This window comes from Argiope bruennichi, chromosome 1, assembly GCF_947563725.1.
Source record: "Argiope bruennichi chromosome 1, qqArgBrue1.1, whole genome shotgun sequence".
Classification (NCBI taxonomy): Eukaryota; Metazoa; Arthropoda; class Arachnida; order Araneae; family Araneidae; genus Argiope; species Argiope bruennichi.
The window spans coordinates 130841697-130985875 of NC_079151.1; the positions used below are offsets into that span (position 1 = coordinate 130841697).

Consider the following 144179-nt stretch of genomic DNA (forward strand, 5'->3'; position numbering starts at 1 on the left):
GTATCTTTTGTACGTGAGTGTTGGCGTTTTACTGGATAGACCGCTGGATCTCGAACCGAAATTTGGCATAATTATATTTTAAAAGCCCAGTACAGCCCACTTAAAATTAAAAAAAAAAAAAAAAAAAAACCTTCATAACTATGCGGTATTTCGACGATTTTCTTCAATAACTTCCGAAAGTATTATAACTTTAATATGATTTTATATCACCCAAAGGGAATTACTTTTCCTATAATTTGGTTACCGCAATTTTTTTTTCTTTAATTGTAATAAATTTTTAAAAATGTTTTAAGTAATTTTTACAAGACTACTTTAATTGCATGATTAATTCAAATTGATTAAATTTCTTTTTTAATCGGGATTTAAATAAAATAAAAAATGTTTAAATAATTTTTTGAAAAGAAAATTTGTGTTATTATCTACGGATAATAGCGATGAAAACGCGTGTGTTGGTATTTTACAAACCGTTTGCTTTAGAGCTATTAACTTGGGATATGTATGCATTTTGGTAAGTTGAAATGTGCACCTCGGAGAGATTTTTTTTTATTTTGAAATTTTAATTAATTAAAAATTAAGCTGAATGGTAGTGTTTTTCCTCGATTATTTCCGCAAAGATTATTGCACTAAAATAAACTTTATGCCATTTCAAATGTTCAAAATAACAAATTTAAAAAATTGTCTTTTTGGTGATACCAGTTTAAGGGTCGTGCCAATTTTTCTTCTGAATTTTGAAAGTTTTCTTAATGATATTCTTTTACTTAATTTTCAACAATAGTTAACATTGTTGCCTTGAAATAGTTTCAACAAATATTTAATCGCCTGTTTTTCATCCGTTGTTGAAAGTTAAAGAAGAAGAATTCTGTTTAACATCTGTGTAGTTTACAAGACATTTTTAATTTAGCGTACAAATCTAGCGTAAAGTTTCGGGTCTCCCCAAAATTTTCTCGCATATTTTCTAATAAATTTGTCGTGCCAAAGAACGCCTTGCATGGCTCTGACGTACAATTGTTGCAAAATATTTACTTTTGGCATGAGTTGAGCATTTTTATTGAATCTATCGTGCCATCCGTTGTGATAAATCCCAAGTATGCGATGAATAGTATCTGAAAATCGAACTTTTGTTTTAGACGTGTTGTTCCCAGCCGATTGAAGCAAAAATTCCACACAGAACTACACTTGTAGTCACAAAACCCCATACCAAATTTGATGTGTTTGTCATTGTGTTTTTGAGTCATCATCGCGCTTACATGTTTCTGAAAGTACAGCCTGATAGATAATCAATCCTTTGCTGGATTTGGCTCAAAAGTTAACAGCTGTTTAGACTATAGATGTTAAATTTGTCTACCGAATTTCATTCATCTAGTGCTCTATGTTTTTGTAGTTATCGTGGTAACTTATATTCGGATAGCCGGACAAACAAACTTCCTCTGAACGGATGATTTTGCTGAAAATTTAATAGAAATCTACAAATTTGATACAAAGATCGTATACCAAATTTCATCCATCTTACGTATTTGAGTTCCAGACATTCCAGAAAAATGTGTTTTTCGAACTTAGGGAGGTCTAAAACGTGGAGATTCGTCAAAAGCTTGAGTTCGAAATTTTTGTCGATTGCAATAATTTCTCTATACTACGTATACGAGAAAGTAATAAAAAATGAAGTTACAATAACACAAAATTTAATCCACGAAGTTAATTTGTCTTCTAATTGATATTTATGTTTTTAATAACCCTATGATGTTATGGATTTGTCTCCCTTAGTAATATTAGTATACACAATAATTAAAATTTATGTTGCACAATTAAAATAACATGGCATTCATTTCAAACAATCCGGCAAAATGTATTGAAGTTATATTTAAACAATTTATCCGAAATCAAATATAAAAAATATTCTGGGCTATCTAGCTAGTCGCTTGAGGCGATTAGTGATTAATACGATTTAACTATAAAAGTATGATTTTTTTTTAAATACGTAAGTTTCTTGACACTTTTGCACTTTTTTGTCATAAAATTGTATATAAAGAACATATTTCCTGTCTTTAGGCCTAAAATTTGAATCTATTGTAGAGCCCTAAATTTTGTATTGACAAGATAAAAAGAGAAGCTTTAAGATGACATAAAATATATATATAGCGTTTTCGATATTGCATAAGACCAGTGGGATGGGCCTCTCTTGAAATTTTCTCGTATGCTTTTTAATAAAAGTGTTTAATTTTTCTCCTCGCATTAAATTCTGAATTTTAAATCGGAATGTGAAAACGTTGCTTGGCACTGACAAACTACAATTACGAAATATAGACATTTGTCATGAATTTGGCATTTTTAACTAATCTGTTTTGCGATTTTGGGGGATAAATCCCTGGCATGCGGTTAATACACAAGTACCAGAAAATAGAGAATGTAATGTGAATATATTTTTTTTAATTGGTTGAAACCATAATTTAATGCAGATCTAGAATTGTAGCCACAAGATCACACACCAAATTTAAATTATTTAAGAATTGGCTTTTTTAGTTATTGCGTTTACATCCATGTGAAAATACAGACCGACAGACATTCAATCCTTTGACAGATTCTGTTTAAAATTTAATAAGCATTTAAAATTTTGATTCTAAATCTTTGAACCACATTACAGTTACCTAAGTTCTTACGTTTTAGAAACATTGCGTTCACATATATTCAAAAGTGCAGGTTGCAGATAGTTAATATCTTGTTGGATTTTGTTCAAAATTTAATCTGTATTTTAGAGGCCAAATATGTGTATCAAGTTTTATCTGTCTAGATTTTTCGGTTTTGTAGTTTTTTGAGTTCCCTTGTATGCGGACAGCGGGACAGACAAAAGTCTTCTGAACAATTTCGTCAAAATTTCATAGAAATCTATTTACCAGTTCTGTTTTTCTGTGATCTTGTTTTGATGAGACAGAAAAAGTGAAACAGGTGCAGGCACGATGATCAGAACTTGTGCAAGACTTCTGAAATAATACGAGGTTTTTTAATCCAAATTTGAAATTTAAAAACACTTAATAATATTAAAATAATAATAAAAAATTTGGCATGCAATAATCCTGTCGAACATATAAATAAAATTAAAAATTAAGATATTTTCAATTTCTCGAAATTATCTTACTAAGGTTTTAATATTATCTTTTAATGCGATTTTTTTTTGTTACTAAATTTTCGACGAAATGTGATACAAATATATTAATAATACTTAAGGTTAAAGTGACACTTTCAGTTTCTTGAAATTTTGTTGCTTAGAGTTTAATCAGATCTCTTAAAGCTGATTTTTTAAACTAAATTTTACTACGAAAGGGTAACCACACAGGCAATACATAATCATTACAGGTAGACTATTGGCAAGTACAGTCATGATTCAGACTGTTTTTGTGGTTTCAAACTCAAGGTCAAGGGACGTAGAGGACCGGAACGCTCTTTAATTGCCCACTTTTTAGAAAGATGGCAGCACTGTCACTCGTCGTGACCGGAAGTGTTTCCCCCTTTTTCCACCGAATCGCAGCAGCTGTTCCGCGGGGTACTTTTGTCTACTCTCTTTCTCTCGCTTCCCCGATCCGTTATTTTTATTGTAGTTTTCTTTCTCCCTCCCTTCACTTTTTTATCAGTGTTCGAATCGCGCGTGCGAGTTCACTTCTCTCTCTCTACCCCCGGAGTCCGTTATCTGAAAAGACTGACACCAATGCGCTGTCGCAATTTCTCGTCCAAAGTCCGCTCCTTGATGTAAATAATTATCTCTCCTGAAGAAGATGATCCCAAGTATCGCTCACAAGTACAGGGTACCAGCGGAGATGAAAATCTTTGAGTCGGATTCACCATGTTCCAAGAGATTCTGCTAGTTGCGTTCTGTTTCGGTGCCACCGGTGAGTCATGTTTTATGGATTATTGAACCACTGGGGGGAAGGTGTCTCATTTGCCGGTAATGGACATGCTTTAGAGGTTCTCTCGTTGTTTTAAAATGCTTCGTGTATGCGAAATTGTGACGACTTACAAAGAATTCTCGGTTTTTTTCGGACAGCCTCTTTAAAGATTCTGTATTTTTTTCGCCTATTTTCACTATAGAAGAGGCAATTAATATTTTAAACTTTAATTTTGGGAGTTTTATTAGATTTTTTATATTTGTGAGCATAATATCACATTTCTCTGGCCGTCTCTTCATTCTATAAAAAAAGACGAAAAAGAAAGAAAAAAAAAAACCTTCAGTTATTATATAGAAAATGATTCAGATATATTGATTTATGTTTTATCCTTGAAGGATTTTCCGTTAAAAAATATTTAATAATCTGTAATATTTTTTTACTGATTTGATAAATAGTTACCAAATTTTAAGCGTCATTCGAGCATAAATAGAACTTGAAACATCCCTCCCCCCAATTTATTGATTGGAATGTTTTAAAATGTTCTTTTTTACAAAAAAAATTAATTAATTAATTAATTAAAATTCAAAAAAAAAAAAGAAAGGGAAAAAAGTTGAGTTTTAATTCTCAACTAACTTTAAAAGATTTCTGTAAAAGAGTTTAAAAAGAACTTCGACAATTTCTCCCTTTTCTTTTCTTATCTCATATTTTTTTAATTCAATAATTCAATCGTTGTTTTTCCGTGAAAATATATTTATATCTTTTGGTGAGATGCTTTTGGAAAAATTATATTTCTTCTGCAACATCCCAGGTTTAAAATCCATATTCGTTTAAAAGAATTTTTGAAATTGTTCCTCAATCCACGTTTTAATGGATGAATTATTTAATATTTTTTAAAACATACATTCTAGAGTACAATTCTATAAAACTCTTAAAAACACCTTATTGGTAGGGAATAGAAGAAATTGATAAATTTATTATTTTTTCATTTGCGGTATAGACTTGCAGACTTGTAGCTACTTTTAACATTTGAAAGTGCAGTCAGTATTTTCATATTTACTTAATTGACATTTAATTCTTATAATTTAATTATTTTTTGTTAATTAGGTACTTTAATTTCCGAAACTGACTGTCTATGAAGTAGGTGGACTTATAAAAACCAGCTTGGGAGATATTCAATTTAATTCTGAATTCTATATGAATTTCTTGAATGGAAGGATAATTAGATAAGTTTAGTTCAACTTAACAAATTCAGTTTCCACATGTTTTTTCTATTGATTAATTTAAATTTCAAGACAAATATAAAGAAACTTTTGTACAGATTTATAATTTTTATTCATTCTTTAAACAAAATTTCAAAGTTGAAACTTTAATCTCTCTTCAAAAGTATGTCAGTCTTCTGATTTTGATTTTTTTTTAAAAAATTGGTTGGTTGTGAATAGATTTCAACTTATAACAACTAGTTTTAACGATATTCCCATTAATTCAAAAATTTGAATTTCTTGAGTGGAATGCTATTGCGTAAGTTCAGTTCAAGTAGCAAAATCAATTTCACTACGTTGTCTGCCGATTTATTAGTTTAAATTTCAAGAGAAAAAGTAGACTCTTCTGTTCTTAAAAGCAAATATAGAAGCTGTAATTTTAACCTATCTCAAAAGGTATTGAATCTTTATTAAGAGATTTTGTTTTATTCCTTTACTAGTAAAGTTGAAAAAGAAAAAAATAAAAGCCCTTTTTTTAAACGTCTAAGATATTTATTCTCAGAATAGCCATTTTTCTATTCATTTAGAATGTATTAAAATGTTCTTTAATTTCACTTTGTCAGCAGACTGATTGCGTAGAAGCAAAACAGCTGATTATCAACTGGTCTAGTGTTAGATTATCAGTATGAATGGCATAGAGAAATTTCTGAATTGAAGTGCATGCAGCGTAAGATAACAACTATCAATTTAATTTCATTGTATTTCACATTCGTCTTGATAGGGAATTAAACAATAATAATATACATTCTGCTTCAAGCATATTTAACATGAAGTATTGTAGTAAAGAGTTTACACTTCATAAAATAATAGGATTTATAACATCGTTTATACTATTAATAATTTTGCTGCATACATCCATAAAGATATTTATAAAACCTGAAAATTCAGTTTAAAATTTATGTAATCTTGCCATTTTTTTCCAGTTTACATTTTTATTTATTTATACATTATTTCTAAAAGAGCTTGTGGAAATTATAAGGAACTTCGAAGGCATTTATTATATCGCATAATCATATGTTTTGGATGAATTTTTACTCGCTAAACATATCAGTTTTAAATTAAATTTCTTTTAATTGTTTTTAGTAATTAATGTTGATTCCATTCTGGTAAAACTTTATTTTTATATAATGAAAAATAATCATAAATATTCAAAAATATTCAATTTTTTAAATAAACTTGTCTTATCATAAATTCAATTCTAAGAAACATTTTATTCAATTAGAACACATTTTTAAATACTGCATTAGTTATTCGTATAAATTTTGAAGAATTATTATAAACTATTTTTACATGGTTAATATTTTTCGTGATATCACTGTGTTGGAAACCGTTATCTAATTTTTTTAAAATCTAAAATCTTTTAAGAATAGTATTGGCAGAGTGTGAATTACTTTCAGAATGTTCAGCTTATCAAAATTAAAAGAAAATCCAGTCTTCAAATTAAATGCTTATCTGGCAATGCAGAATACTAATAGACAATATTTATGAGCTAGTATAAACAAATACATTTATAAAATATATGCATATATCATTTCGTTCATCATTTTGATCATTCAGAACACTGAATCCTTCAATAACAAGTTTAGTTTTTAAAACATTTTATTATAAGAAATATTTGTGTCTTCCATCTGAATTTAACAGATATTTATTTCTCCTAATGTGTTTTCGATCTTTAAAAAAATACAGTTGGTTTCTAGCTTCGACAAGAATACTTTTGAAATAATATACAAATATGAAAAAATAGAATTTGCAAGACTAAGAATTGTATGAAATAGAATTAGTTTTAAAGACTTCTAAGTTTTAGATTTATGAGTTTGGACATGCTCAGATTTCAAAGGAATCAATTCATGCAATGAAAGAGACGCTAGATAAACGTAGCTACGTATGTCATCTTAACATGTCTGTTTTATATAGTGCGCATGCGTCGATCATCAAATCTTTCACTTAGCTTATTTTGCTTATAGTTTTCGTAAATTTATAAACAGAAAAAAATGCGTTGTTTCTTAGCTTTTGATTAGCTTATTTATAACATAAAAAAGAAAGATGATTTCGAGAAAATTAAGTTTTTCAAGTTCCTGTTTAATGATCCTGAGTTATTAAAAGTGTGGATTGTGAAATACAGAGTGGTTGGGGTTTACATCATAGACATAAAATAAACATAGAGTTTTAGATATAAAAGCCTTTGCAACGCAATGATGTATACGTCTATTAGCTAACAGATAAAAAAATTCATCTAATAAATAATTTAAACAAAACTAAGTATATATATTATAAATTTAAAAATCATTAGTATAATATAAATTGGATTAATAATATTAGCAAACACGATTGCTCCTGATGAAGACAGAAAACGAAAGTTAACAAAAGTATAAAAACTTACTTAAAAAAATACAGATACTAAATTAAAATTCTAATTCAAAAATTGGAATCATAGTATTAAAAATATAAAGCAAAAATAAAATAAAAATTATTTTAGTAAGTGAAAGAATATTTTTTAAAGTTAAAATTGGCAACTGTACAATACTTTTTGCGTACAGCATTTAAATCTATATTATCACTTTGCGTTTATTATATAAATGTGTAAATATTTATTTTGGTTTTCAACTGTTTTTTTTGTTTTTTTTAAACATTTCTATAATTTTAATTAATATTAAAGATCTAAGAAGCTAAGGTACCGAAAAACCGCAATTACATAATAATGCACTATAAACTCCTGTTTCAGAATCTAGGTCAACGCACTACTTTAAAAAGGTGATTTTTTTCTTCTCTTTTTCCCCTTTGCTAAGATATAAAAGGCCTTTATATACTAGCATCTGTATAAGGAGGGAAGAAAAAAAAATCAAATAAATAAAATATGAAGGGGAAGTGAAAACTACCTTCTCGCACGCTTCGAGTGAGCAGGTGGTGGGATTTGAAGGGTTGTGCAAGAATACGGGATATAAAGTTTCACGACTGCAATCAGCTGTAATAAAAGATTCAAAAAGTTACGTGAAGTTTTGTTTGCTTCTTTTAAAACTTTTAAAGATTTATGAGAAGCAGAATATTAGAATGTTTAACTTTTACCAATGCCAGATTTCCAGCAAGACAGAAATAAGCAGCTGCCTAGGGGGTGATAGGCTGAACAAGTCTATTAAAAAACTTTAACTTTGTATTTGCCGAATAAATATTTGTAAAATATACAAATGCTGCAGATTATAAAATATTAGGATAGTATCAACATTTTATCAAGTATATTTCATTAGGTTCTTATATTCTTCATTACATTCATTTAGTTATTAGAATATGTATAAACACTGTATGTCTGCTCAATATCATGGTGTGTACAAAACTGGATATTGGATAATCTAGAATTATAATAGATAAGTAAAAACAAATTATTTTTGTTGAAGTTAATAAAATAAAAAAATTTCAATTTGTAATGAATCATTAATATGTTAGAAATGTATTGAAAATCATAAAACGGAATTGAATGGACCAAATATTAAAAGTGGAATTACGTAATAGATGGAATGTCATAAAATCACCAAGGACAAGAACATTTTGTATCAGTTCCTGTGGTAAAACAGTGAGAAACAAAGGAGTTACATACACCCTGCTTAGAAACAAACAAACAAAAGAAAATCAGACTTTGACTGTTACCATTTTGATCTGAGAATGATTATAGTTTCATATTCCACTAAATCTTAAAGAATTCTTTTTTAATAAATCGTTTGCTCTATATCTTTATGCGTTAAATTTGAAATCTATATTAAAATGTTCCACAGACCAAAGGAATTAGAATATGAAAAATAACTGTAATATCTTTATAAAAGTTTTGTATTATAATATATTATATATACATATGTATATATTTTGTATTATAATATATTATATATATTATAATTTGAATGTCTTCACAATTTCCATCTCAAATTGGAACTAATAAATAATTTATTTATTATTTACAGTACCTTGGAAAATATGTTTTTAAGTAGCAAAATCGACAGAATAAATATTTTTATAGAAAATGAAAATTGTTGTTTCTACTTTTTAAAAACATTTTGATACAATTATATATCTTAAACCACTACAAGTGGATTTGGATCCATTTTTCCAATTTGTATAAAAGAAAGAGTAGTTTGCTTCGGGAAAAAAAATCTACTGTAATAATGAATCAAAATTTCCATTAATATATAATGTATGATTATTTTTTGGAAGGATGGAGTGTTAGAATATTTTCTGTGATTCTTTGATGAAAGCATTTATATTTAGAAATGTATATTTTGAAGATGATTCCTTATTCGTTACAATAGATTCTTTATAGAATAAATTCTGTTTTCTAAAGATTTATTGGTATGCAATCAGTATCAATGTTGTATAAGACTATTAGAAGTTTTATGATGAAATTTATTTCGTTTCATATCATAATTTTAGAATTATTTTATATATGATGATAATTTTGGAAAAAAGTTTTTGAGTTGTAACTGTATTCATTTTACCAAAAGTTTATAAATTTATTTTTAATTATGTATATATTTTTTATTTAGATTTAGAATGAAATTTTTGTTATTATTTCTTTAATAAGAACTAATGTATTATTAAAAGTTAATACGACTTTTACTCGAATTACAATTTTGCGTGTAATATTTCTTTGACACTTAAAACAAATGAACTCGATTTGTGCTTAAATTTTTTATAAAATAGTTTTAATATTGCGTCTATTATTTAAATTTTGCTTCCGATGATTCTTAAATACCAAAAATCTTTCTGAAGTATTCTGGTAACTAAGACAATTTAAAGTTTTATTTTTATTGCCACAAAGATATTAAAAAGATATTCTCTTTGTCAAACTTTAAATAGTGAATCGTATTACTCCAAACTAATCATAAATAACTGAAGTGATTTTGTTTTCAAAGATTTGTTTTATTCTGAATGTCGCTCTATCAATAATTATTTTTCTGAGACTTTTAAAACATTTTTGTAATGTTTTACTTTGCTCTGAATGTAGTTTTATCACGATTCATTTTTCTAAGCGCTAGATATGATTTCACCATAACAATGACTAAAGTTCAGAGTAAAAAAAATTATCACGAACTGATAGTGAGATCATGTCTTTGATTCTTACTATAGATAATAAAAGTGAAACGGGTTAACTGTTGGAAGACTTCTTAAAAAAAAAGCAATTTTTTCTCAAACGTGTTAATTTGGAATTTAATAACATTTAATTTTAAATTAAGAATTACTGCTTATTAACTCTTAGTTTAAAATAAAATGAAGCTAAATTAGCTAAGAATATAAAACGAATATAGTTTTAAAACAAAGATGAAATACAGTTTTAAAAACTTATTTTTCAAATGTAAAAATGTATGAAAATTAGTTAGATGATTTGCGATTTTAGTATAATTGAATCCGCTGTTTACAATGAACGAAATACTACCTCATTATTTATACTTAATTTAAATTATAGTTTTATACTTTCAATGACATTATAAAGGCTTCTCTGAAGGGCATATGCAAGCAAAAGTCATTTAAATATTAGAAAAAATTTCAAATGAATTGTCTAAAACTTGTTTCAAACTTTCATTTATCGAATTAAAAATAAAACTCTTTGCTTGTAAAATTGAAATGTTAGTATATTTAAGTGAATTGAAAGTTTGGATCAAGAATTTCAAAATAAAAACCATCCATAAAATTGTTGTTGAAAGAATTTAAAAATATTCTCTTAAAATCGATATAATACAAGGAAATTAAACTAAATCTTTATGAAAAGATAAATAAAAAAATTGAACACTAATGATTCATTTGAATATTAGAAAAAAAAATTCCAAATAAACTGCCTAAAATTGGTTTCAGATTTTCATGTATCGAATTAAAAATAAAACTCTTTGTTTGTAAAATTGAAATGTTAGTATATTTAAGTGAATTAAAAGTTTGAATCTAGAATTTCGAAATAAAATCGATACATAAATTGCTGTTCAAAGAATTTAAAACATTCTCTTAAAATTGATATAACACTAGGTAAAATAAACTAAATATTAATGAAAAAATAAATAAAACAAATCGAGCAATAATGACTCGTTTGAATATTAGAAAAAAATTCTAAATAAACTGCCTACAATTGGTTTCAGACATTCATGTATCGAATTAAAAATAAAACAATTTGCTTGTAAAATTGAAATGTTAGTATATTTAAGTGAATTGAAAGTTTGGATCAAGAATTTCAAAATAAAAACCATCCATAAAATTGTTGTTGAAAGAATTTAAAAATATTCTCTTAAAATCGATATAATACAAGGAAAATAAACTAAATCTTTATGAAAAGATAAATAAAAAAATTGAACACTAATGATTCATTTGAATATTAGAAAAAAAAATTTCCAAATAAACTGCCTAAAATTGGTTTCAGATTTTCATGTATCGAATTAAAAATAAAACCCTTTGTTTGTAAAATTGAAATGTTAGTATATTTAAGTGAATTAAAAGTCTGAATCTAGAATTTCGAAATAAAATCGATACATAAATTGCTGTTCAAAGAATTTAAAACATTCTCTTAAAATTGATATAACACTAGGTAAAATAAACTAAATATTAATGAAAAAATAACTAAAACAAATCGAGCAATAATGACTCGTTTGAATATTAGAAAAAAATTCTAAATAAACTGCCTACAATTGGTTTCAGACATTCATGTATCGAATTAAAAATAAAACAATTTGCTTGTAAAATTGAAATGTTAGTATATTTAAGTGAATTGAAAGTTTGAATCAAGAATTTCGAAATAAAAACCATCCATAAATTATTGTTCAAAGAATTTAAAACATTCTCTTACAATTGATATAACACTAGGGAAAATAAACTAAGTATTAATGAAAAGATAAATAAAACCAATCGTACAATAATGATCTCGTTTGAATATTAGAAAAAAATTCTAAATAAACTGCCTACAATTGGTTTCAGACATTCATGTATCGAATTAAAAATAAAACAATTTGCTTGTAAAATTGAAATGTTAGTATATTTAAGTGAATTGAAAGTTTGAATCAAGAATTTCGAAATAAAAACCATCCATAAATTATTGTTCAAAGAATTTAAAACATTCTCTTACAATTTATATAACACTAGGGAAAATAAACTAAGTATTAATGAAAAGATAAATAAAACCAATCGTACAATAATGATCTCGTTTGAATATTAGAAAAAAATTCTAAATAAACTGCCTACAATTGGTTTCAGACATTCATGTATCGAATTAAAAATAAAACAATTTGCTTGTAAAATTGAAATGTTAGTATATTTAAGTGAATTGAAAGTTTGAATCAAGAATTTCGAAATAAAAACCATCCATAAATTATTGTTCAAAGAATTTAAAACATTCTCTTACAATTGATATAACACTAGGGAAAATAAACTAAGTATTAATGAAAAGATAAATAAAACCAATCGTACAATAATGATCTCGTTTGAATATTAGAAAAAAATTCTAAATAAACTGCCTTAAATTGGTTTCAGACTTTCATGTATCGAATTAAAAATAAAACAATTTGCTTGTAAAATTGAAATGTTAGTATATTTACGTGAATTGAAAGTTTGAATCAAGAATTTCGAAATAAAAACCATCCATAAATTATTGTTCAAAGAACTTAAAAATATTCTCTTAAAATCAATATAATACAAGGAAAATAAACTAAATCTTATGAAAAGATAAATAAAAAAAATCGAACAATAGTGACTCGTTTGAATATTAGAAAAAAAAAATTCAAAATAAACTGCCAAAAACTGGTTTCAGGATTTCATGTATCGAATTAAAAATAAAACTCTTTGCTTGTAAAATTGAAATGTTAGTATATTTAAGTGAATTAAAAGTTTGAATCAAGAATTTCGAAATGAAATCGATACATAAATTGTTGTTCAAAGAATTTAAAACATTCTCTTACAATTGATATAACACTAGGGAAAATAAACTAAGTATTAATGAAAAGATAAATAAAACCAATCGAACAATAATAAAAGGATAATATTTGACTTTTAAAGATGTAAAAATTTATGCAATAAATTTGTACTAGTCAGGTTTAATATTTGTATATTTAAAAATAAACTCTTCAAAATTCCATTTAACATTAAAAAAGTGTTATTTCTACAGTATTTCTGTAAATATGATAAATTTAAACCTAGTAATATCTGCGTATCTGTAATGTAATTACAACATGAAGATTTTCATGTGAATGCCTCTTTTTATGAGTAGAAGATTTTATGGAACAGGTTTCTTAAAAACGATGTTCCATTTTAAGATGCAAAGAATTTAAATGATTTACCAACAAACGATTCACATTAAATAAGTGTGTTAGTATGGCTGAAATGTTTTATTCAGTGTCTGTGGTTGTGGTTTGAAATAATTGTATTTATTCAATTTAAACTGTTTTATCTTTTTTATCTTGACAGATATGCATCGTGCTTTTTCTTAGTGCTGATACCCAAACCGGTGATATTTTTCTGTTTATGCTGCAGAAAATAAGTAAATAAAGCTGAATTTCCTAAAACTCTACTATTTTTTTTCTCCGCTTTTCTAGAAGAAAAATGCCTGAAGAATTTTTATGATAAACAAAATATAAGCTGAATTTTTCATTTTTTTTTCTTTCTTAATATTAACTAAACATTTTATTAAAAAGTGCTTCTTTTATATATTTTATAGAGACCTTTTTATATATTTCTTAATAAAATCAAAGCCATTCTGGCATTAGACAACTGTTTAGGCAATTAAGCGAATGTCCAGGCCTTTGTTAAAGCAAGACTCAATTTTTCATAATTTATTTTAATCTGAAATATATAATTAATTTTAATTATAAATGTATTAATGACTAAATTAATGAAAAATTAGTATTTAAAATAAGATTTAATATAAATAATTTAAAAAGATTATTAAAAATTGATATCTACTATCACAAATTTCAAGTTATGATTTGAGAACAATTTTATTTCACAATATAAATTTTGATAGCCAAAAGTTAGATTTTCAAACCTTAGTTGGTCACACAAAATACATTAATGAATCAGAGCGTCCGAAATATTTTGAAAATAGTAGATTGATCTTTTTACCATAATCCTTATTCTGGATTACTTTTAATTATGCATTAGAGTACAAAGTCGATGGTTTTAATTCAAACTTGTTGATTTTGGAGGGATTTTTTTTTAATAAATACATTTTCTACAAATCCAATTCCTATAGTCGATAATATTGAACAACTCATGGATTTTATATCTATATCTATTCAACCTTTTTTTATATCAAAAAAAAAATCCAAAGTAATATTATGTTCTCAATAATAAACTTTTTTGGGTGCATTTTAAGTGTTGCTAATTTATGGTTTTTGCTTTCGGGATATAAAAGAGTAACAAGTTGTTTCTAAATTTAAAAATATTAATTGCATAGTAAAAATAAGTATTTTCAATGATTCCATAAATATTCCTTTTAGGAGTACAGTTTCTTTTACCAACATAAATAATGCTTTTAACTCTAATAAAATTTTAAAATAGTAAAAATAATGAGATCTACCTCAATATTATCATATGATTGCATTAACAACACAAAAATTAAAATGAAGCCTGTTACCAATCCCACATTGCGCAATGATTCAGTTTCGCTTCGCCTATATTTTTAATTAATTAAATTGAAGTATTTTATTTAATTTTGAATAATTTAATTACATTAAAAATCTAATGCGATTCTTGAGTTAATGCTGATAAATTTAGAAAAGGTTACTACTTTTTAATAGATTTTAATTAAAAATGGAACTAAATAATTTTTTTTTTCGAATTTTCCTACTCTGGTTTATAAAGATATGCTCAACTGCGGCTGAATTACAGCAAAAAAAAAAAAGTCATGACATTTTTTGTCTAAAATAAATGTGCATGTAGTGTTGTTACATTTTTATATGTTTAAGAAAAATTAGAAATTATCTACCGTAGGTTTGGCTCTATATATGTCGCTCCAGTTTTTCAAAGGGTTGACCGTCTATCAGTCTATGTATATGCATGTACTTGAATGAAAAACGCAACAACTTAGTCAAATTAAATTTGATTTATTATCTTATCAGCAAATTTATTGATATCAAGTTTCTAACCTAAAGAGTGAAAAAAAGACACCCATAAACCATAATAGGTTTTTCTTCATTACATTATAACCAGAGGAAGTTGTCTCCTCCAAACTTTCTCGTATACACTGTAATAAACTTGTCATGCCAGAGAATGCTTTAGTGGCGTACAATAGCTAAGAAATATTAACTTTTGGCATGGATTTAGCATTTTTACCGAATCCATAATATCGTTGGTGATTAATCCCTGGCATGCGTTAATAGTATACAAAAATCGAATTCTTGTTTTAAACATGTTTTTCTCAACCTATTGAAAGAAAATTTTTACATAGAACAGCAGTTGTAGCCTCAAAATATCCCATATCAAATTTAATATATTGAAGTCATTGCATTTTTGAGTTATCTTGTTTATATATTTCTGAAAATGTAGACTGACTGACAGTCAACCCTTGTCTAAAACTCTGACAGGTATCTACACTATCGATATTAAAATTGTATACCAAATTTTATTTGTCTAGTTCTCTCCGTTTTGTAATTGTCGTATTAACTTATATTCAAATAACCGGACAGACGGACTTCTTCTGAATAGATTTTACTCAAGATTTGAAATTTGCAAATGTCGTGTAAAATCCGTACACCAAATTTCAACCGTCTAGCTGAAAGCGTTTTTGAGTTATCTTTGTCACAGATAGGCAGACAGACGGACGGACATTTTTCGAAAAGGTGTTTCTTGAACTCAGAAAGGTCTAATGATTGTAGATTCATCAAAATATCGAGTTCAAAATTTTTGATGATTACTATATTTATTCTGTACTAGGTATACTAGAAAGTAAAAAGCAAAACGCAGTTATTTTGTTAGTGTGCAAGAACTGGGGTAATGGTCTCCCAGAAACTGTCTAGCGTGCTCACCAATCAAAGACTTCCGACTTTCTCTTCATAAAATTGGGAATCTTTGGTACCGCCTCGAATACCTTATGTCGCATTAGTAAACGATAGCTACGGAATATAGATATTTTTGCACGAATCTAGCATTTTTACTGAATCTGTTGCGAGAACATGTATTTTGGGCGCATTTTTGGCGACTGAATGAAACCGAAATTTGACACGGAACAATTGTAGTCGCAAAATTACATACCGAATTTCATTTTTTGAAATGAATTATTGCATTTATATGCATACGAAAACACAAGCCAACAGATGGTGAACAATTTGACAAATATAGTTCAAAATTTAATATCTTTCTTTTAGATGGCAGATTTACTCTGATTGGCCCTTTGCGTTTCGTGGCGATCGAGTTTACTCATACATTCAAATAGCAGCCAGACAAATTTCATGTGAATGAATTTCACTCAAACTTTGATAGAAGTCTAGAAATTTGGTTGCCATTCCATATAGCAAATTTCAGTTGTCTAGCTCAAAATGTTTTTCAGTTATACTGTATTCACAAGCAGATGGATTTTAATGCCGAAAATGTGTTTTTAGGGCTTACAACGGTCTGAAATATAGATATTTTTCAGAATCTCCTGTTTGATTTTTTTTGACAATTGCAATACTTTCTTTATTCTTCGTACACAAGAAAATAAAATTCAAAGGAAGAATTCATCAGCTTCTTTTGTTTTCGTTACAACTAATATTCCATAGAAATATTTCTGCAGGTGGGTGAGGCACTTTCCTTCTCAACATAGCAAATTTTTCTGCTAAATATGGGAAAAAGGTCAAAATACGATAAAATTGAAGTGTTTGTGCAGGGAATGTAAAACGGGAACTAAATATATACCTTATCAAAACCATATCTGGTGCAGAGATAATAATCTTTCGGAAAAGTGAGCCGTTTCCATTTCGATTCGGCACTCACAAAGTGCAGGATGCCGTCGCACGAGAAGTATAACATTGCTTTGTGAATCACACCTGAGCGGAATCTTAATTCTTGAGATAATCGCTTTCCGTTGCCAGGTTTGATTATCTTGAGATGATAATATGCCGTAATTCAGTTGCTGCAAAGAATTGCCAAACTGTTTTCGAGACCTAAGTGTCTGCATACAGAGTAGACTATGAATATGGAATTGGAGACAGGGGGTTTCTCGTCAATAATTTTTTTTTTAAATACAATATTTTTTCTTTTGTATTTCAATTATATATTTTTTTATTATTCCTTAATTAAAAATGTATATGGATTATATTGTTATACATCAGAAACTAAAAAATACATGTTGAACGAAAATGACATAAAAAATGAAAACGGAAATGTTTTTGAACTTAGTTTTTGCTAAATTGGGTTTAAGGGAAATGTTGAGAATTGTACCCTGAATTCAACGAAACTAGTCTCCACAAAACTTTCTCGCATTCCCTCTAATAAATATGTTGTCATTTTTCTCCCATATAAAATTGTGCATTTTGGAAAAGGTTGAGAATGTCTTGCATGATACTGGCAAAAAAATAAAAAAGTTACAAATATAGATTTTGATGTGAATCTAGCATTTTTATTGAATCCTGCGTGCCATCTTTGGCGATTTATCTCTGGCATGAGGTTAATATGCAGATGCTCGAAAATCGAATACACATTTTGGACACTCTATTTCTTCATCGATTGAAATCAAAATTAGTCGTAGAACTAAATTGTATTCACAATATCACATACCAAATTTCAGTGATTTAAATCGGTATTACAAGTTTACATACCAAATTTCGGTTATTTAAATCGGTATTACAAGATCACATACCAAATTTCAGTTATTTAAGTGAGTGTTATAAGATCACATATCAAATTGCAATTATTTAAGTGAGTGTTACAAGATCGCATACCAAATTCCATTTATTTAAGTGAGTGTTACAAGATCGCATACCAAATTCCATTTATTTAAGTGAGTGTTACAAGATCGCATACCAAATTCCATTTATTTAAGTGAGTGTTACAAGATCACATACCAAATTCCATTTATTTAAGTGAGTGTTACAAGATCGCATACCAAATTCCATTTATTTAAGTGAGTGTTACAAGATCACATATCAAATTGCAGTTATTTAAATCGGTATTACAAGATCGCATACCAAATTCCATTTCTTTAAGTGAGTGTTATAAGATCGCATATCAAATTGCAGTTATTTAAGTGAGTGTTACAAGATAACATATCAAATTGCAGTTATTTAAATCGGTATTACAAGATCGCCTACCAAATTCCATTTATTTAAGTGAGTGTTACAAGATCGCATATCAAATTCCATTTATTTAAGTGAGTGTTACAAGATCGCATACCAAATTCCATTTATTTAAGTGAGTGTTACAAGATCACATATCAAATTGCAGTTATTTAAATCGGTATTACAAGATCGCATACCAAATTCCATTTATTTAAGTGAGTGTTACAAGATCGCATATCAAATTCCATTTATTTAAGTGAGTGTTACAAGATCACATATCAAATTTCCTTTATTTTAGTCAGTATTACAGTGCCACATACCAAATTTCATTTATTTAAATCTGCGTGCTTACATGCATGAGAAAATACAGAATTGACAGAGGGTCAACCTGTTGTGAGATTTGGTTCAAACTTTTATAAGTATCTTCATTTTAAATGCTAAACCTGTTTGCCGAATTTTTTCTGTCTAACTGTTTACGTTTTGTAAGCACCAAATTAAATTGTACTCGAACAGTCAGATGGACAGACTTCCACTGAATGCATTTCATTCAAAATTTGACAGAAATCTATAAACGTTGTATAAAGTCAATATACCAAATTTCATTTCTCTCTTAACTTAAAGTGTTTTTGAGTTTTTGTGTTCATAGACAAAACAGACATATTTCCAGAAGTTACTATGTTCATGTAAACAGAAGCAAACAGAGAAAAAAACATCCTTATGACCGTTTTAGTTAAAAATTAAATACATATTTACTCTGTTGTAAATATTATATGCTAAATTGGCGGTTTTAGTTCACAATTAAATACAATATGCTTTTGTTATAAAAATTATATTCTAAACGTGACGGGTTTAGTTAAAAATTATATACGAATCTATATTTTTGTTGTAAAAATTATATGCTAAATTTGACCTTTTTAGTCCAAAATTAAATTCAAATCTATACTTTTGTCGTAAATATTATATGCTAAATGTAGTGGTTTTTATTCAAAATTAGATGCAAATTTATACTTTTGCTGCAAATATTATGTGTTAAATTTGATGGTTTTAGTCCAAAATTAAATACAAACCTATACTTTTGATGTAAAAATTATATACTAAATTTGACGGCTTTAGTGCAAAATTAAATACAAATCTATAATTTTGCTGTAAATATTATATGCTGAATTTGACGGTTTTAATACAAAATTAAATACATATCTATAATTTTGCTGTAAATATTATATGCTAAATTTGACGGTTTTAATACAAAATTAAATACAAATCTATACTTTTTTAGTAACTATTATATGCTAAACTTTATCTATTTATTTTGTTATGTTTTCCAGTTACAGCGCTCCCGTATACATGAATATTTCCTATTTCAAAAATATATAATCGCTTTTATCGATATCACTTTGCTTATCAATTTGGCCGCTTTTATTCCGCAGAGGGATGATGCGCACTGAATAATAAGATGTGTTCTAAAATTCTTTGCTTTTGCCATATTCTTTTTTCTTCTTCATTTCTTTACGATATCGATATTCATTTTTTCGAAGCAAATCGATAAATAAAAAAAAAAAATTCCATAGTTTCTTTTAAAAAATTTAAACTGCTTAATCTTTCCATCTTAACCCTATTATGTTGAAATAAAATTCCGCTGGCTTATGAGGAAAAAACGAGAAAAATTCCCGTATTTGAAAATGTTATAGACGCTGTAGAAGAATGGTAATCCACTTTTTGATAAATTCGACAAAGCATCTGATTTACAATTCTAGTGATAAAACAAATGCCGAATCGTTATGTTTTTGAGTTATCATGTTCATATACTGATATTATTCTAAAATGGTGCTTTTAGGACTCAGATAAGTCTGAAAAGTTGATATTCTTCATTAGAATATATAGGCCGAATTTTTTGATGCTAATAGTAATATTTTCTTCAATATAATAGTAATATTTTCTAATAGTAATATTTGCTAATAGTAATATTTTCTTAATTATATTGAAATTAAAATACATAAAAAAAATTGTTATATTTTGAAGGGGGAGGGAATACTCCACTCACTTGAGCATGCTACTAAACAATTCAACTACAGATATTGAATTATCATTTCAAAAGTTGTAGAATTGTTATCTTAGATTCAATCAAGCTTTTGTATTCTTCAATTGTTTCAAAAGTTCTTAAATATTGTTATACTACCCGTCTTTTTGTAACCAGCTGGTTTGCCGGCATTAATAGATGCTAAAAATTAAATATTTTGGGATATTAATTATATACAAAAAATAATTATATGTCTTAATAATTTCCTTAACAAAGTACTTTTATATTACTAAGCATTTACAACTTGAAATTTGCACATACCATTCTGGGGTCCATTTCTAGGTAGCTGTGTTATTTCTTCTATTTATTATTTTTAATTAATTATTTCTTGAAGCATTTAATAAAATAATCAAAATATACAGGGTTAGCAAGAAATAAATTACCCACTTCAGAGGGGTCCAAGATGTGTTCTATTGGTCCAAATAAGATAAAATTTGAACTACAGATTATTCAGATGACATGCTTTACATTTATAAATTTTTAAAATTTAGTACAAACATTCAATAATAGATGGCGTTATAACACATATGGCATTTATTTGCATTTATTGAAAATATGAAACATAATTTGCGTTACAGCGCATGTCTATTACCATTTTTCTTTGGATAAAAAGAAGGCAGATTCTACACGAACATTAGTTTCTTCTCTGTTCGTCATACCTACATTGCAAAAAAAAAGCGCTAGTGGTGAAATTGCTCTACCAGAACCAACAAAACTCCGTTGCAGCTCTAAAGGAATTTCATCGTATGAAGAAGATACGAAGAGGTCCAATATCTCCAGATGCCCTATGCAAGATGATGCAGAAATTTGAAAAAACTGGGCATCTTGACATTCTTCCAGATAGAGGGCGAAAAAAAATTCCGCCTTCCAGCTTCGAAAATGTTGCGACCGTACTCTTTGAAGCCAGCAGTCAGTCGCCGCATAATAGTGTGAGTTTGCCAGTTGTTTCCCGTGTTCTGGACATGCGTTTTCAACTGTAAGAAAAATCGTACGGCAGATTTTGCATTTTTATCCATACAAAATCAAGTCTTTGCACTTGTTGCAGGACGGAGACTTAGAGGTCCGTAAAACTTTTGCACTTCAGTTCCTTGCTCGAATGGTGGTTGACACAACTTAGCCATAGAACATTCTGTGGGGTGATGAGGCCCACTTTTCCCTCAATGGGCAAGTTAACAGCCGCAACTGTCGAATTTGGGCAGAGGAAAGCCCTCACGTTATCCAGGCACAACCCTTGCATCCTGAAAAAGTGACAGTATGGTGTGGTTTTACAGCTACCTTTATCATTGGACCGTATTTCTTTGAAGAGATCACTTCAAATGGAATCCAGACCTGTTGCGTCACAGGACAACGGTACCATGATGTGCTGAGGGATTTTGTAATCCCAACTCTTCTATAGCGTGGATGTCTTCAAGACATCATTTTCATGCAGGATGGTGCACCACCTCAAATTGATCGTCGTGTAAAGATTGTTAATTCAGCATTTCACAGAAGCACGAGTTATCAACCGTCATTTCCCAATAACATTGTCTCCGGATATCACCCCTTGAGACTTTTGGTTGTGGGGTTATTTGAGGGACAATATCTACAGTTAAAGGCCATTATCTCTACCAGATCTGAAGGACAACATTCGGCGCCATAATCTTAATATTCCAGCAGACTCACTCCGGTCATCTGTAGAAAATATGGTTCTCCGATTTGAGCATATTGTTGAAAATGAAGGAGGATATATTGTGCAATTTTAATTTTACTTTATTCAACAATTATAAACCATATTAAATGGTTTTATGTGCATTACAACGCCACCTAACGGTGAATTTTTGCACTAATTTTTTTTATTTAATAAATGTAAAGCGCGTCATCTCAATAATCCGTAGTTCAAATTTTATCTCATTTGGATCAATGGAACGCATTTTAGAGCCCTCTGAAGTAGATAACTTATTTCTTGCTAACCATGTATATTGAGATACCTATTTGATTTTTCTCAATATATATGAAGTTCAGCGCAAAATGCGTCATATTGCGAAATTATATAAGAAAATTACTAGCATATTCCCGCTATTGGTTAAATTCGTAATCATCATAATCTTCACTGTTATGATTCGTTTTCGATTAATCGATTATTTTGCGATTTGACAAAACAATAACTTCCTTTCTTCATCTATAACTAAAATAACAGAGATAGTCAATGGATGATATACAACCGCCCCCCCCCCTTTACTTCAATCAATTGACTATTATTGAGAAAACAAAGATATAATTCATTGCAAACTGTTTGGGAAAAACCGGTTTTATCTAAAACAGCCTGTACTTGTTAAGTATAGCGTTGATAAACAAATAGATTTAATAATTAAAAGAACTGCGGTTCCTTTACAAATAAAAAGTAGTTATCAACTGGCATTTAAATAATCTTCTTGTAGGTTACAGACAGATAGTTTTTTGTTTATACGATTTAAGTGTAGGTTTTTGTTTATGTAGGTTTATGTAGTTTTTTTTTTTTTTTTTTTTTTTTTTTTTTAATGTTTTCCTTTCTTTAATAATAATTTTTAAGGAGCATACCCACAGCTTTATCAAGATGAAAATACCAGTTGTCTGGATTTCTTTTAACAAAACTTTTGTGCAGTGACGGTCGCCTAGTGTTAAAGTCTCAGCCTTGAGACTGGAGGGCCTAAGGTTTGACACCCGATTCCATTTAAGATCTGACGTGTATGTGAAATTGGTGCATTTTAAATCTGACGCCAGGGGCTAAACATCCTCCCTCTAGCTTAACGCGGAAATTTGAAAAGGAGGTACCAGCTCAGGTATTGTCCTCGTCGTCTGACTAAATTTCAAATTACGAGATCCGTCCTAAAATTGTCTTAATGTTGATTTTAAATTGGGTATTAACATAAAACTAAACTCAAGACAAAAGTATTTTGAGATGACCAACAAACATATAGATAAGAAGTGTTTTTGATCTCACAAACCTTCTAACTTTTACCACGATTAAGTTAAGTATTAAATAATTTCAAAAAACTACATTGAGTGGTATTAGAACCGATCATTTAAAAAGGGTCAAGTAAAATTGCGCAGTATACGGTTTTGGTAACCTTCTGCTGATAATTATATAGGTTCTGGCGTCATCCTCATCATTTGGCTATCTCTCGGAATTATGAGTTCTGTCCAAAAAATAATCCGTCTGCTGCCCTACTTATAAATGGGAGAGTCAATTTTTTGTTCATCTAATTTCACAATGAAGATCTATATATTAAGTTAAAAGATTAAAAACTGGATATTATTAATTTTATGAATGAAATATTTAATTATATTAAATCTAAACCAATAGAAATGGTCTCCCCTAAATTTTCTCGCACACTCTCTAATAAAGGTTATCCCAGACAATGCCTTGAATGGCACTGGAATATAATAATTATGAGATATTAGCATTTGGCGCGAATTTAGCATTTTCGCTGAATTTATTGAGCGATTCTTGGCGAATTTTTGGCGATTAATTCCTGGCATGGAGTTTAAAGTACCCAAAAAAACGAATTTGGGTTTCAGACTCTCTCTTCTCTACCGATTAAAGCAAACATTTTATACAAGTCTACAATTATAGCCACAAAATCATATGCCAAATTTCATATATTTAAGACATTGCGTTTTTGAGTTAGTGCTTTTACATGTTTCTGAAAGTACAGATCGACGGATGTTCAATACGTTATTGTATTGCGTTCAAAATTTGATAAATGTCTACACTATAGATGTTAAATTCTATGCACCAAATTTTAGCTATCTAGTTCTCTTCGTATTGAACTTATCTTGTTAACATATATTCGGACAGCCAGACAGGCAGACTTTCTCTGATTTTGCTCACAATTTGCAAATTTGTTGTTAAGGCTATATATCTTTCTAGCTCCCTCTGTCTGAAAAAAATGTTGAAATGTCTGTCTGAAAATGTCTTTTTTTAACTCAGGGACATCTAAAACATGTAGATTTGTCAACATCTCGTTCGAATTTTTTGACGATTACAACATTTCTCTACACTGCATATACGAGAAAGTAAAAAATGAATTAAAATGAAGATGTAATGAAATTGAGACTGCCTTGAATGGACGATGTTTTGAACATATTACAATTCAAGACAACTTTACCATATCTTTCAAGATGCATGCCCCCCCCCCAAAAAAAAACGGATTTTCGGGCTAGCAAAAAAAAATTATACGTCATTTAGTCCCCACCCCCACCCCCGATTGATAAATCAGTTCTGTGAATTCCTTTGTCTGACTGATCAACGCATTCTATAAATAAAGTGTAAATATCCAGATTTAAATGATATTTATAGTTCGAAATACTATTTGCTTTGGTCTGATACCACAAAACATTACAACAATTTTAATTAAGCATATTTAACGAAATTGAGACTAACTGGATGGACCATATTTTGGACAAACTAGAACGCAGGCAGGGTTTACCATTTATTTCAAGATAATTTGATACAAAAACAGATTTTTGTAAAAGAGGGAAAAAAGTTTTAGACTTGATCTAATTTTTTTCGCTTGATAAATAAGTTCTGTGTATTTCTTTATCTTGCTGTTTAACGTATGCTGTAAATAATTCAGATTCAGTATAAATATTCAGATTTAAATAATCTCTATAATTCCAAAGACTATTTTCCTTGATCTGGTGCCACAAAACCGTACATCAATTATAAATATGCATCTGTAATGAAACTGAGACAACCCTGTATGGATGATATATTTTAGACATAAAAGAGCTCAAGATGGTTTTACCATTTATTTCAGGATGTTTTGACAAGAAAACGAATTTTTGCACAAAGAAAAAAAACTCCTTTTTTTTAGTTTTTTTACTCTTGATAAATCAAATCTATGAACTCCTTTGTATGGCAAATCAACGTATGCTGTCAATAAAGTGTAAATATCCAGATTTAAATAATCTTAATAATTCGAACGACTATTTTCTTTGTCCTGATGCCACAAAGCAATATATTAATTCTAAATAAGCATAACGAAAATGAGATTTCCTTGGATGGACGATATTTTTAACATACTGGAGCTCAAGACGGTTTTACCAATTATGTCAAAATATTTTGATCCGGATTTTCACACCAGAAAAAAACCCTTGAGTTTCAGACGTTATCTAGTTTTTTTCGCTAGATCAGCGCATTTTGTAAATAAAATGCAAATATCCAGATTTGAATAATTTTTTATGATCCGAAATACTGCGATTCTTTGGTTTCATCCCACAAAGCAATGCGTCACTTCTAATTTGCGCATCTTGAGTTGGCGTGTCTGTTCCACATATTAGACACTAATCTTTATCAATGTGAAACAAAACTCTTCTCCAAACAGACATCGAGGATAAGCCGAACCCGAGGAGTGATTATCAGAAAAGCACCCTTCCATGATAGGAACAAGGAAGGGAGTTCGTTCATTGTCGATGGTTTCACTTCCAAGTTTAACCTCGTTTCCAAGGATAAAGATAATCGTATAATTATTGTGGTCCCGCTTCCGATACGCTCCGAGTCCAGAAGGGAATTGCGTCTGGGCTTCACGCTCGAGTGCGTCTTCTTGGTGATAAATTGTCGCAAGCTTTCCTTGCCCAACGTGTTTACTTCCAATAATAGAGTTGTTATTTTATGAGCTTTCTGTGAATATCGGATATAAAAATTCGTGTGGTGAAAAATTCGGTGAAAATAATGTTTTGTTAAGCTTCTGGTAGCTTAAACACATCCATAATGTATGAAAAATAAAGTAGAAAAAAAAATGATCTGACAAAAGACATGAAGGAATGCTGTAAAGGAGCATTTAAAAATTGCGCCATTTTTCTTGCCTATCTTATTACTTAACTGTATTATATTACAAAATATTATGTCACAGTATTAGCAGCAGTTAGGTCAAATTATATTACGGTCTTAGCAATCTGTCATAAAAATATCATGTTCTTAGCAGTAATAATCATTACATATGCCAGCGACGAAGCTTGTTTTTTATTGGCATCGGACTACCTTTTATTTTTAAGCCTTTATTTTCCAATTTTTACATCCATTTAAGGTCTCTTAAGCTTTATCTTTCTTTTCTGAAAAAGAGTTTCTTTAGTTTACGTGCAAAATTGCTTTTAATTCCGTGAATGCCCAAAAATGTACAAAATAAGAATTGCAAGGAAATATCTTATTCAAATATTATTTGTTTGATTGATTTAGAAGTGTATCCCTAAATATTAATTGGAAAATTAAAATTAAAATCTCCGTTTAATTGTTTTACACTTTTAGCCTGTATATATCCAGGCAATACGTGATGTATTTCCCCAATATTAAGAATTCTTAACGTATGCCTAGGTACAAGATAAACTTAATGGTGTTAGAAACAGGGACGGATACAGACTAGCATTTTTAAGGGAGCGAGAACCATGCTCAAGAATATATTCTTATGTAAATTTTCTGGTGGGTTTTGGGTCAATAAAAGGCACTAAATCAGCGGGAACAACGCGTTTGTTACTAAACTGTGCCGTTATACGCCGCATAACTTCATTTTAAATGTAAAATTAGAGCAGACATTTTCAAACTGTAGTTAATTAATTTCATATGAAACAAAAAACAGTATTAATGCAAGGAAGTATTTGTAAATTGAGGGTTATATATATATATATATATATATATATATATATATATATATATATAGAGAGAGAGAGAGAGAGAGAGAGAGAGAGAGAGAGAGTATATTACAATTTCTTTGAAAATATATAGCATATAATACTATTTTATAGACATGCCATTTTGATTCGATTGTATAGAATTTATTTTATCATGACTTTATACGAGAGCCCCCGACGGTGATTTGACTGTTCATCAATAAAGTTCTTCCATTTTTTTCATTTTTTTTTTTTTTTTTTTTTTTTTGAAAAACAGATTGGATATGTAAAGCCAAAAGCAGATAGATTACAAAATCGAATCAATTTATTTCATTCTTTTACCTTACCGTTTTCAATCAAAGTGTTCATTTTTTTTATCAAAAATTCATGTATTTATATCAAATATTTTATCAAAGGATCTTTCGGGGGGGAGGTCATATGACCTCTTTGCACTTTCTTGTATTCGCCTCTGTTTAGAACTAACTCTTGAGCTAAAAACTGAAAACGACTTATTTGCATTATTAAGTATTCCGTTGCCATTTGTTTTAAATGAATGTAATAAATCAAAGTCAGTTTGAAAATTATCTGTCCTGTTATTTTCTGTTAGTCGCTTTTAGCACCAGCCAGTTTAGCAGGATAATTGATTGTGAAAAATGTCAAGTCAATCTTTTATACGTAGCTTAGTCTTATTGGCTTCCTTAACAAAGTATTTGCAAATTTTAAATTTTGATAAACATGTAAATCTATCTATTTTTCCAGCCTTATGTAGCTATGTTCATTGTGTTATGTACCTCTTTTATTTACTGTGATTTCATTCAAAATTTAAGTTATATAATTGATAGTAGTCTATATTGATATATAATTTTGATAATAGTCTCCATAATAAAACAATTAATTTAATAAAATTTTTGTTGAGTCAAAGCGTGTTCACAAAAAGCGTTAATATAAAGGATAGAATCATTTGGAATTGAAGCTTTATACATAGTAGATACCACGTACTTCATCATTTACATTATGTTTCAGAGGATTGTTCAATGAAAGTTTCTTTGATTTATTTCTTTGATTTATTAAAAAAAATCTATTACAATAAGAAAGAAAATTCTAAGCTAAATAATATATTTTTATACCTTCAATTTTATTAGAGGAAAAATCAAAAATATTTAAAAATGAACGAAATTTTAAATATATATATATATATATATATATATATATATATATATATATATATATATATATATATATATATATATATATATATATATATATATATTATTACTTGCTTTTGAAGATAAACCTTAATTGTAATGGGCATAGAATTTTTTTTAAAAGCAGAAATATTACTAAAAGCTTGGTTTAAATAGAAACTCTTCTTCAAATATGAAAAAGTAAGCCGAGTCTTCACATCTTAATCAGCAAGAATGAAAAAAATAAAATAAAATACTAGTAGCAACAATGAATGTCATTTGAGTTTCATTTCAAAATGTCGTAAGATAACCTTAAAAGCATCTTTAAAAATGAATTAGAAGTAGACAAAATATTTACGATAACTAAATTAGCATCGTCGAAAAGATAATATCTTTAATTACAAGAAAGTGTAAAAATTACTCTTACTCCTGTAATTTTTTTCAAAACTTATGGTAAAAAAAAATTATGCTTTATTTTCAAAAAATTAAAATCCTCATTAAAATTTTTAGAAAAATTGCTCTGAGATGCGCCTTCTTACCATCTAAAATTTATTTGTTGTTTAATATTTAACTTTCTCTATTGCTATATTGTGCCTACAAGAGACATAAATACAATTGCCAAAGAGAGTCTTTTTTTTTTTTTTTTTCGTTATCGTTTTTTGTTGAAGAAATTGTGCTTTATTCCGCCTGCTCATTCGCTTCCTGTCTCTTTGCAGCGGTGACAGCCCTAGAATGCGACCCCTCCAGGTACATTTGTTCCGGCAAGTGTCCACCCCTTCCAGAAGGGTTGGATCCCCCCACCTCGGAAGCCATCTGCTCCAAAGACCCTGACACGGACACCTGCATCTGCTGGATCAGCAACCCATCTAGTCAACTCAACTCGCTGTTCCAATGTGAAGCCAGAATCAACGGTGAGCAACTCACGAAATTGCGGAATACTAATTTGCTTCCTGCTTTTATTGACATCTTTCCGCTTCTTTTTTTTTTTTTTTTTCAAGCATTCATTTTAACCTTGATTTGACGGTTCCGGCGGTCAAGTACTTAACAAATAACAGAGATGGATTGTCATTTCGTTGCTGAAGAGTTAGAATAATTGGTTGTAATCTATGTTGTGGCCAAGAACTCTTTGAGATGACTACGATGCCACAAAGAGAAGTTAAATAGTATCAATGTAAAAAGAAATTAAACCAATGGTGGAACAACAGATATATAAAAAAAAGTGAAATAAAACTATAATCTAATTCTGTTTCAATGAAACTTTAAAAACACAAAAAATTAAGTATAGGGTGTTTTCATTGATTATTTTAAAACGATGTTTGATAATTGATTGTTTAGGGTATTGTACAAAAGAACTGAAAGTTGATTATATCGCACCAAATGGATATGAAAGAAATATCAGTGAAAATGGAAAGAAAAACAATGGTAGAAAAACAAATCTAAAAAATTATTCAACAAAATAAACTTTTAATCCAAATCTATGAATATAAATTTTAACAAACAAGAAGGTGAACTTGAGGAGGAAATTGAAAGCGCTGTGAAAAATTGCAAAAGCTTGATCTTAAAATGTTAGCATTCTAGCAGCATATGGTGAACTAGTTGAGGATTTCCAACTAGATTCTCGCTTAGGGCTCCTAAGTTGCGAAGTTAGAGGGCACGAGCAGGTCGATTAATAATCATTATTAAACTACTTTTCAAATCAGTGAATTTGTGAAAAATTCCATGTATTTTAAAATATTGGTAGAACAATGTTTGTTTACCTCAAATTATCAAAATTTTTAATTAAATAAAGTATAATTAATTATTTTTGTAATATATTAGAACTTTAAATATTCTTTAATTATAACATTATATTGATATTAATATTATATCTCACTGTATAAATCCTGAAAAATTATAAATTTCAATATTATATTTATTTGAATTTTATTTTTTTATTATCTATTATAATAATAAAATATTTTATTTTAAGTAAAGAAAGAATTACGTCATAGTCAGGTTGTCTTCAAGATATTGTTTACCTTTCTCACTGTCCATGATATATCCATATTAAAAAATAAATTTAAAAAAACATAGAAATTTTCTCCAAGTTTTTCAAATAAAAACAATGAAATAAGATAAATCATTGATATAATTAAAGTTAAAAATATGATAAAGTTTGAAACTAAATTGATCAATTATTAAAACAGAAACTTCATAGTATTCACTGACCCCAAAATCTCGAAATCCCTCACAGGGGAAAGACGTGTATGACAGATACATTAAAGTTGGTTCTATGAAGTACTCGTTGAAATTTAGTAAATCTAGACTAAATAATCAATTAGACAGAAACAATTCGTTATTGAACTAAAATTTTTAAATGGCCTTTTCTTACATTTTGAAATTACAAGCGTGACCTGTGAGATTTTAAATGTATTCAAATTCGATATACAATTTAGAAACTAGTGACCTATAATAACTTTCTCGCCCTGAAACGTTACCAATGGTTTAAAAAGTACAAACAGCATCTGGAACGTGATTTTGTTATTTTTTTTTCCTTTATCAGAATTGGTTTAACAAAATTTGATCGAATCGTGCTTAGGTTTTACTTCCTTGGTGCCATTTTGATTAACTTCAAATGTACAGGGGTTGTCCAAAATAATAGAAACCCATGCAAGAAGAAGTAATTTATACATGATGTGAGTGCACCTTTGTCTGTTAAAATCGCTTGAATCCTCCTTGAAATTGACATATATATTTCTGCATGATCGTAAGTGGGATGCTATACCATTCCTCATGCGATAACTGCTCTAATTCCCTGGGAGACGCAGGAAGACAGGCTCACTCTTTCTTCCAAAATAGACCTCAGGGGCTCTATGATGTTCAAGTCTGGTGATTATGCAGGCCATGGAAGGTGTGTAACTGAGTCCTCATGTTCCCGATACCATGATTGAACAGTTCCACTGTAGTGAAGCGGGAAATTATTATCTTGATAAATGCAGTTTCCAGATGGAAACAATTTCAGGAAACAACGTAGAATGCAGTTGGTATGACCAAAGAGTGACCTAAGTATTGCTAGTGATCTGTCCGTGTAAGGTGAAAAAGGAACCTACTCCAGGCTACGAGATGAGACTTCAAACCATTACGGAACCACCCCCATGCTTCAGTGTAGGAGAGAGGCAGTCTGGGTTGCAGGCTTAAGCAGGAGTTCGCCATACGTAAACCCGTCCCGCGGTGGGGAATAGAGAGAAACTGGATGCATCGGAAAACACATGTTTCCATTGATCTGCAGTCCAGGTTTTGTGGTCCTCGCACCACTGCTTCCAATTTATATCTGAGCACAAGCGGTTTTGAAATCGCGGCTCTGCCTCAAATAGTTTGTTCAGACAATTCTCTTCAAACTGCATGGGTCGACACTGGGTTTTTTAGATGTTCATTCAGCTTAGTAGTCACTTTTATTGCCGTGGTTTTCCTTCTGGTGGTCACAATCCTCCTTGATGTACGCCTATCTCTCGCTGTGAATTTAGATTTTCTTCCATAGTCCATTCCAGCAGATGTTGTTTTCACATGATCGTTGTACCCTATCATGACCTTCGACGTGGTGTCCATTGATACTCCCAACAGCTGTGCCACTGCGGTTGTCGACGCACCAACCATACAGGTTCCTACTTCTGCTCTCTTTGGAACTCTGACAAGTCTCTCATTTTAGCTTCATCCGAAAAGAAATTAAGCAGGCTATGATGTACAAAACACTCGCACACATTCTTGAGATTGTAAGCAACGATGTAGTACAAAAAAACTGGTAGTTAAGTATTTATTTTACTCCTATACTATCACATGCGAAAGTCATTGTATTCAGTGATGCTTTTTCATTATTTTGGACAAGTCCTATATATGTACTCTCCTTTTCCTTCTCCTCCCTCTTCCCCTCATTGAGGCGTTGTTTGAAACGACCATTATATGAAATTAATAAATGTAAATTACAAAACATATGTAAATAGTTGCATAGATATTCCATGAATTTCAGTGATATTCATACAATTATGAAATATAGCCCTTTGGATTCGACTGTTTATTGCTTCATAAGATTCTTGCAGATATATTTCAAATCATTCATTTCTTCATTTTTTTCTGCTTTAGAAAAATCTATTACTTAAAAAAACATTGATCGGGAGACCTCGACAAAAGATCATTTCTCTGAGATGATAACCGAGTTGTTTTCTTTGCTATAAAATCAGTCTATTCTCGCCTGCGATGAAAGATCATTTTGTTTTCACGATAGCTAAATTCCGATAAAAAAAATTAATTTGTTTGATAATTGGTTGAAATGTAGAAAACTGGAATGTTTTTTTATGCGTTACCGATGAAAGCATACTCTTTGATATCGGCTAGTCTCTCTTTTTTATATACATCTGAGACTTTTTTGAAAATTTTATTTCAGAATTTTCCTAGTAATCCATATCTGACTTCTTGATGACTGCCTCGTATGCCTTGGAGATTGTTTCAGACGCCCTTTTCTAAAGTGTGCAATAAGTTGTTTAAAAAAATCAGATTTTTGATGCACGTAAATTTTAGTGTAATAAATTTAATATACATTTAATCAAATGAATGGATGAATCGATAATAAAGTTTTTGAAATGAAAAATAGCTCATTATCAACGAAAATTCGAACGAATAAAATTTTTTAACTGCAATATCAGGAAAAAGAGTGAACATTCAACTGTAAAATTCCATCGTGACTAACATTAAAAAAGTGAAGTATTTGCCTTATTAATAACTTTATTAAATGTGTGTGCGCTCATGTATGTGTGAGTGTGCTCTTGCGTTTTTAATAATCTTTCTAAAGAGTGTCCCAAAATGAATGCAAGATTCGAATTTCCATTATTCGTGCAGTAAAGTGTTGGCAACCCTATTAAAAAAAACGTTTGACTCCTGATAATTTAGGGTTAGTAAAAATGGAGCGTTACACGATAGAACAAGTTGTTTTCCTTTTTGAACAATATTTCAAGAATAATGAAAGTTTGGTAGTCACAGATGGAAAATTTTGAGAATTGGCCCCCTATATCGCATTATTTAACACCATTGAATTTCTTTTTATGGAGTTATTTGAAGTCAAATGTCTATGCCAACAAGCCCACAAGCATGTGTACGTTGAAGGAGGAAATACAAAGCTATATCAACGAAATGCAGCCACGTTTATGCAAAATAGTCATGGAAAATTTCGGCAAAAAATTACGTGCGTGCCAGCAATACGTGGAAACAATTTGTCCTATGTGTTATTCTAAACATAAACCTATCCCGTGTACTTAACGATTCAATAAAAATATAAAGGAAAAAAAAAAGGCATGTTTATAATTTAATTCAAATCTTACGTTAACACGTTGCTCTATCGTGTAACGCTCTATTTTTACTAACCCTAAACTGTCAAATGGTTTTTTTAAAATAGGATTGGGAATATTTTACTGCACGAATGATGACAAATTCAAATCTTGCGTTAATTTTGGGACACTACTTAGAAGGATTAATATATATTTTTTTAAACTTCTTGTTAGCCATTCATAGTTTCCCATTAATATTTCATTAAGTATCATCAAGGCATATTCTTCTCTTTAGGCATTTAGCATAAAAATAATAATGGATCTTCTTCATAAACAATAATAATTAGGCAAATTCCTTCCAAGAATAATATTTATTGCTATGATTCTAATGTAATGAAGTCATTCCTCTTATCTCAAGATAAAATGAACTTATCTTGATTTTTCAACTGGTGGAAATTCTTTTAATTATTTTTGTAGATCAGGATGGCAACAAGCAAACAACCTTGTTTCACAACAATAAGATGAATTCTGAAATATTTGTTACAATGTTTGGTATTTTATAATGTTAGGAAAATTTTGTGGTTTCTCTTTTCTGTCTCCAGATAAATCCCAGGGACACCAATTTTTTGGAAGCGATAAATTAATTTAAAACTTATCATCGAAATTCAGCAGTAGTAAAAATTTACTGTAGAAGTCATTTATAAAAGAATGCAGGAATGAAATGTGAATAACGCGGGTGGGAGAAGCTTCTAATTTAGAATAGTTCATAAAACTGAATTACTTTATTAGAATAATTTCATGCTTCTTTTTTTAGCATCTTTACGATGTGCAGCATTTCTCCGTTGCCCTACTTTTGAGACGTCAGTTTTATTACTTTCTAGGGAACAATTGTATTCAAAGACACGTGTAAATAAAGGGACGTGGATTTTTCTTCACCTTTGTACAGTTTGGTTTTAATTTTTATTTTGGATGCTCACAGATTCAAATATTTTAAATACTATCAGTGTTATGTTCACTGACAGCATTTTGAATATTTGTTCAAAGTAATGAAAAAGAAGAAGGATAGTCTGATTTTCATATTTTCAGAATACTATCCGCCTTTGATTATCATATGATTAATTGTCATAGTGGTTACGGTTAATTAAATCTTTATATTATCTACTGACCCCTTTCATAAAACATTATAAACTTAAAATTGCGATAAAAATCCAAACCATGCTCCTATAATAGCCTTACACGAATTCTGTTTATTGTATAGTTGAATATTCTTAATGGAATTAAGTCCCATGAAATCATATTGCTGTGAAAAATGTAATGTCCAAATATTCTGTCTGCTAATTGCTCTTTGTTTAATGCGGTGCTGAAATTTATTTAGTTCTATGATTATCAAGTAAACAACATAGGTAATAGAAGTATAATATTTGATAGAAAAAAAATGAAAATGAAATTTTTTCCAATAATGTGTTGTGAAAAATTATACATATTTTTTCATTTTTAAAACACAGCAAAATATTCAATATAACCAATATAAAAATTCAATAACACAAATATAAAAACATTCAATTACACATATAGTATATTTCTATAAAAAATAATTATAGAAATTTATTGCATCGTAGATACCTGTCAAGTTTTGAGCTAAATCCAATGAGAGTAATTGACCGTCTGTCGGTCTGCATTTTCAGAAGCAAATATACGCGATAATCCAAAAATGCAATTCCAAATCTAAAACCAATTAATTCCAAAACCAATTAAAAATGGTTTAATTTTAAGTTTTTCACACTGCTTTTTTTACCGTTTACATAAAACATTAACAAGTCATGACAAATGATAAGGTTTTATATAACAGTTTATAAACAAGGTTTTAATTCATACCATACGTTTGGCGCAGCATAATCAAGAATGGTTTTTGCGCCACAAAACTCCACTAAATCTAAATCCAAAAACGCAATGACTTAAATATATCGAATTTAGTAGGTTATTTTATGAAAGTTTGGCGCCAATTATGTGTTTTAATCGATTGGGAAAAACTCATCTAAAATAGATTTTCAGATGTTGTTCACCGGAGTTTAAAGTGCCATTCAAATTGTCCTTTGGCTTGACAAGTTTATTAGAGAGTATGCGAGAAAGTTTTGGGGTGACTACTTTCGCTGATTTCAAATTTTAAAATATTCCCGAAAATTCCTAGGGGGGAAAAAAGGCCGAAAAATTATAAATCCTAATTTTAATTTCTTCCTGCATTAATTATTCATTAATTTCATTATTTTAATTTAATTCTTATTCTTAACAAGCACACGCCACCTTGCCTATTTCCTGATCCCATGGTATTAAATGAATAATAATAAATGAATAAAAAATAGAAAATAAAATAAATAAGGAATGCTACTTTTTAGCACACTAATAAAAGTGTATTTACGCAATAAGTTTTTTATCAAAATTTGGGTCTGTGATTTAAAAAAATCTTTCGAGAACAGATAGTGTTACGCGAATTTTCCCGCTGTGGTAAAGGGCTGACTTCTCTGAAAAACGTTAAACATTCGCAATTTCTAATTTCCTCAACATATTACACGGGGCAAAAAATGTGACGATTTTTCCTTCAAAAATCCCACGAATCCAAACCATGCCTTAAACTCCTGACCAGTCAAGTGAATGTTTAAATATCAATGACCAACTTATCATCACCTTATTTGGGTTCACGTCATTCTCTTTTATCGGTTTATCACATTACAGAGATACGAACAGAAGGACTTGGGTCACGTTTTTATCGAGTAACAGACCACGAGACCCATTCAACGATCTTAGCCAGTGGGTAAAGAAGAGGAGCGGATTTAAGATTGCGTGTTAAATGAATGGAAGAAACGAGTGTACCGTATCTGTTCAGTGGACCCCTGTAGGTAGGTATGATGAGGCGTTGATTATTTCCCCAAGAGTTTTTAGGCGTTGTCTGGTTATACAAGAGGAACTCAGCAATAAAATGATCGGATGTGGTTGATGATTCACAGTAGGGAGGATTGTAAGGAGATTATCTTCTAACCCTAATGGTGGCTGAATATCGACGTCTAAAGCGGTGTTCCTATGACCTGTCCAGACGGCAGACAAGGCACATGTTCCCCCCTCGACCCCTCTTGTGGTTTTCTGGGGTGCTTTGATGTTTGTCCAGTTTACCGACAATTTGTCGGTAAACTAGACAGGCATCAAAGCACCCCAGAAAACCGCAAAAGGGGTTGAAAGGGGAACGTGTGGTCCGTCTGAAGATTCTCCGGTCGTAGGAACACCGCTTAAAGCAGCGTCTCATCGGGACAACTATCTGCCATTTTTAGTTTTACTAGTTCTTATTACATCTATTTACAGAAATTTAACAGCCATTGTTAGTTCTACTAGTTGTATTTAAACAATTATTATTGATCTGCTTAAAATAAACAGTAATTGTTAGTTCTAATGTTATGCCTTTTCCCTTGATAGGCTCGGTGTCTAAAATCACCTGCATTCCTCCCAACCACTGCTTCAGGCCGGACCCTAATCCCGTATGCATGATCGTCCTGCACTGCCAGTGCCTCCTCCACGAGCCCAGGCACCAGAAGTCCCACGCCTGGTCGAGGGTCAAGGCCGTCGTCCACACCATGAGGAAGCATGACCCCAAGAGCAGGGATGGTCATTCAGTAGGTAAACGGAAAAAGCATACGAATCGGCTTTTATTCTTCAACCATTAAACACAGTTCCGTTTTTTTTTTTTTTTGTTTTTTTTTTTTTTCCAAATAAGTGCTTTTTGTTCTTGCGAAGTGTTTTTTTTAAATACTTCATAATTTAAAAAAAGGTACAGAGTTAATCGGCGTTCACGTGATATGCGTCAAATACGTCTCATCAAATCAGTTCTGGAATTCACACATATTATGTGCGAATATGTGATATGTTTTTACAACATAAACAAACATTAAACTGACATGCGCAGTTATGTTTGTTACATGTTTTTGATGTCGTCACACAATATCCATTTCAGATTCAATAATATCTGTTAGTATGGTTCAAAAATGTATCGTTTGCTAGAATAAAATTGATAGAATTCATGGAATTAAAAAATAGCGACATTTTTTCAGATTCAAAGAAGTCCCGAAATGTGAAAATGCATCAAAATCTTGAGATGCAGATTTTTAACGGTTGCAATAATTTATTTTTGCATGATGCGTACATAAGAAACGAAAAAAAAAAAAAAAAAGAAAAAAAAACGCAGTTCTGTGAATCAGACATTAAAAAAAAAATGAATTCAACCAGTATACCATAAAATAATTACTAAAAAAATTGTTTAGCCTTTTCCCTGTTTTGATTTTGAAATTCTTACCATTTATGAATTAAAATGAAATTTAAGGAATGGTAGAGATTATAATATACCTTCGTGTTAGTATAAAAACTTAAATCTTTATTAAGCTTATAAAGACAAAGTATCATATTCATTTTATTCAAATCCTAACAAAAGATTTGGCAAAAAAAAAAAAAAAAAAAAAAGACACAACTGGAATTGGTAAAGGCAATTATTTTCTGTAATCAACCCAGCATTTGAATATAATTTCAATAATGTTATTATTTTTAGTTAGCTTTAGCTCTTATTGTTTGTTAATATTTATTCTTTATTTTTCGGAATGAAACTGATATAAAATCAATAAAAATGAGATGTCGAAGACATATTTAGTGTGTCATATTATGGAACGCATCGTTGCAAAGTAAATGACATTCATTGTTACGTTGGCAAGCGACTATGATTTCATAACAACTGACTCCATATCTTCTTGTTGACTAAACTGCATACTGTTATTAAATGGTACAGTGCCTCATGCTCCTAAACTCAATCAGTTAATCCATTTGCTATGCGAACATGCCAACTGTTTTTGTTGTTGTTGTTTCGTTTTTCTAGAAGAGGAAAACCTCCTGACATGTGGCTGGACATGGATTTGCGAATTTCTTTTTGTTTTATATGTCTTCAAAAAAGACAGAAAACTGTACCTGATATAAAGAAAAGTGCCTATGGCATGCTGTTCCTCGTCCTAAAACAAAGAGTACCCAAAGAGAAGTGGATTTTCCTTTTAATTTATACGTCTTCAAGAAAGAAAGAAATTCACAATGAGACGCTCGTTGTACCTGGTTAGGAAAAATGGGCATGACATGACGTTTCTCAGTCCTCGAGAAAGATGCAACAGAGAGCAACCCGGCACGCATAATGCAACCAAAGGGGAGATGGATTGGTTGTTAATTTATTCGTTTTCATGAAAGACACAAAAATGTGATGGGACACTCACCCTTACCTATTATAAGGAAATATGGACATGCCGCGACGTTTTCCATCTCCCAAAAAGATACAGCGAAGAGCGTCCCGGCATGTTCGCCATTTCCAAGGGAAAGAAACAAGAACCTGACTGGACGCTCTTCGTGCCTAATATAAGGAAATATGGACATGCCGTAACATACTCTATTTTGAAGGACGTGTAAAGAGCGTCTCAGCTCGCTTGGAGCAATGAATGCGCTCCAAAATACTCATTAAACTCTGCGTGATATCTGCGTACAGCCGAGTTTTTAATCAATGACTCATATTCAGATTTCATTAAAGAAGATTTCTTAAGATACCGGAAGATATTACGTCATGGTGTAAAACTTGACTAACTATAAGAATGATGACTAAACATTTTTCTCACTGGCATGAAATATAAACGTTTCTTTTTTTTTCTTTAAATCTATTTACACTTTAAAAAACCGCCTTTTGAACAAATCTGCATCGGAATGCTTAGTAGTTCAATGACTCGTTCCATTAACAATTAACGAGTCATTCCGAGAACAGGAGGTTCTTAAATATGACACAGGAAACGTTCTGTTTAAACTGCTGCTATCTGTGAGAAAGGACGGATCTGCGAAATCATTCGAGGATACTTAAATTAGGTCTCTGCTGATCCGATGGTGATTATTTTTTTCCCCGATACATTTCCGTTGCGGTTTTTCAGCTTAAATCAAAACTTTATCCCCATTTGATTATGGACCCTTACGAATACGGTAAAAGGACAAACGTGTGATATAACATTTAAATTATGTATGCAAGTTGAATTGTGCATGTTCAAAATCATTCCCTCTTTAAAATAATGAATATTTATTTATAGAAGTTGATTTTAAATTGAAAAATATTTGTGGATTGTAATTAGAGAAAGACTTGATAGTTTAATGAATCTTTATGTTTTTTACTTCCCTGGCACAGAAACACACATTTTTCGAATTATGTCTGCCTCTGAATTCATTAACTCAAAAAAATCCAGCGATTTACAATTTCAGATTTGATCGCCAAATCGCCAAATTTACAGAATGAGATCGTGATCATCCATCGACTCATATACGTGCGCAATATTATGCGTATCGGGCTTAACTTCATCCAATAGTGAAACTGAAATGAATGCGTGCTTTGGAGATCTCTTTTGACGATGGAACTCAAAATTTGACATTGATCTTCAATTCTGGTATAAAGATCACCTTGTAAGATTCTGGTATTTAGAGTTTTGAATTCTTCAGTTCTCACATTATATACGCATGCATAAAAAAACCTTTTTTCAATTCCTACTATTAGTTCACACTCTCCCTGTATATATTTATATATCTTGTTCAAATTTTCAGTCGTTAATAAAATACTTTTTATTCATCCACTCAAGTTTAAATGCATTTTTTAAAACTTGTAGTGAAATGACACTTAATGTTTATACAGTTTTTCAAATATTAATTCATTAATTATTAAATTCAATTAATTTTTAATGCTTTAAATAGAGTTTTAGCAGCTTGTAAAGAAAATTGAAATCAACAGGCAGTAGCTCAATCGGTAAAGTACAAGGATTTCAGTATTTTTCACGTGAAGGTGAAGAATTCTTGCAAAAGTAGTAACTGACTTAAAATTTTTTTATATATATAAATTACTTATTTATAATTTAAATATTATAGGGCAAGAAAGCAATTTTTTTTTTCATTCAAGAAGTGAAATTTAGCAATGAATGCATAAATATAACACCTAATTTTCAGAATTTTAAATGTTATGAGGATTTTAAAAATAATAATTTATTTTATGTTTGTATCATTTGTCGGTTTAAATTCTAATCTTCTTATATCTTAAATAAGAGGAAGTGGTCACCCAGAAATTTTCTTGCATACATTCCAAGTAATTTTTTGTCCCTTTTCCTCGGCATAAAACTTGATTCTGCTTGATTCAAGGTTCATACCTTGAATCAAGCAGCGAATACCTTGCATGAAATTGACGAACGATAGTTGCGAAATATAGATTTTTGTGGCGAATCTATCATTTTTACTGAATCCATCGCGAGATTACGTATTTTGGACACCATTTTTCCAACTGATTGACACAAAACTTTGACACGAAACTGTAGCTTTTATCAGAAGATAACCTATCGAATTTCATTGACTTCGGTCAGTTTATGAGTTGCCGTTACTTGCACGCGGATGTACAGACGGACAGATGTTACCTTTGATGGATTTGGTTCAAAATTTGACATCTATATTTTAGATGCTAAACTAATTTATCAATTTCATTTGCCTAGTTCTTTGCCCTTATCGAATTCACTTGTAATTGAACAGATCTTTTCAGAATGGATTTATTTTAGAAGTTGATAGAAACCTACGATTTTGGTCATAATTCCATATATCGAATTTCAGCCATCCAGCTCAAAGCGTTTTTGAGTCACCGTGTTCGCAGGCAGATAGACAGACATAATGGCCAAAATGTGCGTTTCAAATTTGGGTGGTCTGAAACGTGGAGATTCGTCAAAACCTTGAGCTCGAATTTTTTGACGATTACTATATTTTCTCTACACTACGTACAAAAAAAGTAAGAAAAAGGAAAAAAAAAAAAAAAAAAAAAGACATCTGAACCATAGAGGGGATGTGTGCAAAATTTGATATACATCTACAGTTTTGGTGACAATATTGTATACCAAATTTAATACATTACGCATTGTTTAACTTTAAAATTTTGTAGTTCCAATGTTTTACTACTATATAGTAGAATACTGGTACTATCTTTAAAGCTGTTCTTTTAAATGAATTTACACTCATATTAAAGTATTATATTTATAATTAAAAAATTTCATTTATCAGAGGTTTTTTCTTTTTTTTAAATGCCATTTGACATCAATCTCTTGAAAGATATGTAAACAATGCTTTACTGTATATCTTTTTGGATTAAACAATATTGTTACAAGCCTGTAAAGTTGCTTCCCAGCACGTTAGCTCCATCACTGGAAAGACTGATTTACAATCATCTGTATTGGATGCTGCTCGGTTGCCGAGGCAATGATCCCAGAGCTTGGTGACAAACGTGGTGACCATATGGAGACTAAATAGATAATGCTGGAAACTTCGAGAATTTTAATGATCCGTCTATTAGGAACCGAGATACACCTGATTGGCCTAGAAGATTCTTGGTCCATCTACCGGGAACTATAAAAGGCCAGCAGTCTCAAGCTGCAAGGAGCCGTAGAGAAGCGTAGACGGAGTCGTAGATAAGTTACGAGACTTCGAGAAGATAGCGAAGCAACGGCGGAGTGCCAGCGTTTCTTGGAGCTATTGCTGAGCTGAACTCAGCTGTGTGCCGAGTCCTGTTGTCTGTTGTGGAAGCAGCATCGAGTCCTGTGAGCTGTAGTCAGTCGTGTAGTAGTGTGTCGGCAGTTGGATACAGCTAAAGCGAGAAGACAGTGGGGAATTTCAGCCGTCTAGAGAGACCGTAGAGCGAAGCTCCGAGGATCCCCTCACCTGCTGCATTCTGTCTGGCCGCTTTGTGTGCTGTGGTCTAATACTATTTGTGGGCTACTGTATGTTCGTGTCGACTGTGTATAGTTGTCGTCTTTGTATTTGTCCCGTCTGTGTACTCGTGTTCTTTGTGTAAATAAACGTCATCGTTGTTTTCTGCTGAGGTCTGCTGATTGTGTTTTCACACCATACACCCACTACAAGGCGAATCCGGTGATCCGTAACAATATAGAAGGAACCTTTTGAAAGTATTCCTATCAGCAGATACGTAGACTACGTAGAGTAGGCAGCTCCTAGGACCTTTAAGTTGAAGGAGGGAGGCTGCAGGTAAATCTATTCGAAAATGTTATAAACTTCTTATAAAGCAGGGAAACTTTCAAAAATCAAATTTGATATAAATTCAGTCAATTATAAAGTATTAAGAATATAATATTTATTTACATTAGATTATTACAATGATTATTAGATGAAGTATAGTTAATTATTTATCTGTAAATTCAGAAAATTAATTATTGACTTGACTGATTATGTTATATTCCATTTGACAGGTTCAGCAAAATGATAATTTTTAATCTTATGTTTGTTTAAAATTAATTATTTTCTAATAATCTGTCATAATAATCAAATTTTTAATTTGTAAATGAAGAAACTATAAATAATTTTTATGATTAATTTATCAAGATTTTATTGCTTCATGGATTTTTTTTACGATATATATAATAAAAAAATAAATGAATAAAATTTATCTTCACATAATCATTAAATTAAAAAAAATCATGTGGACCAAGTTACTAAAAGTGGGGTCTTGTAATATGCATTGCATGGGACCACAAATTGCTTAAATCAACCACTGATTATTCCCTTCTTTTTTTTTTTTTCTTCTTTTGGCTCCATTCTCAAATTAAAAGATTATTGCCCCCAGACCCTATTCTCAATAGGATCTCAACCCACCTCATCTGTTAGTCATAAATTATCAAGAGGAAATAAACGATTTTTTTTTTCTAGAAGAGAACATTGCGTCTTATCTATAGAGGTTAAATGAGGCGCTTTGTCAACTGAAAAAATATAACCGCCGTATATCTAATGGTGTTTTCCCGCGATAAGATTAAAAAAAATAATGATGGAAGCAACGCAGATATCCACGATGATAACGTTTAAAGTATATGTTTATGTCCTTACGGTCGATGGCAATTTTTAGATCACTTGTTTAAATGATTCAACGAAAGCGATTGTGCAAGGTTAAATTTTGAACTGAAATCGAAACCAGCTATGTCATTATGAATTTTATTTAATGTTCCAGTTATTTATTACTATATTAAATGCCATCATATAGTTTTCAAAACCATTTTCAGGTGTTTATAAAAGATTATTGGCATTCGTTGATCGAACTTCAGATAATGTTCGCCAAGTTCTGGCGACTGATTGCCAAATCTTAATAATATTGTGCTTTCTCGGACAGGAAATCTTCATCACGTTCGCGCATGTGCCAGGAGGCGTTGACTTTCACTTTTCATTCTCGGGTTCGGAAATCCTCCGTGCTTTTGCGCATGCGTAAGAGGGTGTCCATTTCGTCAAAAAAAGGATGAGAGAAGGAGATGTTTACATTTTGCAACAGGGTAAAGAGAGATTATTTATGAAATTAGGAGGCGTTACAAAAGCTTTTTATTTTGCGTATCACTCCTTAGTGAAGTGCTAGTTTCGAAATCCTGTGACAAACAAGACCAAAATAAGTGTGGGATGTTTACATTCATTTAGGCAGCTCAGAAAGTGCGAATCAGCAGAATTAACTGGCGTAGTAATAACGGATCATTTTCAAGAACTGAAATAACAAAATGAAGAATAAATATAAGACTTCCGAATGAAAATATTAAGATTCTAAATGATTAGAGAGGAAAAACACTAATAGAAGATGGATATAATTGGACAAGATTTGAAATCTAATAAATAACTCCAAAAATATACTCGTCTTGTTCAATGCACATCACTACTTTGCAGAATAAAATATGTTAGTTTTGTGCTTCTGAAATGAACAGTATCTTTGCAGAATAAAATATGTTAGTTTTGTGCTTCTGAAACGAACAGTATCTTTGCAGAATAAAATATGTTAGTTTTGTGCTTCTGAAACGAACAGTATCTTTGCAGAATAAAATATGTTAGTTTTGTGCTTCTGAAACGAACAGTATATTTCTTAGTTTGAATTTTGGCGTCAAAATGGAATAAGACAAATATTTCAGCTTGGCAATTATTATAAGAAAAATATAAGCTGTTATATAAAGTATTTTATTTCGGGGACCAGTATATTATACAGAATATGTAATTTATTAATACAGTGTGACATAAAAACCTAGCATAGAAATCGTTTTGAGGCAACACAAAAAGAAACCAAAATCACGTACGAATGTAAAGCTGGAAATTCTATGTATAGGATGCTGATATGACAAATCGATAATAAGTGAATAATTCTTTATATAGCGATATTGTGCATTTGAACATTGTGTCCAGTTCACATTCAGTTTTGCAGGAATCGCTGAAAGTATACATTTGCTTTTTATACTGTTACAAAGCTTATCGACGCACTGTCATTTATACCGGACCGCGTAGGTTTGCTGCGGGATCTGCATATCCGTCATTTCATAAGCCGCAAACTATTGGATGTTCTCAGTACATTTCCAAAAATTAGCAGAAAAATCTTTCAAATGAAGCGTTTGTGAACAGAGTTCTCTACACATTTGGTTGCAGTTTTCATTCTTTCTTGAATGAGTTTGGCATGTTTCAACATGATATTAATTATAAAATGGCATGTTATCTGTAAATTTCCTTATGTGACATACACGAAGGCAAAATTAGTCCTAAATGCTTTATAGAGTTACCAAGTTAGGCAAGTAGTTACTTCTTGGGTAGAAGTGCTCTCTAAGAAAGAAGTTTTTAAAAATTTTTAGTTAAAAATTAATCTGAATTTTTTTAGCACTCTCGTTAACCGAACCTTCCAGAAGGGTGTATGGTATTTGGACTTGCGATTTGATTGAAAAGATCATAAATTCGAAACCTGATTTCATTGAAAATCAGTGTGGTATGAATATATGAGCTTATTGTATCCTAGATCTACCGTTGTTTGTGTGATATAGGAGATTAAAGAGCGGGTTGGCAATCTAGGTATCAGATTTGATTTTTTTGCAAAACTGTTATATCTGTCCCAAGTTCGTTAATTACGTTCAGATCATTAATCTGGTAATCACAAATTGACTACTCCTACCTGTTATAAAGTTTGCGGAGAGATAAAAACTGAAAGACCGGACCGAAGCGACAGCAACACTGACAAGAACTGTGGTTGAGTCCTAAGGGCCATCGGCCACGGTACAATCCTTCGCGTGGGAAGTACGTCCCTTCATCGATGGGAGATAACCAACCCCCATCTTTTCGTATCCTCCAGGTTGGTGAGAACTAATCACCATACCGGAATTTTCTCGTCCTCATTTTTGAGGTGCCTCCAGTAGCAGTCTGTAATCTAGTAAAGTAAATCATAAGTTTTAAATTGTTTCAAAATATACATCTTTATCTATGAATAACTATATTTTGAAAAACAATCTTTTTTTAATTGCAAAAGTAAAGAAAAAGTTTTAAATGGATTATGGGTATTAGAGCCACATTTAGTCGTTTTTTGATTCTAGGCAATGCCTCTTATGAGGGCTTTTTTAATAATTTCAGTCAAAACTGGTGGTCAATTTATTTTCGCATCTCAAAGAATTTTAACTTAACAACATATTTATTTTAGGTTAATTTTTTTTATTTTATAACTTCATGAAAATATTTTGTGTATTTATTATTTATTATCATGTATGAGAATGCCCAATAATATTTAAACAAATACTCAGTGATTATAAATACTCTAATTATAAAGTAAACCAAAGGAAATTGTCTAGGAGTCAGATTAATTATACTTTTTAAAGCGCTAATGGTAAATAACATTTTTTTAATCAACCTATCTGTACTTCCTCAGTACAAGGGCTGAAAACAGCTGCCTAATCTGTCTAGTCGAAAATACACTACAGGAGCAATCGTTTGATATTTTTAAGTATGAGTCCAAATATAAGTACTCGTGTAGTATTACGACATTAACCGCGCAAAACAAATAAGGCTCTCTGAATTTTTACTAAATATATTAGCTTATGAATCAACAATTATCTATCGAAACGCTTGTTTAATAGAAACTATGAAAATTTTGTTTAAAATGTTACGATTTTTCAATTTATTTCTTAAATTTAAACCTGTTATGATGCTGTAGTGTTTTTCTTTTCTTTAATTTAGAAAAGATCCAGGGTGATGTTCGAGAGTTCAGCTTGAAGCACCTCATTTTTCTTCTGGGATTTGTCATTGCGCCTCTTCTCTGCTGGTGTTTGCTGTAAGCATCATTCTCTTTGTCTTCCTGTCATCATTTATATCAATGAGTTCAAAGCAAATCCTAAGAAAAATATTTATTAATAAACACTAGCGGGGTGGAATTCCCTAAACTTCCTTGCATGCATTTTGATAAAGGTATCCTCAAAAGGTATCCCTCCTCCTCATTTCTGAAAATAAAATCATGGACCTCAAGTGTTGCTGTGAACAGCCCAAGTACTCAGATTTTTATTTTCAGAGAGTTGTATGTTTCGTAATCTAGTATAGAAAAAGGATACTCGCGTATTAATTGTTTCGAGATATCGATCTTTGGCGTGAGTCTAGCGAGTGGCGATTTTTCTTTTTTTTTCCCACCCCACACATCCCCCCTTTTTGCATTTAATCACTGGCATATAATTCATACAGAGTGTCAGAAAATCGAATATGTATTTTGGACGCCCCTTTTGGTATTAATTGAACCCAAAATTTGATATAGAACAGCAACTGTAGCCATAAGATCATGAACCAAATTTCATTGATTTAAAACTCTGAGTTTTTGATTTAACACATTTACATTTATATGAAAATACTGATCGAAAAAAAAGATCAAAACCTCGACAGATTTAATTTAGAATTTGTTAAGACAGATCTATATTTTAGTAACTATGGTATAGGTTAACTATAGTAAACTCGTGTACCAAATTTTATCTATCTAGCTTTTTTGGTTTGGAAGTTCCCTTGTATCCTACAAACAGATTTTTCTCAGTGGATTTCATTCTAAGAATGATGCAAAACTCTTTAGATATCTATCTTTAGTAATAATAAAGAAAAATGTATGATTGCACATGTATACTTTGACGATGAACAACATGAGCCATTTGACCTTGAGGTATTAAATGTGGTACCAGTATATTTTGGGGACTAGAAAAGTGCATCTCGCAGTGGTGCTTTTTGTATTTTTTTCAGAATTTTAATTAATTAAAAATTAAATGAGATTTTGTATTTTCCGCATTGTAATTTTTAAAATTATTATAATAAAAATAATAAAATTTTATTTTTACACCTATAAAAGAATATTTTTTTAAAGCTACGATTTTAATTGAGCAGTTTGACATTTATCTAAAAAAATTTTTAGCAATAGATTTTGCTGTGACAATCAAACTCAAATCGTTTTTATTGTTACATCAAATATTTAATCATTTGTTATTCTTTAGTTGTTGAAAATTATAGAAGACAGATTCTGATTTGTATCTTCATTATTTAGATAAGGAATTAGAAACTGAAATTACATTACCGTAAAAAGAGAACGTGCAGTTTGAAACAAATTATCCAGATATATAAGTTTTAATGGTTCGACGATTTCATGACACTCGATTTCATAGGTTGGTTCATGCACACAATGAACAGAGCAGCTTTAAGATTGTTAAAATATGATGACTTTTTATTACTGTCGCAATTTTATGCTTGAAAATGCTTTGTTGATAGAATTAGGAATTTCAAATTATGCTTAAGATATCTAATTGAAATAAAACACAACTAGTACTGCTGGCGAACTGTATGTCATCAAAGTGGCTTGTAAAATTATAAAAAAATGTCGAATTCTCTGATATTTGTAAATTTTATTTAAGTAAGAGCTATACAGTGTTATTTAAACAGGTCCAGCTGCTAAGACTTGCTATAGCTTCCTTGTAAACAATACTAGAATGAAAAAATGAATGCTTTAATACAGAGAGAAATTTTTTAAAAAAAATTGTATACGCAGTAATTTTTGTGTGTGCCTACCCTTGGTCACATGGGCAGCATCCATACTCTAATCCATTTCACACCATGAATGTGAAGTCTGTTAGTAACCGCTGATTGATTTCGATAATCTGATTGTACATTGTTTTCCGACGTTCTGAAATTTCACTTTCTTATACCTCACGTCAATTATGAGAATACTACTGTGGGAAAAGGCAACGAGCAGCATTAATATGAGAAATATATTTATTAAGATTAAAGGGCAAAGGACAAAACATTACTAACAAAGAACACAAAAAGACACATGAGCGTGAGCTACAAGTCTTGCAGTCTCACTACCCAACTCCCGTCTGCCAATTATGGCGGGAAAGCATCACGTGATTAATGACGTGACGCAACATGGCCAACATGGCGCCATACAGGATACGGGATCTTTATCCCACACTACCCTGAGTATATCTGCTTTAGATAATAGACGAATTGTTTTAATTACTTGATGAAATAATGAAAAAGACTTGAATATCGTTTCAATATAGAAATTTATTTTTAAGCAATTTGACAAAATAAATATTTAAAGGGATTATTTAAATTTAGGAAACAATTACATGACAAATAAATCTGTGAAAAGATAATTTTTTTAAATTTTAAAAAGGTGTAAATTTTTATTTATTTATTTATTTGCATTAATATTGTGGAAGTTATCTCGGAAAAACGCCAAAATCTGGCTAAGTTTTTAATTAAGAAATTCCTAATCAAATTTGTTTTTAAAAAATCAATCCAAAATGCTCATTTTCACCTTCCAAAATATAGTTACACCTCATTTGGTAATGAATGCCAAACAATCTGGTTTATAAAGAACTACATATATATTCTTCTTTATTATTGATACTTTTTTAACTTTCTCGTATATGTAGAAGCATATAGACGTAGAAGTATAAACTATGGTTATTGTTAAAAAATTCTAACTCGAAATTTTGTGTAATCTGCACGTTTTAGACCCCCCTGAGTTTAAAAAACACTTTTTTGAAAATGTTGGTCTGACTGTCTGCAACAAAGGTAACTGAAAAACAGTTTAAATGGAAGAATAAAATGTGATATTCGGTCTTTACACCAAATGTGTAGATTTCTATTAGATTTTGAGTAATTTCGGTTAAAAGGAAATTTTTTGTCGGGCGATACGAACACGATAATACGAAACGAAGAGAGCTATATAGATAGAATTCGGTACAAAGAGTTAGCATCTTTAGTGCAGACGCCCGTAAAATTTTGAACCAAATCTTCCTAGGCGTTGACTGTCTGTCAGTCTATGCTTTTAGAAACAGGTACAGTTCTAGGGACGGGTACCATTTGGCAATTTTCCGCCAAAATTTTCTCGCCAAGCCCCGCATACGTTGTAATCTTCAGAATTTTATTTCTCAATATCATGACTATTTTCAAGAGACGCTGGCGACTTTATCTTTAAAGTTTGGCGTCAAATTTGGCGGTACCCGTCCCTAGGATTTAGCCCAGAAACATATAAACGCCGTTGTTCAAAAATGCAGTGACTTAAATATATCAAATAATCTACAAATGGGCATAAGTGAAGATTAGTGCGCACCAGCCGATTGTCGCCAATATTGCAACCCATCGGATCCCTCTTATAGCAACCGTACTGCTGTTTTGTTTACTACTTTTTGCAATGGTTGAGTTGTACTTAAACTACAATTAAATTATGAAAAATGTTAAATTAAAAATATTAAAAAAATATCGATTAAAGATTTTACTTTTGTTTTTTATTATAATTTAAATTTATTAAATAAAGAAATTTAAGCTTATAATTAAAAGTTATTTACTTCTTTCTTTTTTTAATGTGAATACGAACAGAAAATATTTATTCTTTTGCAATTTTTAATTGTCAGTATTCGATTCAAAAAAATCGTCTGCATTCTCACTTTCAAAGACAGCTGCAAATGGAATTCTTCGCAGTTCTCGTAATTCTTTTGGTGTTATAACGGTTGGTTCCCTTCATAATTTGTTATGCCGGGATTATTTCGAACCTGTAGAATGGATGAAGGGCGAGTTAAATATGCATACATATATATTTTACGAGTTAATGAAATTAGGAAAGGATGCTTGTTTGAAATTTTGTATTGAGAATGGTTTGATATCGAACCGGCAGAATGGATGGAGGGTGAGTGGAATATATTTTTTTACAAGTTGATGAAGGTGGGGAAAGTATGTTTGTTTGAAATTTTGTATGGAGAATGTTCCGATTGCTTATTTCTCCGTTTTTTCTTTTCTCTTGGTTATGTACTGTTTCTGTTTTCCACACAGTCTTTATGTTCAATGTGCTAGCGAAGCTACTAGGTTCCCGCTCCCGCTGCTAGCGAAGCCGTAGGATGTTTTTTTTAAGTTAAAAAATTCTGCCCGGTGCCTTCTACAGATGCCTTCGGCATCTGTAGAAGGCACCGGGCAGTATGAAAAAAATAAATGCTTATCAGTAAAAAGTTCTAATTAGATGGCGGGAAATAGTAACTGTAACTGTTCCGCGGAAGTATTTGTTTATTTTGTCCGCCATCTTTATTGGCGACTTGGCATTGTTGGCGCAGCTGGGTGCACACTAAAATTCACTTTTACCAATTTTTGTTTCAGTCGATTGAGAAAAACGTGTCTAAAACACAAATTCGCATTTTGGATATATATTATTAATGCGAGCTAGAGATTAATCGCCAAATATCTCTCCAAGGATGACACGATAGATTCAGCAAAAACCCTAAATTCGTGCCAAAAGTTAATATTTCTTAACTACGCCTGTGAGATATAAGATGCTCTATGGCATAACATCTTTATTAGAAAGTATACAAAGAAGCTTTGGAAAGACCACTCCAGTTGGTTTAAAATAAATCATATTTTCCATAAAATATTGCTTTATAAAAAAATTATATTAAGTACATATTCGTAGAAATTTTATTTAGAAGCTTTAATGTTTGTACTTAAAAAAATTATCGGTAATTTTCTTATCAGAATCTGATGAGTCGTTTGTTTTTTGTGAAAGAAAAAAAAATAAGAAAAGAAAACCATTGCCCCTATCTGTGAAATATTTTCCTCCATCTCTTTTCTTACAGTTTCTTCTCTTATCCAATTTTTGGAAATCATTTTCATCTTTTTTTGAAAACCAAAACCTTATAAGAATTATGAGAACTGTTACCAATGTTGGTTGCATCAAGGCTGTTTTTATCAGTTCTCACAAACCGGTTGTTTCAGTACGATGATTAATTTTACGACGCGATGTTGATAAGGCGGTTAAATCTCTTACTTCTTTATAAACTTGTGTAAACATTTCACTTACACGTGATCATTGGTTTCCAACTTTTTTTTTCTTTTCTTATACACGATATATACAAAATATTTTTATCTTCAAAACTTCAACTGAATATTTTGGTAAATATCCACGTTTTAGATTTCCCTAAATCCGAAAATTACCTTGTTGAGTTCGTGTGTTAACAAAAATAAAATGCAGACAAACTTACTATAAACTAAATCTTATTACATTATAGGTAATATTATCAAATTTACATCCACTTATTTTCATTCAAAATTCTAGCATCGTTTTTAAACAGCAAATTAAAAGTTCCAAAAATATCACTGTTGCCAATCTGAATTTTACAACTATTTACAAAATAAAATTTATAATTATTAAAATAATCGTTTGCTACTTAAAAAAATATTTACGATTTATGTTGCAACAACCTATTTTCTTATTTGTGTTCATGTGAACATGATTATTCAGAATGAGATAAACAAATGAAATTTTGAAAAAGGTCTTTACACTGAACCTTATTTTTTAGAACCAAATGAATGTAAGTCAGTCTAAGCCAATTTTTCAGATCAACATAAAAATTAACTAGTGGAAGAGTTCTACCCTGAACTTTCTAGCATACTCTGTAATAAAGATGTTATCCCCATTTCCCGCAAAAAAATTATGGATCTTGGCTAAGACAGAGAACACCGTTCATTGATTTACGATACTGACCGTTCACCAGGCCACGGCCACGGCTACATTTTGTATGTGATCGTAGCCGTGGCCCGGTGAATCATAGAATCAGTTGCCGGTAACGCTTCAAGTCAAAATAGAAGACTCTGTGCTGGTAGTTTGTATATTGTACAGCACGTTTCAATAATTTATTGGAAAAAAAGTAAGTTAAAGGATATAAACTGTTAACATTTTAATATAAATTCCGTAATGCCTAACTTAAATGCTGGAAACATAAACAAAACATTAACGTAAATCGTAGGCCTAATTCTTAAGAAAATTGACTCGAACTGATTTTATTTTTCACTCATAAATGAAACACAGATAAATAAAGGTAACTCTAAGATAAGAGTCAAAACTTATAGTTTTTAGTGTATAAAAAACAGGCCGGAGAGTTCGGAAGCCGGATAGTTTCGAATTGGATACTCGAGAGTGTATTCTACTTAGTAGCCATCAACTTAAAAGGAGTCTTTTTTTTTTTGTTTATATGGGCTGTCATTGCCTGGTTTTGAGGGTGGTAGAGAATTTTAGTTATCTTTGAAAAAGAAATTCGGGCGTTTCGGTATTCTGAGGCACCAAAACTCGAATCTCTGTGGAATGAGAGGATTAATCTATCTGTTAAATTTCATTCATCTGGCCGTTTGTGTTTTCGAGCTATCGAATTGAAATTGCCATGGATGGGTGATATAACTTCCCTACAGACGAATTTCCTTCAAAATTTGATAGAAATATTCAGTTTTATTGTAACGTTTCCATATATATCTCATGCTTGTTGATCATTTCGTTTTTGAGTTGCCGTGTTCACCGACTGACAGATAGACAGATGATCTAAAGATAAATATAATTCGAAAAATATGGTTTTCGGTTTTAGAGAGATCTGAAACGTATGGATTCATCAGAGTCATGAATGTTTTGTGATTACATACTTATTTTTTTTGTAGTTAGATAGATAATGGCTGTTATGTAATTTTGGCACTAAAATTATAGATTTATACAAATTTTTAGTTCAGATCAATCTATAAATCAGTCATTGGGAAACTCCATAAGCTACAAATTTTAGAGGGAACGCTCTTCTGGTTGGGCTATTTAGGTAATTTCAACTTAATATGAGGACTGGGAAACCAAATTTCACAATGAAATATATTCTTGTTCCTTCGTATATTCTTTTTTTTAATGTGATGTCTTTCTCAAGTTACAACGTAATTTTTCTCTGAATGGAAGGTCAAAAATCGGATTCTTATTTTTCAACACCATTTTCATTCAAGCAGGTGATAAAAAATAAAAATCCAATTTTAGTATGAAAGGTTATCTCTACTAATAATAAAGAAAAATGTATGTTTATGTACGTTGGCTCTCTGCAAGACAGACTGTTTGACCAACAGTTGCTATTGTTGACACATTTATACTTTGGATGGTGGGAATGTGCATTTCAAAACGATTTCTTTTGAAATTTTGATTATCATTTTAATTAATTAAAAATGAATCGAGATTTTGCATGTTTTTCAGCTACAATTTCTGAAAATATTACTGCACAAATTCTCTTTTTATACCATTTCAAAATTTTAAAGATTAATTTTTTAATAATTCTAGTTATGGTGCAAATATTGTTTCTGAATTTTAGCAATTTTTAGGAATATTTTTTTGCTTAATTTTTAACAAATTGCTTAATTTTCAACAATAGATTACATTGTTGCCCTCAAAATTCAAACCACTTTCATCGTTTGATCAAATATTTGATCATGTGATTTTCTTAAACTGTTGCAAACTAAGGAAGAAAGATTCTGTTTAATTTTCATTTGGTTTCCATGGCAAATAAAAAAAAGTAAAGAAACTTGAAATTTAGAAGAGGGATTAGTCGAAAAATAAAGCTTTTAATAGCTTCATGTTTTCATGAATAGGTTTCCATTAGAAAAGTTCATGTACACAGTAAACAACCCGCATGTAAGACGATTAAAATAGCTTGGTTTGTATGCCTGACATTTTGGAAGAATCATAAACATGAAATTAAATTTGAACGCTTTAATTTAAATTAAATATAACCAATATCTCCGGCGACCCAAAGGCTGCTACTTTAAAATTAAAATATCATTTCAGGATCCTCAGACTATTACTTTTCTCCGATTGTACTTCGCTAAGAGGTGATACGGAGAATGATGAGCAGTTATTCGGTCTCCTTCTTCTGCGAATAATCTAATTTTTCCCTTTTGTAAATGTAAATTTCTTTCATCTTCTCCCCTCACCCCTTTCTTGACGAAATAAATGCCTCCTAACGCTTGCACTAAAGCGCGGAAGTTTCCGAATACGAGAATGGAAAGAAGATTCGTATTCGGAACTCTTTCAATTGACAGAACAATTACTTATTTGGCATTATTAAATTTTAAGTGTTCCAGATTTAACTTAGTCACGAGATTGAAGCTGTGTTTTGAAATTATTTGCGTCATGGGTCTATCTTTAGCTCGAACTCGAGCTGAATAAAAATCTCATTATGAATGAAACCATACAAATGCATGGCGTGAAATAAGACACAAAAGGTTTACGAAGAACCCATAGATGATCGAATTCCTTGCGTTGATTCAGGAAATCGATTTTTTTTAAATTGAAAATGAATAGAAGTTTTCAGTATCTCGCGTCACACAAAACCTATTTCTAAAAAAACCCTATCTGAAACGTTTTATTTTATCTTGATTTCAATAGTCCAACGGCATCTAAGTTTATCTGAAAAGATGAAATAAAATTTCCACGAAAGTGGCTGATGAAAAGTGAAAGAGTGATGGTTAAAGATTTATCATGAAAGTTATTTTAACGTGTATTCCTTCGAGTTTTATTAAAAAGATAATCAATTTCACCGATTGCATTTTTTTATTCAATTTTCATATTTTTTTGTGACGAATTCTAATTTATCACTATAATTTTCACTGAAAAATAAGTGCGTTGTCTATGAACGTGTATTAGCATAAAAGGCCATATCATTTTACCAAGAGCTGTAAAATTTGACACCAATATACTTTGAAGGATCTGAATGTGCACTTCGGATAAATTTCTTTTGAATTTTTAATTAAATAAAAATGAAGCGAGATTTTGACATTTTTATACAAATTTTATTCAGAATTACAAATAAATTCCGAAAATTTATAACACAAAAATAATTTTTTTCGCAGTTTCAATATTTAAAATATTATCTTTTTAATAATATCGATAATATTGCAATTTTTTTGTACAAAAATAAATGATATTTTTATACAGTTTTAAGATTCAAAATATTAAGAATAACCTTACTTTTTTTGTCATGAAATTGTTTTCTGAATATTGAATATTAATAATCTTACAATTTTTTGTACAAAAATAAACAATATTTTTATACAGTTTTAAAATTCAAAATATTATTAATAACCTTACATTTTTTGTCATGAAATTGTTTTCTAAATATTGATTTTTTTTTTTTTTTTTGAAGAATACTTCTTTGCAAAATTTTCAATAATATTTTTCATTGAAGTTCATAACTTTTTATTGTTTCATCAAATAATCGCATAATTTTCTTCGGCTCTGGAAAGCTAAAGAAAAAGGAACTATGTTTATTATCTGCTTATTTTATTAAAGGAATAAAAAAGAGACGCACTGCAAAAGACAACAAACAGTTTGAAAGTTGCTTATCTAAACATTTAAGTATTTTATGACACAATGATATCATGGTACTTGACTCAGAAGACTTCATGTACAAAAAAAACAGAATAGGTGTAAGACTATTACAATAACACGTCTTCAATGTTTATCACAATTTGATGCTTAAATATTTCTTTTAGAAAAATCATGAACAAATTATGCAGAATAAATTTAATTGAAATCAAGCCTTTCCAGTATTTCCAGTTAATTTGTTAGTCACCAAAAGCGGCTGTTGTACAGAAATAAGAATGCTGGATCAGTAAGAAATAAAACTTTTGTTGTCACTAAAAATCGTTTAAAGTCGTACACAAATATTAGCACATCTTAATTAATTAAAAACCATAAGAAGTGAACATTTTAAAAATAATTTAACGATTATGAAATAGGCAATAGCTAAATTTTAGTCCGAAACAAATTTGATTTGGACCGCACATTACATGCAATTTCCTTGTACTTTATTCATATGTACAAAAGAATCCAAACAAAATTATTCATACAGAATAGAACGATTTCGTCATCCAGGCTTCATCCAGGCTTTTATAGAATCAATCATAAGATTGATTCTATAAAATGAACGATGAACGATTTCGTCAAAATCCAGGCTTTTATAGAATCAATCATATCATTCGTGGAAAATGTAAATTGAAACTTCTTTTAAAAATATTGTATATGATTTTTAGAACTTTTCGTGACTTGACACAAACTATTTTCTTTTTATCGGCATATATTTAAATCCTTTGCTTATCAGGATGTATTCTAGGATTCATTTAATAAGAACTACAATTGCAAATAAGTATGGTTTGTTTAAAATTCTACATACCATGTGACAATTAAGAAAATGAAAGCGTTTAAAATCAGTAGAACTTGTGACTTTTTGACAAATAGTATTTCGATTTGATGAGTCTTATTTAGATTGTTTATTAGTGGATATTAAACTTTATTAAGACGGGATTTATTTACATCAAAAATGTATTAGCCTAATGAATCTCTTTTTTAAAAAAAATTAATTACTCTATGAATTAGTATTTATTTTTATCTGTAATAAATTATTTTTTTATTATTATTACTGTTATTTTCAACAACAAAGGAGTATTCTTTGCGGATTTTTATAAGTTAAAAAAGTCAATAGATTTTGCTATATTTTTTTATTTTACTTTTTCATTTTTATGTATTGTATATTTGGCAGGATTCTATAAAGATTATTTAACATTTTCAGAAATAGAGATAAGATTTTTTATATCGCTCTGATTTAAAGGCATTTCAATGTCGGCAATTTTAAGACACAAATTATACTTTAATCAATTATATTAATTTTGTTTCTTAATAATTTAATGGATGTATGATCGTAAAAAGTTTTTTAAGGTTTTTAGAAGATATGAATTGAGATTTCGTGTATGTTTTTGATGATTTTCTTTTTCATTATTTTGTATTTTGGTACGCTTTGGATGGGCTGTGTGTGTGAATTGCTTTTTAACCCTTTAACCTACGAACTTTACTCCTTAATTAGATGACATATCCCATTTGAGAAATTTATTCTTACTGTAATTTCTATTGTAACGTAAGTGACATTTGAGATATTGAAGCGTTTTTGAATGAATTTTGTATTTTAAATTACTTAAGATTTACGATTAAAAACATTTAACTGAAGATTTACGATTAAAAATTCAGTAATTCGATACCCGTGTCCGAAACAGTATTGTAAGTGAAAGAGTTAAACTAATTATATTTGCTAGAATTTTATTGCGAATACATATTGCAATTGTATTGGAATGGTTGGTTCTGCATCTGTTAGTGAGTTTTTAAGTTTTATACATAAAATTTGAAATGTTCTTCAGAAAAAGTCTCAAGTTAGGATTGATTTAGGAATTTTTAACTTATTCTATTTTAATTTATTTAATAAATTATTTTTATTTTTACATATTTTGGGGATATTTATGTAAATTTTATTACGCGCTTGTGAAATTATTCTCTTCTTGTCGAATCTCCTCCAGCCTTCCTCCTTTCTACACGGCTGGGTTGGCGCGGGTTTGAAATATATTACAAATGTATACAATATACAGTGGCTCCCAAAAGTGTTCGTACACTAAAGAAATTTGCAGAAATTGTGTTCTATACTTCTTAATAAAGCATTTTATTAGTTGGTTTTTTTTAATTAGCATCTTTAAATAGTTCTTAATAAAACTGAACAAATATTTTTTATAAAAAATCAAGTAATATTGTTCTAAAAAATAAATAAATAAAAAATGTCACAAAATTAGAACACAAAAGTCTTCGTACATCCAAACATTATTTATTTAAATTCATCATAAAAATATATTTTGAGGCTTATTTTTCTTCTAATTGAAAAATACACTAAAATCATTTGATTTCAGTATTTAATATCACAATTATATATTCTATTTACTTTATTCCTAGATATGACGCGCATTCGTAAAGAAACGAGTTTAGACGTACGAAAATTAATTATATTTCATTTTAAAGTTGTAAAATCAATTAGAGGCATTGCAACTATAACTAATCTACCTCATTCCAAGGTGCAAAGCATAATAAAACGTTACAGAGAGGGGGAAAGGATTGCAAACAAGCCTCGTAATGGTCGCCCTCAAATTCTGTCTGCTAGAAGTCAAAGAAATATTGTGAGTAAATTTAAAAAACTCACGTCTGAGTGAAATAAAGTTTACTTCACAATATAATGAATCAAATGGAACTTCTATTTCCTGTGAAACTATTCGTAGAATTCTTCGGAATGCTGGTATACATGGCCGCTCTGCACGAAGAAAATTCTTTGTAAGTCAGAAGAACAGAATTCTAGGCTTAAATTTGCCAAATCTATGATAAACCAGCCAGAGAGCTATTGGAATCGTGTCTTATTTGCAGATGAAAGTAAGTTTAACATCTTTGGGTCGGATGGGAGAATCATTGTATGGAGAAAAAAAAATTAAGAACTTAATTCTAAGAATTTAGTTGGAACAGTAAAACATGATGGTGGAGGTGTCATGGTTTGGGGGTGTATGTCAGCGGCTGGAGTAGGCAATTTAGTATTCATTGATGATATAATGGATCATAGAGTTTATATAAATATTCTCAATAATAATTTAAAAGTGTCAGCACAAAAATTGGACATTTTAAACAACTTTGTGAATTACCAAGACAACGATCCTAAGCACACGACCATGAATGTTCGTCTTTTTTGCCTCTATCATTGCCCTCAAACCCTTAAAACACCAGCTCAATCACCGGATTTAAACCCTATAGAACATATTTGGAAAGAATTAGAGGTGCGAATAAGAAGTCATGACATAAAATCGAAAATTCAACTGAAAGCAGTAATGATCGAAGAATGGAACAAGATCGGTGCAGAAGTAACCGACCGTTTAGTTAAATCTATGCCCAAACGTTTAAAAGTTGTTATAAAGAATAAAGGATATCCTACTAAATACTAAACAATTATAAAAATTTAGAAAATTTCATATTTAGTGATGTTTTTTTAAAGTGTATGATCACTTTTGTGTTCTATTTTTGTGCAATTTTATTTATTGTCATTTTTTAAAAAATAATTTGCATCGTAATTAAAATTTATTCTTCACTGCTTTATTAAGAACTGTAAAAATATGCAATGAAAAATTTTCATGTAAAAATAAGAATATATAATGGTAAATAATGAGGTTTTTAATTGATTCTTGTTGGTGTACGAACACTTTTGGGAGCCACTGTATGTATAAATTAGAATCGTCATTTTTTTTATCCTTCATAAATTCATGAAACTGGTAAAATATACATAATTTATTTCTTTGTCTTAAAATGAATTTAAACATTAATAGAAATATTCGTTCGTTGACAGTTCGAATTTTGGCGAAAATATTGAATATTTTTATTCAAAAAATCTTTTGAACAATGAATGTTTGAGTGTAGATTCTACGTTCATTTTTTGGAAAGTTGCATTCATTTTTATATTTATGTAACTTACATTTTAAAACAATTTTCTTAAATTCTCTATTTTTAATAAAATTTTCCAACAAAAAAAACTTAATTAATATCCAATGCCTATTTTTTTGTTCAAATTTGAGATAATTATTTTTCAATAAGATCAGCAGCTACTTAACTACAATATAAACAATTCCTTGTTTTAGGAGATTTAAATATTGTTTTGGCGCTATATAATGAGAAAATAATTGAATATTTCATGTTATTTATCGTTCGGTACCAGTATTAAAATATTGGATAGTAATACAATTTATTTCTTAATTAAGAACTAAATAATGTATTTATTAAATTATCTCCAAAATTTTGAACAAATCGTTTGGTAAACTTCGTCTTCCAAATTTTCAAAAAAAAAAATCTTTTGCTTTATACTTTTTTTAGCCAATCAAATAAATAAATAACTGTATTTTTTCCAGTTTCTAAAACATTTGTGAATTTTTAACTGATATATTTTTATTTCATATACGCATTTTTTCTACAAAAAAAAAAAAAAAAAAAATTAAATTTAAACAAAAATTCAAAGACATAAGTAATTAATAACATATTTTTTCGAAATTCTCATTCTAATTGTTGTCACAAATTAAATGTTTTTAAACAATAAATATTGTAATTTTTTAGAATAGAAATAAGAAAATTATTTTTCTGGACAATGGTATTTAAGATTAGATGCATTTCGCAAGCAATTGATCTCCCATCTGTTTAATTTTTAAACATAATACATCCTCAAAAGAAAATCATAAGTAAATTATGTTTATCCTCTGATTAAATACATGTAATTTTAACACAATTAGGATTATAAAGCGGATATGCTTACATGATAACATTTTACATGCAATATATTTTTGTAATCCTTTACAACAATAAAAAATCTTCTGCTAATCTTCTTTGTCGTTTGTTTTGACTGTTGTGTTTATAGTAAGGCCAAGATGATTTTGAAAATTGCCAGCCATATAAGACTTGACAAAACACATTAAAAATTCCAATAAAATCCACTCCTCAAAGCTACTATTCGTAGCAAAACACGCTGTTAATTTTCCTAAATTTGCATAATACTCAGAATTAAAGAGAACTATTTGCGAACAGAGATGATTCCTATAACATAGAATAATGATGCTTTACGGTTGAGATTTACTTGAGTTGCGCACGACTGTATTTTACAAACATGAGTTCAGTCAATTAAGAGTTTTTTCAAGGTTTTGAGTCTATTTTTCTCATTTTGAAGAAGTTCGTTATGGTCCAGTGGCTTGGCTTTAAGCAAATCCTTTTTCATAGTTTTGGAAATTTAATATGCAAGAGACAAAAGACGTAACATAAATGACAAAAACGACTGAAAGAAGCTCGTTTCATTTATTTTTAATAATAGACTTAAAAGCTTTTCTGTTTCATATAGAAATGATCCAGGAATGGATAATATGAGACGTTCTTAACTCGTTTAAGCAATGATTTCTCATAATTTTGGGATAAATATTAGACAAGTAAACGTTATAACCTATGTAAAAGTCAAAAGAGTGCAAGCACTGATTTTTTTTTTTTTTTTACTTTCTCATATATGAAGTATACAATACACGTTTTTGGAGTCTTGTCTGTCTGTCTGTGACCACGATAAGTCAAAAGCGCTTTGAGCTAGTAGAATGAAATGTGGTATATGGGCATAACCCCAAATTATTAAATTTCCATTAAATTATAAGTAAAAGAAATTCTATTTAGAAAAAAACTGATTGTACGTCTATCTGAGTAGAAATGAACGCGATAGCTAAAAACCGAACAGAGCTAGATGAATAAAATTTGTTTAAGCATTTATTTTCACATTTAAAGTGAAAATCTCTTTCAAATTATGTATATATAGAAACCCATTTACAGATTGACCGTCTGTCAATATACTCCAGCATGCCCTCCAGTATATACTACAATAGGGAATGGTAGGCAGGTGGTAAGGTCTCGACTTTGGAACTGGAGGGATTCAGGTTCGAGACCCGATCCCACCGAAGAAACGTCGTCTAAGCATGTCTCGTACACGTTAAATTCTTCAGGGCCAAGTATCCTCTCGCAGGTGCGGTGTGGAAATATGGAGAGGGTGTGCCATTTCAGGGGTCCTCCTCGTCACCTGACCACGGTTCAAAATGACGAGGTCCGTCCGTAAAAATCCCTAGTTTCGCTTTAAAATGGGACATTAATATAACTAAATTATAAATAAAATAAAAAAAATGTAAAGATTTAAATAAATAAATTTTGATATATGATTTTTTGATTCTAATGCTAGTTCTACGCAAGTTTATGTTCCTATCGTTCGGGTTTAAAAATATATATTCGATTTCTGATATCTGTATATGAACTGAGTATCACGATTAATCGACTTCCCCCCCCCCTTCACCCAAATCGCTAAAGATCTATATTTCATTATTATTGCCCGCCAATGCTATGCAAAGCCTACTCGGTCTTACCCGAGGTACACATTATTTAGAAGGTCGTCTGTCTGGCTGTCCGAATAAAAATAAACATGAAAACCAGAAAACGGAAAGAGATGAATGAAATATTTATTTCCCAGTTTTAGCATCAGCATCTGATAGATATCTGAAGTATAGAAGTATAGGTATCTTTCAATTCCGAGAAATGACTGTATGTTTACTGCATGCATGTAAACGCAAGGACTCAAAAACTCAAAGATTTAAATATATGAAATTTGCTATCTTATCTTGTGACTACAGCTGTAGTTTTCTGTCAAATTTTTGCTTCAGTCAGTTGGAGAAAAGGCATCCAAAATACATATTCGATTTCTGGCACTTGTCTAGTAATCGCATGTCAGCGATTAATCTCCAAAAGAAAAAGAAAAAAAAAATCTCAGTAAATCGCACTCAAAATGTACGCCAAGATCGATATTTCGTAACTATTGTTCGCCAAAATCCTGTAATTGATTTAGAAATATCGATTTTCTTTACTATATTACCAAATACACAACATTCATGTGCGAGATTCTAAACAACAATCGGGATTTTCATAATTTTGCCGCTGCCGTGAATGCCACGAGTGCCAGAATTTTATGGGGTGAAGGAGGGTAATGCTTTGATTTTAAAATATGCGAGATTCTTTTGGGAAGACCACTGCCACTGAATACCTTGGAATATCAAATGCGTAATGCTTTCTAATGTAGTAAACGTAAAATGTTATTCACATTTACTACATTATTACTACATACATTATTTTATATTATTTTTAAACAATACTTTTTTTTTTGCTGAATTTATATTGATGTAGCCATGAATGATTTAAATAGTCTTTTTTTGTGTCTATTATGCCGGGTTTACACTCGGTCAGTTATAAGACGGTCAATAGGCAGAGCATGCGTAGAGAGGGACTGATTTATGTTTGCCACAATTTCATAAGATAGATGCATGCATTCCATGTTTGATTATAAATCGCCGTTTTGACACCCCTGAATTTCCTTTTTCGATGCGCATCGTATTAAAATAATGGATATTTATACAAAGAAACGTGGTAAAATAAAAAAAAGGTCAACATACCTAAATTAGGGAGCTATAGAAAAGAAATGGCAAATAAAATGAAAAAAAAATATTGCATAGAAAGAACAAACAGCAAAAAATGTCGGAATTAATCTATAATAAGTGATAAATTTTTTCACGCCAAAAAAAAAACAAAAAAACCCGCCAAATTCTTCAAACGCATACGCAGTAAGAAAAACATATAGTATCGCTTCATGTTGTTGTCCCGTCGGGATAAATACTTGCCATCGATCGAACAGCATTTTTCAGCCTTAGAACACATGCGCTGTCTCCTGGCCTTCTTATAACTGGCAGAGTGTAAACCCGGCATTATTTTAACTACACAATTAAGATTAAAATTTAAAATGAATTAAAAATGGACGTTAAGCCTAAAACATTATCAAGATACAATATTTCAAGCTAGAAATTCGAATTCCTTCTCATTAAAAATGTTTTCCGTCTTAGGAATTTTTTATATTCGAAGGAATTTCACAATTAGTATTTCATTTCTGATTGGAAAAGAGTTATTGTTTATTAAAATTATACTTAATAAAAAAAGCTAAATATTATGGAACAATCATTTCAGAAATTTGATAAATCGTCAGGGCCAAATATATACAGATCACTTAATAAGCAAATTAAAAAGTAAATAAAAAAGAAAAGATCCCTGTTTATGTCAAAGAAATTGATTAAGAGCTTGGAATTACTTGAAAATTCCCGACATGATTTTGTTATCAGGAAGAAAATAAACAAAGCTCGATTTGGAAAAGAATGAGCTTCTGTTTACTGATCAGTTCGCCCACAGAAAAGACGAAACGTCATCCTCTTAATAGTACGTAAATCAGTTTTTTTTTTATTATTTTATTTGGACAGCAAATAAATCTGTGTCCTTGTACATACGACCGTTGTATGCCATTTAAAAGTCCTCGAAGAAATGGGCTCCAGTGTACGCTATTTAATCGTAGAAATAACGATGTGTAACAAAAAATGATGAATGTTGAGGATCGAAAATGGATGCTACTGATATAAAAATTCTTAATTCTTAACGAATTCCATGTACTGAGCATCGAAAAAGTTGAATATCCAAAGACTTTGACCTTCTCGTGTACGAAGTATAGAGAAAAAAAAAATGGAATTCTAGTTTTTGACGAATCTCTACATTTCAGATCAAAGAACACATTTTAGGTAGATTCCTATAGGGAGACTACCTATTACAATGGTTCTCATCATAAGACTTCGGGAAAATTTCTTCAATTCTTCACTGATTATGGTCCCTAGAACACAAAACCACTGTTCTTTCAAAAGTTTATATATAGATATAGATAGATAAAGAACTAGAGGAATTTAGTTTGGATTTTTAAATGACTTGGAATGTGTTATCAGAAACGTAAAAATCTCGGATGAGCTCGTAAATGTCAAATCTAGATCAAAGGGGGTGCAAATGGTTTAGGGTTAAAATTTTCATTTCGCTGTAACTTTCCTAATATTGAGGATAGAAAAATAAAGCCAATTAGTCAAATGAGCGCTTCATTAAGACGAACAACTTTTGTGTTTAAAGTTTTGCAATAACTGCAATATCTTAGAAGTTAGGGGCTTAAAAGTGATTTTTCAAGCCTCATTTTGAATGCTTCTGATATCAACTGTTTATGTTGCCAGATTGTAACTCAAATGTAAAGGAATCTACCTTTGCCTTCCAGCTTGTCGAGAGGAGTTTTTTGGGACTACGTCTTCCCGTCTGCCTGTGAACAGAATAACACAAAAACGCTTTCAACTGGATGGATGAAATTTAGTACATAGAATAACAACGAAATTTGTAGACTACTGTCAAGTTTTGAACGAAATCCATTCACATTAAATCTGCCTTCTGACTGTAGGATTACAAATGAATTCTATAACTCTAAACGCAAAGGATTTGGTAAATAAAATTTAATACACAAGTTTGACATCTAAAATATAGATTCGTATCAAATTTTGAATAGGATTGACCTATCTGTACTTTCGTATAAATTTATACGAAAAATTCATAAACGCCGGTACTTAAGTCAACTCGGAGTACAGTACACTCTCTTAGTATCCGGCTTAATGTCGGATAACAAAAAAACCGAATAAACCGGAGTTCTATGAACTCATTTCTTTGCCCACCAATTACCAGAAGAAAAAATTTTTCTACCCAAACTCACTGCTATAATTTGTAATTTCTCGCTTCTTATTGAGTACTAAGCTCCTTCCATTCATCTGAAGCCAAGTTGTAACATTCCCCGTTTCACAGTACTGATTTACAGCCAACTGTGTCGTCGCTGTTAATTATTAAACTCCTCGAGATAGCCAGATGGTGGATCTTTTCACCTGGGTGGCTTCACATCTGTTCATTAGCGACTACAGTGAAAGACCACATGTGGGAACTCCTCGTCCAAGAGATATTGATAGTACCTTCAAAGAGAGAGGGGTGTCCAAACATCTAGATGGTATATGTTTCTCATTGTGAAAGGACTATGATAAATCCGTGTTCCAGAATAATCAGTTATGAAAGGTGCATCACTAAAAGGACCTTCCCACGACCTACTGGTGCCACTGAGGGAGCATATTGCAGAACCCCGATTGGCCGAAAGAGAGCTCAAATGACCAATGTAAATTAAGAGGCGGAGATTGTCGCCGAAATAAAGTGCGGAGATTTTTTTTAGGGAGAGGAGAAGAAACGAATTGGAGGCAGACTGTTGGACTACGCCAACGAGTTCGGAGTCCGAGAACTACCCCTGGAGTGGTCGTGTTGACTAACAGCCTATTAGTTCCCTGTGGTGTTTTTTCTCCGTATCAATGGAGAACTGAGTTTCAAGATAAACCTTCGACTTCGACTGTTGTGTCTTCTACTACAGGTGTAAATAACTATTTATTTAACCAAGATTAGAACAAGTTGTTCTTTTGTATATATAGGGCTGTAAAATAAAGAATTGTCTGGAAATTCTGCTTCGTTATTTGATCAGTCTAGATTAAGACATTACAAAGTAAAATGTGAACGCGACCGTGGCTCGGTGAATTATAGAAGCCGTTACGGGTAACGGTTCGAATTAAAATAGAAAGCTCTGCACTGGTAGTTTATACATGTTTATAATCTGCACTGCACGTTTCAAGAATTTATAATATAAAAAGTAAGTTAAAGTATATAAACTGTTCACATTTTAGCATAAATTCTGTACTGCTTTACTGAAATGCCAGAAACGTAAACAAAATATTGCCGCATTGAAGAAAGTCAGTCCATCCATGGCCGAATGGTCATGGCACTGGTCTCATGATCAAGAGACCTGGGTTCGAATCCCGCTATAGACAATGCGATTAATAGTATATGTAAATACTTAATTCCTCGATTTTATGTTTTCCTTTATTTCATGTTCCAGAAGATACTGGACATTTCTTTAATTTACCAGACAAGTGTTCTGGACTTTTCTTACTGTCTCCAGAAGAGTGTTCTGGAACTTTCTCTGCTTGTATAAAAGCAGATTTGCCAGTCACTGTGTTCTCAGTTCAGAGTTGAGTTAATAAATTGGTTTAGCTCTACCTCTTGTGTGCGTCATTGAGTTCCATACTATAGTTCTACGTGACAATATTAACGTAAATCGTAGACCTAATTCTTAAGATAATTGATGCAATCTGATTTTATTTTTCATTGATAAAAGATACATGATATGAAAAGGTAATCAAAACTTACAGTTTTTAGTTTTTGAAAAACCAGGCCGGGTAGTCACGAACCGGATACTCGAGAGTGTACTGTATCATCTTTTGACTACAACTATAGGAACTACAATTACAATAACTTGTCAAATTGTAATTTTATTCAGTTGACAAAAAACCGTACAAAATATATATTCCAGCCATAAATTCTGTAAAAGTGCTGGATTCACGCCAAAGATCTATATTTCGCAACTATTGTTAGATAACGCATGCAGAGCATTTGCGCACTTACTCGCAAAGTCCAGTATTGTGTACAGGGGAAAGAATATACGACCTTAAGTGAAGAATATGCGTGAAAGTTTAAAGGAGACCACTAACGCTTGCTAATTATATACAGTTGCATGCACGACTTAATATTTTTATCGAAAATTGTGTTAGATTCTTCGGAACTGAATACAATAAGAAACAATAAAAGGAAGTTATCAAAATCAATAGTAATAATAACAATGCAATTTAAATTAAAGTTATAATGCTTTATTTTATCTTTCTATTAATTTAGATGTGAGATATGTCAATGAATATTTCTATGCAAATTTATTTTTGTGTCTTTTAGCAATTTCTTCCACGAAGGGAAGTGCCGTAAAAAACCTCCTCAACCACCTGAAGCACAACCCATTCCCACGTCCCGAACTACCACAATCGACAACATGGACAACGACGAAAGGGAAAATCAAGGCGACGATGCTCCAGCAATCCCTGCTGTCATCTGTTCTTCTCCAACAGAGTCCGTCCAGCCTCAACCATTCATCAGGCCCCTTCCCTCAGCCCCGGAAGATCTAGCGGCAGTACTGCAGGCTGAGACACAGCAACCGATCCTCATGAAGTGCGAAAGTCCGCCGCCCTACTGTGAAGCACCAGACAGAAATGTAAGAATGCTGTTTCTGGCTACCATTTTGATAATCTGGAACTGGTAAATTAAAACTTGGTAAAAATGAAACATTTGATAAATCGAAACTTGGTGAAAATGATAAAATTGAATAAACTGATGCTTGGTAAAAATGGCAAAATTGGGAAATCGAAACTCGGTAAAAATGATAATATTGTTTAAATTGAAATTCATTCCCAAATATTATATATAATCAATGTTATCTTTCAGCATAGTTGCTTCGATGTGAAAATTCGGGCATTTATCTTATTGCTGGACCAGATTTTCAAAGAACACTTCTCTCTTTAAAGAATGATACCGCCAGTGATGTAAGATGAGCCTCAACGATTTCTTGAAGTGTCTTATTAGCCTAGAAGCTTTGACATCTTAGCCAGCTATTCATTTCAGTAATACCGAGTATTTACTTCATTTTGGTTAACGTCCCGCTTGAGAGCAACTCTAGAACTATTTTGGGACGGACCTCGTAGTTTTGAACCCCGGTAAGATGACGAGGACGACTCATGAACTGATGCCCCCCCCCCTCCCCTCTGAACTTCCAAAAACTACAAAAGGAGAGTGTTTGGCTCTAGATGTTATATTTAACGTGCACCAGACTCGTATGTACGACAGATCTTTAGTGGAATCGGGTTCTGAACCTGCAGCCCTCCAATGGCGGGACTAAGACCTTACTGCTAGGCCAAAAAGTGATTTTTTCAAGAGATGATCTGAGTGAAGGGAGATGAGGATGGAAGTTTGTCTCAACAAAGATCTTGTTCGAGTTGACTATATAGCTCGAAATAAAGGGAGTAAGGAATTGTTGGAAATCCAGACAACGAGTAGATCGACCAGCGGGCCAAGATAGCGACTTTGAAGGACTGATGTTTCTTAACCATATTCTTAACCTTAAAAGAAATTTGAAAGGGTTTCCAGACTAATGAAAAGCTTGAAAGAAACATTCAGACCCATCTTGCATTTCTAGCGATAACGTCCTTCGAAGAGGGTAAACGGAATCCTAGATCACCGATATGACAAATGCCTGAATCTTAATGTGGAGGCGATTAAATAACATTAATTTTATATAACTTCTGGTAAAACATGCTCTTTCTTTTTATTACTTATTCCTATTTTACCCTATGTTCTTGTCTTTTTAATTATTTATTCCTATTTGTCCCCATTCTTGTCTTGTTATTTATTTGCAATTTCGTATCTGGAATGAGCAGCCATGAAAGTGTAAATCCTTGTCTATTTTTGGACTCAGTCATATCCAAAATGCACGGGATTTTTTATTTCGAAACCAATATACAAGACGCGTTACATTCTGGAAATATATCAGGAAACACATAGCTGGAAAGACTTCCGCTGTTTCGAACAGAGCGTTTTGCAAGGAATTCTATAATTAGTCTAGAACGGCGTATTTCATTTGAATATTTTTTTTGTGAATCCACTTAATTGTGATTAATTTCTTTCTATATATAAAATTCATAATTAAGTTATTATCTGACAAACACTAAATAGAAAATACATTTTATACTAATTATATTAGGCGATCAGTTTGCTCACCAGAAATGGAAGAGTGGTTGAATTTAATTCCATTTATATTTCTTATGTAGAACTTGTTCATAATTCCCTCTGCATAGTATTTTTAAATATGGAATTATTACATAGAGTAAAGCCGTGTTATTTTAATAATATTGTGTTTTTTAACTTTCTCGGTAATACTAAAAAAAATTCGATTTTTGATGAATCTTCACGTTTTAGATCTCCCTGATTTCGAAATACACATTTTTGGAAAACGTTCGTCTGTCTGTGGTAAAAGGTAACTCAAAAAAGGATTTGATTCAGACGAATGAAATTTGGCATACGGTTCTTACACCAAATTTGTAGATTTTAATCCAGTTTTAAGCAAAATCCTTTTAGATTGAATCTTTCAGTCTGGTATTTTTATATATAGTCTGGTATATAAATTAATACGATAACTTAAAAGCGAAGAGAGCTAGAGATAAACACAGATTTAGCATCTATAATGTAGACATCTGTCACATTTTGGTCTCAATCCAATGAGGTGTTGATCGTCTGTCTGTGCTTTCAGAAATATGTCAACACCATAATTAAAAAAAAAAGGGATGATTTAAATCTATAGAATTTGGCATGAGATTTTGTGACAACAAGTGCAGTTTTGTGTCAAATTTTATGTTCAATCGTTTGGGAAAAATGTGTCCAAAACACAAATTCGATTTTCGAATACTACATATTAACCGCACGCCAAGAATTAAGAGCCAAAAAACTCGCCAATGATAACATGATAGATTCAATAAAAATGGTAAATTCATTCCAAAGGTTAATATCTCGAAACTATTGTACGATTCCGTGCAAAAATATGCGCGAAAGTTTTGGGAAGACCAATCTCGATTGTTTGTTTGTTATGCGCATAAATCTTCCAAATGATGTTTGGGTCCCATGCTATGGTAGTACCATTAAAATCTTAAGTGTTTGTGTAATTGACCTACAAATTACATTTTGTTTTTAGTTGTAATTTGATTTCACTTTCTAATACCTTGTGTACACTGTTCTAGATAATAATCAAAATATTTCTTGCTTGGCTTTCAACATGAGAGAAAATCATTCGATTCAATATTTCACGAAACAATCAAAACTATTTTCATTTCATTACCAACTACAAAATCTATTGTTGAAAATGATGCAATTAAAAAAAAATGCAAAATTCAGAAAAAATTGCCACAGCTATTAACTTGGTATCATTAATAAGGCAATTTTTTTTTAATTTTAATATTTCTTTAACAATATTTTCGGGCAATAATATTTTTATTAGTTACTGAAGGTAAATGCCGAAATCACAACTATTTCTTAATTATGCAAAATTCCAAATAAGATTTTCTAAAGAATCTCTCCAAGGTACATACATTCCTACCTTCCAGAACACATTTGCGCCAAATTTGGCTGTTCTAGGCCAAACGGTCCCATTTACAAAACTCAGCAAACACATACATACAAATTATTCTGTAAAAACAGAAAAAAAGTTAGTAAAAAGAATTATAAGAAGAAAGTAAAAAAACATACTTTTGGAATGTGTCCACACTATAATTATGTGCAAATACTATTAATTATCATGTTGCAATTAATTTTATCCACGCTTTCTCTTTCTCGAAAGATAACTGCAATTACTTTGTCCATTCACATAGCGCAACAGTCCAGAATGTCAATGACGATAAGTAATTCTAAAATATTGCTTAATAAAGTCTTTGTCTTGTCAAGTTTCTTTATCGCTGAAATAATTACATTTTTTACTACCTTCTCTCTGTCGTCTAACAGTCGGTGCATTCCAAGCGCCACGTAATAGGAAGATAATGACTTAGACGTTTGTCATGGTCTATTAAACCTAATGCTTTTTAACTACTTTAGATTTAGTATTTTCACGGTGATTTAAACAATTTGTTTATTAAAGCTTTGCTATTTAAATTCTTCTAAAATTAATGATAATGTATTGTGAAGCATTATTATAGTTATGCTACAGTACGAGGGAGAGTCAAAAAGTAAAGAGACATTTGTGAAAGGGTGCATTTATTCTATAGATAGAAAGCTGAAATATACATTATTTTCTACATAACTACCCTGGTCTACAACACACTTTTCGCAACGTTTCACAAGTTTTTTTCATTCCGTCGAAAAAAAAACAACACCTTTTCGGTTGTATTTGTAAATAATTTTGCACCACATCAATGACTTCTTCATCGGTTGCAAATCTTCTTCCCCTTAGAGCTTTCTTTAATGGTTTCAACATACGAAAATCAGTTGTTGCCAGGTCTGGACGACGATGGTGGGTGGTCCAGCACTATGACTTCAATCTCCTTAATTATTTCGCCCGGCCGTTGGGTCGAGCGTTATTTTGTTGCAGGATGACATCTTTTTGCAGTTTTGTTTGGATCTGATTGCTGTAGTATTCGACGAATAATTTCGCATATTTAACACCTTCCGCAAACATAAAGGGAATCGCTGTCCTTATTTCCTCCATGATGCAGATCGGTAATGGAGTTGCCATATTTAACGGTCTGAATTCCAACGACTTACGTGGGAATAACAGTGACAAGTGGCATAAAACAGTTGCCGACTCCACTGATTCGGCGCTGGATATTAGCAGTGTTACCAAACCTTGAAAAGAAAAATTTCAAAAGTCCCTTTCCTTTTTCACTTACCCTCGTATATTTTCATGCAATCATTTTAAATACGAATGCCTTGTATTTGCATTTGTATACGAATTCCTACGCCTCATTTTTAACCAAATGTGTTGCATTTGTATTTTTCTAGATGTACTCGGCTTCAATAACAACTTAGTAATTTCATTTCATCATAGAAATAAATACTGATATAAACATCTTGATAATATGAGAACAAAAACACCAAATTGATTCAAAGGCTCTCGTGCTGACTAATGACGTAAATTCTTTATCGCCTAAGCACAGCAATGTACTTCAAAGAGATTTTACGGTCCCATCAAGATCTGGAGAAACGAAGCAAGTACCTTGTAGCTCTTGTACGAAAAACCGTCATTGATTACATTAAGACTTCAAAACGTTATGTAACCCAACTCAATGCTTATTTAGAAAACTTTCACTTAATTATAAAGATAGTTTTTATCGCACCTTTGTATCAAACTCAAATTAGGGCATATCAGGTTTATATATGCAGCAAATACCATCGTCCTCCATAGAATTTCAATTGCAATTAATATCCGTCAAACTTTGTACAAGTTAAATTTCATTTTGCTAGAAAGTACCCATTCACATTAGGTATTAAATCAATCATCTTCCAGTGTAAGACCTAACGCATGGATACTTTTTTATATTCATCGGTCTTATAAGGTTTATATTGGTTTTGATATTAACACATTTCAAGGTTTTATTTACTTTTTATTTATTTTATTTAAATTAAATCCGTTTTTGAAGCAACACAAGGGATAGATATGAATGTATATTACCAGTGTGAACCGTGGTCAGATGACGCGGACGACACCTTATGCGGCCGGTCCTTTCTCAAATTTCTGTGCTATACCAGATAGGGAAGATTTGATCCAGGACATCATATTTAATGAGCGCCGAACTTGAACGTACAAAAGTCTTTGATTGAATGAGGTTCCAACGTGGAAGCCGATGCTCTCGAAGCCGAGATCTTACCACCAAGCCACCGAAACCTCCCTTTACTTTTGAAGCTTCTAAAAGTATATAAAGTATATTAAAATGTGTAATAAATCCAAATATATTAAAATGTGTAATAAATCCAAATATATTAAAATGTGTAATAAATCCAAATATATTAAAATGTGTAATAAATCCAAATATATTAAAATGTGTAATATACTTTTAAAATATTATGGTGCGCATATGCAAACGAATAGACAGGTAGATAGTCAACTCGGTGAAGGAAACAGACCAAAATTTGATACACAGTTACGATTGCGAAGATGAAGCCATATGACGAATTTCACCCCTCTAATTTGTAACATTTTTAAGTTATCATATCCGCTTGCACACTACAGACAAACAGGTGATAACCAAAATTTTACTGGAACCTACAATTTTTGTGCGATGACCATGTTCCAAATTTCATTCTTAAAGCTCACTGCGTTTTTTTTTAATTATTAATATTATTTATCATGTTCAAGCATAGGCAGATATAAATCCAGAAATATATTTTTCGAATTGTGAATGATTTAAAACAAAAAGATTTTTCAAAATCTCAAAACTTTTTGCCGATTTCGCTCCTTTTTTTTCCCCTCGTCGTACATCAGAAAATAAAAAAACAAAATGAAATTTTTGCTACATTTTATGTATTTTTACTAACAGTAGATGAATATTATTTTAATTGCCGTACGATTTTTTTAAATTTTGAATAAAGTTAATTAAAAACAGACATTTTAATCTTTTGATTTATTTTTTTATCAAGCTTACTACCAGATGGCGCCACTGCACTAAAACCGAAATTACATTAAGTAAATCATCAATGGATAACTACAATTTGAAAAAAATTATATAAAATACCTATTTTTATTAAGAATACATATATGTATAAAATTTCAAGCATTTCTAACATATCAGAAAAACAGTGAAAAATCGATTACAAAATTTTTTACAAACGTGAAATATATCAAGTTAAATAAAAGCGTATAACAATGTTGTTTCACTCTTTTCCAGTACCAAGTGGACTATGGACCTCCTCCTGCTTATGACGAAGCCGTAAGAGGATCAGATATTAACGTTCAGCAACTTTGGCAGTCTGTATTCATCGTGGACCCGAGGACGCGGGAAAATGCTTGAAATCCATTTTCCTCGCCAAAAAGGACCACTACAACATTTTTTGTGCATCGAACGGCGCCAAAGAGCGCCAATACTCATCATTTTCAAGCAAAACATCAGTTTAACTTGACTGGACCGGAGTCAAACATGAATTTTGAGTGATTTTCATCATCATATATGAGATTTTAGTCATTCATTTTGTATAGCTGTTAACTTTTTATTTTTTTGTGCATCTTCCAGTGCATCGTCGTAGTTCCATTTTTAACACTGTCTGGAACAGGAGTGGAACTCGTGAATTCACACAAACTGAAGATTAGTGAATCGGCTGTGAATGAAAAGATTCCAAACACTCAATTTGAGATAGCATATACTTCTGTAGATCAGTGGCGGATTTCTGACTAGGCGGACTAGGCAACTGCCTAGAGTCGCTGGGCTGAGAAGGGGGCTCAGGCACGTCGATTTAAAAAAATGTTAGTTGTCTAATTGCCAAATAAATAAATTTTAATAAATTAAAATGTATGAAACATAAAACAGTAGGACTACAATATATTAACACATTGAATAATTAAAATCATTATTAAATAGAATTAAATTATAATTAAATATTTACTTATAATACATTAGAATATTCATTCAATTGTTTAATAATTGAATATTTACATTATAATGTACTTAAATTAATATAAGAGTCAAATTAAACTATTAACTATTTAATTTTATGTGTCTTAAGACAAGCCACAAAAAAAAATTGACATTAGATTTGTTTGAAGTTTTTAAATCTCTTTATAATGTGCCATAATAATTAAATGCTTTTATCTGTAAATAACAAAATTATGAGCGAATGATTATAATAATGTTTCAAGATTTTATTATTTAAGTCATCTTTCGCTTGACATACAGATGGAAAAATAAATAAATTAAACCCTATATATTGACAAAAAATAAAAAATAATATTAATATAGACAATAATAAAATAAAATAAATAAATAAATTATAATATAAATAAAATAAATAAATAAATAATAATTAAATTAAATAAATAATCAACACATATTGACAGTTAAAAAGGCTTTGAAATATGAAACTCAGTTGAAAAATTAAAAGAGGTGTCTCGTAATAGGGACTGCTTGTAGACGCGAAATGTCTAAATCCGCCAATGATGTAGATATATGTGCCTATCTCACAACCACTGTGCGTTGCCATATGTGTTTTGTTAATTTTGTTTTTAATGCAGCTGATTTGTATTTTACTTGTATACAAATACCGTTTCTTATTTTAATAAAAGGCTTTTTTTTTTTCGATTTTTTTTCTGAAATTTCTTTGTTTCTTTAAATAGAAAATGAAAAAAGAATTATTTCTACTAAATTTTTTAAAAACAGATTTTAACTTTTAACAGCATGGCAACGTGATAATCATTCGTCTGCTTTTATATTATTTTTAAAATTATGTTCCTAATTATAAGAATTAATAACGTGAACATAAAAAGTTGAATTTAAAATCCACGCAAAGCACAAGAGTATAAATGTAGAAACAATCAATAAACTATATTAATATAAAATATACTTAAAAATAATTTTTTTTTTCTTTTACATCTTCTTTCTTTAGACTGTGTGAACACTGTCCAGAACATTTCTAATAATATTTTACAGTTTGAAATGTTCGTTTAGTAGTAAGTTTACATTTGATTGTTGCCATTCGATAATATGTCATAATATCGATTTTTGTGTCATGTACGTTAGTCATCGATTTCTGTGTCATGTACGTTATACATATATATATATATATATTGTTATGGAAAAATGAAAATCTGTTCATGAGTTGTACAGTGAAAAGTCCAACAGGCTTGGTAAAGGACAGCATCGCATTAATTCTCCACGAAAGCACAGTCACAAAATAAAGCCGAAGCATGTACATGAACAGCACTTGCAGTAAACAGCAACACAAAAGCAGCAAAAAGATAACAAACAATCGCAATTGCACAAATTCCTCAGAGAGAATTATCTTCTCGCTTTCGATTAAGCTATTAGTGCCGACTACTCGCTTAAGCTCATCTCAGCTGATTTCAGCTCTGTCTCGTGATTTTTATAGTTTCCTTGACAGTTCATTAAAGTTTCTAGAAGGATATCGTATCTTGTAGTTCCTGATACTTTTTCATCGTCAAAACGCCAAGTTCGTCACCAAGACTGAGGATCATTTACCCAGCATTCATTAGAGTTGTCTGTAAAATTGTCTTACTTACCGTGAAATTAACTGCTCAGGGAAGCAATATTCCAAATTCGCCAATGTTTGGGTGTGTCTATATGAATAATAAAAAAGGACTTTTTATGAAATTGGGAAGATACATTTATAAAAATTTATGCCATCAAAAAATAATTTTTCCTTAGCTATGCATCTATCATAATGTAAAAATCTCTAACACGGAATATAGTTAAGGCTATCTACTTTGCTTTTGCCTGAATCATTGTCTAATAACATTGCTTCTCGTTATTATTCATTGCTTCACAAGCATTAAGCAAATTTCTAAAAAATACTGAAATATCTTTTTTTTTTTTCATTCGGAGTTAATCAACCTGGGGTTTTGATATCCAAATTTACCATTCTTCTCTGCAGTTCCATTAAAATTGGAATTTTATTATTGTTTAAGTTCGAATGATAGTTTCCAAACAATGCGTCACTGGATTAAAATACGATAGATATTTTAAACATCGAAATCGCTATCTTTTCAACAACACCAAAAATACATTTGTTTAAAGTTTAGTATTTCTCTAAATCTCGATATCTGAACAGGCACAAAATCTGTCACACTAATTACTTCATACTGCGAGGGCGAAATAGTTTAACTTTTATCTCTTACATAACTTACATATTTGGCATTATAAACAAATCCTCGACCGTGTTGGTTTCGTCTTTCTGTGTGCAGATAAGGGCTTCGTGCCCGACCAACTGATAATCTCCATCAACATCTCGGTAAAGTGTTTATTTTAGAGCTATTGCGATGGTTGCTGGAATCGCCATCTATGGAGTGATTTGACGCAGAAGATACAAGCATTCGTCCGCAAACTTCTCAAACAGAAATGGCAATGAGAAAACGAATGGAATTATTTCTAAAGTTTGTACAAAAGTGAAGAAAAAAATAAAGTAAAGCATATTTGATATATCTTTCAAGGATGGCGTAACCTGACATATAAATTAAGAAATAAGTTGCTTAAGAAAAAAGCCTTAATAAAAAAATTGTTTTTTATAGCTTTAATGTTATTAATGGAAATATTTTTAAAAGTAAATAGTTTAGCTTTTCTATTGTTTTCGTATACGTTGTTTAGAGATAATATTGCAATCGTCAACAAATTCAAATTTGAGCTTTTGATGTATTTCTAAGCTTTAGATCTCCTTGAATTCGAAAAACACATTTTTGGAAAATATCCGTCTGTGACAAAGATAACTCAAAAATGCTTTGAGCTAGAAAGATGAAATTTGCTATAAGGTCTTTATACCAAATTTCTAAATTTCTATCAAATTTTGAACAAAATTCATATACTGTCCGGCCTTTCGTATATAAGTAAATACGATAGCTATGAAACGAAGATAGCTAATTAGATAAAATTTCATGAGCAGAATTAACATCTATAGTCTAGACATCGATCAAATAATAATAATTATTATTATTATTATTATATAACGAATTATAATAATGTTGAGATAAATCCGACAGCAATGAAATCCAATTGACCGTCTATCCGTCTGTACATTCAGAAAGATATAAATGCGGTAGCTCAAAAATGCAATGACAAAAATAAAAAAAAAATTGGTATATGATTTTGTGACTACAAATATAATCAGTCGGGAGAAACGCGTCTAAAACACAAATTTAATTTTCGGATAATATTAACTGCATGTCCGGAATTTATCGCCAAAAAAATCTGCCAAGGTTCGTAGGATAGATTCAGAAAAAATGCTAAATTCAAGCCTGAAGTTAATATATCAGAACTATTGTACGCCATTGCTGTGTAATGGATTCTCTGGGACATCAACTTTATTAGAGTGTATGCGAAAAAAGGATTTGGGTTGACCACTTCCGTAAATATTTTTAAAGATAGCATTATTCCTTTACTATATAGAACAGAAAATAATCAAATTTTTCAATTCAAAATTGATAATTAAATTTTAAAATTGTAGGTGAGAAAAATTGTGCCTTTCTTGCATATCTTATAAATGATAAATTTATAATTTCCGTATAAGAAATATAAAAAGAGAAAGTATTGTAAAGATTAAAATTTTAGTAATCGTTTAATTGATTCGTATTTAATAATTTAGATAAATTTAATTAAATTTGTTTGGTAACCATTTCTTATTTTTTTCAAAACTATATTAATTTGATAGATTTAAAATTCATTTTGAAGATGCAGGAAGACTATTCTAAGATTGTCTTAGTCACTTTAAATTATAATCACATGATGAAGGCGATTTCTGAGCCAACAAATCGTCTATCCATCTTTCACATTACATCAATCCAACGGAATTATAATAAAGGGAGATGATTTATGGGAATGGATTTCTCATTTGTGCTCTCAAGTGGAATCTAAAGTTTTTCATTCGTTATCACACACCCCATTTCACTTCTTAGCCTATCCTTTTAATAAAGATAGTGATGGCCACGATAAGTCTGCTTCACACTCCACCATTCGCTAAATATCTTGTTCGAGTATTCCTAAGCCTTTTCCTTCCCGATTTGCATTTATGAATAGGCCACCCAATATTCAAAATGTTGGATATTGAGCAGACTGGATTTGATAGATATTGAGAAAAGTTGAGCACCCAGCCTTCCACTCCACGCCACTCCAAAACTGAACGGTTTTCATTTTGATGACTGATTTTGGCATGGAGTGCTTGTGAATGCCCGGATTAAGATCCTCCAAGCTCCATAACTGAATATATACAGTTTTGGAGTGGCTCGCAGCGATATTATAAATCAAAGCATTATATCAGTGCTGGTACTTTTTTTAATATTACTTTTAGTCAGGCAAATTAAGAGATTTTTTTAAAGGCGCTCTCAACTTTGGACAACTTTTTCGAGGGAAAAAGGGCAACCCTCGAGATGTTTTTTTTTTTTTTTTTGCAACATTTTTAAAGTAAATCCAGTTTTGTGCTACCATTTCAATTACAAAGGTCGAGTTGGGGACTTCGTGGTAAGGTGTGGGAGCCGATTCCATCAAAAGATCCGGAATCTGATTCATGTTCAAATTAATCATGATTAAATGTTCTCCGTATTTCTGATACGGAAGTTTGAAGGGGAAGGGAGGTACCAGCTCAAGTATCGTTCCGAAATATAAAGTTTGTCCCAAAATGTTTTCATATTCCTTCTAAACTGGATGTAAATGTAGCTAAGTTAATCAGAAATCATGTATTCAAACTTAAAACTAATTGAAATCAGGTAAATTTTTTTTCAAAATTTTAGAACTTATTTTTAAAGACATTTTTCATGTTTTTCAATTTGTTTACTTTTTGGATCAGTATTGTCTCTTTTTTTTCCCTTTTTGCCAAATTTTTCATGCAATTCGAAATATAAAATAAAAATAATGCTGAAAGAAAAAAATTAGCAGACCTCAGCACATTAATATTTTCTATAAATCAGCATAAAATTTAGCTAAAATGTGAATAATGTCCAGGAACTCATTTGTAAGTAATTATTGTAATTGAATTGATATAAATGAGGATTTAATAACAGAAAAAATAATCAATCTCCAAATATGAAATTAAAAAAACATTTCTAAACAGAAGAAAAGAAGGAACTAAAGTCCTTTCAAAACACTTCCGGGTCAATATTCACAAAAAAAAAAGATGTCAAAATAGATGTTGGCTAGACATTAAAAGAACGTTACAGAAATCGGTAAGCGGCTCTAATACAAAGATATTTTAGCATTCACAGGATTTTTATTTTTTACATACTTATTTATTTGACAATACAAAATATCATATTATATAATATACATGTTGGAGGTCCTCTCTAAGCGAAACAGTCCCTAGTGAAAAATCCACCCCTGGATTTACTACCAGGCCAGCCAATTCTTCGGCAAACAAGTTGGTTGCCAAAGACGGCTAATAGTTTAGATTAATAATTTTAATTCGCATTATTATCAATAAATTATAGGAAAAATAATAGAATTATTTTTTATTGAATATAAATGATCATTCTAATATTTTGTTTGCAAAGGTTGTTTGATAGCATGATTTTTAATTATAAAAAAGAAAAAGAAAAAGGCATCATAACATTTTTTTTTGCTTGTTTTTATTCAGAAGCTTATATTTCACAATATTCCAAATTTGTTATGTACTTTATTAAGTACAATCTATTCCACTCATCCTGCTCTTTGTAGCATGGCGTGGTATATACATCTGGAAAGTCAATTACATTCTGTTTTTATATTTTACAGTATTTTTGTAAACAGTTGATGTCTATATAAAGAAAACAAAAATGAAATTAGCATCTGCCCGCCTGATTCACGAAGAAAGAAGAATACTGTTACGGATCACCAGGTTCGCCTTGTAGTGGGTGTATGGTGTGAAAACACAATCAGCAGGCCTCAGTAGAAAACAACGATGACATTTATTTACACGAAGAACACGAGTACACAGACGAGGAAAATACAAAGACGACAACTATATGCAGCCGAGACGAACATACAGCAGCAAACAGTAGCCCACAAGTAGTATTCGACCACAGCACACAAAGCGGCCAGACAGAATTCAGCAGGAGAGGGGATCCTCGGAGATTCGCTCTACGGTCTCTCCAAACGGCTGAAATTCCCCACTGTCTCCTCGCTTTCGCTGTGTCCAACTGCCGACTCACTACCACACAACTGGCTACTCCACACACAACTTGATGCTGCTTTCCACAATAGACAGCAGGACTCGGCACACAACCCAGTTCAGCAATAGCTTGGCTCCACGCAACGCTGGCACTCCGTTGTTTCTTCGCTATCCTCTCAAAGACTCGTTACTTGTCTACGACCCCGACTACGCTTCACTACGGCTCCTTGCAGCTTGAGATTGCCGGTATTTTATAGTTCCCAGGAGGTGGGCCGAGAATCTTCTAGGCCAATCAGGCGTATCTCGGTTCCTATTGGCTATAACTCGGTTATAACTCGTTACTTGTCTACGACTCCACCTACAATTCCGATCACGATTCCGCTTCATTGTAGCTAAGGCTTGTACTTCTTAAGAAGAGCCCGCTTCAGCCAGAAGCTATTTCCTGTAGTAGAGGTAGTTAAATGTAAAATGAATTTGGCATCGTTGGATGACCGAGACTTTTGTGGGTCTTGATAGTTGGCCCTGCTCTGCGTAGCAGGGCAGTCCTCTGACTTTAATGTAGCTTGAGACTGTCGGCCTTTTATAGTTCTCGGGAGGAGGGCCGAGGAGGTTCTAGGCGTATCTCAGTTCCTATTGGCTGGATCGTTAAAATTCTCAAAGTTTCCAGCATTGTTCATTTTGTCGCCACATTCGTCGCCAAGATCTGGGATTACTGGCTCGGCACCTGAGCAGCATCCAATACAGATGATTGTAAATCAGTCTCTCCGGGATAGAACTAACCGTGCTGGGAAGCAACATTACTAGTTTATAACAATATAGTTTGTTTAATGTATCAGACATTATCAATCTCAAAAATCGTCAAGCTCTGACTTTCATAAGGAAGCGTGTTACTAGTTAAAAATGAATGTAAACTTCGGAAGTATTTTTAAATAACAATCGAATGGTGACTAAAAGTACAAATATGGAATGTATGTGTTACTAGTTTTTGTTAAACTAATAAAATACCGCAAAATGTGTACTCAAATATGTTACCAGATTAGGGAAGAGAAGGGAAAATGAAAGTTGAATTACCTGTTTCTCATATTGTTACAGATTTTCCTCACCGCCGGGTTCTTTTGATAGTGGGTGTTTAGTGTGAGATCACAATCAGCAGATGGCAGCAGAAAACAACGACGACGTTTATTTGCATGAAGACACGAGTACACAAAGACGACGAATACACAGACGACAAATATTTTACAGTCGAGACGAACACAGGGCAGCACACAGCAGCAGATAGTAGCCCACAAGTAGTAATCGTCCATAGCACACAAAGTGACCAGACAGAATCTAGAAGGAGAGGAGTTCCTCGGAGTTTCGCTCTACGGTCTCTCCAACGGCTGAACTTCTCGCTGTCTTCTCTCACTTTAGCTGCCGACTCACTACTTCTCACAACTGACTACTACACAAAAGATATGATGCTGCTTCCACAGTAGATAACACAACGCTGACACTCCGCTGCTTCTTCGCTCTTCTCTCGAGGATTCGTTACTTGTCGGCGACTCCGACTGCAATTCACGACGACGACACTCACTTTGAGAGTGCCCGCCTTTTATAGTTCCTGGAAAGAGGGGCTAGAATCTTCTAGATCAATCAGACGTATCTGGGTTCCTAATGGACGGATCGATAAAATTCTCGAAGTTTCGAGCATTATCCAATTTGTCGCCAAAGACGCCAAATGGTCGCCAAGCTCTGGTATCACTGACTCAGCATCCCACAGCATCCAATATAGATGACTGTAAAACGGTCTTTCTTATGTCGGTTGTATTCACGCGGGTGTAACGGTCACTATTCGCACTGGGAAGCAAAATTGCCAGTTTGTAACAGTATTTAAATAAAAAGCAATTAATCTAACAGTAAAAGTTTGAATAAAGAGTTGTAGGTACTAAAAAGGCCTATAAAATAAACTATCGAATATTATGATTAATTTAATTTGGACAAGAGTAAATTTCAAAAAAAAAAATTAAAATTTAGAAATATATATTTTAGAATTCCTCTTAATTACGTTTTATATAAAAAAGAATACTTAAACAAAAATTTTAAAATAATAAGCAATATTTTTTAGAAAAAATTGACTTTATTAAAAAAATGGATTGTAAGTACTGTAAGTAAGTATTGTAAGGCCTGTAAATACTTTTCTATCAATCGGAATTTGCATATCGAAAATTCATTGTTTTGATCGAGTTCACTGGCATTTGAATAGTCAGAAAGACATACATCCTTTGAGTGATCAAAATTTGATAGAAATCTACAAATTTAGTGTAGTTAAAAATCCACGTTTCCGTCTATTTCAAAAAGTTTTAAATTGTCACTTTCACAGTGAGACGAATGTAATGCCAAAAATGTGTTTCTTCAGACGCAGTGAGGTCTGAAACTTAAAGATTCGTCAAAATTGCGCATACAAATTTTTTCAAGATTTCAATTCTTGCGTTTTCTCTTTTCAATCGACTTTGCGTGCGAAAAAGTAAAAAAATTTAAAGTATTTTTTTTCTTTGCCCTAATTAAGCTTTCATAACATTCGACAACTCACCTGCAAAATTTTAATTTCAACTTTTCCCTTGAGATTAACAGATATTTTATTTACTCACCCCCCCCCCCAATAAAAAAAGTGTGTCTCTACTTCTATCCTCCCTTTATCTGGGAACATATCCAGTTTCAAATTTAGAAGTCTGTTTCGAATATGCAACTGAGCAGTTTGAGCCGATAAAATTTCTATTATGCATCTTTTTCACGTCAAAGTACAAATCGATTAGACTATAGTGAAGAAACCGAAAATAATGCAAATGCATAAAAAAAAATCGATTCAGAAGTCCCTAGACATTAGTCAAATCAAACTTAGGAACCAGAAACTACCATAAATGGTGTTATTGCTTTCCATTCCAGTGTTTTATGAGACGCTGTGGCTGGATAACAGCAAACAAGCCAAAATATGCTGGAGCGTGAAATTTAAAATCGATGTATATGAACAATGAATATAAGAATACTGATAGCTCATCATTTTTAAAGAATAAAATTGAAGAAAAAGGGAATTGGTTCGTGTTTCTAGAAAACAAACAAAGTGCTTAGTGCCGTCCACGCAGTTGATATTATTGGTAGGAATATTTAATATTAAATTTCACATCTTTTATTCCTATTATTCGTAGTTTATCATTTTCAATATCTTTTGTAATATTAAGTCGCTTTTGGACCTTTATGACTGAAATACTGCTTGGAAAATAGTTATTCAATAATTAATTAAGTGAGTATCTGTGTGTGCCTGCCTGATCGAGTGTGTATTTGGCGCTCTACAAGCCTGGGAGTTGGCATATTTTTACTATGAAAAGGTGCAATGTGCTTTTATTTAATGTTTTAAAACTCTGATTAAAAGTTCGGTTAATTAAAAACTAAACGAAATTTCATATTTTTAGCTGTGCTTCCAAAAATACTACAGTATTAAATTATTTTTACATCGGCTTAAAATTCTGGTCTTCCTCAGTTTTTTGCCGTGAAATATTTTCTCAGTTTTTAAATCATTCCATTCCTACTATTAGCTCACACTCTCTTTATATATATCTTGTTAAAATTTTCAATCGTTAAAAAAATACTTTTTATTCATCCATTCAAGTTAAAATACATTTTTTTAAAACTTATAGAGGATGACACTTGATGTTAATACAGTTTTTTTTTCAAATATTAATTAATTAAATAAATTTGTCCAGTCATTTCTATTTGGTTGCCAAAGTCGCCAAAAAACGTCACCATGTCGTCAAATAATTGCCACGTTTGTCGCCAAGCTCTATTTTGCCACTTAATATTGCAATTCTGTCATATGTATATACTTATTTATATTAATTTTAATTATTTAATAAAAAGTAACTGAAATAAAAAAAATTGTTGACCTAATTAGGAATTGACTTAAAATATTTTTTTATATTATTTGTTTTTAAAAATTATTTTAAGCCTACTTTATAATAATCTATTTCATCATTAAAGTGTTGCTCAAATCATTTTCATTTTTGTTAAAATATTTCATCCGCGCTTCTTTTTTTTTATAGTTGATTATCTAATATATCCAAGACAGAGAAGCACGACCAATCCAAAAAGGATGATGCGAGTATTCGGGCATTTTCTCCAAGTTCAGTAAGTTTCAGTATAAAGTATTTTTTTAAAAAAATGTTATACTTATGATAAATGATGAAAAATTTTCAAAGTGTATAACTTTTTCAGCACAACTGCTCTTTCCTGTTATAGAAGTGAATGTATAAAGATACTTTTTTTAGAAAATTAGGGAAGTGCTTAGTACAATGAAAAGAAAGGCGGAAAGTTTCTAAAATAATATATGTTTATGAAAATTTTGAATTAAAAATACCTTTGTGCCTGAGCCATTTAGAGTAAATCAAAATTGCAGACATAAAATATTTAATTATAATTTTTAGCAATCATTAATTCCAACTGCTCGCGAAAGATAATAATAAGATAATAAAGTCAATAATAAGACTCAGAAGAATTTTGCTATGAATAAGACAAGTTGTATTTATGTTTGGGGTCAATTTTACTGAAAGAACAAGAATCAGGTGCGGCAATCACAAATTCCGTCTGCCACCTTCCCCCTCGGATTCGTTGCAAGTTTTACTTAAAAATCGCCCATCCCCTCCTTCAGTGTGTACGGAAAAGATATTCCCAAGACATCATTCTTATTGAAAATATCATAACTGCCAAGTATTTTAATCCATGGGAAATCATTAAAACATTAATTCCAGTTACATCTTGATTTCTAGTTAATTCTTGACAAGAGAATCAAAGTTAATCAGAATTAATACGTGTGTCCAACCTTTACCACCTTAGGATTGATCCTAATTTCATCCCTTAGGTTACTGACGGCAAGTGTCTAGGGTTGCTATATGATTTGAAATTATATATTTGAAGCCTACGTCAAAATAATAATCAACAAACCTCAAGTGCATTATGTTTATCTGAGTCAACTCATTGTTCGAGAGAAAAACTCAAGTGATCAAGCACAAGCAGTTGCTAAACAAATCCATCATAAGGTCAGCCTTATTCTAAATTTTTATTGTCTGAAGATCAATTGCTATTATTGCTACTAAGTTCCAAAATCAGTACTTGGTGCATTTGAAATGCTCCATGGTATTAGGGCGTGAAGCCTGACAAACGAACAAGTTAATTTTGGGTCTCATGAAAGATTTTCCAAGCACGTATTTCCAAATTTATTTCAAATTATAACCAATACCTCCAATACCTTCATGCAATTATTCATTAATATAATATTCCAAACAAAGACTTCATGTCTTTTTGAATATAACCTTTGAATATGGACCATAAATTAAAAAGAAAATATACGGACTTTCATCTATTCTGTTGCTAAAAACCTGAGCCTTAAATTTTTTTCCTTCTTCTTATTCAAACTGAGTTGACTTACGAGTATTGAAATCGTTCACATAAATTCTTAATTAGCACCTGCTTTTGTCCATTAAATTCCAAAGTCTTTCTTGCTATAGTGGCTTGTACTGTATAAGTCTTTATTTATTTCTCCTTTTTAATTCGATTTTATTTTTCGTTTTGTTTAATTTTTTTTTCAGCTATCATGTTTACACAGAAGAACGTTCCAATAATATTAAATATATTTTTTCTGTTTGTTTTCTGTATTTATTGTTGCCATTAATTAAGAACAAACTTTAAAAAATAATATAAAGATTTAGTATTCAAATTTAAAACAGTATCAGGCTATGTGATCTCGGATTAGTATCTCAAACATCTTTTATTTAATTGCTGTTGTTATTGTTTTTATTCAGTATAGAAATACGTTTCGACATTATTCGAGGAAACTTACATTCTTAAAATTAATTCTAAAAGTTTGAATTTTATTCATTAAAAAGAAATAAACGATTATTCTATTTACGAAATGTTTTGAAATTCGTTTAGAAAAGTAATATCTCAAAATTAAGAAACATTTTTTAAAATGATCGCACAAATGAACTGAAATTTCGCCTTCAAGATATGATTCCAACAATGTTAATAACATTCCTTTCAATAAAACATGAATGACATTATCAGACATTTTTACTTCCATAGCAGTGATCGCCATGCGAGTTCGCAGATTGTACAGACTAACTCTATGGCAAAGGATACCGACGTGCTCAGATTGGTCGATTTCTTTTGCACAGACTTTCGATGCTGTAGCTGCTGCAACCCTGTTGCATTGTTTATTTTCTACGTACTTTTTTGCCTGCTATTTTTCAAAATGGAGAAATTAAATCTTCCAGAGAAAGACAATTATAAAATAATTGAGATTGATGAGAATAGAGCTATTTGTCGTATTCCAGATCTTGTAAATAAAGAATTAGCACAGGTAGCAATTTTTCTGTGAAGTATTATTAAAATAAGACTTGGAAATTATTTTACGGGAAATGATCGGCCAATTTTTTAATTAAATTTTCACGTTAAAAGCATTACCATAAAATATTTGTATGTAAATATACTATATTTATTAAGATATTTAGTTGACATCAAACGGCATAGAAATCATTATAATTCTTATTGAATATTCATGCTAAATAAAATAACACAAGGAGATATTTATTTATTCATTTCGTATTCAAATTATTATCATAAGATGTCTATCAGCAAATGTGCTATATTTGTTAAGATATTTATATTCATATACTTATTAACAATCTAATTATTAATCTTGATATTTGTTATTATCTTAATATTAAGATTTATAAATATATAAATAGTTTATACATTTCTTTTGAATACTTATTTCTGGAATTTCTGTAACACATATTTTAGGAATGGATTCAAGATTATAAACAAAGATCGGAAACAGTTTGGCACAGTTTTGCAAGGTTTGAGCCAAATAAGCGAAAACTAGACTAGTATGAGTGCAAAACATTGCCAAAAAGATGCCAAGGCTTGAACCAATCAGAGCACGTCGGTATCCTTTGCCATAGAGTTAGTCTGTACAATTTGCGAACTCGCGATTGCCATAGTATGTAAAATCATTGTACGAAAATAACATTATATTTTTATAATTAAAAATCTGCTTTCATCAGTTCTTCACAATTTATTAACTTGTTATTTATTTATATTATTTAATCATATTGAATGAAAAATATTTATGAACGAAACTCTAAATAAGATCGTAGTTATTAAGATTTTTTTTTTTTTTTTTTTTACCTAAATTACGTATTATTGTATCATGAGACGAATTTAATGTGTTTGTTTATGCTGTTTATTCCTATAATTGATATTTAACCTTTCAAAGATTTTGTAAAATTCTGTTTCTTGTTTCTGCAGAAAACTAAAGGAAAGATATTTCCCCAGTTAATATTTATAACCACGGAAACATCCACTCTAATTCTGGAGAAAGAAGGAAAATATCTTTTCGGTTATTATTAGAATCAAAAACAAGTTCTTGAAAATATTGAATCAATATATTAACGCAGAGACTACGTTCTGCGATTTTTCATGCCTATATGAATATTCTACATTACAGCATTCTTATTTACTTTACCATTTAACATGATAATATTTTTGGGCTGGCTTATTACTTGTAAATTATGTGATGTGATATACAAGATAAAATCAGCGGAAGCGCCCCTTCCCCAAAAAAAACTTTCTCGCGTACTTTTTAATAAACTTGTCGTGCCAGTGAACGCCTTGAATGATATTGGCGTGCAGTCATTATAAATTATTAACTTTTGGCGAAAATTTTACAATTTTACTTAATCTAACATAACATAACTTTTAGAAATTTATCCCTGGCATTGTTAATAGTATCCAAAAATCGAATTTGTGTTTTAGACAAGTTTTTCTCATCCGATTGGAACAAAGATTTGATACAAACTGCTGTTGTAGTCACAAAATCCTGTGCTAAATTTGAAATATTTAATTCATTGTATTTTTGAGCTATCACGTTTACATGTTTCTGAAAGCACAGACAGACAGAAGGTCAATCCCTTGTGGTAGGTCAAATTTGACAGATTTCTATTCTATAAATTTTAATTGTTTTGAGCACAAAAAGAAATAAAAAAAATTGTATACCGAAACTTATCTATCTAGCTCTCTCCGTTTTGAAATTATCTTTTTAACTAATAATATATCAGCCTCTGAGCGGATTTTACTCAAAATTTGATAGAAATCTGCAAATTTGGTGTAAATATTGTAGACCAAATTTCAATTGTCTAACTCAAAGAGTTTTTGAGTTAACTTTATCATAAACAGACAGACTTTTTCCAAAAATGGGGTTTTCGGACTCCGGGAAAGTGGGGGGTGGGGGTGGGGGCGGGGGCTCTAAAACGTGGAGATGCGCCAAAAACTCGAGTTCGAATTTTTTGCCAATTACTATACTTTCTCTATACTATGTATACGAGAAAGGGAAAATCATTCAAAATGTTTTATAAAAACTGTTTAGATTAATAATATTAACATTTCATTTGAAAGCAACGTTAAATCTATTTTGTAATTTTGAACCTTTGCATTATCTCAAAACTCAAAAAATGACCCTTAAATCATATGAGTTTCAATAATTTTTTGGGCATTTTTTTTTTTCATTTTTAATAAGTTTCTAAAATTAAATTTGATGTGTTATGATGAAATGTAAACCACATCCATGAAAATATCATGTGACATTCTTTTGCCAGCATTAAAATTTAGATTTTTAAAAAAAGAATTGATTTCTCCTGGCGTTAATTCAATACAAATATGATTTTTATTTTCAAATTACTTTCTCGTATACGTAGTATAGCGAAAGTATTGTAATTGTAAAAAAAAAAGTTCGAGGTCAAGATTTTGATAAGTCTACGTTTTAGACCTTCTTGAGTTCGAAAAACACATTTTTGGAAAATGTCAGTCAGTCTGTCTGTGACAAAAAATAACTCAAAAACTTTTTGAGCTAGACGGTTGAAATTTGGTATACACTCTTTGCACCAATTTTGCATAGTTCTGTCAAATTTTGATCAAAGTCCGTTTAGAGGAAATCTGTAGCTTCGGATGTTCGAATATAAGTTAGCATAACAAATGAAAACGAAAAAAGCCAGATAGATAAAATTCAATAAATATATCTTACACCAAGGTGTATGTACACACTTGAAACTTCGAAAATCGTTCAAAATATCGATTTTTTTATTGGTTAATAATGTTCTCTGATCCTTTAGCTTTCAAACGATACTAAGATGTTGTCATTATTCGAAATATTTCTCGAGTTATAATTATTTTTCTTGAGGCGCTTTCATTAAAATCACTCGTTACGGTTTCTTTAAAACTCATTTTATGAAGAATAATATTTTTCCACTATGTTGCTTCATTCAAACAATCATAACTCAACCAGAAATTAACCAAATACAATTATTTATATATCAAAATAATCTGTATGAAATAGCTGATGTTTTGTGACTCAATCAAAGTTATATTTATAGAAGTACATTTTTAATAGCCATTTAAAAGTTAAAATGACAGAAAAAATCTCGCTTTTTCTATTCATCGTTGATGAAAAAATTGTTAAAAAAAACTATATATTTTTATAACTTGATTGAGGCATATAACATGAAGACTAATATTAGGTATAATTTCCAACTAGAATTCTGTGTCTGTACAAATTAGAATTTAAGATATCATGTTTCAAAAAAATAGGCTAATTATCTCATTAAACATTATTTAATTAATTAATAATTAGTGTAATATAATTTTTTTCTCACTGAAATGAATTTAAATATATATTAATAACCTACTGTGAAAAAACTGGATTTTTAAAGTTAACATTTAAAAAAAAAAAAAAATCTTCTAGTGTGTACGTACACCTTTTAACACCAATAGTGTAGGCACCTATCAAATTTTGAGCCAAATACAACAAGAGTTTGGCTGTATTTTGGTCTACGCTTTCAGAAACATGCAAACACCTTAGTTCAAAAAAGCAATGACTTTTAAATATATCAAATTTGATATGGGATTTTGTGCCTACAAGTCTGTCAAGTTTTTGTTTCAATCGGTTGGGATAAATGCGTCTAAAACACAAATTCCATTTTCGAATACCATCAACATCATACCATTATTAATCGCCAAAAAACTCGCCAAAGATGACACGATCGATTTAGTGAAAATGTTAAGTTCATGCGAGAGGTTAATGTTTTATAACTATTGCACACCAATGCTATGCAAAGCGTTTTCTGGGATATCAGAGAGTATTCGAGAAAGTTTTGAGAAGACCATTTCTGGTGGTTTTGGAATGCATACATATTTCAATTTGCACAAACGCACACACATAGTAATGTGCAGTAGACTGATTCGATCAAATTTCTGTTTTTAAGCCCTATCAAACAACAAAGATAATTTTTTTTTAATGTGCATTCATATTAATAATTTTACTGCCTAAAGGATAAAAAAATGAACAAACAATCTGGTCGCCAAAGACAGCTAGTTTATATTAAATTCTAGAAATAATGAAAAAAAAAAGATTAATTCATCATAAAACACACGAGACTCTGATGCTCAGGGCTAGACATTCGAATCATTTTTAACTTTTTCCTCCCTTTTTTAAGTGTTCTTTAAACAATTAAATTTTGTGTGTGTTATTTCGGTGTAGAAACAAAAATTGAATTTTTTAAAATTTTATCATTAAGAATTTTATCTATAATGTATGTAAGTTTAGACAAGAAATACAGCCTCTCTTTTTTTTCTAAAAACAAATTTAAAAAACACATATTCGAAACATTTAGCATGAATACAAATATAGAAATACAAAACCTTCTTAAGATATCAAAACATATCTTTCGAATTGCGTCTGTAAAAAGAACAAAAAACAGAAACTAACGACAAAACCAGTCGTTAAGAGTCACCAAGGATACTCCTAATCGAATACAAACTAGTACTTATGAACATCTGAGCATTAAGGAAGGTTAGTGAAGAAAAACTTGTTGGAAAGAACATTTTTTTATTTTTTTTATTCCACAAATAAGATGAGAAGAGGCCAATCGTCCTTGACGTTCAAGGTACATTACGCCTAGGGGTTTACCGTGGGAAAAGGGCTGAATCTGTTCCCCGATCGAATCGAATGGGGGGCTATCACAAACAATATTGAATGAGGTCACGCTGAAGGTCAGTGGGTTCTTGTAGGTAGAAGAGGCAAGGTAAAGCACGGCAGATGGTCGGGCCCAGACAAAGTTCCAACTGCTGTTGTACAAAAGGAAAGAAAACGGATACCCGGAACATGTGTGCAGACGATTTCCTGCAACGTGTTTTATTTTTCTCTTTCTGTTATCCAATAATATTACTTGGCGATTTTATTATATTCGTTTGGGTTCATTGCAAAACATTTCGTAGTATAGGAAATGAAAGATAATACGAATTGCTCAAATTCTCATTTGCATTAAAAATGAACAGCAGTTTTAATAAGTTTCAGATGTTTGATAAGATTGTAATGTTCTTTTAACTGGGTGTTTTCATATTGTTTTATGGAAATCAAGAATAGAAAATATAAGATTTTATATAGTTTTTAGAAAATTATTTGAAAATATCAAAATCTGAGACTAGTATATTTTTATTTTATCTGAGAATTAAAATATTATTGTTAAATGTTATATAAATAATAATAGCCATTATTTAATTTCAATACTGATGCATCAGTAAAACTTATGAATATTTAAAATATCAAATATAAAAAATTCCAATGGCATTTTCAATTTAATTAAAAAATATTTTAAGATTTTATAAACCGATAATTGCTTTCCGAAATAAATTTGTTTCTAATCTCTATTTTTCTGTATAAAATATGCTAAAAATTTAAACAACCATTGTTCTATCAGTTACAATTAAGAAAAGGATGAAATTTTTCGGTTGTTGTTAAAAATATTTGTGTCGAAATTATTTTTGAATATAATTAATAATAGGATTAAAAGATTGCTTAAAAATCAAATTTCTTATCTTTTACAGAGAACGTTATTTGATCCAAACAGAATGAAAAGAAAATTTTATTTTAGTGAAATATTTTTCCAATGAGAAGTATATATATATATACCTGTACCAGTGCAGGAATTTGCTATTGGCCAATGATTAGAATAGACTCCGGTACAAAGCGGAATGCATTCTTAATTTTTTTAAATTTTAAATTCAAATTTTCAAAATATTGAGAAAAAATTATTCAGTTACCATTGTCTAATTGCTCTTCAATACTAAAAGCATATCCTCTAACGCTTTTCTCGCTAAATATCAATCCCATTCAATTTTTAACCTTTAAGCAGTTTTAATTAAATATTATCGAAACCAAATTTGACCGAACAATTTTAGTTTGAAATCTAGCTTAGTATGTTTTTCATATCCCCAACAATGCCAAGTCGCCAAAGCGAAAACTTTGCTGATGTTGTTTCTAATCTCTTGTCTAGACAAGCCCACTAATTGTAAGAAGTCAATTGTGGTTTTAAGCCAAGTGTACGTCTCTTGTTTTTTCAGTAGCGCCATCTAGGGCCAAGAGAACAACTTAGCTACACACGCGTCACAGCCCTTTTTACGGGGCGGACTTCATTCATGCAATACATTCATTCAACCACAGATCGTAATTTAGATCTGAATCAGAGAACGATCAACTCTGATCCAGTACCCGCAGTGGTATTACTCTCGACATGGAGGACTTTGTGACCACGACAGATTTATACGCGCGTCAGCCACCACACAAGCGGAGAGTCTTCGCCCGGCGGGGTTCGAACTCCTAACCCAAGGGACGCAAATTCAACGCCCTACCAACAAGACCAACGATAATAAGTCTTTGAAGGATTGCTAACGCTACTACATTAGTTTGACAAATGGGTGGAAAATTCGAAGATTTTCTTAAAATCGATTTCAACACAGTTTTATTACCATTAGTTTAAGAATACATAATACTAGTGACAAAATAAGGAAATTAAATATGATAAAACTTCATTATGAGTTTTCAAGCAGAATAATAAATGATTTCATGCTTTATTTCCAAATTTCATTTTAATATCAAAACTGAACAAAATTATTTGTGAGAAGGGCTTATTCTTTTGAAGTTTAGGCCTAATATTCTCAGCAATCAACTTTCCACAATAATTAACCAAACGTCCTCCCGCTGGTGTGGTGTGGTGTGGAGAGGGGGGTGCCAGCTCAGGTGTCGTCCTCATCATCTGACCGTGGTTCAAAATGACGAGGTCCGTCCCAAAATAGCCCTAGTGTTGCTTCAAACGGGACGTTAATATAACTAAACTAAACTCCACAATAATTAACGTAAAAAAATTACAGAAATAAAATTTTAATTATCTAAGATTTAAAATTTAGCTTATCTAATATCAAAGTGAGTTTAAAGTAAGGAACAAAAATGGATTTAATATCATCTTAGATTTCTTTATAGCTTTCATTAGAAAGTTTCAGAGAAAATTCTCTTTAGGTTTTGTTGAAGTAATAAGTTATTGTCTTCACTAATATAAATTCCATTTGCAAAATAAAAATAAAACACGAAAAATTACATAAAAATGCCCGTAACTCATAAATTACTTTCATTTGCTGGTAATAAATGTCTCATTCTTCGAGAAAAGAATGTAATTCCCTTTATGAAGTTCTCCAAAGCTTGGTTAATTGTTCTAATATTAGAAATACTATCTCAATGAAAAATTTTATAGCGATCAGTTTGAAAGTGAATTTAATTGAAGCATTGATACTCTATTAACCCAATGAAAAGGTTTTATTACGCATAATAAAACGCTTTCAAGAATCCAAGGTCTTCTGATCTTTCTTGGAATATTTAAAATAAATTTTGAAGCTTCCAATTGATAAATTTAAAAGGAAATATGTGCTCAACAGAGTTTAATCTTTTTGACCAAAAACAAAATTTTGGACCAAATCGATAAATATGCTTGTACCATAATATTTTTAAGAAGGAATTGCTATCAAAGGTTGAAGCATATATAAGATGATTGATAAAGTTTTTTAAGCCTTTTAATTTAAAACGGCCTTTTCGTGTAGTCAAAGTAATATGTATCTGCAATAAAATGTCTATGCTGAATTTATTGACAGCGCTCCAAGAGGCGAAATAAGGAAGATGCAAAAAATAACTCAAAAAAAGCAAGGATAACGACGAAAATGTCCAATTAGAAAAATGTACGCTGTATAAAAGTACAAAAAAAGTTTCATAGAATAATCTGAGAAATGGGTGGAGATATTTGAAATTAAAATCATGCATTTTCCGTGACTTGAAAACTAGTTCGTCTTAAAATTTAAAAAATGTATTCTCCTATATCTCCCTCCCCTAACTGCGTTTTTCAGATTTTTTTAAAATTATTATTTTTGTTTATTCTCTTCGTCACTTAAATTTCATAACCCCTTTGCTTGATTCGAACAAACTGTTTTATGATAACCGAGAATACATTTTTCAATTTAAAACGAACTCCTTTTTTTTTAATAATTTATAATTCCATGAAACTTTTCCAATGTTTTTATTATGATATGGCGTACATTTTTCTAACTAGACTCTTTGATCGATCATCTTTATTTTTGGCATATTTTTATTTCTTTATTTCGCCGTTAGGGATGTTGTAACCTGTGTAATAAATTCAACATAATTACTTTATTATAGGTACTCGCTACTTCCGCTGTTATAAGACAAGCCATTTTGAATTTAAAGGGCTTGAAACGACTTTACCCATACTGTATAAAGATAATAAAAGAATCAATTATCACTTTGCGTTCAATATTTATATCCTTCATTTAAATATTTGTTTTGTGCAGCTTCCAAAAATCTCTTTATTTAGCCTTAGGAATTGATAACGTCTGCAACAACTGACGGATTACTTTATTTCATCTTTAAGCGTGAAAAAAACGCGTGATGGGATTTAGTTTTGCAATGAATTTCATTCTTGTTTTAATTCATTGAAAACATTATTTTCAATGAAATAAATATAAATCTCAGAAAGAGCTGTTAAATAGTAACGAAATGGTGGAAAAGAAGCAAATTCAACATGGGGTAAAAAATGGAAAATGTTTTGAAAGAGTTTTAGGAATATGAAGATAAAATTTATTTCAGTTCAGTATTGTTACGGATTTTCCTCACTGCCTGGTTCTTCTGATAGTAGGTGTATGGTGTGAGAACACAATCAGCAGGCCTCAGTAGAACACAAGACAGACGTTTATTTACACTAAGACACTAATACAAAGACGACAAATATTTACAGCCGAGACAAACACAGGATAGCACGCAACAGCAGATAGTAGCCCACAAGTAGTAATCGTCCACAGCAGACGAAGCGGCTAGACAGAATCCAGCAGGAGAGGGAATCCTCGGAGCTTCTCTCTACGGTCTCTCCAACAGCTGAACTTCTCACTGTCTCTTCTCACTTTAGCTACCGACTCACTACTTCTCACAACTGGCTACTACACAAAAGATATGATGCTGCTTCCACAGTAGACAACAGGATTCGGCACACAGCAGTTCAGCACCCGCTCCCGCAACGTTGGCACTCCGCTGTTTCTTCACTATCCTCTTGAAGACTTTTTACTTGTCGGCGACTCCGACTACAATTCACGACGACGACTCACTACTGCTTGAGAGTGCCGGCTTTTTATAGTTCCCAAGAGGCGGGCCTAGAATCTGATATGTCATCACACACATTGAATGACTGATTGCACACGTTGCAGTATATCACGGTGTTCACACAAGTACGCATAACAAAAAGACGAACAACTAAGTCACGTTCTGCAGTAATTAAGTCCCGATAGAGCAATTCCTTCAGATGACTCCATAGAAGAAATCCAAAGGTGCCAGAACTGGCTTAAAGGGATATAGAACTTTTAATTTTTCGAAATGTTTTTTTTTATTTCATTTGATAACCGGAATTCTTCAGAGCAATTTTTGATATTACACATGTGTGTGCGGCAATTAGTTTAAAAGATATAGTCAAAAACGTGAAAGTCATTGTTGACTTTTTACTCGGAACATTTTTCTCAGTACTATATTGTCAGAGCTTTCATGCAAGATTAAACTAAAATAGTTCATCGTATCAATATGAAATTTGGATCTTATACACACATAGTAAAGGAAATCATGCAAAACCAAAGCATTATTATATATATACATATATTTTCAGTGCTTGCTAATATGCCAAAAATGTTTTATTTTTAAGTGTTAACATGCTTTAACAGCATAGAAAGTAAATTAACTCCAATAAATCTATTAAAATATTTGATATATTAATCACTTTCAGAATTGTCAAGTTATGTTCTTTGAGAGTAAATTGGTGTAACATTTGTTGCTATAAGTTGCCTATTTTCTGCGCACAAGCAAATTCTGTCTTCGACAATTCATACGGATATGTGATCTTTTTACATATATTTTAATTAAGGAAAATTATTTCACATACTTAAAAATTAATATTTATAAATTTCATTTATATCTTATAAAAGTGTAATTTAAAAAACCCTATTTATTTGCAGAATTTTTTTTCTTACGTTAAGGAGAGTTGCATTTAACCAGTTTTTGAGGTCTCTTCTAACTGTTAAAGGTCCTATAGCCCCATTAAGCTAACTTAAAGAAGTTAAGTTAACACTTTTGGTAAATTAAACCTAGAAAGGTATAATTTTTAGCATGTGTCTGCATGAAATGAAATAAATATGAAATGTGATATTCTTTCAAAAAATAAGAGCAACAAAATTTTTCCGTGACCTTTTATAATATCTATATCATTAATCCAATGATTCAATTTTATTCAAGGCAAGCATCGTTTAATATATACAGGATATTCACTCTAATCGGGTCTTAACATATATTTCATCTAATTTCTGAACAGTTAGTATTTAGCATATACATCTAATGGGAAAAATGGTTTAAATGAAATAAAAATGTTATTTATTTTATGTTAAAAAGTTAGTTAAATTTTAGTTAGTTAAGTTAGTTAAATTTTATGTAAAAATGTTAGTTATTTTCAGTTTGAGCCAATAAATGTTCTGATGATTGATGGATTTTAAATTTTTATACAGATTATCTTTCCTGAAAGTACAGTTAATAAAATATTCTTGGAAAATTAATATTTTAAATAAAAAAAATCCTCTATTTTGAGACTGAAATCGATCTAGTTATGAAAATTTGAATATCTTTATTGTATTAAGGCACGCGATTTTAGACGTCTAAATTACATTTATTGATTGAAGTAAAATAAAATATTACTTTCTACATGTAAATCCTTTTGAAAATAAAACTGAAAATTGAATTTTATGATGAATCGGAGAAATTTTTTTATTAAATAATTATTTGAGATATAAAACTATTCTTTAGATTATGAAAGATTTTTATATTGAGGAATTTAATCTGATGTTATATTTTTAAAAAATATAATTGGTTTAAGCAAAAAAAGTTTTTGTAATAACTAAGGTTTAAAACTTTTACTTGAATTTAAAGTACTAAAGGAGCTGAAGGAAAATTAAAGAGATACATATTATAGAGACAAGTTGTGGATTTTTCTACAGTTAGCTAAGCAAGGTATCTCCTTCAAAAATATTTTGGGTAAAATGACTGCAAACAAGATCAATCTGCAATTTCTCTTCAAGCACTGAAGCACTTTACATCTATTAATTTTATTGACCTCATTCTGTTGTGGTCTCTTTTCTTTATTCACCATTCATTCCGTGTTGTGGGAACTGTCCGTCTTATTGTACCTCTTCTTTTCATTGGAACTTTAGAATCTCGAATATGAACAAAATCGCATCATCGCAACTGCTTTGTAACAGGTAACTCACTAAAACTTCATCTGGAAATCGGGGTATGGTATGGAATGGTTTAAGTTTTCCAACACAAGGTTCATTTAGGACAAGCTGCGCCATCCGCAAGGATATTTAAACAGTTCCAACATAAAAGTCTGGAAATAGGGGATAACAGTCATTGTTACTATAAATCCCAATATCCTACGTCTTTCAAGTTCAAGTTTTTAAGAATTATATAGTACAATGAATAGAACTGCGTAAGGTTTCTGTAATATCATGAGTTATATAACTACCAAATTGAATTGAAGCTCAAACTATTAAAAGAAAGTTGAAGAAACTATTAAAAGACCAAGTTACATAAAATATTAAATTGAAAATTTCAGGTAGCATTAATCCTAGCGAGCCAACTGGTTGCCAAATGCGGGTAGTAATAAATATATATAAATCAAATATATATTTTATTATTAAATAATATTATGATGTATAAAAATACCGATAATAGATAAATTCGTTAAAAATTTAATAGCTCTTCGCTGTGCCATTGTGTTAGAAACTTTGTGTTCATTTGCCGTTTTAAAGAATAAATAAATGAACTTAAAATGAATAAAACGTTGCCAAACGACTATTTAAACTCTTATTTATTAATGATGATCCTATAGCATCATCTATTTTAAAATCGTCTGCCATTTTTAAAAATCCTCGTTTTTTATTAATTCTACTTTCGTATATATATTTCTCTCCTAAATCAGATATTTATACAATATGATTGATTATTTTATTTATACCTTTCACTTGACAAAAATCTGATCATAAAAAATATAATGAATGTAACGTTCTTTATTAGCAATAAACAGCTGCTTCAGAAGTTCCATTAAATTAAGGTAAAATAAAAAAAAAGAAAGAAATATCGTTTATTTTTTCAGCATTACATCGGCCAAAACAAGCCATTTTCTGCATCGGCGTATAGTAATGAGGAAGTAGCTGTATCTGTCAAACAAAGTATTTACGAAATTCCAGGTGCACCGCGAATACTTTCGATCTCTGTTTCAAATTCAAACTACAAATCTCAAATAATCCTAGAACACTTTTATTCTACAGTGGATTGTCAGACAAAGATGATTTGGTGAGTGTCGGTGAAAATGTATTTTTAAGAAAAGTTCTTTTCAATGCATATAAAAATTTCAACAAGCATCCATCGGTAAGTTCTGTTTTATGATTTCGGTAGAAGTAAAGAAACTGCGAATATTTGTATTACTGTATTTTTAGTATAAATGGTTTATCCATAAATGTTACTCAAATGGCGGCAAAAAGAAGTAATAAAAATTTTGTGTATTGAAAACTGTTTAATTCGAAAAGAAATATTAATGCTTTTTCATATAATTTACAGGAATTTCTTCTCGGTAAATTTTGTTTATAAGCTTCATGTAACTAACTGTTCTCTTGAAACAAATTTTCACAGGTATAATAAATTAATTGAAAAAATTTCAATTGGTGATGATGCTGGTAAAATCAAGATTTTTACTTTTTAGTATAAAGAAAGTATAGTAATTGTCAAAAAATTCAAATTCGAAATTTTGAAGTATCTCCATGTTTTCGACTTCCTGATTTCGAAAAACATATTTTTAGAAAACGTCCGTCTATCTGTCTGTCTCTCTGTGACTAAAGTGACTCAAAAAACGCTTTGAGCCAGATGGTTTAAATTTGGTATACGGCCTTTACACCAAATTTGTAGATATCTATCAAATTTTGAGCGCAATCCATTCAGAGGAAGTCTGTCTGTCTGATTGTTCGAATATAAGTTAATACGATAACTACAAAATGAAGAGAACTAGATAAGATTCGGTGTGCATATTTAACATTTATAGTGTAGATATTTGTCAAATTTTGAGCCAAAACCAACTACGGGTTGACTGTCTGTCGGTCTGTATTTTCAGAGACATGCAAACGAGTTAATTCAAAAATGCAATGAGTTAGATCTATCGAATTTGGTACCTAATCTTCTGACTACAGTTGTAGCTTTGTGTCAAGTTTGAATTTCAATCGCTTGAGAAAAAACGCATCTTCGATTTTTGGATGTTATTAATGGCTTACTCGTAAATATGCAGAGTTTGGGGGACTTTATGAGACACCTTACATATTTATAACATGTCAATCCTTAATCGTAATATAACTCTCCAAGGATGGCACAATAGATATAGTAAAAAGGCTAAATTCATACCAAAAGTTAATATATTTCGTAACTATTGCATGCCAATGCTATGCAAGGCATTCTTTGGTATAACACCTTTATTAAAGCGCATGCGAGAAAGTTTTAAGAAGACCTATCCTGCTGGTTGATTCCTCAAGTAAAAGATACTGGCAATAAACAGGAATTTTCTTCTTTCATTTCAACAATGGAAGTAACTCACAAGATTGAAAATAATCTCAATTTTATTGCTATAATGAAATGAAATTCATATGAAAAAATACTTTTAAAAATGTCGAAATAAGAAAATAAAATTACTCGACAAATAAATTTCTTACATTAAGAACTATTTTTTTTTATTTTTTTAAAGGAAGCAAAAATTATTTTTGTGCAATAATATTTTTAGATGTTATCGAGAAAAAAAAAAACAGTTGAAATCTCGTTTAATTTCATTATTAAAAATTCTAAAAAAAAAATTTAAAAAGTCATTCCAAAGTGCACATTTTATTCTTCAAAGTACAACTGTGTACCAAATTTATTTAGTCTAGATAAAACAATTTGATTTATAGAATGCCACTATGTACACATGCACATTCTTTTTTATTATTTGTAGAGACAGAAATATATTTTAGGCAAGTTATCATACACATAAGTTTAGAATGTTTCATTTTCAATTATTTTTTACTTTTTATAATAATTCTTAACTGTCTTTAAAAGAAAATAAGATGAATAAAGGAGTGGAAAAATAAACTAATGAAGTGTTCTAAAGTTCATCCAGTTTCTAAAAATAAATTTTCTTTCCATCAAACAATTTCATTCGAAACGACGTCATTTCACAATCGCATGTATAATTCATTATACCTGTATATCCCAGTAAGAGTCTGCTTCATTCTGAATTACCAAACAACAGCCAATTCTACTCATAAATATGCAACGGAATTTGTTTTTTTTTTCTAAGAAATGTTAAATATCATAATGCTTTACAAATGAACCAGCTTTTTTTTCTTAGTTCTAATTGCACGTTTGGATGAGGAGTAACCTCGAAATTTCTACTGAACTCAAGAAGAAGCAATACGTCTATCGATTTAATTCTGACTAGAGACTCGTCTCTTATCATTACATCTCAGATTAAATGCTTCAGTGATAGTGAAGGCAGATAAGTAAGTAAGATCATTTGCATATTATCTTTTGTATATTTTAGAATCATTTTATGATAATGCATATTCTCTAAATAGATCAGCCAGTTTAAAACGTTACTCGAAAAGCTTGGTGTAATTTTTAAAAATTCACTCACAATGCAACTTTTATTATTACTCCTATAGAGATGGTATATGTTCCATTTGATTTATGAAAATAATGTATAAAAAAAAGTGTACAGCGGGTGGATCCTTTTACTATGTGATATTTAGAATGCGCCCTTAAAACTAGCCGCCTTTTACGACCAACTTGTTAATCAGAATATTTACTTTTTTGTGGAGAAGGGGGTGTTTAACTATTAATATAGAATTCATTTTTAATTTCACCATTTTATTTTATAAGATAAGTATGAATTTAATGGAATTAAGCTACGATAAGTTAAAGTGAATGCAAATTGAAAAGTAATTACTTTATGGTAAATCTTATACATTGGTGATTAAGTATAATTACCATTGATTATTCCTAATCACTAATAAGTTTAGTAGTGATTATGAATCATCACCAGTAATTATACTTAATAATCGATTTAACAACTTTTATCGTAACACACACAGGATGCGGTAGAGAAACCCGGACAAACAATTTTAAATATAACTTGATTAAAAATAAATAAATTAACAAAATATAACAAATAATAATAAGCGTAGACTTTTTCTCATAAATAAATTTAATTGGTTTCAAAGTGGCCTCCTTTTGCAGTAATGCAGAGGCGCAAAATCTATTCCATTCCCGCCGAAGCCATTGCTTTTGGGACTCCAAACTTTTGCATGTTTTAGTGCAAGCCCTAGACACCAAAAGGGACCATACACTGTAATTACAGGATTGAGATTCGGCGAGTATAATGCCCGCTCTCCAGATGATATCAAGTTCGAAAAATGCGCCTTGCACTTTTTTTTAGTGTCTTTTTAGTCTTGTGAGCTGGTACGGAGTCTTGTTGAAACCCACTTTATGTTGCCGAACTGCGTTTTGGTCCAATAAAATTCAACGACTTTTAGAATGTCCTGCTTTTAGACTTTTTGATTTATTTAATGTCCTCATCCACAAAAAACAGAGACGTTTTGCGTGCCGCTTGCGCAAATTCTGCCCCAGACCATTACCGACTTGGATTTGGATTTTTGTGATATTCAACTCTTGCTGAAGTGCTTGTAACGTCTACAGACTAGATCCTATAATGCTAGGAGTTGTAAGCTTTTGGTCGTTAAAGAGCTTCTCATAAGTGAAAATCAGTCTCTCTCAGCGCTGACTTGTGGCCCGTTTCAAATGATTTCGGTGTTTTTGGATCAGCAAGAATCTGTTTTCTTCAGTGAGAAGCTGAACTTTTAGGAACTTGTAAGGCTTCAGTCCAAGCTCTATTTTTGCAATTTGTAGCACTGATCGGTCCCTTATTCCCAGTTCACAAGCGATCTTTCTCATGGAAACCTTCGAATTTCATTGAAATCGCTTTTTGATAACCTTACGGCTACTGAAAGTGTTTACCATAGGTTTTTGTTCACTTCCTGGACTTTGACCATCATTGTCAAGCTCTTTGAAACTATAGATTGCATCAGACACTGTTTGTCGCGGCACATTAAGCAAACGAACGACTTCATATTGTTCATTTCCTCAACTCTAAAATAGCATATATCTTGCTTGGCATTGTAAAAAACCAAAAATCAGTACGTAAACTAAAAGATACAATATAAAATATGTTATAACTGAAATTGTAGACAAAAAGAAATGAACAAAAATTAAAAAGAATTTAATAAACTTCTATTCTGTGATGTAATAACTTTGTCTGAGTTTTGTTGCCGCAACCTGTATACTGCGAAATAAAAGTTGAAGTGAAAATCCCACTACGTAATAAGTATTCAAAGAAAGTAAATTTTGTTAATTCTAAATTTAACATTCGCAAAGGGCACGCGATTGAATGATTAAGTGGGACAAAGAAATTAGTTTCAATTGCACCATCACAATTAACACTCTGTCACAGATTGTGCATCAACCTAAATTTGTGTAAAAGACTTAGGGAAAAAAAAACATTTATCTTCATGTATATAGATGGTTAGATTCATTTACATTAATTAAGAAGAAATAATTCAAATCCTAAATATTAAAAATAACCGGTTCACAGAAAGTAAATGTAGGAATCACTTTTTTTCCTTCAGCAAAAAAGTTACAAAACTTCAGAAATTTATTGCAATATATGTTAATGTGATATAAGTATGCCTTAAAACTTACTTTCGAGATTTCATAAAAATTTGTTTTAAAATATTCGAAAAAAAACACCATGATTATAAAAATAATTTAATTTATTTTTATCATGTGGCTGCGCTTATTTTATTAATATAGGATAACTTTCTTTAACTAACTTTAGTTTTTAACTTTCGTTCTTATTCACGAACCATTTGATTCTCAGATATGTACGTACTAGGAATTGCAATACCGGACCAAAATTTCAATACCGGTATTCGGTATTTTTTAGATCTTAATACCGGGATACCGGTTTTAATACCGGTATTAGAAATTTTAGAAAAAGAAAGCAAACACAGGTGTTTCTTTGTTTTATTTGCCAGTTTTATTAGAGAGTATAAATATCAGAAAAATAATTTGTAACTTATAAATTGTAACAGTATATTAAGAATCACAAAAATAAATAAAGGAACATCTTATTTATTTAAATCACAAAAAAGTGTAATTATCACTATTCAGTCTGTGGTACTATTATAAATTTTTGAAATGTGATCTTAAAAAACATAATGCATCAATTGTACTGTCATTAAGTCTGAAATGTAATTTTGTGCAAAAATTACCAGCTGTCGAAAACGCTCTTTCGGCATCTACGCTAGTTGGAGGTACTGTTAGCAATGTGCGATATACTTTTCCAAGTATTTGCCTCTAAATCCCTTATCTTCAAATAAATCAATTCATCTTCGGATGGTTTTGGATATAACCGATTTCTGTATAGTATTTTGGTTTGTTGAATTTTTTTTTATTTATCGCTAATTCTAATTTTTGTTCAAGAGACAATTCCTTTTCACTATCGACATTTGTGTCATCATAATCTTCGACAACTGAACCGAATTCATCTGAATGTGGATAGGTTTGTAGGTAAAAAATTTTAAGAAAATTTACTCTAAACTTAATCAGATTTGAATTGGTTATTTTCTTTTCTTCTTTTTAATTTTCATTTTTTAAATAATTATAATTATGTAAATACCGTAAGACATTTTCTATTTCGGGTATGCCTTTCTTCTGTGCGATTTTTCAATGTAATATATAATTCTTCAGATAGTGATGTGTGCTGTTCTTTCAGTGACTGCAACATGAAATTTATTGTTGTATTAGCTGTTAATAAATTAGAATCACTCCGACATAATGCCTCAATAGTCAGTTTTATTTGAAGTAGAGCTAATACAGTTCTGGATATTAAGTCGAATTCACTATCTGAAAAATTAATTTACAGGTTTAAGTCGATTATTGCTTTTTGGATTGAATTTTTCAGTTTCAAAAATCGTTCCATCATTAGGAATAAACTGTTCCAACGTGTTTTAGAATCTAATATTAACATATACTCTGTTTTATTTTCAGTTAGTATATATTTTAGTGATATGTCATTTTTTACAAGGAAACGTTTAAATATGTTAACAATTTTTCGAACTTTTTAAATTATAGGAAGCAATTCTTGATGGGTTAATATTTCATCCTCATTAGCAATATCTTCTTCCACAATTATATTGTCATTATCTTCATTGTCAATATCACTCTCACTCTTACTCTCTTCAAAGTTGGAATCCGAAGTTTCTATATCCACAGTATTTGGATTCTTCTGTTCTTTATTTTTTTGGTATAATACATCTATTACTTCATATTGAATTCCATGAGCATAGCACAACTGCTGATTTGCACCAATCAACTTTAGAACTTTTTTCATAACTGTTGCTCCATCAGTCGTTATGGGTACAATATCTTCTTTCAGGGATAATCCATGTTTCGCTAATTCAGATTTAAGCAATTAATTCAGCCATTCATTAGCTGATTAATTTCGCCCGTTAGGGAGACATAAAAATAAAAACGTATACTATTTTGCTATGTTGGCGATCCTTGAACATATAGTGGGGACAATTTTAAAAATTTCTAGTAAATACCGAAAAACCGGTATTTAAACTTGTGAATACCGATACTACAAAATTGTACAAATGGCTCAAAATACCGGTATTCAGTATCCCGATATTGCAATCCCTAGTACGTACCTTTAAGTATGACTAATTTCTTGCGCCTACAGTAATTTTAAACAGAATTTATTTTGATATATTTTCATTGATCGAACAGAATTTGATTGATTGATATTATTTGATTGATAATATTTGAATCATAATTTAATTTATTTATTTCCATATTAAAAACTACATTTTTATTTCGATACACAAAGGATTTGTATGCTTTTCAAACGACATTTCTTAAAAAAAAAAAAAAAAGCAAATGAAGTTATCTTGAACTTTAATTTTTAAAAAAGATTTAACTATGAGAAAAAGATAGAAATTTTACATATTTCTTATAGAACGGTCACCAAACTGACAGCTATCGAATTTTCGTCTTTATTCGAATTATTTCCAAAACATTTTTTTTTCCCCATTCTAATTATGTAACAGAATTTAAAATTTACAAATACCCCTTTTATCTGAGTTTTACAATATTGTCATTTCTGAGAAGAAATATTGCCATCGAATACATCTCAAGGCTCATTGAAAAGTTGAAAGACTGCTTTAATACAAGAGTCTATTAATTCTACAAGTTTTTAACTCATGAATGGTTTGCGCGAATTCATGCATTTTCTGAATAATACAGTCGATTCACAAGTCAAGCCAACATACATTTAAAAGATCAAGTGATAAAAGACAGTGTGTATGTCTTCGAAATATATGCTTTCTTATGCACGGTTTACACATACAGTTTGCGTGGGAACAAACGTTAATTAGAAAATTTGGGAGAAGTGATAACCGACTAAAAAGGCCCTGGTGGTAAGGTCTCTGCTCCGGAATCGTAAGTTTCAAGTTCAAAACTCGAATCCACCGAAGAACAGTCGTGTAAGAGTGTCTGTTGCACGTTAAATCCGTTGGGGCCAAACGTCCTCCCGCTGGTGGGGTGCCAGCTCAGATGTCCTCGTCATCTGACCACGACTCAAAATGACGAGGTCCGTCCCAAAATAGCCCTAATGTTGCTTTAAAACGGGAAGTTAATATAGCTAAACCAAACCATGCGATTCAAAGCACATTGACAGAATTGAGTACTGAAGACAGACCTCCCATGTCGGGCAAGTTGTCTGTAATATTTTTGCTCAGAATTTTTCCCTGAAATCGGTGGACAGTACAGAGATACATGCGTACAGTGAAACCTCACTTAACGAGCATAATCCATAAAGCGAAACAATTATTTTCTATAGAAATCCGTGTAAAATAGGACAATGTGTTCCATTCAGAGAAAAATATTCTAGCAAATATATAATAATATAATTTAATATTTATAATTCATGCTCTTTTATTTTCTCATATACGTACTATAGTAATCGCCAAGCCGGCGTCCTGGCATAGGGGTAGCGCGTCTTCCCCATGACCTAAGCATAGGGGTTCGAGTCCCGGTTCGGGCATGGTTGTTCTTCTGTTGTTCTATCTGTGAGATGTGTGAATGTGCCCCCCTATAGAAAGGGGTACTACAAGAGAATGTGACGCATGAAGTAGCTAAGTCGTACTCTTGGCCCTAGTGAAAAAACAAGAGACGCTCACTCAGCTTAAATCGCTGACAGATAACTGTCAGCGGTCTTGTAAAGTGCAATAAGTCACAACAAAACAACAGTCATCGCCCAAAAAAAATCGTACTCGTGATTTTGACGAATCCCCACGTTTTAGACCTCATTGAGTTCTAAAAACACATTTTTGGAAAATGAGCGTTTGTCTGTGGCAAAGATAGCTCGAAAACGCTTTGAACTAGACAGATGAAATTCGGTACATGGTCTTTACACCAAATTTTCAGATTTCTATCAAATTTTGTATAAAATCCGCGCAGAGGAAGTCGGTTTGTTCCAATCTATATTAACACGAAGAGAGCTACTGCGATAAAATTCAGTAAACAAATTTAACATTTATACAGTGCGCACAAATTTTGAGCCAAATCTAATTACGGGTTGATTGTCTGTCGATCTGTACTTTCTGGAACATGTAAACGCGATTAATCAAAAACACAATCACTTAAATATATGAAATTTGATACATTATTTTGTGACTACAAGAGCAGTTTTGTGTCAAATCTTTGTTCCAATCGGTTGAAACACACACAAATTCGATTTTCGGATACTATTAAACGCATGCGAGATTAATCGCCATGAAACTCGCCAAGGATGACGCGACAGAATCAGTAAAAATACTAAATTCACGCCAAAGGTTAGTATTTCTTGACTATTGTACGCCAGTGCCATGTAAAGCCTTCTCTGGTATGACAAGTTTTTTAGAGAGTGTGCGATAAAGTTTTAGGGGGACCACTCCAACCGGTTCAACAAAAAAATTGTCTAAAGACATTTGTTTTCGGTCACTCCTCAAAAATTGGTGAAAATAAGACACAGCATTATCATTAATGAATTTGTAGCTCACATAGATAGTGCCTTATTAAAGTGATGCTTCTTAACATGCGATACCCATAATTTCGGTAACTCCCCTTTTTTCCACTGGAAAATTGTTGCTCTGTTGTGTCTATTATTTCTCCTTTGTTGTGGTCTCCTCCAAATCTCCTTTGTTGTCGCATAGAATACGACTCTATAAGTTATTCGGTAGTTTTGACTATGTTTTTCCACCAGCTCATCGATATCCTTCCTATTTAACACCTAACCCCCATAATCGTAGCCGAAACACAATCCAAGTACTTAGTCAAATCCCTCGAAGTCGTGTTCGACAACGCTATCCGGCCAAACTTCTTTCATATGGATACGAGTTCTCTTCTAAAGAAGCAATCAACGGAAACTTATGCAAGCCATTCCTGCATGTGACATCGCTGTATCTCCTCGCCACTCGTTCTGCGAAACATCAATCAGCGAGTCAGGTTTTTTTTTTTTTTTTTTTTTTTACATTTTGTTTTGCTGGTTATAGAAATCGGCAAAGTTTGACTGTATGTCTATTTCCAATTGTAATCAATATACTTTAAGCTGCTAATCACTTCTCGGGTAAACTGCATTTAATGAGCCACATACGCCAGCTCTTACTAGCAGCAATGGCAGAACCATGCTCGACATGTATCGCATGCTACCATGCGTTGACTCTATTTATTCTGTAATATCAATTTATGCCTGCAAGAAAGCGTTTCCATTTATAAAAGGAAAAGGAATTATGGCAAGTTTCACAAACGAGTTATTGCATAGTAAAATATAAATCATACAGATTTATTGTTTCTTTGTTGTTTTATAATTGCACTTGCCATGGACAAGCTCGTTGACGAAGTCAGCGATTTTAAGCCAAGGGAGCGTCTCTTGTTTTAGTAGCGCCAACTAGGGCCAAGAGTAAGTCTTAGCTACTCACGCATTACATTCGTTTGCACAACCCCTTTTTGCAGGGGGGGGGGCACATTCACACATCTCACGGATGAAGAACAACCATGCCCGGACCGGGATTCGAACGAAGGGTGCCCAGATCACGGGGAAGACGCGCTACCTCTATGCCAGGACGCCGGCATGCAGAATTATTGACATCATTAATGAGAATCCATAGGTGATTTCACTTACGACGGGCGAGTTTATTTTATGAATCATGAACTGGGTTCAAACATTTATTTTGATCGATAATACATTGTCTAAAGACACTTCAAACGCAGTCATTTTAGAAATGTAAAATAATGATAAATATAAATTCTGGAAAATCAAAAAAACTTTTCTATTAACAAAGCCAGTCGTATTTCAAGTTAACTTCTTCACTTTCGAATTTATTTAACCTCCAAATTAAATGATGCCTTTTATTTAAAACATTTATTGTTATTCCAATCACTTTTACCAAGTGATTTTTTTTCGTTTCAAATGACGTAATATTTCCGCTTAAATTCAAATTTAAATAAGAAAATTCATTAATTCGACGCACGTATCAGACAAATCATTATAGCGCAAGAGGTTAAGGCCACAGTGGTAAAATCTTGACTTCGCGAAAGAATGATTCAAAATTTGAAAAACGATACACCGAAAAATCGCCTTGCAAACTAGTTTCATTCATCGGGGCAAAATGTCATCCCATTAGTGTGACGCAAAAGCCGGTTCAGTTCAGTTTAGTTATATTAACGCCTGATTTTAAAACAACAGGGATATTTTGGGATGGATTTCGTAATTTTGAAACGTGCTCAGATGACGAGGACGACACCAGAGCTGGCACCCCCTCTCCAAACTACCGAACCACACCAAAGAAAAGGCGTTTGGACCCCGACGGATTTAACATGCACTATCCAGCTTACAAACGCGTTCGTTATTCGGTCGAATCGGGTCTTGAACCTGAAACCCCCCAGTTCCGGAGCCTTACTACCAGTCCACCACAGCACGCAAAATCGGAGATCAATTGCTTGTTTGGATATCACCCTCATTATCTGAACATGGTTTCAAATTACGACGCCCTCAACTGCTTTAAAACGCGATGCAAATATAACTTAATTAGAACTAAAGTTAAGGCAATAAAAATTTATATGACGTGCAGCAACTTATCATATCACAAGCAATGCACTATTGATCACTCACTAACATTCCACGTCTTGCGGTGAACACTTGGCTGAATGCCTCTCCAGCTAAACATTTCGAAAGACAGGATGTAAGTTATGTCTCCACGCTATGCCTTTTCTGACCGGTTTTCACACTGAATTTCGGAATGCCCCACTCCATTAGCATGGCATGTAGGGATCGTAAATATCTGACATAAAAACTGCCAACTTAATGAAGCCAATCCGTCTCATTTTCAGAGCCAAAACATGGACAGCATCTCCACACTCATTTTCTCGGCTCTCCTTCTGACATCGGCGATTCTGCTCATCATCTTCACATCAAAAATCGTCACGAAGCTGATATTCGTGCGAAGGTGGGATTCTCCGTTCGCCTGCTTGCAGCACGCCTCTCCTGACATTCGTCTCTACCTAGCCATGACGCCAGGGCAGCATCCTTATTTTCGAGTACTGGAGATATATGAACAAAAGATAGGCGGTTTCGCCACCAGCATAGAGGACGTCAGTGAAAAGGAAAAACAGAGTTTGATACCTTGAAAATGGAAGTGCTAATTAAGAGATTTCTAAAGACCGTCAAGAACTCTTCCTCTTGATCGCTTGCCTCTGCCAATAACTTTCGTTATCCTTTGTCTAATTTTTCCCTTTTATTAGGAAAATAAACATTTTCACTCATAGATAATAATGATGCTTTATTGCAAACTACTCACTTTTGGCAACAAAGTGATTCATTGAAAATATTGGTTGTATTGAATTGTGGTTAAATCTCTTGTGCTTCACTTGATGTTCATGATTCTCTCAACAGAGTATTTTATAAACCATCGAACTGTGACAGGCGTAAAGCCACTTATTTTAAAAACATCACTTCTGTTTGGTTTCTTGAGGACAGTAATCTTCCTAAAGGAAGCAAGTTCCATAGTCATTAAAATAAGTATAATTAAGTTATAATTAATAACAATAACTATAACAAATAATAATATAGTAAATAGTGTTGCTAAGTAAGTTAATAAGTGTAGTATCAGTTGAAAAAAGCCCAGATAATCTATTTCAATCTTGCTTCTTATTGTCCTTGGTGATTACAATCCCACTTTCTGGTCCTCCGTGTCACTATCATGTCAAAATTAATTGAAAGTTTCTCCCTTAACTTTCAACAATGGAAGAAAATCATGCGATTAAGTTATATGATGAAACAATCATAATGATTTGATTTCTTTAGCATTATAAAATCTATTTTTAAAAATTATGCTAAAAAAATGTTTTGAAATTGCAATTTTTTTGGAGGGAATACACATTAATTTAGATAGTATCGTTAAAAAAATAATTTTATTAATTTTTAAAACGGTGTAACAGACCAAAATGGTGCCAAAACCTAATGATTTTAAATCAAAAATTAAAACCTTCACTCAGCACATTTTAACTTAATAAGAAGACTAGTGCAAAATTTTCTAGTCTTACGTCAATTGGTCTGTTCCACAGAACTCCAATACTTACACTTTCTCATATTATTAATAGAGATTAAAGACCAAATTTACTGTAAATACAAACTTCTATAGTAATACATTTTTTGTAATAATTATTTTTTAAAATTTATCTCATTCATTATCCTATTTATATTTAAATTCATTTAAATAAGTAATGCTAACTTAATAATTAGTAACCATAAATTTAATAAATAGTTTTTAAAGATACTTTTACTGGCATATAAAAATTTAAAAAAAAAAAAAAAATCCTTTCAGACTAGTTTATAATTTACTATTCTAAATAGTATGAATATAACAAATTTTTTCCAATCGACCTATCAGGTGATGTAACTAGTATGGAATCGAAATTTAATTAAATTGGTTAAAATTATAATGAAAATATTAAAGTAATTTATTATCAGAGAATACAGTTGTACAGAAACATGGAACAACAGATCAAAGAACTGAGTGTGAAAGCAGCTTTTATGCTAAATTTGTTTGTTCGCTTTACTGATATTCAAACAAGTAGATATGTTTCCAGATTATCAGAGTAAATTTTTATCACATTCTGGCTATCTAAATTTAAAATGGTGTAACTTATATTTAAATTTCAGCACTGTTTCTTAACAACAACAAAACAAAACAAAAAGTTTCATATAGATTCTTATTTATCCACAAATCCCATATATTTTGCAATTTTATTTTTATTCATTCATATTTTCCAACCACCAAAAATAAGTTGTAGAAGCAGAATTTTTTTTTTTTTAGTTAATTAAGAATTCGTTATTTTTCCTTTTTTTGTAGTAGAGGTGTTAATATTTTGTCGTCACATTAAAAATGGCAAGACTAAACATGATTGAAGCATTTCTATTTAAATCTTCCATTTGACATCTACCAACATAACCGTTTTCCCACTAAGCTTCATTTCAATAAATATATTGTTAATTCAAATTTTTAAAGACAAGATACTCAATATCTCTGTATTTTCTTTGTATTATCAGTATTTTCTGAATTGGAAACTTCCTGAAAATCACAAAAACATTAATATTGAGAACTACTATAATCTAATGAATATTCAGAACTGGTGAACACAGTTTTAAAAGTTTCCAATCAGCTTTGTAATTCTTTATTTCCATTCGGTTAGGGTAGGAACGATTTCTCTAATGGCATATGTTTTTGAGTCCACAGTATATTTCATTTCAATACCAACCCAGCAATTTCTTAATGGATTTTGAGTTAACCTTGAAAAAAAGACTAATGTATATATAAAAATTTAGAAATTAATCTATTTGTTTTTATCAACTAATGCAAGCATATTATTTAAATGTGAACATGCAAAGCTCTCAATGTTGACTATGTGTGAATTTTTATCAACTAATGCAAGCATATTATTTAAATGTGAACATGCAAAGCTCTCAATGTTGACTATGTGTGAATAGGAAAAAAAAAATGAAGGTTAAAAAAAATCATTAAATTTAAAATGAAACATTTGAAAACAAAATAATAGAAATAGAAAATAACCGATTTTAATGTATAATAAGATGTCCTACAAATTGTTCACTCAATTAAAGTTTTAGGTGGAAAAATGTTTCATTTTATTGATGATTTTTTTAAAATCAGAAATTCAAGTTTTCTAGTTTTGAATCAATGTAATACAATTATTAATTTATTCAGCCGTCTTTGATTTATCAAATACAAAACTTTTCATTTTTTCCTGAAAGAGTTACATTAAAAAATATATATAAATGGAAGCATATCAGATTGAAATGCTTCCAGAAAAGAAAAAAAAAATCAGAATGAGGAAAAATAAAAATAATGAGAAAAACAAGATTTTTTTCAAAATGGTTTTAGGAAGCATTTAATTTAAGCAAACGACATTAGTTTATACCATTTAATGTTCTTATCACAATGTTTCTTTACATATTTTCAGTTCTAAAACAGTGCTAAGAATACTCAGAAAAAAAACAAAGTATGAATAATTGTGGATATCAAACAAGAAAAGAATACTTATTCCCCCCCCCTCTTAAATTTGGTCCTGCAATAAAAAATATCCTATTTAATAAACAATCAAAATCAGATGCAAAACAACTTTATTAATCATCTGTATATAAGATCAGGCACTTTATTATACATGGCATTCCAACTGAGTCGGGAGATTTTTTTTTTTAAAAAAAAGGCACTCCTTTTGTCAATAATTAGATATAGCACAAAACATATCAATTTCACCTTAGGTGCAAAATGTACATGAAGGCATAGATTTCCCAAATTTTGGAAAGATTGATAAGGCAAAATTCACTGACTACAAAAAAATGCATTTTTCTAAAATATAATTTGTGTCGCTAGTAAAAAGATTCGGCACAACGTGTTAGAACACAACTAGATGCAATTCGATTTAAAACTTTCACAAAATATGCATGAATATGATCATGTGCATCATTAATTATGTAAAAAAAGGACGGCTGGAAGGCTGTAAAATGATATGGCAAATAGCAGCACTTTTTTTTTTTTTGGCACTTTATATATACCCCCCTCCTAAACAATATGGCAAAAGGCCATGGCACTTAAAAAAAAAAGGCACTGAGATTCTTCACCAAGTGTAGTATTTCTCACTTAATATCCTAAAATCCCTTCATTAGGTAGATAGGATGTGGCAGGGGGTTTTGAGATTCTTTCGGAAAAAAGGTGGGAGTATTTTATTTCATTCATCAGGTTTGGTAGATTCTTGTTGCTTTCTGCTTGTCACTCGTGGATAGAGCTGAAAATAAAAGAACTTCATATAAGACCAAACAGTGAATAAATTTAAATGATAAATTAACATTTTGTTACAAATCTTTAAAAAAAAAATCCAACTATTTCATTCAACAAATGTTTCTGCAATCAAAACTATAAAATTACTTAAAATTGATAAATGTAATTCCTTGAAAATAATTAATGGAACTAGTACATCATTAAAATTCACAGAAGTTCATAGATAATACATCTTAATTTTAAACTGAATGAATCAAATTATACTCAATAACACTTTTTTTTTTTGGATGTTATAGTTTAACGATATGTAAAATTAAGTTTCATTTTCTAAATCATAGAACAAATTTAATGCTATGTACATACATCTAACAGTCAGTTAGATTAAATGAAATAATTCTTACAAACAATTACTATGAATAATCATGTATTTCCGATGTACAATTTTTTTTCATTTTTCTACTTAAAGAAAAATTAAAATCTACTACAGAACTGAAAAGACTAACAAATTTACATTAATATTCTCATGCAAACAGTGTTCATGATATAAAAACAAGCAATTATCACAGAAAAATATATATATATTTTTTAATTAGACATTTTTCTACTATTTACTATACTGAAGAACATTTAAAACATGGAAGCATAAAAAATAAGAAACTTTAAAATTAATTATTTAATATCTGAATTTTTAATTTCAATAAAAGCTTTTAAGCTTAATTTTTTTTTTAAAAAATGCAACTTTTTTGCAACATATGATTTAATATAAAAACCTTTTATCTAAAATAAAGAGACCAAACCATTTTATACAAAATTATACTAGTTGTAGACCTTTAAGAGGATTTTGACTTTAGGTCAATCATCTACAGAAAATATTTTAATATGAAGTTATAGATAGGTAAGATATCATACAAAAATTATTAAAATATTTAGCTCGATAGTGTGCAAGACTAGGCAGTGCAGGAAAGTTTAAAACAGAGCTACAATATTGATGAAAAGGGTAAACAGAGGAATATATTCTCTTCATATATGGCTCTTCCAAAGTGAATAGATATCATTTATCAAGAGGTACTATAAAACCTCAATTAATTTGAATTGTTTAAATTAACATTTATATACAAAGTTAATTTTTGAATGTTTTTTTTTTTATATTTCTCTTTATTCTAAATAAATTTATTTAATTATTTAATTCTTATTCCAATTTAAGATTCTTTCATATTGTTTGTATAATTGTTTACATTTTGGATTTCTAATAATATATCATTTTAGAAAAATTTTACTGCTCCTCCCCATCTTAGAAGAACTGAACTCTAAGTATCCAAAATATAATTATACCAAAAGTCTCTGCAAATTTCTATCATTACTACAATATGAGGCTTCAAAGATGAAGTAAATTTTGATCAAGAGTAAAATTTTTAATATGTGTAATGCTAAAAGATATTGCAGATTCAAAGAAAATTTCATCATAAGATCTGTAATCTGTCAAACAGCAAAATCAAAATTTTGCATCAATATTTTCTTACCCCTAAAAGATTCCTTGGTACATATCCCTCTTCATCATGAAGACGAGACCACCACCACTCACTTTCTTCATCATCTCCTTTCCTGAGAACAGTTAGCATGTCTCCATCTTTAAAACTCAATTCATCGGCATTCTGTCCTTCATAATCATATACAGCATACACAATGCCATTGTTCATGACACCCAAATTTTCTTGTAAGCCTATTCAAAGAAGAAAATTGTGAATTAGTACATAAACTTCTTTTTCACATTTCCAGGTTTACCGAAACAATAAATTAAAAATGATAGATAAAAGCAAATTGGTTTTTATCTTCATTTATGATATAAAAGTGTAATAAGAAGACAGAAAAAAAGCTGCACAAAAGGAAGTTTTGAATAGGATTTATTTATCTCTCACTCTCTATGTATGTGTATGTGGTAAATTATTTCATGTTAGAGGTGCTCTGAATACCTTTGATGATGAAAAACAGCCAGAGTAAATAGGAGCAATTTCTCTGCAAATGTCGTCTGCACCACACATAGTAAAAGATTTCTTTATTCTTACATTAAAGGAAAAATTTTAACACCTATAAAATGAAACTTTATCTTTGTAATACAATGTTAATATTTGTATTTAGGTAATACTTTGCAATATATGCATAACAAAGTGAGACAATGTACGAAGTGCAGAAACATTTTGAAAATGCAATCATAGCAAAATACAAAATAGAGTTTGAAAATAAAATCCAGTATAATTTTATATGTCATTCATTTAAATTTATTGCTTCAGTAAGCCTAGAAGTGGGAAATTCTTGATAAATTAAGTTATCCATTCCATAATCGACAGAATGGTCTTGTCATTGGTGAAGTATCTAAGGTAAAAAGAGAGCATGAGAATCTGTTCTAAACTTTTGTGCATTCAAAACAGAAATTTTACCAAGGAAGATCTACTTTGGCACATTTTTAAGAATTGCGGTTTTCATGTGATTTGGCAGTTCAATGTTAGACACTTAAAATTATAGTAATTGGATTTTGATAGATATGAGAAAGTTTGTAAGTCAGAGAGTAAAGTTTGTGATTCAGAAGTTAGAAAGTGTTTTATCTTTGAATTTTAAGTAGTTAGGAAAAGAATTTTAAAAGCATGCATGAGTTGGATTTATTACACATGGGCATATATAATATTTCAAAAAAATTTCCTGTATATGTTTTACTGTTTTATTATAATAAGCCAAAAAAGAGTACTTAAATTTATAAAAAATTTATCATTTATTATTTAAAAAAAAGTCAGGAGAATTTTTTGAAATATTATATATGTCCATGTGTAATAAATCCAATTCATGCATGCTTTTAAAATTAATTCTTTTCCTAACCAATTAAATTCAAAGATAAAACACCTTTTAACTTCTGAATCACATAAACTTTTGTTTTTTGCATTTATCAAAATCCAGTTACTATAACTTTAACTGTCCAACATTTATCGGTCAGATCACATGAAAATCACAATTCTCAAAAATGTGCCAAGGTAGGTCTTTCTTAGGAAAATTTCTGTTCTGAAAGCACAAAAGTTTAGTATATATTTCTAAGCTCTCTTTCTCTTATGTATGCATCACCAATGACAAGATGCTGTGACAACCATGTATGGATAACTTACTTTACCAAGTATTTCACTTTGTCAAGTTTACTAACACAACAAATAATAATTAATGACAAATAAAATTAAATTGATTTTTATCTTCATATAAGCATAATTTTATATTTTCCTATGATTGAATTTGCATCAATGTTATTACTATATATATTGCAATATATTTCAATACCCTTTTTGTTACATGTATATTGCAAATTATTAACTAATTACAAATTGCATTATGAAGTTTTTCATTTTTAGATGTTAATTTTTATTTAATTTTTCCTTAAGAACAATTAGGAAACTAAGCAAATTTCATTAATTTGGGAACTGCATTTCCATTCTAATGAATGTCCATGCGGAATAAGAAATATCTTTACAAAAATATCTAAAAAATAAAATTTACAAAATAAAATTGTATTTATTACTGTCTCGCATTAAATGCATGAATAAAACCTAAGATGTCCACTTCTGAACAATGTCGAGATTATGATAAATGAATTGTTCCTTATTTTTATTTCATACTTTGTCAATATATCAATTTTATATCTTTTATCAATTCAATTCAATTATCAATCATTTTATATCAATTCAATATCAATATATCAATTTTTTCAATATAGCATATGTAACTAAAAATGTAAAATTCAATTATATCATAGATTAGTTATATAAAGAGATGATAGATCATTATTTAAATAGACTCATTCAAGTATTCAGTAGCTGTAAGAGTTACCGGTAAAAGTATGAAATGATATTCTAATACTAAGAAAAAGAACAGCAAAAATCAGAACAAAAATTATGAGTATGTGCTGTGCTAATGTTTAATCAAAAGTTTTTATAACACTTTAAAATTTATTCGAAAACAAATTATGCAAAAGTAATTTTGAAATGCATTTGATTTTCAAAATAAATATTTATCTTTTAAAAATGTTATTCAAGATTCAATGCTTATTATAATGAATTATAATAAACAACAAAAAAAAAAAAAAAAAAAAAACACCCCAACACATAACAAAATTGAATCGCTGTGGAAATAAATAGTTCCTTTTAAAAGAAATGCTTAAAAACAGAATTTTAAAAGGCCAAGTGAGGCACTAAGCTAGGCTAAATTGCCTGGCTTAAGTGAGAAATTAAAAATCAGAGAAGCAATCTAGCCAAGCAATTGGGAATGAATTTTGGTCACTGATTTTTCAGAGCAATGAAGCATCAAAGCATTACTGCATTTAAAAAAATACATATATGTGAGAAAAAGGGTTAATATAAGGAATTTCATATAAAAAAATGCAAACACATAATATTGGTAGTCTCAGAGGTAACTCAGAGAAAAAACATGCTAGTTGCTGACACACTAGCATAATAATGAAAAATATTAATAATAAAACACAATTTATTTACTTTTTATAATTTCTTTTTCTTTCTTTTTTTTTTAACCAGAGGTAACTGGCCAATGTGACCTTCAAAATTTTCTATACTAAACAGAAAGCTACTCTTTATATTCATAGTTCATTACTGTTCAGATACAATCAGGGCTATAGATTTTTACTTGCTAAAACTCAGAATTTCCTCTTTTCAAATTAATTTTATTTCTGTTACAGATTTATTCAGGTACAGATATATCACTCAGCAACTAGATACACACTTGATATCAAGACAGAATGTGGAAACTCCATTGATAATCTACATGTTTCACAGAGATTTTCACAGATATTTTTCATTCTCAGAAAATAAAAATATTGGAAGTTTCAGGATCCAAAAACACCTCAAGACTTTATTGGTATTAAATGTTAAGAATAAACTTAACTTTGATGCAAAGGGTGAATTGTATATTTCAGGATTTAATCAACTATTTAAAGTGCCTTTATCAAAGTAAAATGTCAAAATCTCACCAGACTTTCAATTGTTAACAAAAATCTTATGGTAACATAGCATTTCTAAGAACAAAATAACTCAAAAAGTTATTTAGAAATTGGTATTAGAGTATTAAAAATCAGAAGAGTAAATTTCAAAAAATTATAACTTTGTTTTGATAATGTTTGTTTCAAAATGGATGCGTGTATGCATATTGTATTAATATTCTGATTTACTTAAAATGCTAAAGGGATTTTAACATAATGATAGAATTTTAAATTTATAAAATAGAACTGCAATTATACATGATAATTACTATTTATTAAAATTAGTAATTAAAAGTAAACAAAAATCTACAACTATCTTTATGGAATCTTGTACCTCTTCCAAGATATACTTATACAAAAGAGAATACATTTTATATCTTTTTCAAAACTGGATTTGTAAGAAACATAAAAAATAATAATTTCAAAATTTTGAGAATTTCAAAGAGAATACACAAAAATACTGATAAGAAATTCCCAAAATATTCAGCTTTTTCTTTAATAGATACTTATGCAAGGAAATCTTGGATTCAACAATCCAATTCTATTATATTTTATTCAAATATTATTTCACTAAAACAAAATTTGTTTGAAGTAAAGCATTCACTACTGAATGAAAACATTACTTACTATTAGAAATGAAGAAGCGAGTATTTATAATGGCAAGTAGCATGAGAAAAAAATAAATAAAATAGATGCTTATTTTTCCTCATAAAATGCACATATAATTTTATGATTTATACAGCTCCTTTCTATAACTGTATGACACCACTTTAAAAGAAAATGATAAGAATACCTTAATTAATTTAAAACAAAACCTCTAATTCAAAGACAATTGAATGCTTACTATATAGATACTCGGAACATCCATCAAATCCTTCCTCATCTTCTTCACATTTCTCAGCAGCTGTTTCATGATCACTTAGTGTAGTGGCAAAGATGCAAGCACCTCTTTCAACTAAAAACTTCACCATTGGTAAATTGTTACAGGAAGCAGCACAATGAAGAGGAGTCCTTGAAACATAAAACAAAGAGCTGAGTACAATGCATAATCAAGTAAACTTAATCATCACACACACAATATAAAAGGAATGGGATCAATTGGAATGGCCTTTTCTTAATTTGGAATGTCTGACAGATTATTATGTTCAGACAATCAAACACCTTGTTTCAGATTATCAGCTTAATAGACAAAAAGAAATTAATGCACAACAACTCCCTTCCCACACAAACATGTTTGATTCCCAATTTTAAAATTAAAAATAAACATTATGGGTGAAAACAAGTTACCTATAATGCAATTGTTAAATTATAAATCTGTATTACAAAAAAAAAAATACATGTGACAATTGCAATACTCTCCAGAAGCATGGTTGGCTTCGTTTGATCGAGTTTATTGGTGCAAGAACCATTTTTGATTAAACTGCATCAAACATACGGTATTATTTTAAAGTGTGTTTTTAAACTGCATCATTTTCCAGAACCTGTCAACCAGTAAAATATGCTATAGTTGCATGGTAAAACACAATCTAACAATTATTTAAGAATCATACCAAAAATCTAAAATATACCGTTTCCTGAAGCAGGGTACAGTAATGATATGAAAATTGAATTTGCCACAGTGGGATTCATTTCTTAGTCATATGCGATATTTCCAACTTTCAAAATTATTATTTAAAAAAAAACGAGCTATACTCCAGCATTTTTGCCAATAACTTCTTAAATAATTATAGCATAAAAATTATTTCGATACCATCTTAAATAGCAATCATTTATATTTTCAATGGTCTCAGTTTAATTATTGTAAGATGTTCTATCTAATTTTTTAAAATTTTTAAGTTCCTTTAATCAGTGTGGAATGTTGTTTAAGACTCGAGGCCTGTTCCAATCATAAGAAAATACTTTTTTTTTTCTCAAATACAATGAAGCATAAGGAAAGACTTGAAACAATTAAATAATTTTTTTATTATTAATTAAAAACTATATGCAACTTTTCAATTATAAGAAAAAAAATTATTTTCAACTGTGCCAACATAAATAAAAGAAAATCTTATAATTGAGCATCATTTTATTTATTTCTTTTTGTGTTGCCACTTGAAATCTAAAAATTCTGTATCATTCTTTAAAAATTATTAATAAATTACGGAGAAAATTAGCTCTCAGTAGTTTTTAAATATTTTTTAGTCCACACGATATTCTTGTTCAAATTAAAAAGTCTCAGGCAGTAACAGAATTTTGTACATAATATTTTACATATTTTTCATATTAAAAATATTAGACATGAAGGTATTTCATCCTGAACAGCAGTGAATATATTTGCTAATTATATATTTATATAATTTATACCCATATGGTTTTAAGTAACAAATAAAATAAATTTATTGCACCAAATTTTAAAATTAGACAAAATAAGCTTTTTTTTCTTACATCTCTTTAGTTCCTATAATCAATAACTCAAGTTGAAAGAATTCTGAATATTACAAGAATTTAAATAGTCACTGAATAATGCACTGCATTTTTCAATATAATATTTTTTTAAAAAAATGTTTTCTTTAAAATATAATTTTATTACATAGAAAATCAATCATTATACTTTAAAATAAATTATGTTCAAATAAAATTACTTACAAGTGAACTAGAATCATATTAAAAATTAATTTACTGGATGCAATAGTAAAATAATTTGCTTTCCTCAAGCTGTTAACTTAAATAACCATCAACTATAATTATAACACCATCAAGATTTATTCACTTAACATGTTGGAAATTTTTAAGCCACGGAAATAAATTAAATAGATTAACAAATATATTTGTTAATATGTTAACAAATATATATGTCAAAATTACAGATTTGTATTCAGAATGAAAACTTTGATTAAAAACAAATTAAATGCATACCATCCATCACTGTCTTGAGCATTGACATCACAACCAAATTCGACAAGAAAAGTCACAACATCAACATGTCCAGCACAGATAGCATTGTGAAGGGCTGTTATTCCTTCATCATTAGCAGCACTTGGATTAGGAACCTGATAATCACATTTAGAAAAAAAATTAACTCATCAATAAATCTAGAAGAAAAAAAATTATTTTAATTATTTTCTGGAATTTCTTTTTAAAACAGTGAAAAGAAACATTTAAAGCATTCAAAACTAAAAATCAGGGTAATTTGGTACTAGTTTTCACTGTCCCCAGGTTCATTAGAGGATTTTCAGATTATACCAAGCTTCATTATACATGTGGGAGCTGCTAACAGTTCTCATATTCTGTATGATGTCACGTTGTGTCATTTGATCACATAATGTTTTCCTGCCATAAACAGCAGACGAGAGTTTGATGGTTGGTCATTGGCAAAAAACATGCTGGTCATTGCCTTTCCTCACATATATAAAATGCCAAGATTGCATTCCCAGATTTACTCGGTAATTTTTAGATTACACCACGATTGCCAAAATGTATTAATTTGGCTATTTTCAGATAATGCCATAAATCTTTAAGCTACATTATATATAAAATGCCAAAATTTTGTAAAGAAGGATGCATACCCAAGTTTAATAGATGATTTTCATATAACACAAGATTCCCAAGAACAAGGCAAAAATCGCCAAGCTGGTGAAAGTTTTCATTTTTGGAGGTGGGAGTGGGGTGCAATTTATCATTGGAACCAAAAAATTAAACAATATCAATAACATTACATTGTATGCATTAAGAAAATAAAGAGAGTTACTTCATTAGCTGTTTTCTTGACCAACTCCAATTCACCCTCAAGAGCAGCATCCAAAAGTAGAGCCAGTGGGTCAAAACTGACTCTTCGACAACCACGAGAAGAGTTTTCTCCTTTCAAATTTCCTTTACGCATTCTTCTAAGAGCGGCACTGTGAAATTTTTCGTCATCAGATTCATTTTCACCTACAGTTTCGGTTGCTGGTTCTGAAAGAAATATAATAAGCAAATCAGAAGAAAGCCTATTACTAATCATTTTATAAATGCAATGGGTATAAACGAATTTTACAATTTTTTTAATTATTATCTGTTAAGAACATACAAATGCTATTGCATGAAAACACTTGCAGCATACGATATTTAAAATGTTATCCAATTTCCAGCTTCTAAAATTATGGGGAAATGTGGATTACCTTGATTTCATTGTTTTTATAAAATAGAATGAAAGTATTCAAAAATTAAATGCTTATAGAATTTTAAAAAGTCATAATGTCATAACTACTGCAAATAACAACTCAACTATCATTATAGAATTAAAAGCATACAGATATATTTCTTCTTAGGAAGTGGTAGTGGTGGCGGGAAATAAATACTACTAACTTAATGGCATCCTCTGTTTTTATACATAATACTGTTCCACGCATATAAATTGAAATCAAAATTTATCCTTGTTTGAAAGGACACAGCATATTGATAATAAATTCTAAACCTTAATTCAAGATGTACAGAAAAACAGTAAGGAAAAAGTCACAACAAGTGGCTTAAAGTGTCTATCTCCCATACATGTTTCAAATACCAATCATCTCTCACAAAGATTCAACAAAAAATTCCTAAGAAAGAAGTGATTTATTCTATTTTATAGATGAAACTAAAGATTACATCACCCTTACTTAAAAGAGTTTAGATAATGGACATTTTCAATAAAAAGATATGTTAATACTTAAAATATATATCAATCTTACCAGGTTTTTCAGAATCTGGTTGAGATTCATACAAGTCTGTTTCATCACAGTTATCCACAAGTTCTTCTTTATGCTCAACAGGTGATTCCTGTTTAACCCAAACATCTGTTTCAGTTTTAGCTGCCACCTGTTCAGGGAGATCTTCAGACTCCTTTTTTAAAGGAGCAACTTCTAAAACTGGGACAGATCCTTCTTTATCACTGGATTCGAGGGACTTAAGAGTTCTAGATGGTGGGATTTCTTCTGATGGATGAGGAAGATAGGATGCTTTAAAGTGACTGGTAAGATTTGAATCAGAAGATTTACGATGGAAATTAGTATTTACTACAGGTTGAACTTTTAGTTTAGGTGGTTCCAAACCAGGTGTTTTTCTTATTGTTAAAGGTTTGGGTTTGATAGGTAGTTGCCCCATTGAAGGTTTCCTCTTAGGAATTTCTGACGGTTCAGAAGTTTCTTTCTTCTGATAATCTTGATGTGAATTTGAATCTTTATTTATAGATGACTTTTGAAAATATGTAGCGATTTTACTCTTTGCTGGAGTCGGGTTGTTTTTAGTATCTTTAGCTTGATGGTACCTACATTAAAACAAATAGTTTAATTATTATTCAATGCAGTTTAATGATTCAGGAAAGTAGATAAAAATGCAGGAGCCATTTTAAAAAGCACTATGTACACAGCAGATAAGGCAAAAATTGTTAATAAAAACGCAGTTTATTTTCAGAAACTTGTTAATAAAATGGTAAATTTCCACACGGTTGTTAGTATACTTATTGTTAAGCTACTTAAACACACACAAAAAAGCTAGAATAATTTGGCAAATGAAGATATTAATAACAAACATTTACAAAATTGAAATGCATCTATTCTGCATATTTAAAGAACTTTTTAGATATATTTCAATTTATGTATAAAAAAATTTCATGGGGTTCTAAAAAGAATGCATGTTCAAGCAATCAAAAACATGACATGCAATTCAGCACACAGCAGAAACTAACAGTTTTTTTTACCTAGGAACACATTGGTAATACAGCAATCGTTCTCTGTAGTTGCTGAGAACAAAAAATTAATTTCATATAAATGAACCAATTTAATTTTAAACAATCACAAATAAAAACTATGATATACATAACCTTAAAAATCAAACATATATCAACAGCTATTATGAAAGAAAAAATAATAAGATGAAACTGATTAATGCACTTATATAAGAATATAACAGAAAACATATTTGTGAAGCAATGATGGAATGGCATTATCTCTACTAATACAGAAAATTAAACTCTTTGATTCTACATAAAACTTAGGATTATACATGACCATCAATTTAACTACAGCTAACAAATTCTGTAATGCAGCAATCATTCTCTGTAGTTGCATTAGTAGATACTTTGGAGGTATTAATATGCACCTCCCATCCTTTGCATATTTAGAAATTTTAAAAGAATATCAATTTAAATTTGAGATTTTGGAGTTTTACTAACAACTCCCAAAAATATTATTACAAGCAAATGATTTTTATTTTTTAATGCCCTTTTAAGGATGCCAATATAATAACAGTACAATTTTAAACGAATTTTAAAATATTTTTTCCATATTTTTCAACAACAGACTATATTGTAAGAAATTCAAATCATTGTCATTGTTTCAACAAATATCCAATTGTTGATATTTTCTATTATTGTTGAAAGTTAAGAAAGAAAGATTCTATCTATTATTCTTTAACCTAACAATTTACAAGATGAATCAGACACTGAAATGACATTACTGCAAAAGCAATCTAAGTTTTTACTGGCATATGACGTCATGGAACTTGATTCTATTAGGAAAATTCACGTAAACAATGAAAGAGAACAAGTGTAAAGCTATTAATATAATGTGCTTCTATATTATATATAACAATTTGACGCTTAAAAGTACTTTATTGAAAAGACCATGTTATGCATTGGAGAGATTCAATTGGAAATGAGCATAAATATTCTTGGCACATCACCAAAGATGGCTAATTAAAATATACCATTGAAATACAAGGATGATTTGAACCATGTTATGCATGGCTGTTAGGATATACAGTCAATGATTTACTTATATTACTATCTTCCATATTAATGAGAAATTAGAAACTATCTTAGAATTTGAGAAGAATTTTAAAGAATTCACAAAACAACTATTATTGATTCAGTTCTCCTTTATAGCAATTATTTTTATCCTATAGTTTAAGTGTTTAAAAAAAATGTAATTTAAAAATTATAAATGAATGTTTAAAGAAAATGAAATGAAACCTCTTGCATTGAATCATATGTCTGAAATCTTCAGAATATTTTAACTACAGATATTTCAGAAAAACCACCCATATATGAATTATCTTCTTTTGAACTGAACATAAAAAGCTACTTCTGCTTTCCAAATGATTAATTTCCTTACTGATAATACTAAACATGAAAATATTTAAGACTATCAAAGTTGAATATTAAAGGCATTCATACTATTTTAAGTAATATATAAATTAATATAAATATGATATATGCAAATAAATTATATATAAGAAATAAAATTGCATCAAAATAAAATAGTAATTTAATTAGACTGCTTTTTTAAGAAAATAAACAAACCACTTAAAAAAATATTACCTTGTTGCACTCTTGTCGCTTTTGGAAGATTTATTTTGAAGCACAGATAAAGCTACATTCACTAGATCCTTTTCCTCTTCCTCATTTTCTTTAGAAGAAGCAGTTTGTCGATTAGAAATCATAGGCTTTACAGGTAATGCTGGTTTAGGTGGTACCACAGGTTTAGCACTGCGTGAATTAACAGGCTTTGGCTTTTCTACAGGCTTTTCAGGTACAGGTGGTGTGGTTATGGATGGCTGGGGAACAGGATGCTGAGATGAGACAATGATATTCGAATGATTTTGTTTCTTCAAATCAAGATTCTCTTTAGTACTAGAATCAGTACTAGCATCTTTATCCTTAAAAATAAAATGTATTATAAATATTGTGAGAAAATATACACAGCATATATATAAATTCTTTTAAAATATCTTGCACCAAATAATTCAACGAAACAAATCATACGTTTGCAAGTGGGGAAAAGTTATCAATATTTTATTAAACAATTTCACATCTATTATATGTGGTATTTATTGACAAAATATAGGGGAAGCAGATTTTTTTCCCTTTCTATATAAATTAAGTATTAAGGAGCATGAATTTTAAGCGATGAACTCTAGTTGTAAAATACATTTTAACAAATTATGAACAAATGTGTTTCCCAATAAAAACTGAAATTGACTGTATATAGAAGGCCATAGTCAATTTCATACATGTGCATGTATTGCGTCATGCTTAACATGCTAAGTCATCCCTTATATGGCAAAGTATGTTTGAATACTACAAAAAAAAACTATGAAAGAATCAACTATGAGATCATATTTAAATTGAAAATTTCTCAAAGTTTTAATACACTAAATATAAATTACTGATATTTAGAACTTCAAACTAAATTTAAATATAACAAATGCCTTAAAACATATCAGGAGCATACATAGGCCTATTTAAGTTTAAGGTGTATACCTAGTTTAAGTTTTAAGGTATACCTTACATTTTCACTACCCTGTTTAGTTTTCATGAAAAGATTTGGTCACAAAACTAGGCACAGATCCATCAGCAAATATAAATTATAAATCAATAATTTATTTCATTATAATTTCTGAAATACATTTCTAAACTATCAATTAAAGATAGGTGAGTTTTTATTCTTTAACTCAAAAAATATTGCACAAAGTATTCTTTAACCTAAAAAGTATTGAAGTTTTTTTATGTAAAAGCACATTGAGCCTAAAAAATATTACAAATTAATATTATTCAACACAGATGAAATATCTAATGATGCAATATTTCTTCCTTTTCCTTCTTTTAATGTAATATATAAATGGCAGCATCAGTCAAGAAATTGAATTCAAAGTGTAGAGCCATGAATTTCATTATTCCCATTGCAAAATTTTTATTTGAAAACTGGACAATTTTTAAAAAATATTTTACTGATCATTAAACACATCGGCATTAAAACAGATACAAACTGCTCAACATATTAAAGTCAAAGTAAAACATAAAACAAAATAAAAATTCCAAATTACAGGTATGAAAAACATTAATCATCCTTGCATGTGAAAAAAAAATCAAAAGCATTGAAAAAGGGTACTAATCACAACTCATCAGCACTGATAATCTGATTAAGAAATAAGAAAATTCAATGACCAAAAAATAGCATATTTAGCATATATAGCATAAAAATGCAAGTGATAAACTTGTCAAATATTTCACCGTTAGTGCTTAAACGCAGCATCACATTCTTATCCGTTATTAATTGATGCTTAATTGAAGAAGTCATTAAGGACACTTATTATGCTCTATTGCATTTAATAAACCAATACCTATATTTTAAAATATGTTTCAAGATCAAAAAGTAAGTGCCTTTACAATTGGCAATTGAGTAGCTATTACTAGATGCTAATATTGCACAAACTAGTACTGGGGGCTCACTTCACTAACACATTCATACTCTCAATGCAAAACCAAGACAAATTGTTTTTCAATTCCCAACTAAAAAATAATGCATGTACCAAAAGTAATATTATATGGGTTTTCAGATATATCAAAATAAAATTCAAAGAATTTCCAAGGACTGTGGGAACTTTGATTTATATTACTTACCAAAGTTGATAAATCTTCACTTTTTACAGATGGTTGCTGGATTGATGCTTTTGCCACAGAGTTATTGGTGTTATATGCATTATTGAATGGTCTAGGTGTTAGATTGCACATATTTGAAGTTGGTTTCACAATGGATAATGGTGTAGGATTTTTCTTAGTAGAAGACGAAGAATCTAAACTGTTAGGCCACGAATCATCTTCTGTTGAAGAAGACAAAGAATCATCGCATTTCCCTTTCAAAGAAGTAAACTTGGTATTGTAAGGCAAAGTCTGATATTTTGGGTCATTCTTATTCAAACCAAATTCTCCAAGGTCACCTTTATGGGAACCATGAAGTTTGGCAGACATATCATCGCGAGCATGCTCTGTTTCAAGAGATTCTCTAGGTAAGGGTTCTACAGCAACAACATTAGTAGCATGATAAAAGCCATTGTTAACAACAGATCCACTGTAATTTCTTGATAAGGCAGCATTGTGAATTTGGGAAGCAAGTTGTTCATTTAAGAGGCGCTTGCGGTGAAGGCGTTGAGTAAGCTCATTGATTTTCTTGTCTAAAATGGAAATGTCCTTTTGCCGAAGAGCTATATCTTCTCTTTGTTGACAAATATAGTTGTTTTGCTGTTCAGATAGCTTTGTTCGATACTGGAAGAAAAAATTCTGATTACATACGAAATAATTTTCAAATATAAGAAAATGAACCCGGTGTAACAAAAACTTCTATAAAATATACAAAAATAATGAATGAAAAAATAAGTAATGAATGTTTTTTTTAAAGAAATATAAATAAAAAAAATCTCTTTGTAAGCTAATCTGCTAACCTACATGATAAATTCGCAATCATTTTATTCCTGTAACTTAATTTTGCAATAAGTTCATTCAAAATTGCAGAGAATAAAATTATTAATATTATTAAAATTCTAATTCAACACAAAATAAAATGAATAAAATATTGAAATATATATTTTTAACTTAAAACACAGAACACCATATTCTACTTTTTAGTATATCTATGTAATGGAAATATAAAAATATAGACAAAAAATTGTTTAAAAATACCTACTAATCATGAATAGATGCAAAATAAATACCCTGTAAAATAATTTTACATAAAATTATAATTATTCATTATTAGGAAGCACAATTTACACTATGCATAAGAACTAATAATTTAATTTTCACTTTTAAATACTGTTTGGTCCATCTCATAATTTGAGGGTTAAATTATGAAAAAAGAGCACAAGATTCTGTTGTACAAACTATTCTTTAAAAAAAATTTTAAGTCACAAACATTGCTTCATCAAAAAATATAACAAAATTTTAATAATGTTCTCTACAGTCGACATACTGCTTTGGTATCCAGAAAGTTGAATATTTGGTAAATTAGATTCAGTATTCTAAATATGCATTAATATAAGCACTAATTTTTCAGAATCAAGTAGTCTAACACAAATATTTAAAATTATTCTTGGAAAGCAAATCAATGTCTATCAATATTTTAAAAATTGTTATTATATTTTCTAAACATTCCCCCCCCCCATGAAATAGCAGAAAAATATTTAATGCTTTGTCTTCTTTAATAGATTCCCCCCCCCCAATCACTACATAATATGATAATTTAAGATAAATATTACATAAAAAGCTTAATTTTTTGAAAATCTTAATAAAAGTTTTACACTGTAAATGAGATGCATATAAATAATTCAAAATTAAAGAAAAACTAAAAAATTCGAATGTCTTAGGGAAATAAAGTGTCTTTAAGAAATCATGTGCTAACATGAATTTAGACAGGCTTGTACTTCAAGTTAAGAAACTGCTTACCATACTGTAAACATATTATTTAAATTTTTTTCATACAGATAAATTTTTTATCAGATGCTTTCGATAAGGAAATGATAGAGGCCATCAAAATGAAAAGGATTTGCAGAACATGTCTACCTATTTACCAATATATCCTTGCAAAACAATCTTTTGTTTAATTTTATTGTTTCCAGTTAGAAAAGTTAATATGAACATAACCACACATATTTTGCTTTAACAAAAACAGCAATAAATAACAGCTTTAAATAAGCAATATTGTTTAGAAAAATAATGGCAATAAGATTTCTTGAGATGAATTTACAAAAAAAAAAAAATTCACACATACCTATACATCATTAATATAACCTAAAATGTAGCATTGAATTATTTGTACTAATAATAAAGGGAAATATTTGTGTATGTGTGTGAAAGAGAGAATAGGTACTCTACAGGACAGGACATTAGATCTTGAACTACCAAATACAGCAAAAATGTACTTGGAAATGTGGAATGTATACTAAGGAGCATTTTTTTAAAAATTAACTTCAATAAAAAAAAATTCTAAAGGCTTCTAAAATAAATATTCTAAATTCTAAAAGGCTTCTAAAATAGTACATGTTGTATGTCTATCAAAATTAAATTAACTAAAAATTAAAATTAACTAAAAATTAAGAAATTAAAAAATACTTTGCAAAGGAAGCCACTAAGAAAAATCTGCAAAAAATATTTAATCAAAAATTTTAGCATACATTAATCTTGAGAAGGCAGATGGTTATTAAAGGCAAATAATACTGAAAGAAGGTCAAAGATCACTTTTTTTAAATGCTAAAATTTATATTTACTCCTCATAAAGTTTTGTAATAAATGCTGATTGTAATTGTAATGCAAGTTTGAAATATTCTCTAGTTTAACATTTTAAATGAAGGATAGAATTCAATTGATTTTCATTTAATGCTTATATTCCAAGAGCACATGCAATCATTTCAAGGGCCATTTCTTTAAGTATGAAATAAAAATTTATTAAATCTCTAGTAACAGTTTTGAAAAAAATTAGGTAAAATAAAAAAATGTTCGAAAATACTCAATTTGCAACTTCAATAAATATTTCAATATTTACTTTCTGTTAATAATTTTTTTTTTTTAAATATTAAATAGAATAGATGCATTTTGCATGAAAACTTACCAGTAGTTCTCTTCTTAAGTTTTCAAGTTCTGATGCAGTAGATGACACCATACAATTTTTTCGATTTTTATTATTTCGAATTTCATCTAGCTGCCTGGTTAGTTCATCAACTTTATTCACAGCAAGGTTTAATTCCTTTTCTTTTTCACAAAACAATGCTCGAATAGAATCGAGTTCTGTACCTGAATAAATCACAACAAAACTTTAAAGAAATATGCTAACATTTATTACCACAAATATTTTTGGAATCTACATATGAACTTTTATATTATTCCAGAAGGAAAAAAAAAAGACATTTTCAAAGCTTAAATTTAAAATTTTCAATCAATTTATCATATAAAAAAGAAAACTATGAAAATATAACTGAAAAATAGACTCCTGCCTTGGATCAAGGTAAGTAATATAGCAACAAAAACTTCAACAAATACAAAAAATATATGAAATGTACAAGTTGTTAATAATTTTAATGACTCTATTAGATATTACATTAAAAAAAGAATTAAAATTAATATATCTTCCAAAATATCTACATCTAAAAATATTAGTATATAATCCAAATTCTTTTCATTACAATCAGACCGAGATTAAAAATCAACCATAAATCCAACCAATCCAAAATGGAGAATTAAATCTTGGAAATAGATTTAAATATGGAACTTCACAAGCCTTCAGCTTGTTTAAAATTAAGGCAAACATGCAGAAATATTTAATTGAATCTAATCAACAAATACAAAGCATTAAAAATTTTACTCGCATAATAATCAGATGCCAGAAATTAATTGCTAAAGATTGTACACTAATAGAGTCCATAATTCATGTTTGCAAACAATATGCAGTTAATAACAAGTTCAAAAATTTATATACACATTCTGCAGGGAACCCATAATTACTTTAATATTTTAGTACTGAATATATGGTAAAAATTTTTTTTTTTGAAAATCAATTGTATGTGCTTTAATTAAAAGAATATAAGATTAATAGAAGTATGAATTAAAAATAAATAATAAGAGTATTTTCAGGCATTAATTTAAAAGATTCTCTACAAATTCATATGATCCACCAATAATGCTTGTAAATTAGAGCATAACCATAAAAGATCATTGATTATATATTAATAAAAAAAATCAGAGATACATTTGTAAATTAGAGATACTTAAAATTAGAGGAAAATAATTTTAGAAGAATTATATCATCAAAAAGCTTTGGGGACCCTCAAATAGATAATTTCTTAATAAAACATAGAACAGAAAAAAAAAAAAATTATCTTTAATTCTCAAAAATATATATAAAGTGAATTTAATTAGATCACTGAAATTGCAGGAAAGTTTAGGCCATCAAATTTAAAGAAACTGCAGATATAATTTAAATTGTTTGAATTTTGATTGATACTGAATTATTACACACATTAGATACAAAAAAAAAATCATGTTTATCATTATTTTAAGTTAATAATTATGCCACAGACTTCTAATTGAAAAATTATAAAATGGCAATATGATGCATTACCCAGATTATCATTGTTTGTTTTCTGTTGTTCCACTTGCCCACGCAATGCTCTTAGCTGTCGAAGTTTATGCTCTTGGGTATCAATTTTATCTCGAAGATTCTGTAAGCAAGCAGGATCTAACTGATGCTCAGCCAAATTGTGATGACGAGCTTCTTGCTGTTTTAAAAATTTTAGCCTTTGCTCTTTGGCTACTAAAAGTTGTTGCTGTGCTTCAATTTGATGTTGCTGCCTTGCAGCCATCTGTCGCAATTCTGCAAGAGTCATTGCTGCATCTTCTGGTAGCTACAATGTAAAAATAAATGAAAGGATACGTTAAATCAAATAAATAAAAGGAATTTCATCAATTTCTTATTAGGTATAAAACATACAGGACCAGCATGATTTTACATAAATAACTAGATATACACCATTGCTACACCAAATGGAACATTAAATTATTGCAACTGTTATAAAAATTCAGTTTCTTGAGAAGTAGAATAAAATAACATAGAATTCAATTATCTTATTATATCTTCAACTTTTATAAACATATTATTAGTGTATTTTTTTTTGTCTTAAAATTATTTAAAAATGATGTTATAATGATGCATTCTTAATCTTAAATAATTCTAAAATGTAGATTTAGAATTTAAATGAGTATCAAATTACAGTCTGTAACTGATGAAATTTATATAGGAGAAGATATTTTATACAAAAAAATATCTTCATCTTCTAAATTCATTTAAACAAACTTTAATACATCCAGACACTCAACCTATATACTTTTTATTAGGTTTTTGTGCCATGTAGTAATCTCATGGATTTTTCTTTGAGGAGATTAAATGATAAACATAACATTTATTATTTGATATTGTTAAAAAAACATTAAAAATTCATAGTCAATAAGCTTCTTTGTAAACAAAGCATTATATAAAACAATATATAAAGAAGGCAGAAAACTATGGTTGAATTCAATGGTTTTGTTAGTTCTTTATTTTGCAGTTTGAAGAAAATTCAACAGAATATCTATAATTTTCTATTCTACCTTTTCAAATAGTGACAATAACCACAGTGAACACACATACATTATTAACATTCAAATCAGTAATATATTTTTCATATTTGAAAAATAGACAAATCTTAAAAAAGAATAATGCAGAATATCAATATATGTTTTTTTTTTTTCATTTTTTAAGATTGCAATAAAAATTTCACAGAATTAATTGATTGAACTTCTTAACTGCCAAAAACAATAACTCTTTACTAACACAAATATTAAGCAGTAGCTACAAGTACTGGTAGTTCTTTTATGTTATAAAAGATACACTCAAATTAACTAATCAATGATAAGAACATAATAAAAAGTGCCCATAATTACAAAGAGAAGCATTAATTATGTCAATTATTCAGTATTTTTAAAATTCTATAAAAACATTCATGGATCAAGATAAAAGATATATCAATGTTGCAAAACGCATGCTATAATTTGAAAATTCATGAAATAGTAGACAGAACATAAATGTTGACATATACTAATTAATGTTTAGCAAATATTATTTAAATTAATCCAATGAGCATAGAGACAATATGCATGTTTTAAAATATAACAATGTTGAACAGTATTTTTAAAGACTTCGGAAAGTTAACAGGATTGTTAATTTCAATCACTGAAAGTTTCCAAACATCAGTATGCTAAAATAAATAACAATATATACACTGAAAGTTTCAAACTAATTAGAATATTTTATCAGTACGAATGAAAATATTAAGAAATATCATAATCTTAAAGTCCACATATTTTTTAATTAACATATATTTTCAAATAATTCTAATAACTTTCAAATCATAATCAATACTGAAAGAAATTATATCATTATACAAGTGATCAATTTTATTAGAAAACTTCCTCCTATAATTAATTTTTAAAGCGCATTCATTTCACAAATAGTAACTGAAATATAAAATTGACATCATTCTATTTAAACCATGTATTAGATATAAAAGATTATTTTTTGTATTTTAATGTAAGACTAATATTGGAATAACAGACACATTTTTTATATCGACACGTAAAGGTCATGCATACCAAAACTTAAATATAGTAAATAGATAGTAAGAAACAACTTACTAAAACCATGTTTAAAAACAATGTTTGCTGCCGAAGTTGTGCGATGGGGCGTTTAATTAAATCAGAAAAGAAAAGGAGTTAAAAAGGACACTTAGCAACATCACGAAAAAACTAAAACTACAGAAAGAAAAAGGAAAAAAAAAACAGCATTTGAGACTTTTCACCTCTCCCCGTTACATGTTTTACTACATCGCGGCCATTCTAAACAGAGAGAAGGGGTGGGGGAAAAAACGGGGGAATTTAGAGAATTTATGAAGACTAAACGTAGAGATTCAAATTCTTGGCACAGCCATTAGTTATCAACTTTTCCATTGGTAGCGCTGTAGTTGTAACTGTTCTTTGAATTGAGTTGAGTGTTCAGTTTAATCATATAAAAATCAAATGATGTCAACAATAAAAGAAAAATGAAACAAAGATCAAAAGACACAAGGAATCTTTTGAAATATAAATAATATAAAATGAGATTTTCTAAACGACGTATCTGACGTTTGTCTCACAGCTTATAGGAAGACTTAAGCAAAGACCAATATCAGAGTACTTCTGTTTATCATCTACGATGAGGATGAATTTTCAGCTTCAAATAAGGAATAAGTTCAACAATAAAATAGAATGGCTCACTGAATTAATTATTAACGCTTGCTTTTTCAAAGAAATGTTATCTTGGAAATTTAATAAGTGCAGTGGCTAGTGATCAACCGTCCTGATCAAGAGAAAAGTCCCTTTCAAAGCCTTTATTTGCATCAGAACAATGTAATAGTTTATCAAAAAGCACCTTTTATCTTTAAATTTGTGTTCTGATCCTTTTGTATTTGTTCAGATGGCGAATTCTGTAAACGTGAATTTCGAATTCATTTTTTTTTTTTTTTTTTCCTTCCGCCGTATATATTCGTCATTGTTTGATTTATTATTCGAATTTCTCCTATAAAACTACGTCTTATAGATGAGATACCTAAATTTAGTTCTAAAACCGTTCCTTGGAGAACGTATATTAGATTTACATTTTATATATATGTAATTTAGGTCCAATCTAAGATTAATGTCCTTTCCTAAAAGCTTAAATTTTTAGGTAATATTTTGCCAAATGTAATCCGAACAATTTTTTTATTGCATTTCTGGAAGCTTTTCTTAAGCAACTTGTATTGTGTAGAAGATAAAAACGATTTTTCACACTTGATAAGAAGACGGTGACCAGTTCTTACCGTACGCTTTGAATAAAATAAACAAGGCTAGAGGGAATGGGTTCCTCAAAATGTTCTCACATATGCCTTAAGTAGGGTGTAATGCCCCCCCGCCCTCTTAAAATAAAATACCTTAAACAAAATCATGAACATCATGAGTTTTCAAATTCGTATTTTGAGAGTCCTGCACGTAAAGCGTTCAGATTTTCCTTATACGGTGAAAAAAAGATGAGTTTTCATTTTTGACGTCTTTTTAGATCAATTAAAGTAAAAATTTGACACGGAACTGCATATTTAGTAACACATTCTCATACCGAATTTCATTTATCTAAGTTGTTGAGTTTTTTAATTGTCACATTTATTTGAACGAAAATACAAATCAGCTAATGGTCAACGCTTTGACAAATATGATTCAAAATTTGATCCGTATCTACACTACAGATGCTGAATATTTGTGTCAAGTTTTATACAGTAGGTTTTTTATGCATGTTGACCCGCTCTTGGAGAGCTACACAGAGATAGTAGATGAATTTCGTTCAAAATGATATCGAAATCTCCAAAATTTGATGCGAAGCCAAATTTCATTTGCCTAGATCCAGACGGTTTTTAATTATCGTGTTACAGCGATACACTGTTCCAAAAATGTTTACTTGAGACTTAGGGATGTCAAAAATGTGAAGATTCGTCAAAACTCAGATTTTGAATTTTTCGACAAAATATTTTTTTTTAAATACATCATATACTTGCAAATAAGTGAACCTGAAACATTTTCAAATGGTTAAATTTTCATTTTTAAAGATTCAGGATGTATTACGAATATATATACGATGTAATTAATTATCAAAGTGAAGGTTCAAGTAACTTCTTTTCTGTAACAGTAACTTTACCTCAGAGATTATGCGAATGCAAAAGACTCTTACATAACGCGCAGAATGATTTTTTTAAATATTATCGTCCGTTTTAAAGCAAAACTAGGGCTATTATGGAACGCACCTCGTAATTCTGAACCGCGGTCAGATGACGAGGACGAAACCTAAGCTGGCACTCTTCTCTGGATTGCACATCTCTGCACTGTTCTGATGGATGGTTTGTTGATAACATCTTTATTAGAATAGGATCTAAAACGATATCACAATGATGTTCTTCAATGTTCTGAATACCGGATATAGTTGCGAAGATATCATAACAATGCTGTTGGCCATTTTGTACCAAAAGGGATAACAAATTCAAGATGAAGCATGTAGGTAAGATGTAATCTTTCTTTTTCGCCATTGCATTGTTTTCAGTTGATCAAGAAATTATACAGAAAAGTTTTCAATTTATTTGACTTTTCTGCTATTAAACTGCTATAAAACTCAATATTACTACGATTCTTATTTACCTCACCAATAACGATGTTTTTTTGTTCCAAAATTGTCCATCAGATTATTATTATTATTATTTGAAAAATTTTATATGAACGAAAGTGTCGCCATTAAGGAAACAGAAAGCTGTGATTTCAAGCACTCCAAAAACGTGAAAACACTCTATCGACTCGTCTGCGATTAATCTATTGCCACTTGCAACTTTACCATGTCAACATTGAGTCTGCTTTCCCCAGTTAGCGTGTGAACTCATATTCAAACAGCCGGACTGACAGACTTCCTCTGAACGGATTATGCTTAAAATTTGATAGAAATCTACGAATTTGGTATAAAAACAATATACCACATTTCATCCGTCTAGCTTGAATCTCTTTTGAGTCATATTTATCACAGACAGGCAGACATTTTTCAAAAATATGTTTTTAGAACTCAGAGTGGTCTGCAAAGTGGAGATTCGTCAAAAATCATGAGTTCGAATTTTCTGGCGATTACAATACTTTCTCTATCATATTTACTATCTCATACGAGATAGTAAATGCGTTCGCATGTGTGTGTTTTGGCGCTTTACAGTGCAGACCGTTTGACTTAAAACATCAAACTTGACGCTTACATACACTGATGGATGACAATGTGAACTTCTAAAGATTTTTTTGAAATTTTAATTAATATTATTGCAAAAAAAGAGATAAATTTTAGAGTTTTTTCACGATAGCTTCCGTAAATATTACAGGACAAAAATGATTTTCACATCATTTTAAAATTATTTCTCTCTCTTTCTAAACATATACATTTTTAATGATCCAATGTTTTAACATAAATTTTCTATTTTTAAGGAATTTATAAAAATATTTTTAATTATATTTTCTTCAATTTACTACGCACAAAACAAAAATTAAATTCAAATTGCACGAGGATGCTATGCTGCAGAGGAAAAATTAGCTTTTATCAATGTATTGCCATCACGCTGACAAAAGCTCAAATTAAATATTATTGCAAATTAAATCTAGGAAAATGTAATATTCAATATGTGTTTCTGTAAATTGAAATAATTAGGAAATGTAAAATTTTCTAAAAAAATAAATTACGAAAAAGCTTTCTAGAACCTTTTAAAATATCAATATTATTAATTCAATTTTATTTAAATGTATATATGATATCTACTCTATTGAGTGCACAACGGCAAATTTTAACATTTTAGTAGCAGACATATTATTGCCACTCCTAACAAGTTTTATATTTCCTGTTTATTTTCATTTTAGAGTTTGCGTTGCATCATATTCCAGCTTGGAATCTGGCAATCCAGTTTACTGATTTAAGTAGAATATGCTGTGTTTGCTTTTAGGATAGAATTTTGCACGTAGCGATTTTCATCTTTTTGATGTACGGATCATTTGATCAATTTCAGTCTACTTCATCTGTAAATACTCTGCAGTTTCTATCATCATTATGTAAATAGTCTCATGAAATTCTCTGTCTTGTGTTGTGCAAAAATAAACTGATTTCAAAACAAAAGTAAAGTTCCGAGTCATAACACAATATATTTAATTAATAAATGGTTTAAATAATGTACATAACTATATTTTATGTAGATTGAATTAATAGAGGTTCTGATGAATTACGAATTTTAAATTTTGTTACAGATCTTCTGTCCGGTGAGTCATATTTAATAAAATATTATTGAGGCTCTAATATTTAAAATTAAAAAAAGTTCCACTCTTTTGCGACTAAAACAAATTAAGTTATGAAAATTCTGAATATCTCTAATGTATAAAAAAATGAACGGTTTTTGTCTTTTCTATCGACTGTCTTGAAGGAATTTCCTCAAGTCTGATTAATCTAAAGTAATGAGATTGTCGAATATCCTAAAATAATAATATTCTAAGCTCCCAGATTTGATCGGAGAAGTTTGAAACTTTAGAATGTCAAGGCCATTTGACTGAATATGCTCTCCCAAAGGGGGGGGGCATCTCGAAATGAGGATGAGACGCTTCCGGCATGGTGGTTGGATCTCGCCACCCTGGAGGATACACGAAAAGGTGGGAGTCTGGCTCTTCCCATCGATGAAGGGATGTACTTTTCTTAGGGAAGGGTTGGACCGTAGATGGTGATGGCCCTTAGGACTCAACCACAGTTCCTGCCAGTGTCGCTATTGCGAATGTCCGGCCATTCAATATTATTTATTGTGTGCTTTCGGGCGGGTCGGAGAGTCAGTGATATGACTTACTGAATATGTTCCATAAAACCCAAAAGACTGCATAAAAATTAGATTCATAATTGTTTTCAGAGGTATATTTATTGGCTAAATTAAAATAAAATATTTATATTTAATTCCGTTTAAAGATAAAACTGAATTGTATGATGAATCAGAGAAATTTATACTGTAAGTCTTTGAAATCTTGTATAAATTATAATAAAAATATTCTATAGTACTCATAAGACTTAGTGCTGAAATTTTCAATTTTTTCTGGTTATATTTAAAAAAAAAAACCTGATTGGTTTTAACAAAATAGTTTTTGCATTCATTGAAATTTTATCACTTCCGCTTCAATTTCAAGTTCAAAATTTACGGCAGTTTACAGGAAATTATAAAGATGCATAGTACAATGAAGAAAATATCATAAGGCTTCTTTAATACTAGTATTAATTATATGAGTTTCAACATTTCATACTTAAAATATTTTACTGATGAAGTTATTAAGAGACCAACGTGCATTAATATTTAATTGGAAACGTTAGAAAATATTACTCTTGGCTGGCTTGTAAATAATAAGTCCAAAACATTATTGTACGATAATGTTTTATAATAGATTCGTCTGTCTTACCTTCGTCTCACTTCATTGTATTAATTGTTACATGCTATGCTCACCGACTTTTTACATCGTGCAATTAGGCAATTTCTGTGTAAAAATATTATGCAAAGGAAATATCCAATGAAATATGTTAAAACATTTGCTAATAAAAAGTTGAAAAATTCTAGCATTTAGTTTCCTTTAGTCGCACAAAAATCTTAAAATAATTACATTGATTATTTATAATCTTGCTATTTTGCTCCGAACAGTTATGTAAAGAAGAAAACTATTACAAAATTGTGAAATTATGAAAATTAAAAGAACAAATTTGCATGGAAATAAAATTGGAATCATTGAAGCTGTGATAACGATGATGGCTGGCCGGCATGTAGGAAACAAATTTATATTCGCATTCCTTAGAGAATAAATAATTTTAAAAAAATTTGCGACTTAAAATTAGAGGATATACATTATAATTTTAATATAGATACTAAAAAGTGTCTTGAAATAGAGGCAATGCTTTTGTAAAAGAAAATAAAAAATTTCGAAATGTTGCATTTTCCGGTGTAAAGTTTTAACAGCAATTTAGATATTCTAAATCTCACGACGTAGTAAATGTAGTAGCCATAATTTTCTCCCATTTGTTTCATAGCATTTAAAAGTTGCAAATAATAGAAGTCAAAATTTTTCAAAGTATGACAATTTTTTCCATTCTTTAATTAAAGTATAACAATTTTCATTGCAATCGTTAAAAACTTTAAGGGATATTACTAAGAATCAGCAGAAATATCATTTAACAATGTTCGACTTAATGTTGTAAGAATTTAGAGTTGCAACATTCTGAAATATATTAGAATTAAGCAAAATTTATAATTCAGAATGAAAAAAAAACTTAAAATTCTTGTTTTTAAACTCTATTAGCTGATCTTATCTCTATAGCATTTTAGATTTAAAAAATACTTATTCCAATCCATTTCCCTAATTCTTCTAACGTTCTTTCAAAAAACAAAATTGAGTATTAATCATTTAAGTGAAATATGAGAATCTTGGTAATAAGAAAAATAAAAGAAAATGGCAGCAGAATACGCAAAGAAATATACAAAAAAAAAGTATTTAATCAGAATTTGTTTTTATTTCGTGATAAATGGTACAAGAAAAGACAATTTCGATAAAACTAATGAAATAAAAAAAGAAAACTCGTTCGTTCGTGTATTCGTTCGCCACTGGAGTATTAGAGAATATGTTACAATTATAAAGGAATTATCATATGAAATTAAGATATTTTTCTGACCCAGAATTATATGTCAAAGTAAATTATTAGATGAAATATTATTATTTTAAAGCAATGAGGCATTCTAAATCTCACAGTCCATCTCATCATCTGACAAAGTAACATAAAAGAAACCGTCGTCATGGTTATCTGTGGGTTTCGCAGTGCCATTGATGGCCGAGGAATCCTCAGCGTCAATAGAAATAACTTCCGGGACTTTTTCTTTTGGTTCAGACACTACTTTTTCAGACTCTGAACTTTCTGTTGGTTTTTCATTCACAGAGTCATTTCTGTCTTCACTACTTTTAAGCAAGTCCTTTTGGCAATTTTCATTGCATTCCTCTGAAGTTTTTCGTTTAATATCAGCCGCTTTCAGCTTTTCAGTTTCAGCGGGTATCTTCACATCCTTAATTTTATTTTGAGAGACTTGTTTATTAAATTTAATTGGTTGCTTGAAATTAGGTTTTAATTTCACAGAAGGAATGTGGTCTTTCAAGGAATTCTGGAGAGGGGGTTTCACTTTTTTATTTTCTTTCTTCGTAACATCAGTTGCAACTTTATCAACAACCACTTCATCATTTTGTTTGCCACAGTTCTTGACAGGTATAGAAAAAGAACCTTTTGGTTGTTTGGGTATTTCATTGGTTTTACTGTCTATTGGTTTGATGTTTTTCGGTAACTTTTTTGTTACTTTGGCTGTTTCAGTTACTATTTGTTTATTAATTTTTGTGGTAGAATTATTTGCATTCTGCAGCTTTTTAGTTTCAGGTTGTACTTGCGAAATTTGGGTAATGTTTTCTTCCAGATTCATGGTTTTATTTTTCGATTGTTTAGTATTTTCAAGATAATTTTGTTTTTTCTTTTGTTTAACTCTGTTCTTTTGAAGTTCAATAGATGCCTTAATTATTTTTTTTCGCTCAGAATTATTAGATTCATCAGAAATCTCTAAATTTTCATTTTCAACAAATTCTAAAACTTTCGAAATCGATTCATCTATATGTTTCAAAATTTCCCCGTTAGAAGTTAATTGAGAAGAGTGAATGCTTTTTGTTTTAGAAATATTTGTCTTTTTGCTCAATTCATTTGCATTTGAAGGCTTTATATTATTTGCTTTATTCTCGGTTTCATAGTTTTCATTATTAGGTGTTTCAGATAAATTATTTTCATTGTCAATTGTCAAAGAATTTTCCTTTGAAACGTGAGAAATTTTACTATCATCTTTATTTGGAACAATGTTTGAGTTCGAAGTTTCATGTTCAGAATCAGTACTTCCT

General features: G+C 30.2%; 2 protein-coding genes and 1 long non-coding RNA gene across 4 annotated transcripts; 2 read left to right on the forward strand and 1 right to left on the reverse strand.

The window, feature by feature from the left end:
- Nucleotides 1–3601: 3601 nt before the first annotated feature.
- On the forward strand, nt 3602–75761 carry LOC129965777 (uncharacterized). The gene is made up of 6 exons (XM_056079957.1): nt 3602–3878; nt 28941–29135; nt 36981–37181; nt 46602–46695; nt 67840–68152; nt 74358–75761. Exons 1-6 carry the CDS (start codon nt 3833–3835, stop codon nt 74478–74480), a joined length of 972 nt encoding a protein of 323 aa, XP_055935932.1. The 5' UTR covers nt 3602–3832; the 3' UTR covers nt 74481–75761.
- Nucleotides 75762–99969: 24208 nt separating this feature from the next.
- Nucleotides 99970–111864, forward strand: LOC129976244 (uncharacterized). Its single transcript, XR_008785107.1, has 3 exons — nt 99970–100195; nt 102192–102342; nt 111329–111864. It is a non-coding gene; the product is annotated as an uncharacterized LOC129976244 (long non-coding RNA).
- Nucleotides 111865–114618: 2754 nt separating this feature from the next.
- LOC129964840 (apoptosis-stimulating of p53 protein 1-like) lies at nt 114619–136526 on the reverse strand. Of its 2 annotated transcripts, XM_056079135.1 has the most exons (12): nt 136305–136526; nt 134197–134479; nt 132691–132872; nt 129711–130352; nt 127629–127966; nt 126009–126050; nt 125002–125576; nt 124044–124246; nt 123212–123345; nt 121161–121327; nt 116814–117013; nt 114619–115300 (listed from the first exon to the last, which is right to left on the reverse strand). In XM_056079135.1, the coding sequence occupies exons 1-12, from the start codon at nt 136311–136313 to the stop codon at nt 115244–115246; spliced, it is 2832 nt and encodes a 943-aa protein (XP_055935110.1). In that variant the 5' UTR covers nt 136314–136526; the 3' UTR covers nt 114619–115243. The 2 variants fall into 2 exon arrangements, with proteins under 2 accessions (XP_055935110.1, XP_055935111.1); XM_056079136.1 differs by lacking the exon at nt 126009–126050.
- Between the last annotated feature and the right edge of the window lie 7653 nt (nt 136527–144179).

What these genes read in the sequence shown, in the direction of transcription:
- LOC129965777 (XM_056079957.1), top strand. Translation starts at nt 3,833, where the DNA reads ATGTTCCAAGAGATTCTGCTAGTTGCGTTCTGTTTCGGTGCCACCG. An exon ending in ATGTGAAGCCAGAATCAACG is followed by an intron (nt 29,136 to 36,980) that starts GTGAGCAACTCA and finishes TTCCCTTGATAG; the next exon opens with GCTCGGTGTCTAAAATCACC. An exon ending in CAGGGATGGTCATTCAGTAG is followed by an intron (nt 37,182 to 46,601) that starts GTAAACGGAAAA and finishes TCTTTAATTTAG; the next exon opens with AAAAGATCCAGGGTGATGTT.
- LOC129964840 (XM_056079135.1), bottom strand. An exon ending in GTGAAGATTTATCAACTTTG is followed by an intron (nt 127,967 to 129,710) that starts GTAAGTAATATA and finishes TTTATTTTTAAG; the next exon opens with GATAAAGATGCTAGTACTGA. An exon ending in ATGTTCCGAGTATCTATATA is followed by an intron (nt 117,014 to 121,160) that starts GTAAGCATTCAA and finishes TTCTTTGAATAG; the next exon opens with GCTTACAAGAAAATTTGGGT.